The sequence below is a fragment of the Lissotriton vulgaris genome, chromosome 2_1, assembly GCF_964263255.1.
Source record: "Lissotriton vulgaris chromosome 2_1, aLisVul1.2, whole genome shotgun sequence".
NCBI lineage: Eukaryota > Metazoa > Chordata > Amphibia > Caudata > Salamandridae > Lissotriton > Lissotriton vulgaris.
The window spans coordinates 1,064,742,531-1,064,886,709 of NC_141687.1; the positions used below are offsets into that span (position 1 = coordinate 1,064,742,531).

Sequence of the window (144,179 nt, forward strand, 5' to 3'; positions counted from 1 at the left end):
ACAGAGGGGTTGGGGGAGATGCGGCCTGCCATGCACTGGCGATGTCGCCTACAGCTAGGATTTATTAAAGTAAACTTTTGGATAAAGTCCATGTCTCTCTGAGACTACTTTGTGGCCTAGATCTCTTATTCAGCTTGTTTGTAATTCTCTTTTTCTCTTTCTTAAGCCCACACACGGGCTGATTAGTACAATTCTTTACCTTGTTCTTGTTATCACCTCTTGTGTTTTTTTCTGGTTCTCATTAGCATTACTCTTTTTGTGTCTTGGACACACACACACATATATTTATATATATATATAAATAATCGACACACACACACACACACACACACACATATTTTCTAATTGTCCATGTTTTCCTTTTGTTTTGTTTATTTTACTAAGTGTAGATAATTTATGAATTTGTGACACTATGTCCTGATGATGACCATGGTCAATTCTTCATCTGGACTGAAAAGTCGATCTATATTCAAATAATACGGACCGCTGAAAGACTTTGAACGTTTTGTATTAGCATAACTCAATTGAATTGTTATCAGATTCAACTATCTTTTTACTCTTTTGTTGTTGAATCAGTGGCAGCCAATTACCCTGTATATTTTATATCAGTATTCGGAGTGTTGCTTTAGAATTCCTCTTTTTGATTAGAACTCCATTTTCTCGACCAACGTCTGACACCGTGAATATAGATTTCAGTGTCCAATAATGCCGTAGTAGGATTAATTGGGTAAGATTAAAAAATTATCGGTGGATTACTTTACTGTTTGTTCATGGGTGTTTTTTGTTTTGTGCGTTAGACTTACTGCTTTTATTGTTTGTCTTCGATTCAATTACATAGCATCACTCCTGGTGGCTGAAGCTATACCAAGTGAACCATAATCTTTTGACTTACATAATTACCCTGGTTCTTAGGGTTACTGGGTTGACTTCGTAAGTTGATACCTTAAAGACTCTTTCAGGCATTGTATGAAAATGAAAATGCCCTGACAATTCAGTCAGTTCTAAAGGTATTGAGATTCCTGGCTTAGGACCCACACCCCCATTCCATCCTACTACATGGTGGCGGTGTTGTCCGTGAGCACCTGAACTCTGCTCCACCTTGATGGTCAGGTGGCTTTTAATGCCAAACGAATTGCCCACTACTCCAAAAGAGTGATGTCAAGACAAGTTTCCTCTGGAGACCAGTCTGCTGAGCCCATCTTTCCTAGATGACCTCCCCAACCCAGCAACAATGCATCTGTCACAACAGTTCGCTCTGGATAGGCAAGGAGAAGGTTCTGCAACCATCACTCCAGGTCTTTTGCAGTCTCCCCCTGAAATGTGGATGGAATCTGACAGGTTGCCCGGGTGTTGCGCCCACTGAGACTTCAGATCTCACTGCAGGGTCCGCTTGTGCCACCTGGTGCGGTTCACTGGTAGAATGCAGGAGACCAAGAAATCTCCTAGCTGGTTCGTCTGGGGGTGTTCCACAACAGATTGAGGCAAGCTCGCCTTAGGCTATAGAAATATGGGAAGACTAGTTTACCAACCTATGAATATGTGGAGCAACCACCACCTCTACTTTCACGAACAACCGAAGAGAGGTGCTGAGGCCAAATAGCAGCACAGAAAACTGAACGTGCTTGTGTCCTACATGAAACCACATGCAATATCTGTGGGACTGCAGGACAAGGATGTGAAAGCAGGTGTCCTGCAAACCCAAAGCCACCATCCAGGTGCCTGGACCGAGGGCAGAACTTGGGCCACAGTGAGCATCCTAAATCTGTCCTTTTTTAGGAAGAAGATCAGAGGGAGGAGATCTAACATAGGATGAAGTCCTCCATCCTTTTTCAGCACTCAAATGTAGCAGGAGTAATCGCCAGTTGCAATTTCTGATGCAGGTACCCCTCTTGATTGCTCCCTTGTCCAAGAGAGACTGGACTTCCTTCCGTAGAATGGAAAAGTGGTCATCTGGAAGCAGTTGTGATGTAGGTGGCATGTTTGGAGGGGAGGATAGGAAGGGTAGTGTGTAACCATTATGCACTATTTTAGGCACCCATCTGTCCAATATATTGCTTTGCCACCTGTGGAAGTAATAACTTATTCTCTCACTCAATTGGAGGCAATGTGCCACTAAGGGCAAACTAAAGGAGTTTAACAGCAGTGACAGTGGGGCGGGAGGTTGTGTAGTGTATTGACCGTGAGAGTCTGAGCGGTGTCTGCTAGATTCCCACCCTCTATCTCGAGAGGGTTGAGATGTCTGCTCTTCTGGTGGAAGGTTGTGGTGTTGCCGTTGTTGGATGCCCCTTCTGAAGCCTCAAAAACGGAGATATTGCTGGAGAAACTGCAGCACAGGTGCTATAACGTCATGGGAGTGCATAGTGGCCTTACTCTCTTTAAAACACTCCAGGATGGAATCCACCTTGTCTCCAAAGAGACAGGTGTCATCAAACGGTATGTCCATGAGTCATGCTTGGACACCACTGGAGAAGCCCGTGGACCTGATCAAAGTGTGATGCATAAGAACCACGCTGTCATCAGCTTCCCTACCAGTCTGTAGTGTCCAGGTCTGACCTAATGATTTATTTTACTGCATTTTGGCCATCTTATATACTTTGCTGCAGATTGGCTCACAGATAATCAGGGACAGCAGGCAAAATGTCGCTCAACATGTCCCACAAGGCATGCAAGTAAGGTCTTCGGAGAGAACTGGAGTTCATTGGTCTGACGGTGAGGCTGTGAGAAGAACATCCTTTTTCCAAAGGCCTCTCTGCCTTTGGACACTTATAGAGCTGCAGTTAAGAAGGAGTTAACTTACCAGTGGAGGCTTGTACCACAAGACTTTCTGGTGTTGGATGCTGGAGGAGAAAAGTTGCATCCCAGAGCTGGTCTATGTATCTTAGCAATCTGCCTATTATTGGCAGGGTGGGGGTGGTGAACACGACCCTGGTTTTACCAAAGTCTTCGAAAAGTGTCCATAAGGGCTTCGTTGATGAGGACGGGTGGTTCTGAGGTTGTCTGTCCTGGCTGCAGAAACTCTGTGAGGACATCTGTTTTGACCTCTAGAGAAGACAGCTGGAAGTCGAGGACTTCTGCTGCCCTCCTGATTTTCATGGTAAAGGCTGTAGATTCCTCCATGGAGGGGTCGGGTGGTGAATTGAGGCCAGTTGTAGAAGTTAGTTCCCTCAAGTGACAGCGTAGAGGCGTAGTTCAGGAGAGAAATAACGTTTATTCAAGACACAGGAATACAGAGACCCCATCCAGCAACAGGCAAGAGCTAACTGCTAAAACTTATGGTTCTAAACTCAGTGCCTGGCAACCTTCCCTACATTCAAGAACATAGACTGTGGATGACATGAAGGTTCAGAACACCACACCAGTGTCAGGGGGAAGTGTCCAGGTCACTGGCTTCTTGGAGTTCCAAGCATTAGTTCTCTTCATCACAGAGTTGAGCTTTATCATCGAAATCGTCGTCATTGCCGGATCAGGGTCTGATAAATGTTGTATCAACAGAGGCGTACCTTTGGAGTTTGATTGGGGTTGAGGTCGAGATGGGCACAACTTCGGCCAAGGACGTTGTGGATTTGTTTCAGAGTCCGATAGGACTATAGGTTTTTCTTCTGGCGTCAGCAATGTTGACGCACATGGCTGGCGTGTTTCTCAACACCGAATGAGGAATCTTAGCTGGCAATGGCCATGGAGTTGGGTGGACCCTAGAAAAAGTCAAGAGGCACAATCGGATGCGCCAACTGTAACCCGACTGGAGACCTCGGATCCATGCGGTCAGAAAAGGTCATCAATAATCCACATGGTCTCTTTGAAGGCTTGGATCTGTTAATGCATTTCCGATGGCCCTAGAAATTCAGGCTGTCAAGACAAGTTGAGGGATCGGCTCGTTATGGGAGACAGGGACCAAGATAGTCTGGTAACCAGACGTCTGCGTGACGTCTCTAGGCAAAAGTGGCAGGAAGCAGAGGAGACACTTTTTGACTCTATGCTTCTTTTTGGATTTTGACTTACCTAATGATTTGGAGCTGGATAACAATTTTTTGTCTGGAACAGCATTGGGAACGCGTCTGTGACTTAAACAAATGCTGGACCTTACACACACTTACGTAGAGCTCAGTGACGCAGAGTTTGGCCTCATGGTCTCAGATGGCCTTCAGGTTCATTCGACCGCAGTTGTCACATGATTCAGAGTCATGTTAGGACCGAGACTTCAGTACAGACTTCACGAGAGAGTCTGTCACTGAATTCTGTTTGTGACAATCCTTACAGGGTTTGAATCCTGTAGTTTTTTGGGGGAGGGAAACATGTCTTTTGCACACTTGAATCAGCAAGTTATATGGGGATGGTGGCACTCCTTGATAAACGTTCAAATAGGTCAGTGTTGATGCGATAGTAATCGTATCTTTGGGTGCCAGGGAATGAGTCCCTCCCGGCCAGTAGGAACTCAAAGTTTCGACACAAAAATAAGGGGAGTGCAGGAAACACCTGCACTACTTCCTAAGGCACACCAGTAGGAGACCAGGGCTCCTTTTAGTACATTCCAGTATTAGTAATCAAGGTACAGGAACACAACTGTATCGTTTTCATTGGTAATCCATTTAGGGATGAATTTATTTTGTAAGTCACATATTACATCATAGTGACAATGTAGCAGAACAGTGCACGCAATTTAAATTTCAGCAACATCCAATTGTATCCGTAATATCCCTATGCATTTCGGGACGTGGCCCTTCATCAGGGGACTATTAACAAACTGAAAATGAAAGACTAGGTGTCAGGAAGGGGAGCTAGCTACCACAATATGTACACATCACTACAAAATGAAATAATGAAAGAGCCAACTTAATAGATGTCCAAATCAGTGGGTTAATACTCAAATTGGTGTGTGAATGAGGCAGGTACAAAGTAGAACCAACAACGTGACTTAATAAACACTGCATGTGAGAGTAGGTCAAAGTCTCTGAAAGTTAGTATGAAACCCACGTGATGAAATGAATATTTAAAGCGAGTTTAAATAACCTTATGCAGAAAGAAACAAAATTAGAAGAAACAGTGAAGCAGTGGAGCCCATAAAGTCCAAACGATATATGCAGCCCGAGGATCGTGAGCACATCACCCGTGAGCGTGAAGGACTGTTAATGTAAACACAAATTAAACTAGAGAGTGGCTGAGACAGGTCGCGTTACGAATAGCGCGCCCGAGTAAAGAAACAAAAATATCCCATGCTCAAAGCTTACCAGATGTGATGTGTGAAAGACCGCAAAATCAGTCTAGTTCATGGGTCGGCGTTCCGTGAGTAAACACGGAAGAACATGAAGTTAAAAGAAATAAACGACGGACCAGAGCGAGGAGGGGTAAACATGCCGATGCTGGGAAAATGAAGTGGTGAAACCAAAAGTGTATCAAATCAAAGCCCCAGGACAAGAATAAAAAGTGTGCGTAAAATAAAGTGTAGACGACAATAAATAAACTAAAAAACGAACTCATTCGAAAAATGGAAAGCATGGTGCACAGACACACGACGGCGGCCATCTTGGAAGGGTCATTCAACCCAAGAGATCGATCTTCATTGTTATATTAACAAAAAAGGAAAAACATAGGAAAGTGATGAAATATACCAGCATGGGAAGTAGTTGAAGTGTAAGAGAATATATCAACAATGGGGTGAAAACAATTCTGCAAAAACCATTATGATGTAAAACAAAATGTGCTGGGGTAGACTGTGATCATACATTAAACAAGACAAAAATACCATTGGGGTAAGAAACGATCTTGAGCAAATCAGAGAGGTAGAAAGAAAACAAGTAACCAGACAGTTATAGAAAAAAGGAAAGACGAGGAATATACCAAGCGGAAAGAAAATATCCGAGAATTAAAAGAGGGTAAAGGCCAAGTAGAAAATCTGAACGGGTAAACAGAAATAAAGGTTGGGGAGTAGACAAAAGGTCCTAAGGGAACAAGTACAACGGATCAAAAAGAGTGTAAAAGATCTTAGGCGACCCAAGTGGACATCTTAAAAGGGTAAAATAGAAAAAGAATCAAGACGAAAAAGTGATAGTAGACGGAAAAGGTAGGGGATCAAAAGAATCAAGAAAAAGCTTACAGCAAGTAAGACAACATGTTGTTAGAGAAAACAACTATATTCAATCCTGTCATTAAGACCTTTAGGCTGGCAAGCGTCAAGTCTCTTTATCCAAACCGTTTCTCTTTGGAGAAGTCTTTTTTTATTGTCCATGCCTAGTCTCAGCGGTACAATCTCTAAGACAAGGAACCGCAATTGACTCACATTATGGTGATGTGAGGTAAAGTGAGCCGCAAGGGGCGCTTTTGTGGTCTTGTTTCTGATGGTGCTCTTATGTTCCGTCAAACGGACTTTGATTTTTCTTTCAGTTTTCCCTACGTAGGGTAATCCGCAAGGGCATTTTAGTAGGTAGACAAAGTTCTTAGAATCACAGGTAGCGTTGGTTGACAGTTTGATGACTCTTCCTGATGATGGGTGGTTGATGGTGTTGCCTGTGATAATGTTATGGCAATGACTACAGTTCAGACATGGTTTAGTGCCAGAGTAGTGGATGGAAGAATCTGTGGGTTCAGTCTCCAGAATGTTCCTGATATTTTTGGCTCTCTGGTAGGCGAATAATGGTCTGTGGTTAAAGATACCCTGAAAGTCTGGTCCATAACGAATCATGTCCCAATTTTTCCAAATAATGTTCTTGATGACAGTGCTTCTTGTAGAGTATTTGGACACGGAAAACGGGTCTCTAGTCGCCGGTAGGTTTGATGTGTGGGGCCAAAAGATCTAGGCGATTCTTAGCTGCAGCACGTGATTTGGCTGTCTGCAACGTGGATTCAGGATATTTACGATCTCTGTATCGTTGTAGTATCTTTTGTTCCGACAGTTCATAAGCTTCTGGTTCAGAACAAATTATTTTGGCTCTGAGCAACTGTGAATAAGGTAAATGAATTTTCAAAGAGGTTGGGTGACAGCTGGTAAAGAAAAGAGCATTGTTCCTATCAGTGGCTTTAACGAATAGGTCTGTGACGAGTTTGTTGCCATGTAGAGTAACCTGGACATCCAGAAATGGTAAACTACAAGAACTGATGGTGTGGGTAAATTGGATGTGATCATCAAGACTGTTGATGTATTTAAAAAATTCAGAAATTTCTTCAGGTTGTCCGATCCAAATTAGAAAAATGTCATCGATGTATCGCCACAGGTTCAAAATGTTGTTTGACCATTTGTTGTTGCTCAAGATGTGGTCCAGTTCCATGCGGTGCATGAAGAGATTAGCGTAGCTGGGGGCTGCGCAATTGCCCACTGAAGTGCCAACAAGTTGTAGATAGTAATCATTGTTCCAAGCAAAATAACTGTGATACAATGTAAATTGTATAAGTTCAAGTATCAGAACTTTCAGATCATCATCAATCGGGTGGTTCAGAAAAGAAGATTCAATGGCTTCAATACCCCTATTATGTGGGATCGATGTGTATAAAGCACATACGTCAATGGTAACCAAAGTGTACAAAGTGTCAGGCTCCAAGATCACTTGTTGAAGTCGATTAAAAAAATCTGTGGTGTCGCGTAGATAAGTAGACATGGTCTTAAGAATGTTTTGGAGGTATAGATCAATGAACTTCCCTGTAGGTTCATGAATGGAATTCTTAGTCGAAACAATAGGGCGAAAAGGTGGATGATTCAGATTTTTATGGATCTTGGGAAGCATGTGTATGCTAGGACATTTAGGGTGAGATTGTATCAGATATTTGTGGTCTTTATCAGTGATAGTTCCCATCGTCAATGCTTTATCCAAGATGATTTTAAGTGTGTTAGAGAAAGACTCAGTAGGATCGTATGTTAGTTTCATGTACAGGTTGGCATCATGAACGTGGTCAGTCACACTTTTGTTATAAAAATCACTGTCCATAACTACAAGAGCTCCCCCTTTATCCGCTTTACAACAAACAATGTTAGGATTGCTCGCAATTTGATTCAACGCTCTTGATTCCCTGCGGTTAAAGTTGTTTCGCTTGGGGTTTGGTTTTCTGAAACAATCTTTGATTGAGTTCATAGTGATGGTTTCATATGAGTCAAATATTTTGTGACTGACTGGAGCCAGAAATGTGCTTTTCAACTCCTTACAGGTGTGGCTCACTGGAATACTGGTGGGTGGACAAACGTTAGTGAAAAAATGACGAAGTCTCAAGGCACGCATGAATTTGTATAGGCTTACTTCCATTTCCAGCTCAGAGGTGTTGTATGTAGGGACAAACGTAATGCCTCGTTCAAGGGTGGACATTTGTGCGTTAGTTAGTGCTGTTTTAGAGATATTAATCACTAAGGTTTTTTGAATCGACTTCAACAAGTGATCTTGGAGCCTGACACTTTGGTTACCATTGACGTATGTGCTTTATACACATCGATCCCACATAATAGGGGTATTGAAGCCATTGAATCTTTTTTGCTGAACCACCCGATTGATGATGATCTGAAAGTTCTGATACTTGAACTTATACAATTTACATTGTATCACAGTTATTTTGCTTGGAACAATGATTACTATCTACAACTTGTTGGCACTTCAATGAGCAATTGCGCAGCCCCCAGCTACGCTAATCTCTTCATGCACCGCATGGAACTGGACCACATCTTGAGCAACAACAAATGGTCAAAAAACATTTAGACCCTGTGGCGATACAGCGATGACATTTTTCTAATTTGGATCAGACTACCTGAAGAAATTTCTGAATTTTTGAAATACATCAACAGTCTTGATGATTACATCCAATTTACCCACACCATCAGTTCTTGTAGTTTACCATTTCTGGATGTCCAGGTTACTCTACATGACAACAAACTCATAACAGACCTATTCGTTAAAGCCACTGATAGGAACAATGCTCTTTTCTTTACCAGCTGTCACCCAACCTCTTTGAAAATTCATTTACCTTATTCACAGTTGCTCAGAGCCAAAAGAATTTGTTCTGAACCAGAAGCTTATGAACTGTCGGAACAAAAGATACTACAACGATACAGAGATCGTAAATATTCTGAATCCACGTTGCAGACAGCCAAATCACGCGCTGCAGCTAAGAATCGCCTAGATCTTTTGGCCCCACACATCAAACCTACCGGCGACCAGAGACCCGTTTTCGTGTCCAAATACTCTACAAGAAGCACTGTCATCAAGAACATTATTTTGAAAAATTGGGACATGATTCGTTATGAACCAGACTTTCAGGGTATCTTTAACCACAGACCATTATTCGCCTACCAGAGAGCCAAAAATATCAAGAACATTCTGGAGACTGAACCCACAGATTCTTCCATCCACTACTCTGGCACTAAACCAGGTCTGAACTGTAGCCATTGCCATAACATTATCACAGGCAACACCATCAACCACCCATCATCAGGAAGAGTCATCAAACTGTCAACCAACGCTACCTGTGATTCTAAGAACGTTGTCTACCTACTAAAATGCCCTTGCGGATTACCCTACGTAGGGAAAACTGAAAGAAAAATCAAAGTCCGTTTGAGCACCATCAGAAACAAGACCACAAAAGCGCCACTTGCGGCTCACTTTACCATAATGTGAGTCAATTGCGGTTCCTTGTCTTAGAGATTGTACCGCTGAGACTAGGCATGGACAATAAAAAAAGACTTCTCCAAAGAGAAACGGTTTGGATAAAGAGACTTGACGCTTGCCAGCCTAAAGGTCTTAATGACACGATTGAATATAGTTGTTTTCTCTAACAACATGTTGTCTTACTCGCTGTAAGCTTTTTCTTGATTCTTTTGATCCCCTACCTTTTACGTCTACTATCACTTTTCCGTCTTGATTCTTTTTCTATTTTACCCTTTTAAGATGTCCACTTGGGTCGCCTAAGATCTTTTACACTCTTTTTGATCCGTTGTACTTGTTCCCTTAGGACCTTTTGTCTACTCCCCAACCTTTATTTCTGTTTACCCGTTCAGATTTTTACTTGGCCTTTACCCTCTTTTAATTCTCTGATATTTTCTTTCCGCTTGGTATATTCCTCGTCTTTCCTTTTTTCTATAACTGTCTGGTTACTTGTTTTCTTTCCACCTCTCTGATTTGCTCAAGATCGTTTTTTACCCCATTGGTATTGTTGTCTTGTTTAATGTATAATCACAGTCTACCCCAGCACATTTTGTTTTACATCATAATGGTTTTTGCAGAATTGTTTTCATCCCATTGTTGATATATTCTCTTACACTTCAACTACTTCCTATGCTGGTATATTTTATCACTTTCCTATGTTTTTCCTTTTTTGTTATTATAACAATGAAGAACGATCTCTTGGGTTGAATGACCCTTCCAAGATGGCCGCCGTCGTGTGTCTGTGCACCATGCTTTCCATTTTTCGAATTCGTTAGTTTTTTAGTTTATTTATTGTCGTCTACACTTCATTTTACGCACACTTTTTATTCTTGTCCTGGGGCTTTGATTTGATACACTTTTGGTTTCACCACTTCATTTTCCCAGCATCGGCATGTTTACCCCTCCTCGCTCTGGTCTGTCGTTTATTTCTTTTAACTTCATGTTCTTCCGTGTTTACTCACGGAACGCCGACCCACGAACTAGACTGATTTTGCGGTCTTTCACACATCACATCTGGTAAGATTTGAGCATGGGATATCTTTTTGTTTCTTTACTCGGGCGCGCTATTCGTAACGCGACCTGTCTCAGCCACTCGCTAGTTTAATTCGTGTTTACATTAACAGTCCTTCACGCTCACGGGTGATGTGCTCACGATCCTCGGGCTGCATATATCGTTTAGACTTTATGGGCTCCACTGCTTCACTGTTTCTTCTAATTTTGTTTCTTTCTGCATAAGGTTATTTAAACTCGCTTTAAATATTCATTTCATCACGTGGTTTTCATACTAACTTTCAGAGACTTTGACCTACTCTCACATGCAGTGTTTATTAAGTCACGTTGTTGGTTCTACTTTGTACCTGCCTCATTCACACACCAATTTGAGTATTAACCCACTGATTTGGACATCTATTAAGTTGGCTCTTTCATTATTTCATTTTGTAGTGATGTGTACATATTGTGGTAGCTAGCTCCCCTTCCTGACACCTAGTCTTTCATTTTCAGATTGTTAATAGTCCCCTGATGAAGGGCCACGTCCCGAAATGCATAGGGATATTTCGGATACAATTGGATGTTGCTGAAATTTAAATTGCGTGCACTGTTCTGCTACATTGTCACTATGATGTAATATGTGACTTACAAAATAAATTCATCCCTAAATGGATTACCAATGAAAACGATACAGTTGTGTTCCTGTACCTTGATTACTAATACTGGAATGTACTAAAAGGAGCCCTGGTCTCCTACTGGTGTGCCTTAGGAAGTAGTGCAGGCGTTTCCTGCACTCCCCTTATTTTTGCACACTTGAGACATTTTGTGAAAAAGTCCATCAAGTATTGAAAGAAGGAAAATGATGTCAACCTGCTGAGGTGGTAGTTACATGTCCCTTCCGGGATGCGACGGACCAGACACAGCGCCATATGGCGTCACCTACTGGCGGGCAAGGGAATTCTGAGAAAAAATCTCAGGATCCAGTCTGGTACCTGCGGTTATTGGCAAGGTGAGGAATCTGCATTAGAAGTATCCATCAGAGCAAGTCTTCATATCAGCCATCTTAGTAGTCTTTGCAACTGCTAACTCATCTGGGCTTTAAGTCAGCCATTTTCAAAGGTTCACCCAATGTGCCTTCTTAGCATGTAAAATATAATAAATTTTTTGTTTCAAACGTTTACTTCTCAATTGTTAAATATTTTTTTTACATTTACTTCTGAAGTAGCCAGTTAGAAAAAAACGATGCTAAAAATCCCTATTTTGTGGCACTAGTCAAAGTTGTGGTAATTTTCAACATTCGAATTTCAAACATTTTGGCTTCAACATGGCTTCAACATGTGCTTTTAGCTGCTCATTTCATGATTACATCCAATACCTAACGGCCCACTGCATCTGACAATTACATGCCACTGTGTACGTCTTCTTAGACGAAAACCCCATTCAGCATCTACACAGGTCCTTTTGACTGCCAGGGATTGACCTTCTTTAAGCACTCAGACAAGCACAAACTTACCCAAGGGGTAGGATTTGGAGTCACAAAAGGAATCCTATAATGAGAGGAAAATAGAAGTATAAAAAACACTCACATTTAAGCACCAGCAAAGAGAAGTAAATGGTGGCCACTCTGTATCGTTATACTAAATCAGGACAGGACACGTTATGAACATGAAAAGCATTTATTAAACAAAATGCCAAGGATAAAATAAATAAGTGCATAAAAACATTGTAAGAATGTGCAAAATCTTGGGATTTCAGGTCAACATGAACTACGGATGAGAAGTAAAAAATATGAACGCTGCGAAATGCGTAAGGTTATGTTTCCACTTGGGATTCTTTCAGCCACCCAAAGATATGTCACTGGAAAGTAGCCCGTACCATGTCCAGTTGTGGAGAAAATATTACAAATACATTAGGAAATGCCAAAACCTTGTGTAAACCTACAAAAAAGGCCAGGCCATGAGCGGTATTGGAGTATGAACCAAGGAGTCGACAGGTCACAAACCCGGCAGAATATGCATGTTTCAATCATAGGATGAACTGCCATAATGAGCACGAGTGTCCCCATCATCTAGAGATGAACTACAATGAGATCTTGGGGAATACCCATCTAGTAGAAGAGTACTGAATTTGATGACAAGTGCTGATGCGCTGGACTTGGGGGCCAATGAAGCCCTTATTATAGAGATGTTGTACCCCTTTGAAAGTAGAGGCAGAGGCCATAGGAAGGCACAGCCCCTGTGATCAAGAAGGAGAAACTTTCATAAAGGCTCCAGATGACTGTCCATTCCATAGGTGTGATAGGTGAGCAGAGAGGAGATTGTCATACACACACTTATATAGAAATATTGTCAGAAACACAGTTGGACATGTAGAGGAATGTGAGTAATTAAGTTGAAACATTCAGGGGCCCTCTAAGCAAGGGATCGTGGAATACAAGAGATTTCAGGATTGGCACCCCAACAGAGCAGAGATGTGCATGGTTATCATGAGAGTTTTGCATGGTTATCATCATCCAGTACCTTCATGATCACAACCAACCAGTTGGGGCTGGGTGTTCCTTACTTGATGTTTTCGTCCTACAGATTCTATGTTTTAAGTCAAATGTCTCCCTTCACAGCAGACCTAGACTAGGGGTCAGGCGGAGGTGCAGGAAAAAAAGCCATTGGTCCTCTCATAGCTCATGAACAGCTCACAAAGCATTGGGCGGAGGTTCAGACAAGATTCTTCCACTTGACTTAGGGAGACCTACGCTTTGCACCCACACTTGAATATGGTGGCGGGTTGAGGAGTGTTGTCAGTGGAAGGTGAAGGTTTCTGCCTCTCCTGCGCGTGATGGAGGGTCCGATGGGAAGATCTCAGACTTCTTGCCTTCTGCCAGAGCCTTGAAATGCTGGAAAGAAAGAAGAGGACAAGATGAAATGGGGGAGGGGGGGAAAGAAACTATGGCCGGAAACAATGATTGTGCAAGACCTGGGTAAGATAATAAGAACAACAGTAAGAATAGAGAACACAAGCAAGTGAGCAAAGAAGAACAGAAAGATCAGGCCAGACAGGTGGGAGACCATTGGGAGATCCAATGACTAAAGAGTGAGGTAGGACAGTACGTGGGAGACTGTAAGGTGGTGAAGTATAGATGATGGACAGAGAGAGGGAGGAGATTAATCAGAGAAGGGGTAAACAGTAGGAGTCCAGTGAAAAGAGAGAAGACAAGGTTAGGATAAAAACACACTTGCGTTCTAAAATATTTCCACCAAGATTCCCCTTCAGAGTATTAATGACCAAGACTTTGTGGCAGAGGTGTGCAGAGGAGGGCAAGAAGTCTGGTTTCATATATATTTTCAGGATGCTCACAAATAAAAACACAGTTCAAGTTAATTTAATTGTATGTAATGTATATGACAGTCTATTCTGGTATGGATCCGCCCATCCTGGATTTACAATGGAAAATCCCGCTTGTCAATTATGATATTGTTTGAATTTGGAGAACACCACAACCAACCTGGGAGTTCTTAAATTCGGAGTATAGTGAGAACAGGATGTGCAGAGACTGTATACGGCTCTTATACACGGGAATGTCCAAGATCGCTGAGGAGAAAACAGAAATGCAATCATTTATTTTTTGTTACTTTCGATATCGAGAAAAACATCCAATAGCCTCTCGGTGTGATCTCTGGGCTTATAAAAGAGGCTGTGCCCGTTTCTCACCACAGATCATATCGATGTATTCAGCAAGGCTGCAGTCAGCATCAGCTGTCGGAAGACTGACCTGGGAGGATGAATTGAGACAGAATTAGAACGCTTGTTGCATCATTGCACCACCCATACACACACACAACTACTGGTCACACACCAAGGTGGACAGACCAACCTTGCTGCAGCGATGCACCACAAACATATAAAATACAGGGCAACACTAAGAATTACAGCAGCTTAAGCTTTTGTAAACATCCATTGGTTACTAGTACAGTGAGAAAATGTTACATTTCTGTAATATCTCCAAGTAGGGCTATGCTTCCCACAATTATTTGGTATGCTCTAGAGGTTCTAGAAATTGTGCCTCAAGACCTTGCAATGCATCGACATTGAACACCATTTTAATGAGCAGTGGGACTTTTTACTCAGCATAAAAATAAGGGAAAGTTGTCATGCTGGAGAATAAATATTAACCAACTCAACAGCACTCAAACTGTCTTGGAAGGGGGGATTTCCGGAGTTGATGTTCTTAGCGTTTGGACCGGTGACCCTCTTATCAGAGCACTCCTTTGCAGATGGTTTATTAACACACTAAGAAGTCCACTTTCAAGATCAGCCTTTGATGCCCAAAACAGAATCTTCTCAACCTATGAAAGCACTTAAAAAGGTACCAAGAAAAGAGTTTCTGTAAAAAATGAGATGCACATCAAGACTGCTGTTAGAGTAAACAAGATAATGTTTTATTCCAATACAGGATACTGTGAATCCTTGAGCATTTACTACATTTAATCAATTAATACACCACAACCAGCATCCCTTTCTGACTTACGGTAGTGCTCATGGAAAGCCTTGCTGCTACTTTTCTTTAACATGTTATTTGACACACATATTTCAATCTTTTCGTTTGGTTTTCTGCTTACAAAACAGTAAACACATTCCACATGGACTATGCTCAGTTCACATCATACTTGTACCTTTACGGGATAACCAGAAACAAATTAATACAACTCCCTGAGTAAAACAAATCCTTCCCAGAAACCCACCTGGATCTGTGCAATGGAGATGGGAGTGAACAGGGCTGAGCCCAATAAGTCAAATAAATGTCCTGAGCCTTAAAGGACTGTTTGAATCCAGACTGGACAATTGTAAAGCGCTCGGTAGCAAATCTAGAGTTTGTACCTTTTGGGATGGGTTAATGACCTTTCCAGATCTTAAATATATCACACCAGCATGCTACATCCATATACTGTGGAATTTGGTTTTGTGTTGATGCAGGACATATTTTTCCCAGCCAGATTTTCTCAAAGTCTATGATACAACTGCAGCAGAGCTGGGACCAGAGTTTTCTTCCTGGTCCCAACGATAAGCAATTTGGTGGCAATCTGGAGTTTAAATTACAGCACTTTATCCATCGTAAACATGGGGTAAGGCTTTCCTGTACAGCCCCAACAGTAACACCTCAGGGTGTATAGGAATCGGGTATCCACATATCTCTTAGCCCACCCAATACGTCTTCCCAAAAGACGTGATTGGTTGCAGGAACTCAAGAGATAGATTTATAAAGCAATGACAGAGCCAAAAATATTACAGCCATTATCTCTAATCTAATTTACACTCCTCCTTGCAACGGTAGAAAGCTCCTGCCATTTCTGAAATGTCCCTAGATACATAACCAGGGTGAACTGGGGGAATGAACTGCAGAGGGTTGAGCGGAGAAGGTTGTTGAATTTGTTCTGCGATGCTAGATATTCCCAGTGTTCTATGGCTGTTTGTGTTAAACAACTAAGGTATAAATGATATGGTCTGATTGCCTGGGGTCCACTTTTCATGAAAATAGTGAAAATTGAGAACATTGAGAAAAAAGGACCTGAGAAAGTAACACAAAACGCGTAGGTTGGTGGAAAAGCTGTGCAAAGGAATAACTTAAAGGATTTCCAGTCCCACTGCTATTCCTGCCCTGTCTCCAGTGCTTAGCTTGTTTTGGTGGATACAGGTGGGGGCCACACTGATTTTGTAAGTCAGGATTCATTAGACATTTGCCCAGAGCAAGACGACAGTGAAAGGAAGAGGCAGATAAAGACGGGCAAATAATGATAAAGGGAGAAAGTAAGAAACACAAAGAACCTTCATGAGTGAGAGACAAAGGAGACAGTGTAAGGTGGTGGATGAATGAAGCATGTGAAGCAATAAAGGCTACGGCCTTAGTATTCAGCACCTCGGCCACTTCTCAATACCAGCAGTGGGCTCCTAAAAAGAGCTTTCAGACATTGCACTCATTTCTTTACAACATAAGCACTCCCTGCCTGCTATCAAATTGTCTATGTGTGATGAACTCCTTGGTCCTGGGATTGGCCCACTCACCTAGGAGCTTCAGGGGCAACATAGAAACATCCCAGTGCACCTGAGTGCCACAATCTCCCTCCTTGACTTAGGCGCTCGGATCGCCTCTAGCAAGTCTGAGCTTCTTTCAACCCTAAATAAATGTATTGATCAACGATCACATAGCTTCAAGATCCAGTCAGAGAACTTGAGAGAGAATGATGAGTAACAGGTACAAGGGTCTAGGTAGTATGTTAATGTTCATTTAATTTATTTAACTTGACGAAGACTGTAATGGCTATTCCATTTCTTGGATCACTTTTAATCTCATCTCTAAGACTTAGTCAGTTAGCAGATTGAAGAGTGTCAATTAACCTTGTTAAGTGAATTTCTAGGTAAGTAATCCTTTTTTGTCCTCTGAGTAGGCATAGAGCTTTTAAAATGTTGCATCTCTTCACCCATGAGGGATGGATTAAAGATCATTAATTTGTTGTAATGCACTTTAAATTCATGTGCAGCCCCATAAAACTCACTAGTTCTTTCATAGGAATTTTAGCAGGCCTCTGGTGACTTGATCTTTCTGAATGTGGGGGAACCGCAAACAGGCTGATTTCCTGAAAAGTTTGCTTTAATTAAAGCAGGGTTTGCTCTGCTCTCTCTGTTGAGCCTGATTATGAGTCGTTCAGAGTGGTATCTGCAGGCGGATCAGAACTGACTTGCTGTTCTCATCCACATTTCCTGGGTGGGATACTCGAGTACCACAGTATACCGGCTGGTAATACCAGCTGGTAAAATTGTATGAGATTTTGTCTGCAACAGCTGGTTAAACTGTATAAGATTTGGGCTGTAACAGCAGTGAAGTCTTGTTCCCTGCTCCACCCAGCCTTTCTCTGGCAAGGAGGAGGCATTCAGAGGTATTTTGCTTGGAATTGCTTGTATCGGACAATACATTTCTCTCTCTTCAGAGAATGTGTTTCCCGCACAAAAAGGATGTCTATTCCCAAGGAGCAGAAACCTTGCCAGAACCTGCTGCTGTCGGTGAGTTCATGCCTCTGACATTTAAAGAGGTATATATTAGAAACAAATGTGACTTTGAAAGACTTGTATGTTATCCTCATGCAGACTTCCTCTGTCTCCAATCTGAGTATATGATTAACTGACCTCTTCTACACAATCATAAATCAATAAGGTTCCAACAATGCAAATATAACAAAGTAAAAGTAAATGTAGATCTAAATGCACAGCCCCCTTCAAGGCACAGTAGTGAGATACGCGTATTCACATTAAACTTATAGGAAGAAGTAAAAAATAATAATAATGATCTGGTTACCGTGTATTTAATTCCTATAAGTACCCACTTCCTATACATGGTCAAACTGATAAATCCTGCGGTGGAGGAGTGTGTCCTTCCAGCCAACACATAAAACAACAACAGTCTAATGGAGAGGACCGCACATGTGCCCCTATCAGCCATTGGTGTAAATACAACTGTAGACACAAAGACAACCAAAACACTGCCCCTGGACCTACAGGTTAGACTGAAATATAAAAACATGTTGCACATGGACTTGTGGCACGTAGCGGTATCCTCAACACTACATCCTTTTTAGGACCGTCTACCTACAGTGAGCTTATCCTATTTTGCTATGGTCCAGAGAAACACTATGTGGTGTTGTACAAATGTACTTCAAGGAGTTGAAAACATTATTATAACTCATGTTTTTTACTGTAATCAGCAGCCTAGGACGTGTTTCCGCTAAACAATCCTTATCTCATTTGATTGTGTTTTTTACAGCTTGCAGAACCATAAAAGTTGACGGTAGACTTCTGTTACAGTGTGCATTTTGTCAGTGGGTGAAAAAGTTATAATCTGTTCAGCAGGGGTAATCTTCAATTAACATCCGATTCATATATGTGCCATGCAAATACAGCTTTGTAATGATGTACCTCATCAGCTTTGTAATGATGTACCTCATCTTTACAAAGCTGTATTTATATGGCACATATATGAATCGGATGTTAATTGAAGATTACCCCTGCTGAACAGAATATAACTTTTTCACCCACTGACAAAATGCACACTGTAACAGAAGTCTACCGTCAACTTTTATGGTTCTGCAAGCTGTAAAAAACACAATGTTAGCCTTTGAATGATAGTTGTATACAGGCATCCACATCTTTACTGCCAATAGCACAGTTAAAGTTCTAGCTTTACAATCTTGCTCCTCCAGTTGCATATTATTTTTCACATTTGCCCAGCTGTTGTAGACAGAAAAATACAATAGAGATTCATTTTGTACACACACACACACACACACACACACACTCAGTTGCTCTCAACTGGAGTTGCACTAATAAATGCTTACTGATAAAAATACATGCAAGAAGCACAAATATACCTTATTGATTGAGAAGGTCAAAGACAATGAGCTCTGCATTTCTTAATCAACATTGAAATGTTAGAATATGTCTGCATTACCAAGCATGAAGCCAGAGGACGTGCATAGAAACATGACCCAAAAGAGGTTACAGACCTTTCCAAGCAACTCCTCGAATTCTGGTGACCACTCTTGCATCAACGAGTCAATGTGGGGCATTGGCCTAAGGGAGACAGAAAGAGGCAGATCAGAGGGTGAAGCATGTCATGCGGGAGCGTGGTGTGTTACACAAAAGAGCAGTCTGTGTAACAGCGGATCAAGGAGCACAGTAAAATGCCACAGGGCAAGCGCCATTTCGAACACTTTGAAATTAGCTCAATGACAGGTGTGATGTGCAGAGTTTGCATAGGACTCACCTGGTGTAGTGCACGTTTGCTGGGGGCTTGGAGCGATGCAGTTCACTGATACTGTCAATCCAGGTGTCAATGGCTTTTGGGTTCTTTTCTGCATTTTCCAGACTCTTCACTTTGATTTGCTGCAAGGAATGGGACACAGAAACACACTTCTAAATCTTTGTGTTGTTGATAGTTTAAGTTATTGCAGTGACGTTTCCAGATGAAATCCAAGCTCATGTGCCCATTAAGTGGAGTGAGGCAAACAATGTCTAATGTGAGTTCCTAAATTGTTCAGAACACTAATGCCACAATAAGCTACAAAAACTAAAAAGGCACCCAACTGTATCAGTTTAACCGAAGATGATACCAATATAACGTCAATAGGATGACTTCACTAATGGAAGTTACATTAGGGGTAACTGTAGAGCTAGGACCGGAAACAGTTTGACTACTTCATTATTACAATAGGGTTCCGCGTCTGATGAGAGCGCTCTGGAAGTACTCAATAATATCCCTCTCAAATGAGGAACAAGGGAATCCTCTCACACATTCCAATCCTCTCCATGTTGGAGGATTTTGAGCAGAAAAATGTAGCAGAAATCTGACACAATATAGTCATGTATCTTTACAAGCTGTCCTGACCCCGATCACGAACTATATTCACATTCACCTCATCTCCCTCCAATCACAGCATCAGGATCAGATCAGAGACTGCATCCTAGTAAAAAGCAGAACACCAAAAATGTTAACTAACCAAGCTGCAGTGACAGAGATTGGTCAGGGCAGGATATAACCCATTCTTTCTGGATCTAGTAGAAAAGACTGTCAAGAGACCACTATGATCACTGGGGATACTTGTTTAGGTTGTGCATGTCAAGCTGAATTAATACACTATACTTGGAGGGATGGAAGCGTCCCATAACTTGGCATATTGCTATTAAGTGACTTGGGATATATGCATAAAGAAACACAGAGCGTAGATAAATGGTAATTGAAGAGATACATCTGACGCCGCTTGCATATATGACTTGAACCAACATAGAAATGTTCCCCTAGTGGGAATCAATTTGCACACTAGGTAGTGGACAGAAACATCAAACCCATGAAACAAGGCCTAATTCAAAGGTTTTATTGTGGAAGTTTTTATCATTACTTTGTCTTACACATTCTATGCCGAAACTGAAAAAAAGTAGTGTGATTGACCTAAATCTCGTTATTGTATTTGAAATATGGCAAACAAAAAAAGTTAATAAAGAATGATTTTTTACAAATAATCTAGTAATCCCCATATTATTTCAATTATTACCTTTCTCTAGATCACCAGCTAGCATCTGCAATGTTAAGGTCAACCTACAATACAGGATAACCTGCAATTATCAATTTGGGCATTACAGAAGAACTGAATGGGATGCCCGCTCTGCTGTGAGTCTATCCAACACATTCCATTTCTGATGATAACTTACATCAAGTGACTTTGGTTATCTATCTATAGGATTTCAGTGGGCAATGCTCTTTAACATTATCTAACATGTTATTTCTCATTCTTTGACCCTCTTCAGTGAGAAGGTTGTGGACAATTCCAGTAGCCTGCCACCAACCACCGGCAAGACTTACTGCAATATTGTGTTGCTTTGAATTTTCGGTTAGCCAGAGGGAGAGCACTGTGGGGTCAGACTGCTTGGTGGACGGCTCGTCGAGAGTGAGAAGACCTAGGTTGTCTGGCTTGCTATCTGGGCGTGGAACCTGTGGAGAAAATAACACATTAATTAAGGACATATAGGTCAATTCTGTGAAACAGGGATTCCTGACCAGTGAAGCTAGGGAAGTGATTCAAACATTACTAAGAAAATCTGGAAGAAGCAATACCTGTACCTCGTGCAACTATAACAGCCAAAGTTACAAATATTGAGGACACTTAAATGAAATAGTTCGGGGACGGTTCAACTTAAAGTCAAGTAAACACATGATCTTTATAGCTGCAGTGCTGTGAGGGCTCTGCGTGTTGTCAGTGACCACAGCCCCAGCCACTGCAGGTGAAGAACTAGTGATGCCTCAGCTCGAGTCATAGAAACCAAGATCCACAAGCTGTAGTACTGGGGCAGCCAACTGTGGTGTCACTGAAAGTGGGTTCCATACAGGTAGAGCAATAACGAGGACAAGATGTCTGTGCATTGGGAGCTAAGAGGCTCAGTTTGGGAGTCGTGAGACCAGGATGATTAGGCTACAGCACTGGGAAAAGGTCATGTTGGGGTCAGTTGCCGTGGGGAGAATGAGGTTGTAATACACAGAGAGATAGAAGCTTGGCAGAGAGTACTAGACCAATGAGGATTGGTACAGGGAGAGCTCAGGCTGGTGCAAGCAAGCATGGGGTCTAGAAGATGTGGTATTGGCAGAGGTGACTGTTGTCAGAGCGAGAGAGAAAAACAACTGCAAATGTACAGGGAAGCTCAGCGATCGGAGAGCTTGTAATGAACTATAATCACGAGAGCTTGCAAGGGACTCAGATTGGGTCCAGTGAGTAGAGAGTGCATGAGACTGTATCATAAGGGGAACTTGCAAGCCAGTTTAGAGCTCATGAAGCTGTAATACTGGAATAGCTGAAGTTGCTGTCAGCGAGCGCAAGCCCAAAAGATTGGTCATAATCACAAATTATATTTCAGTACCATGAAAAGTTGATCTCCGGGTCCATGAAAGGGCAGAAACAAGTCTGCAACACATCTCCAACTATGATAATACAATCCAAAAAGTAAACATACCTTCAAGAAAGCATCAATGTCTCCAACAGCTGGGATAAAGTCTGGAATGAAAGGCTTTAGCTTATGGTCAAGATCAATGGCTTGTGGTGTGTACCTAAAGTCAACAGAAAGGCAAACAATAATCAGGTTGAATGGGACGGTCAAGAAACTAGAGCCTGTTATAAAAAAAGAAGAGATGCTATTGAGAAAAACAGCAGGGATGAGAGATTGACGTTGTTATGTGATGGAAGAGTCACTAGCTCCAGGGAAACACAAAGATCATTCAAACCTTACTGCACATAAAGAGAAGGTGGCATGAAAGTGAGACAGTATGCGCTGGAGAGCGGCTTCACATAGAGACATAAGAATGGAATTATTAAAGATTCTATGTCAGGACCGGAGGAGACGATTTTGCCTTCCAACTTCGCTTGAGTCTCCAGCATCCACCACAACCATAGCTACAAAAGCTGCATTTCCCAAGAAATATTAAGAAAACAGCTGGCAAAAACAACCAATCATAGTCCTTCATTTTAATGGCATTGCACGCAGTCGCCTCTTAATTTGTCTTTCTTTGCTGCTCAAGCAGCAGATAAGTGCCCATTGCTTTGTCTCTGCACATTGTTATACGCATGCTTCCTGCTTACTCAATGTTGTGTTTTCATAGCTGTAAGTAAACAGGCCATTAGTTGTGTGGTTTGCACAAGTAATGGGTAGGCCTGGGCGGAGCTCTAAGACTTTCACTCTGTGGAATTCCGTGGAGTTACCGGAACACTCCGCCAAATTTCACGTAGTTCCGCAAACAGGCAGGGTATCGGTAGGCGACCCATAGGTATTAGAAGTGGAGCTTGTCAAACTTGAAAGGTGATGGGAGGTTTCAAAGTGACTTGTATGTAGAGGTGGGTCCTTCTCCATGATAAGCTGTGCTATGTTCCAAGAAGGGTCGGCTTTGCTTTACTTTTTCATGGGCCAATTCCTCCAGTAGGTATAACACAGCATCCCAATACCCACTCTATCTCTTCCCTCCTATTAGTGTGGGACATGCTCCCAGACTCGCTTCGGTAGTATCCACCACATTACCCATCCTCTCCCTCAAAGTATTCCAGGATACTGGGGCCAGAGCCCCCTTGGCCGGGTATGATAACCAGGCGGTGTCTCTCAGCACTAGCTCCAACACCCAACAGGGGCTAGCGTTCTCTGTGCACGAAACCCGGCTAACTAGACGCTTTGCGATGTTAACTGATCATACTAAACGCATCTAGAAAAGTCAGACCTCCCCCTTTCGCTATACCCACAGTTGGCTGTTGCATGGATAAAATTCACTTCCACACGTTGTGGGCAGCACAGGGAGTCCACCCCTGACTTCCCCACCGGCTCATTGAACAAACAACATTTCTCCTACAGCCTGTGGGAGCCGGCAGCTCTTCTCCCCTGGGGGCAGGGTGCTGGATTCTGTGGCGACTGCCCACTCCCCCAGACACAGGCCTGGGGAGCAGGCTGGCCAGGCCCACCACAAATGGGGAGTGTGCTGCAGTACTCTCCCATGCTACTCCTTGCTACCTCCGGGCACTGGGTTGCGATCCCGGACCCAGACTCCTCCTCTCTTCCTAGTAAGCAGAAGTGCGGCGGCACTCCTCCGTCCTTACTCCTATCAGAGTCCTTATCCCCCCCCATCTATAGACTGGTCTGAGGGTTAAGATCCTTAGATCCTGTGGACGCTGGGTAGGAGGAGGCCCTACATGCGCCTTCTCTGGACATTTGAAAATGAAAGATTCTCAATGCAACGACCCCCGGGCCTTGGACAGCGGAGCTCTATGCGCTCTTGGATCGTGTGGAGGCGGTGGGGAGGTCAAGGATCAAATCTGTCTTCTTATATCTCAGGCCCAGTTGAGCAGTTTTACATGCTTTTGGCTCATTTTGCTCCTGGTGGTGAGCCCTAGCCACCTGGGTAACTTTCCTCTGGTGTCTAAGGTGGTAAACTTTGCAAGGAGCTGGTTACACTGGCTCCCTGCGCCAACCTTTCTCTCTTGTTCTCCTCTGGAACTTCTCTCCTCTTTGGTGTAGAAGTCTAGCTCTTTCCCTCAAATAGTCCTCAGGGTGTGCAAGAGGACCAGCTTCCCAGGTCCTGGCCAGAGCCCCACCAGGCCCGGGGTCAACCATAATCAGAGTCCTTAGTCCAAATAGGCATCATAGGGTTCCTCCTTCCAGTTGTCCACAGCTGCCGCCTCTAGTCCCAGTGTCCAGTGGAAAAACAAAACCAAGAGAGCTCTCCTTCTTCCGCAAGATCTTTCAAGTGGGGGCAGAAGGTACTAGAAGAGAGGCACCTCTTGCCTATCCTGGGGTGCCACATCACCTCCCCGCCTCTGACCCAACAGTCTTGCACAGCATGCTGGGACAATTCAAAATGGCATCACTCAGGATTCACTAGTCACACCACCTCTGGGGACCTCAGCTCTGCCCCTCGCTGATATGACTTCCTGCTGCTTGAGGGAAATGTAATGAACTTTGCACAGCAGGGTGATCAATAGCATGGGCTCTGAACCTGTGTTGCGCCAGAGAAATATGACAATCATGGATGACCCATAAGCTATAGAGATATCTTTTGGGAACTCTCCTATTTGGGTGTGGAATACAGATTCTACCACAGTTCGATACGACACAGGGGTCAGTAGGCCAAGGGGAAGCGAAGGTGCACTATAAAGCAGTCTTCCACATGGGTGTATAATGGAGTGTCACTGCAGACAAGACAATAAACTACGCTGACTTTCCTTAGGAGTGTATACTATAATTATGAGACCTATCCCAAGTCAATGGCCAATTCTATTTAAGGGAGAGTAACCAATTATCATTAACAATAATAAACACATGGTTTGAATCTCCTGGAATAAAATAGTGGTCAGAAATTAAGTACTTATTGTCACATTTATTTTAATTCAGTTGAAAACAAATGAAAGCCTCTATTTAATTGTGAGGCAACAGAGAACTTGGACCAGCCAACATGTGCTTCAACCCTCAATGGTGCAAAGGCCTGGGACTTTTTCAAGGCTGTTTGTACTATTAGTTACAGAATTACAGAAATTCCATTCATGTACATATATAGGTTACATAAAAATAAAATAAAAGTTGAAGCAAACAATAAATGCAGATGAACATAAACAAAATGAGCAAAAAGGAGACAAAAAAAGAAATAACCAAGCATAACAATAAATATGTATTCGGAAATACTATATGCATTTCCATCCGTGTTTCATGGGCTACAGGTCGTGCTTACAAATCACTCCATTATTATTGATAATGCTTACCCTACGTACCTAAATATATTTCATAGGTGTGGGCATAGGGGTATTGCTCTCATAGGGTAAGCAACCAATACCGCAAACGAGCCAATACTACTCAGAGTAACTCTAGAACTATTTCCCCGCCAATAAACATAGCAAATCCAATTCTGCAGAGTCCCATCTGCTCCTGGTTACCTGTGTGCAGTTACTGGGCTGCGTACGACAGGAGTCTCTCACGAGCAGCCCACAAGCGCAGGCGTACGTGTTCAAGTGTAACCAACCAAGTGTCCCTTACCCTTGATGCATCACAGCACGCCTCGTCTTAAAAGGTGGACACTGGCGGTAAACTTGCATAGTCCATTTACTGTGAGTTTGCTGTGGGTGAGTCCCCACTGGTAGGGCTCACCCACAGTATAAAGGTCACATATAGGGTGGTCAAAAAGGAAAGGAATCCAGGCTTATTTGAAGGGCAGAACTCATCACCTTATAATAGCAATTTATTATTATGATATCCCACAGTGGCACGTCTCTGAGAATTCTTTATTGAAGGTACAAGCATTGTTTTGATGTGAAACTAGCTTGGGACATTGCAGTGGAGCCAGGTGGAGCTCTTCCTGGGATTTACAGATCTAGCTCCTCCTCCATCAGAACATTATTTTGAATCTGCTAAGATTTAGGCATTGTTTTGTGGAGGAGGGGATTCTTCGACAAATCGCTTGGAGGATTACTGGCATTGCTGGGAAATCCCAGCACTTTCTAGACCTCATCAAACAGGCCTGGTTGGAAGGTACTCTCAAAAGGTATAAACTAGGTTGGCAACAATGGACTCTGTGTCTGCAGCAGGGGTTTGATTCCATCGGGTCCGACCGTGTGCATATCCTGAATTTTCTTTATGTGATGGTCAAAGAGGAACAAGCTTTCAGGTCAGTAAATATTTTCAGCTTGTTATTTTCAGGTCATCTAAGTTTCGCAATTCTTAAGAGGGGTGAGACTTGCAGTTCCTCTAGCACCTAGGTCCTCAATGGCGTGGAACATGAACAGTGTTAAATTTCTCTCTAGGCAAAGAAACAAGGTTTTATCAAGGAAGGTCTGGTGTTGTGCAGAAGAGTTCTAGACATTTTTGGCAGATCGTTTACACCCAATGGAGTGATTTTTGCAGTTTCTAGGCTTATCAAAACAAATACTATGGAAATTCATATCCTGACTCTAAACACTCAACGATTGCGTCGCACAATGCATCAAGGATTAAGAGGCCATGATGGAGGGTATTAAACCCCATCCATCATTCCTCTCAGTCATTGATTTCATTCAGAAAGCTCTTTATGGTGGTCTTGCACCCGCTATTGCTAGATGTGTGCAATGAATGCAGGTGCCGAACAAAAACCAAAATAGAAGTGATCGGAGTATAAACCTATTTTGAGGTCACACGAAGAAAAAGGGGGACGAATAAGAGACTGTACAATGTCATAAGAATAAAGGACTGTGACTCATTGTTTTTGCCTACGATTTTCCCAATGGTTCTTGTGAAATGTAGTCTTTGTAGCTATCTTTATCGCTGCTGTTAGAGAAAAAAACAAAGTTGAAAGCATAATCCTCACCTCTGTGGCATTACAGAATGGAAATCGTTCCTTAACACTAGCTAGGAAATATTAATTTCACCTTGTGATGTACTCAAAAAGCTGCTAAACATGCTATATATATTTAGCTTCAATCATTGGCTGATCAAGTCATAGATCACCATAATTCACATGCTGGAAGCAGTTTCCTGATTATTAATTACCACTCACAAAGCAAGTGATGCTAGGCTACAAATCCCATAATCCTGAACCACACTAAATAAGCGCATCTCAATATTAAACTACAACACCCATAAAACCCCATTCACAGAAAACATTCAGACTCAGTGCAGAGGGAATGTAACACCGAACCTGCAAAACATTAAACCTGAGCAGTTTCCAGAGATGACTCCACAGCATCTTTTGACACTACTTCCTTCAAAATCCACACCTTGAATTGTCTCGCTGCAAACCCACATCCCATCCGGCACCAGTCACAAGACGACAGCTCAGCCCCTCACATCGACCGGCTTATCAATGAATTTGTCCCAAATGGATACACAATTATAAGGAAGACGATACACACAAAAAAGTCAATTGGTAAGTATTTTCCTTGAACTGACCACTGGCACCCTGTCAGTCATCTGTTGGCATTAGAATCATGGCCTGTCGACACTGAGCGGGGTACGTGAGGACAGGAGGAAAGAAGCTCGAGGTGGTCGGACCTCACAACAATGTTACATAAAGACCACATCTCTAAATGAAGAGTTGCCGCAGCCATTTACTGTGCAGAGCATGACAAACGATATTGTCCATTGTGAGTTACAATTTCCTCCTAATCTACTGCCCTCCCAATATGCCTACCTTGTGCTTCAACACTTCAGCTGAAGACATTGGTTGTTACTGTCTCAACAGAAACAAATATATTTTGTTGTTGTTGCCCATTTCACTCTAAGGCTAGAAAATCTTCAGGGCCAGATCTTCAGCTTAAGAACTTGCATGAAATATTTAACACAGAGTTGATTACAAACCAAGTTACTGACATTAAGGATCATCTTTTGGACCCCATATTCGCTAATTGAGACAATCTTCAATGCAGGGAAGTTACTATTTTTGCATGCTGAGAACACTATCATCCTTCAGTCTGAGCCTTTTTCATGAGATATATAGCACATCTAACATTTCTTTCCGACAAAAAGAAAGTGAAAACCGCTAACCTGAATTAATTGCAGCTCACTTTTGTCAGTCACTTAAAATGTGCATTACTTGTATTGAGGAATCAAATATAAATGACTCTTTAAAGTCTTTAACACACACACCTTGCTGAACAGCTTAGACTTACACTCAAGAAAACTACTCTAAAACAAAGAGGAACCCATGGGTTTCTTCTGAAGTATAAAATGAAACCCCAGAACTCGGTAAGCAGAAAGACAGTGGAGAAACACCCATCAGCCTAACCTTAAGTCTGCTCAACTCCTGACGGCTAGTGAATAGAAACAACAGAGAAAAACTGCAAAGTCGCAATACTACAAGTGCATCTGACACACGCACCTAATCTTCAAAGGAGCTGTTTTGTGTGACTAAGGAGCTCCAAATGCCCACAGACAGGACCAATAACATTCTGCCTACAGCTGCTATTTGTGAAAAATTGGCGACTTTCTTCAGCAACAACATTTTAAATGTTAAATACTCTATTATGTTAGAACCAATTTCGCTACTTGATTGCGTCAATGAGATCATGATGACTGGCATTATTCTTTACTTTTCCCACTTTTGTTCAACAGTTATATGTGTCTACTTTCCAAAATCTCAACTTAGGTGGGCGCAAACTTTTACATGTATGCGGACGAGACACAGCTGAACTATCAATTTAAACAAGACTCTCACCCTATTCCCTCACAACCAAACCCCTTACACTTGGTACTTTGTTGGATATCTGAGATTTTTTTTTCTTTTTTAGGAGTTTTATATAGCGCGAACTAGACCCAAAGGTATTAGAGAGCTTCACATGAGCACCAGTTGCATTACAGAAGGACATATTCATTTTGTTAGGCACAGGAGGATTAAGTGATTTGCCCAGAATCACAGAATGTTGAGCGTCCCGGCTGAGACTCGAACCCGGTTCCCCAGCTTAGAGATGGACCGCTCTAGCAGTTAGGCCACAACGTTAAACACATCCAAGACTAAACTTTTAATTTCACTTGGCAGAGGAGTTCCATCCAATATTCTGTTCTGGCCTACTGTAATGACTCCATGCTCACCTGTTGCCACTTCGGCTTGTAATTTGGGCAGTCATCTCGACTTCTTCTAAAAGGATGATTACTCCCATTACTTTGCAGAAGATATGCCCCACAATAGCACTTTTGACCCATGGGTGCTTTTCATTAACCCCTTCCAGGCTCATGGTCTAGCCTCCTCGCACGCTGATGACGAGCCCAGCTCGTCATGTAACATGGGTTTTTAAATATCTCAGCATAGCTCCAGAATCCCACTAGCGCGGATGTGGTTAAGCTAAAGTCCCTAACATTAACTTCCCTTTGTCTCCCAAGCACAACCTCTAATAGTTTCAGTTCTGATGACACTCCTGAATAATAGGGGCGAGGATGGTGGTCCAAACGCATCTACAACAAATTCCATGGACAAACAAAAGACTCGAACTTTACTAGACAGGGCTCCTTTAAAATAACTTTACTAGACAGGGCTCCTTTAAAAGAACTTTACTAGACAGGGCTCCTTCAAAGGACTAAAAAAACATTTGAGGCTCTTGAAAAGATCTCCTGAGTCACAGACTGACTTTTTCGACACTAGTATAGAAAATAAATATTTGAAATCTCATAACCTCCATTATCTCCATTCCCAAAACAAAAACACTGTTCTTATCTAAAACACACTCAGGTGTCCTCCAAACAAGCACTAAAAGTAACTTTGGGACACATACAAGTCCTTTGTTCTCCCCAATCTCCCAAAATCCCTCCTTCAAGAACATTTGTCCCAAAATACCTCGTTTTAACTATCAACACTGGCTTCTCTCTCTCTGGTGATGGGACACACTTTCATTTTACAGGTATACATGATATAGGGTGAATTTATGGGTCTGTCTTTTTTGTGATTTACTATTAACAAATTTTTTAAAGTGTTTCCATGCATAATGTGTAAACCTTCAACAGCTAATGGGGTTTAGGTCAACTGATGTTTCTTCTGACCCATAAGCAAAGAGTAAGACGAAATAAACTGTGCAAGGTTCTGAGTTTTTCTTTCACCAGCTAAACATGCACATGCACAGAAAGGAGGGATGAAACTCACCTTGTTATGTACTGGAAGAGCTCCTTGATCTCGGCAGACACTGTCAGATGCTCGTAATCTGCGGGGTCATAAGCCCTGAGAAAATGAGAAGATACAATTAAAAGCAAAGCATTCATCTCTTGGGTGGGCTGGATAATGCACTTTGGGATAAGAACCTGATTCTAGGAAACTGGAATAAAAACCAAAAGAAAGGACTGATGTTCCCCGATGTCCAGCACTTTCGAGACAATATATCACATTCAAGTGCACGTTATGGTGAATGGTGGTAAAACCCTAGTCTCTGCATGAAAAATATATCCTGTTGATATGCATTTAATGTTGATTGTAAAACTGACAGCGGTGTGTGTTTGAATGTGCACATCAAAGTTAGAGGTACACAATGAAAGCAGGCATGTGCAAACACGTGTACACAAGCACACACAATTTCATACAATAATGCTTCCCATGGTAGCAGTTAAAGGCAACACATTCCCGCATTTGCACTGTCAACACAGGTCTCAGAAACCTCAGCACAACCTACTTGTGCAACTACACACCCTCCCCTCAAGGTTTGCACTCTTTTACACGTGTGTGTTGCATCCTACCCCTCCAAAGGAGCCCCATGTTCATCATCGTCATCATCATCATCATCTTCGTCGTCATCATCGTCTTCGGATCCCGATTCATCCGACTCATCTTCGTCGTCTTCCTCATTCTGATTGAAGATTCGGGTGGGTGGCGGGCCCATCTGCGCCCTCTTGGGTATCTCCTGCTAAGGAAGAAGCAAACAACATCAAAGATATAGTGGGTAAAAATACCCACTGTATTGGTGTAGTAATAACTTTTCATAGGATCTTGGCCACCTGACACCTATCTACGTGGCTTCATTGAGTGATAAGCCCTTCAGAAACAGTGGCTAGGTAAATTGGATCTAGAAAAGGTTAGAAATGTTTAGTATGATGGGACATATTTTTACAATGGTGGAAAAGAGATGTTTTACAGTGAAAACAGAGAGCGAGAGAGAGAAAAGGAAAGATTCAGAAAGTTAAACATGTTGATTTTGATGAGGGACACATTTTTGTCATGGGGGAAAAAGAGACAGAATGATCAGAAATCAGAAAATACCTAATGACATTTTCTGTACTGTTAGTACCATGCATGCACTCATGATCTTCAGCCGCTTCAACACCATTGAAAGGAGTCAAAAATGCTCCTTAAACATTATGCTATTCTTTTTTGCCTTTTGGACGGACTTTGTTGTAGGTTCTGAGCCATGAGAAGCAAACCTGTCGCTTTATTAAAAACTAGCTGGCGGAGCATGTGGGGTTCCAATGTCTAGGTGGGTTCTACCACCCATGGAGGTAGTCTTATAGATTTCATCTCACCTGGATCCCATTGTATTGAATGCACTACGACCGAACAGCATCTTAATAGTTAACAACTTGCAAGTAGTTCAAGTCTTTGGATATTCCCCATGTCTGGACATTACCTATCATTCTGTGAGTATTCTAATGCTAGAGGTTTGCTGTCACAGACAACAGGAAGACAATAACCATAAGATAGAGATCCTAATCTGACAAATATGAAATCCTGAGAAAACCTGGATGATTTTATATGATCTCATGTGGCTTGTAAGAAGCTGGCTTTCTATATAATGCACCAAAACGAGGTATACTGTGTAGAGAGTCCAAGCAACCACTATTGGGTTAAAGAAGCAAACCCAAATGCTCTCTTTTGTGTTATTGTTGCTGAGCAGTTCAGGCTGATCAGAGGGTAGTACTAAGAGTTTGCTAAAATCACAGAAGCAATAAATGAGACACACACTCAAGAATAAATCCGAGACTGATTTAGAAAATCAACATGTATTTTTATATACATTTCAACCCCAATGTTGGAACTGGGGTCACCAGCTCCCCAAGGGTAGCATGGCACAAGCGGGTAGGCATCCGAAAGCTTATGTGTAAAGCGACCATACAGCACACGCAACCACTGAGACAGAAAAATGGGCACGCAATAAGTGACGCCACTCCAGTGAGTATGTGTAAAGATTAAATAACTTTTATATTTAGAGCAGAGTCAGGGTAATCAAGAATTCACTGTATGGTTAGCTTATTAGCTTTCCTTTAAATTACATGTGTGACAACACTTGGCAATAAATACTGGATAAATAAATATTAAATATTAAATAATAAATAACCACAGGCCTGACTTTGGCCTTGCTTCTTATCATCACCTGTAAGAAATACATTATAAGGACATGAATACAACACTGCCTCAAGTACTAATCTTCATTACTTCAGGTAAGCAAAGAGCATCTCCATAACAGTAACATCTCTCCGCTGTAGGAGTAAGCAGTGCATCGAGTGATGATAAAACATTTCATGAGGCATGAGGAAATCACCATTTCGTTTAACAGGTCTCAAACATAGCTGGGGACCTCAGTACATACGTCAAAACAGGGCCTAAGCAACTCCCTAAAGTAGTTTCGCCTTAGTATATACCCTTCCCCTAATCAGGGGTTAACTGTAGGCTTCCTTTAGCATCTCATACGGCAGGAGTGAAAAAGAAACAGATCCTTAAACTCAGTAGGTTGAGATAACCCCTTCAACGGTTAATTTGGAAGACCCACCTCCTAGACACAGGTACTGCATTTTCTTATTCAGGAATAAACCTCTCCTCTAATGGGAGTAACCATTTCCTTATATATCTAGAGGCCTACAGGAACCACTGCATTAGGCTGGAGTATCATGTCATCTAATAGGCATAAAAGGGTCATTCACTTGAATAAACATTTCCACTTTAATCAGGGTAGCCTTTCTCTGAGCAGAAATAAACATTTAATAATAGGTCAACCATTTCATGACTCAGACCTGCACGTTTAATTGGGCCTATGCAGAGCATTCCCCTAATAAGGCAGTAATAAATAGGCCTATTGTAATATGTGCATTTCCTTAGGGCAATTCCAAAGTTACTACAGCCTTAACTCCTTATGCATTCCATTAGGAGCACAAACACTGCATTTCTCAGCAATAACATTTCCAAAAACGCAGGAATAAACAGTGCCTCGAATGAGGGTAAACCATTCAATTGGCAGAAGCAACCCCTTCCTTAACCGGGAATTACATTTCAGCGGGTAAGGGCAACAATTCCTTATTCAGTGCCCAACATTTCAATAATCCCAAACAAGCCATGCATAAGGCTACAGTAATTGGCATTTAACAGTACCCCAGACAGGGGTTAACTCTCACCAAATAATACCCTCACGGTGTGTTTAGGGACCCTGGCCCTGGTCAGGGGACTCTCTGGGGCTAATTAGGGTGAATGTGGACCAGTCACCAGGTTTCCCCAGGGAGGGGCGAACTCGGGGCCTCCTGGGGCCTTCCGCCCTCCTCCCTGGGGGTTTGCTTACTCTTCGCCATTAATCTGGGCCAATGGAGCCCAACAACAGTCTGCCCCGGGGGAGGGGCGAACTCGGGCCTTCTCCGGCCTTCCGCCCTCCTCCCCAGGGGTTACCTTTCCTTCTTCAGCCGCTCGGGGCCCTTGCGTAGGTTGGGCTGCAGGTGAGGGCTTCAACTTTCCGTTAGGCCCTACTCGGCCCAGTGATTCGGTGGGGCCGGTTGCAGGGCACAGACAGTTCAGACGGGGCCCCGCGGCGGCTGGAGGGGAGGCTTCCAGGCTCTTCCAGAGCCCTCGGACGGTGTTGTTGCTGGTTCCCGGGCTGGTACGGGGCTTCAGTATCCTCCGGGGCCCAGGACCAGTCAGGTCACGGCCCCGTGGGGGTGTGGAGCCGGCCGCCAATGGCAGTGCGGCCGGCTAGGGGCACAATCTCCCAGGCCAATGGAAGCGCGGCGGGGTCTCTGACGCGCCCCCGTCACATGATGCGGGCAAGGGCTTCGGGGCCTGTCAGGCCTAGCGCGGCCTGAGAGAAATTCCGGCGGCCCTCTTCTAGCACCGGGGGCCACCGCAACGACGTACCCCACGGGGGAGCCTCCTCAACCTAGTCGCCGGACCGGGGCAGTGATGAGGGCCGCAGCAGGTCTCCGCGATGGCGGCAGACAGCGCCTCGCAGATACAGCGCCTCAGGGACACTAGGGCTCTCGGCAGCACCACACAGGACGTCGATGTCAGCGCTTTGCCAGAGACAGAAGGTGAGCGCTTGGGCAGAGTGCAGCGCCTTGCAGGCAGGAAGGTGCTTGAAGAGAAGCGCGCCTCGGGATTCAAGCGCTTCACAGGTAGATTTTTGGCATTAGTGCAGTTCAGACAGTGCAGGCAGGGGCAATTTCCACAGCGCCTCGGACAGCAGTCTCAGGCAGCCAGCGCTGGGGCAGCTTCTTTAATAGCGCTTCAGGTCCACTATACCAGGGCACAAAGCAGAGCAGCACTCGGCAATCAGCAGGCTCAGTGCTTCTCACAGGGTCACAGTAGATAAGCCCTTGAAGGGCACTTTAGCGCTTAGCCAGCAGACAGTTTATTAAAGTTGGAAGCAGGTCAGCAGGACCAACAGGACAGGACACACATCCGTGTCAAACCAACCAAAGGGATCCCAGGTGGCGTCAGGGAGCGCGGGGAGCGACACAGCGCCAATACCTGGTTGATTTCTTAATAGTTCTGTGGTGATTTTGTTTCTTCTTGGCGCAGCTGTTTCTTGCGCCCTTGTTTCTTCTTAGCGCTTTATGTTTCTTGCGCCCTTGTAAGTTTCAGTCTCTTGGTTCCTTGAAGGGGGGGGGGTTGGAGTTGATGGCTGGTATCAGATCTCCTCAGCCAGTCTCCTCAAGTAGCCCCTGGGTTCCCCTTCCGCCGGGCCAGATCAGGTGGCAAGTTCAAGATCCCTCAACACTTGATAGGCAGCACCTAGGCTCCGTCTCCACCAGTGTCATAGGTCCCTGTCCAGGCCCCCACCGTCTAAACTCCTGCGTAGGTTCTTCCCCCGGTCTGTGCTCCCTCAGTCTGACAGGAAAGTTTCCCTCCCTTTCCTTTTATAGTGCCAGTTGACAGTTGGTAGTGGCAGTTGGTGTCACCTCACCTGTTCCAGAAGGTTCCAGGAGGTTCTAGTAGGTTCCACCATTCTGGCTATGGGCAGGCTGGCAGGCTAGTATTGATACATTGTTTGGGGGGTTCTAGCCAGCTCCTGACCACTAGAATGCGCCCACAAAGACCGTGCTGCAGTAGCAGGGGTCAGTGGCGGCCATGTTAGGGGAAGTGGGCACCTGCACCTTAACATTACTTTAACATTACACAGGGCTTTCTTCACTACACAAGGCCTATACCCTTTCGTTACAATAGGGGGCACCCTAGATTAAAGGAATAAAAAGCGAAAAATTCTGGGGAAAGGGCAAAGTCCTACAACCAAGAACTAAGATATCAAGTACGTACTTTGAGGTATTGATTTTCATAGGTAAGTAAAATGTTCACTTGTGCGTCTTTAGGCAGTAATCCTTTTCTAACCAAAAAAAACATATACTCCATACAGTTACCTACAATAGGTTTCTGGGGGTCCCCTTCAGGACTTGGATGGTAGGGGGTAAGGTAAAAGAACCACCAGCAGTTAATCGTTACCTGCCCTGGAACGTCCGGGTGAAGAGATGCTGGTCGGTTTGGTAGCTTTGCGTGCTACACCAAACAAGAGAGGGGGTCTTGGGGACAAGTCCAGGAGCACCCAATGGGAAGCTCAGTGTTTGAGGGCCCCTGGAGCAAAGAAGCAGTAGGTTCTCGGGAACCCAGGCTGGGGCGTTTGGATACAGAGTGGTTAAGTCGGCAGGGCACTTACGGTTGTCGGTCTTGCCAGCTGAGGGGGCTAAAACAGGACAGCTGGGCCACTCTCGAAGTGGGTCTCTGCGGTGCTGATGTCCCTTGAAGGCTGCTCGCTCTTGGAGTCCGGATTGGACTAAAAAAGGCTTTGGTTGATGCAACAGGTCCGGTACTCCGGGTATTGGTGCTGTGCTGCTCCAGTTGGTCCTGTCGTCTTCTCACTTGGTGGGGGAGACAGATCGGACCTTCTGGAAAACCAACACCTCTTCCTGGGTGGCTGCTGCGTTAGTGGAACCGGGGGCGGTAGAATGGTGGACGGGACTTTGCAGCTTGGTACCTGCAAGCTGCAGTGGAGTAGCTCCTCTACTCCAAGGGAGATTGCTGGCAATTTGCAAAATGCTGGCAGTCCACCAGGGCTCTTCGCAGATGTACAGCGGCAGGATGAGTCGGTTTGATGCAATTGTCGGGACAGGTGCAGGCAGGCAGGGTTTAACAGGTAAGGAAGGGTGCATACAAGGGATTTGTTTAACACAGAAGAGATTTTTTTTATCAGTCTAGATCATGGGTACTCACAAACTTTCTCTCGGGGAAAAATTTACAGTGTGCTTTGTGTCCGAGGGCCGCACCGGTGGGGACGGGGTCAGTGGGGAAAGGGGCGGGGCTAGAGCAACAAAAATAAACTGTGACCATGAGGTTGATCACAGGTACCTGCAGTGGATGCCTTCGTCCACTGAGCCACCAGACCCGGCATACACACATCTCTCTCTCTCTCTCTCTCTCTCTCTCTCTCTCTCGCTCTCTCTCTCTGTGTCTCCCTCCCTCTCTCTCCCTCACTCTGACTGTCTCACTCTCCCTCTCTGTTTCCTTCTCCCTCACTGTTTCCCTCTCCCTCACTCTATTTCCCTCTCCCTCACTGCCTCCCTCTCTCCCCTACCCTCTCCCTCTCTCTCACTCTGAGGTCTACCTCGTCTCCTTCCCTTCACTTCACTCTGAGGTTTCCCTCTCTCTCCTTCCCTCTCCCTCACTCTGAGGTCTCCCTCACTCTGTCTTCCTCTCTCCCTCCCTCCCTCCCTCCCTCTCCCTCCCTTTACCTCCCACTCCCTCTCTCCCTCTGTCTCCCTCTCCCCTCCCTCCCTCTGTCTCCCTTTACCTCCCACCCTTGCTCTCCCTGCCTTTTCCTCCCTCCTTCTTGCTCTCCCTCTCCTGCCCCCTCCTTCCCTTTCCTCCCTCGCTACCTTGCTCTCCCTCTCCCTCCCTCTCCTTCTCTCACTCTCCCTCCCTTTCCCTCCCTTCCCCTCCCTCCGTCTCCCTCCCCCTCCCTTGCTCTCCCTCCCTCTCCCCCTTTCCCTCCCTCTGTTTCCCTCCCTCTGTCTCCCTCCCTGTCTGCCTCCCTTTCCATCCCTCCCTTGCTCTCCCTCCCTCACCCTCCCTTTCCCTCCCTTTCCCTCCCCCCCCTCCCTCCCTCTCCCTCCCTCTGTCTTCCTCCCTCCCTTGCTCTCCCTCCCTCCGTCTGCCTCCCTTTACCTCCCCCGCCCTCCCTCTCTCCCTCGCTCTCCCTTCTTTTCCCTCCCTCCCTCTCGCTCGCCCTCCCTCTGTCTCCCTCTCCCTCTGTCTCCCTCCCTCTGTCTGCCTCCCTCCCTCTCCCTCCCTTTCCCTCTCCCTCCCTCCCTTTCCCCCTCTCCCTCGCTCTCCCTCCCTTTCCCTCCCTCCCTCTGTCTCCCTCTGTCACCTCACCCTGCCTGTGTGTGCCCGGGCTGTGACAGCTTCCAGGCGCGCGCACACACACAGCTGTACCAGAGCACTTCACAGGTCTTTAAAAGACCATTGGCATGTTAACGAGGCTTTGTTCACTTCTCAGAGCCCCTGCAGCTCCATTCTGACTATGGCGGGAATCGCCCGGCCCCCACAGAGCAGCAGAGTCTCGGAGTCTCTTTAAAAAAAAAAGGGTACGATGTCTGCAAAGTCTGCGGGCCGCCAGGGAAGGCTTGCCAGGCCGCCAGATGAGTACCCCTGGTCTAGATCTTATATAAGATGTCTCACCATGACCATGCATATTATTTGTCCGAAGAAATAAATTCCATTAGCAAGGTGTATCTCTACTTAGGGGTTCATAATAACAATTCTCACATTCATTGATAACAGGTATTACAGTTGTGCTAGATATAAATTAGCACGTTATCAATGCAGGCAGGATTTGGCGCCAAAAGGTCTGTAAGTGGACCAGTGCTCTCTCTTCTTTGCTCTTCTTTGTCCTCTTCTCTTTGTGTCTGTTGAATCTAAGCTCCTGGTGTCAGGGATGCCACCTAAATACTCAATTTAGAGTCATTAACCCCTTCCGTGCTCATGACGAGCTGAGCTCGTCATGAGTTGTGCCGCTGGCATGCTCATGACGAGCTCAGCTCGTCATGTAACGCGGCTTTTTGAAAAAAGCCGCACAGCGCAAAAATAACCGCCGCACGCATGTGGTTAAGGGGAGTGTAAGGTAGTAGCCAATGGCCTACTTACCTTTCAGGTGCCTACACCCCCTATATGACCACTTCCTGTCGGGAGTGGGCATAACCCCGACCCAGTGTATCCAATTTCACTAAAAACCAAGATGGTCAAATTCTATTTTTCGTATTCACTTCAGGTAGCCCACCTTAGGGGTGTAACTAGCCTTATAGTGAAAAAGCATCCTGGCTAGCTAATTTTCCTGCCTGTCCTGGTGCCAAATGGGCCCTGGGCAGGTGGCAGCATTTCCCCTGTCTGGGGGAAGCCAGAATTTCATATCAAAGGTGACAGTGGCCTTTGAAGCCTGCTGCCTTGATATGCCGATTTCTAGCCATCTTGCTTTGAGGTGACAAACCCTACAGCTGGAGCAGGCATTGTTTATGACCTCAGAGAGCCTGGGCTCTCGCCTGCATCGGGTCAGACACCAGTCTGTTGGTTAATGGACGTGTCCATACTGTATGACCATGGTGCCAAATTCAAAGATCGGATGTTGAGATTGAGGATTTTCCCTCTGATCCTGGATAGTAGTTTGTGATTAATGGTAGTTTCTTGTGGGATTTAGTGATAAGTGAAGTAGCTCTGGAAAGCACCACTGCATTGGCCACTCTGTAGTTGAATGGTTGTAGGACTGTGAGGCATGGGTCCCACATATCAATCCGTAGTTCGGACACATGTTTTGTTTGTTGGCAAAGAAGTCATTATGAGGATAACACCATTCTCGAAATAGAATGTTGTTATCAAGCTCCCACTCGTGATTTTCGTAAAAGTATCTGCTGAGCAGATCCACGTTAGTTTTGTAGCCACAGCGGGTGAACAGCTTGAAGGGAAAAATTCCTTGCTATTAACGAATACCAAATTGACTGGGCTTCTAATGATAGAGTTCTTGATTTTGTTCCTCCTTGGTTGTGCAGATAGTACATGATGTGGCATTGTATGTCTGGACTGAAACTGTGTTTGTGAATAAGGCTGAGAGGCAAGCTCAAAACTAGGTAAACTGTCTCTAGCTTGAGGACGCTGATTTGGTATAGTTCTTATTTGGGAGACTACCAACCCTGAATTGTAAGATTGTTAAGTTGCGCTCCCGATCCAGTGAGGGAAGTGTAAGTTACAATGAAATGAGTAGGAAGGTCTTAATTGAAGGGGGCTCCTTTGAGTAGATTGTTTGTTAAGCCACCACTGAAGACAATGTTCACCTTGCAGAGTTAAGTTTGTGTTGTCTTCCAAATGGCCATGATGTTGTGACCACTGGTCTTCCAAGCATTGCTGAAGTGGACTCATACGGAGACAAGCATTATAAACTTTAAAAATGCCAGATGCCGAGGATCCTAGGAGAGAGATTTTTCCTTACTGATGGCTTTGTGTTATGTATTAAATGGTGACATTGCTTAGACATGGTACACACTATGACCTCCAAAGGAAACACTTCTCCTGTGACTGTGTAAAGAGCGGTTCCTAAGTATTCCAAGATTGGAACTAGATATGTGATAGACTCTTCCAGATTCACACAAAGACGTAACCCGTCTAATAAAGCTAGAGTGCAGTCTAAATCTTTTTTTTACTTGTTACACAGTATGAGCTTTTATCAATCAATTGTCTCTAAGTATGGGTAGATGAAAACTTTGTTTTCCCCCAGAAGAAAGCTGAATGTACTGCCATGCATTTGGAAAATGTTTTTGGTGCTGATTTGAGGCGGAATGATAATACCTTGGATTGGTAGTGAGTTTTGCCAACAAGGAAGCGGAGAAACTTCCAGTGCTTTTTTACTACTGGGACATGGAAATAAGCATCCAGAAGATCCATGGAGCACATCCAGTCTCCTTTCATGAGTTCAGGAGGAATTGGATGTAGTGCAACTATCCGGAGGTTGCTCCTTTTTGATGTATTTGTTGTCTTGCCCTGGGTCTAAGATGGGTCTACATTTTTCCTTTGGGTCTTTCTAAGGACCCAAACAATATTTTGAATACCTATCTCCCTCTGTGAGAGAGGGGCTGATTCTATTGCTTGCTTTTGGAATAGAGATGTTATTTATACTCAAAAATGAAGCAGCTAATGTTGTGTAATGCTTGTTTCTTTCCATAACAAATTGTATTGGGTTTTAGCAATATATCAAGACCATAATAGCCAACATACATGTATAAGAAATTGTGAGGTAAATGCCAGTGAACAACAATAATACAAAAACTTGCAAAGTCAATCCCCGCCCCCCCATCCCACATGCTACCAATAAAGCCCTCATTCAAATACGTCATTGGACCACATCTCATTCTCTCATGCTGTGGCACCATAATATCATATTTCAGCTTCCAGTTGGGATTCAACAGTGTGAAACAGGGCAAAAATATACCTCTATAATCGGCCCCAGTGCTGACATACCTTCGGGTGTTTTTGTTGGCATCCCCTAGCCTGGAACACTGCAACCTCCAGCCCCCTACAGTGGCCTCTCCCTTTCTTCCAGGTCCCCACTGATGGTGATGCGTCTGCATTCCACATTCTGGCTATGTCTCTTTTCACTGGCGTAAACCCCAGAAACAACAGGTGCAATTTATAGCGCTTTCCTCCTATTCCCTCTGTGCAATGCAGAAGGATCAATTTAGGATCCACTGGAATCTCCCAGGAGAGGACCTCCCCAAAACAGTATGTCACCCCCGCCAGAAGTGCATCAATCCCACGCAGCTCCACACCGTATGAAGCAAGGTAACCTAATCCATCCCACACCGAAGATGCATGGGGAGTAATTACAACCCAAGCGCCACCAGCAGTGCCTAGTATAGAGAGCTCTGTGCAGATCTTTTTATTGAATCCGGCGCAGACAGGATCAAATCACCAAGCCACGGGGGCCTCCAGGGCTTTTGTCCAGTCATCTCAGTCTACATTGTCAATATACCGCCTGCTATGCCGCCCTAAGGGCTGGCAGTGTAGTGGTGCTATTCATGATCAAAGACTGATTAATGAGTGTGATCTTATGGGTGTCCAAGTCAGAGTCTAGCCCTCCAACGGGCCAAACTCTGGCAACACTTGAAGGTCTAGCAAATAAGGGGATATGGCATGCTGGGATTGCAGGTATCTGTAGAACTGGCTACGGTTTAACCGATCGTCACTCTGCAGCTCCTAAAACTATTTTGGCACTGTGCCCTGCATGACACCTCCCAACGTGGATATCCCTATGTCATCCCACCTTTGGAACCCTCTCAATAAGGCTACCTGTCAAAGCAAAAAAATCCTCCTGTAGGAAGCTTGCTTTCTATTGCAGTAACCCCCCCCCCACCCACCACTTTGTGCACACTACTGATGCACTTTGACTTTATGTGCCCTGGGTCCCTACCAATCAGGTTCCCAGGGCCTGAGTTCTTTCCCAATTGGCACCTCTCTGGCCACATGTCTGCCCCTTGTAAAAGGTACCATGGGTACAAAGGGCACTGTGGCTAGGGAATGCCTCCAAGGCCATGTACCTTTACACACACACACTACCATTGCAGGCAGCGAGTTTTGGTGCAGAACAAAGTGAAGAGTCGACATGGCACACATACCAGTGTGCCATGCCTACAACTCACTGACCTGACTTAGGTTAGCCACCCCTCTAGCTGGGTGCACTATACAAGTGGTCAGGGTACAGGTGCATGTGCCCTGTACCCCTCCCTATAGTGTCTAGACAAATTCTTAGACATTGGAAGTGCAGTAATGCCTTTAAGAGTACATGGTGCTGGGAGTTTGTCATTACAAACTCTAAAGTGTTGTAATGGCTTTACTGAAAACTGGGAAGTTTGGTATCAAACCTCTCAGCACATTAAAACCACACTGATGCCATTGGGGGATTTTATGAAAAATGCACTCAGAGGGCATCTTAGAGATGCCCCCTTAAAAATGACCATCCTCTGGTGGGTTCCCGACAGGTACACACCAGCCTGCCACCACAAGATATGTTTCTGGACCACTGGTGTGGGAGCCTTTGCAGAAACAAAGCCTTTCCTAGGTGGAGGTGGCCACACCACCAGGCCAGGAAGATCCATCTGTGGCAGGGGAGCTTCAAAGGCCTTGCCGCCTTTGTAACGTGTCCTCCAGCCTCTCCTGCTATCAGGAGCAGTCCCCCTTCCTGTCTCCCCTCCTTTTCGGTGAGAAGACAGGCAGGAAAAATTAGCACAGCCCAGGTGTGCTCACCTCTGCCAACCCCACCCCTTAGGTGGTGGAGGCGAGGTGAAGCCCACTCTTCAGTGCCAGTGATTTTGCAGACGGCAGGCACTCTCCAATCAGGAATAGGGATTGTGCCCACTCCCCCACGTGGGGTGAGCACACCAAGGATGTTGTCATCCTATGGTCAGTAGCCCATTGGCTACTGACCACAAGACCCCTAAAATGCCCCCTAATACAGTATTTAGGGGCTGCCCTGAACCAAGAAGACAGATTCCTGCAGACTACGAAGGAGGAGGAGGATAAAAGAAGACGCCCAGCAAAGGAGATTGCAATTGACTTGCCCCCCAGCCCTACTGACCTATCTGCAGTTCCAGCGACCCAACGCCAAACGTCGCCTTGTCCTGCAGCCAGCGACCTCCAAGAACCTGGGAAGGCTGACTACCTTCAACAAAGACCGGATCTCCTGTGAACAGCAGCTCTGTTCAAAAGAAACTTCCAAGACAGACTCAGAGCCTGCGGAGGACAAAGAAACCAGACACCTGGCACCACCACTGCACTCCCCAACGTCGCCTGCAGCCTCTGCACGGAGACCCCCCCCAACCACGAGTGGCCTGATAAGGTAAAATCCGACCTCAAAAGACACCCCTGCATCCAGCCACCCTGCACCCTGGAGAAGAGAACCCAAGATGCACCTATGTCCCAGCATCCTCCAACTTACCTGCCCAGCTGTTGGTTCCTTCCAGATGTCTTCCTGGACCAAGCATGTAGCCAAAATCAAAAACTGGCAACTCCAATTGAAATCAACAGGGCACCCGATGCCAAGACACCCTGCACCCACCCGTCCCTGCGGGTGTTCTTTGGCTACTAACTCTGATCCCCCTTTGCCCTGAGCCTAACACCAGGAGCTTTGCTCCCACAACCTTTTGGCCTGCTTGTGACCAGCCACCAACCGGAGGTCCCCTATCCCCCATTGGATAACACTGGGCCTCAGCACTTTGCACCTAGCCGCCCTAGTGCCACGGTGTGTGCTTTGAGAGTGCATCCTCGACCCAGGGGGAACCTTGGTTCTAACCCCAGAATACCAACTCCCACAAACTTGTACTTGCCTGCAAACCACTAACTTCATTTCCTCCCATAGGATTGCATTGACTGTTTTCCGTGAAAAAAATGTAAGTGTAGAGTTGGTTTGTATGAAACCCTGAGAAACTGCAAATGTACAAAAACTGATTTACTTACCTTTTCTCTAGGAAATGTCCCAGTGGGGTATATAGGCATATCACACCGAGTAGAAAAAGTAACTTAAAAAGTAATCTAAAAAGTAACGTACAAAGTAATCTGTAAAGTAACTGAAAAGGAATTTCAAAACATTGACTTACCTGTAATTCAATCAACTGCATTTGAACCTGCATTCAACTGTAAAACATTGCATAAGATTTTGCAAAACATTTATTTTACTTATCTGCACCAGGCTTCGCTTGGTTCTAGAAATAAAATAACTTAATAATATTTTTGATACAAACACTTTGGTCTGAGTTCAGTCTTTGAGTGTGTGACATCATTTGCTGCCTGAGTGTGTACAACAAATGCTTAATACTACCCTCTCATAAAGCTTTACTGCTCGCCCACACTACCACAAATAGAGAATAAGGTGCTATCTACGTTTACCTCGGCCTACCTTTGGGGTTCAACTGGACACTGCACACTATACCTCATTTTGGTTTAGTATATACAGAGCCAGCTTCCTACACCTCCCACAAAGATGTCCCTGGAGTAAGTCTTCCCCATCGTCCAGAGGGGCAACCTTCACATATGTATGACTACCTGAGTTGCTGGGAAAAGGGAGACCCAGACCCCTCACACTGTACAGGAAATCCAGCAAAGATGTGGTGGCCATCGCCCATCTCTCCGTCGTGTATGCTGGATCATCTTTAGTGCCATAGCACCAGTCGTTAATAATCAATAAGTGGGAAGCAGCATAGTCGGGTTGCACGTCAGCAGTGGTGATATCCCCACCATATCTGGACTGAAAGCATGTCCGGAGAGCAACGTGCTTTGCCCCTTCCACCCCCCTATAATAACGGATTTAAAACTGCATATACCTGTCGGAACCATGATGGAGGAATATCGCAAGGGTAATTCTGAAGTTGGTATAGTATGTGGGGTAGCAAGACCATTTTAAAGATTGCTGATCGTCCCAACAGGGATAATGGCATTGGGGTCCAGGACTTCACTTCCTCTTTAACGCGCGATACCATTGGGGCCACATTGCGGGTCCACGATACTGTAGAGCTTGGATAAATTAACACCCCTAAATGAACCCATTTGTAGCCAGCATTAACACAGATGCCTGCTCCATGTCGCTGGTGGTACCACCCATAGGGAACACCATTATTCCTAACATTCACATTTAGCTCAATGGTTTCGCAGAAAACCTGCAAGATCCGCAAGATGCAAGGTCCAAAAGTCCCCGGATTTGTAATTTTGAACAGAACATTGTCGACATTTAAAGCTATCCTATCAGGTATTTCAGCAGACCACTCAAAGCCCCTTTCCTGGGCATCCACTCACCCATGCAGCCAAAGTATCCACAGCCAGGGCAAATAGCAGGGGGGACAATGGGCACCCCTGCCTGGTACCCCTATGGATCTGGAAAGGATCAGAGACCGCACCAGTGAACCAGACATAGGGAGTCAGATCGGTGTATAGAAGGAAGATATAGAAAAGGAACCTCGGACCAAATGGATGCTCTGAAGAAGAACAAACAGATAATCTCAGCTGACCGAATCAAAGGCTTTATCTATGTCAGCTAGTAGAACTGAAGCCATCCTCCTCAGTCAGTCATCCATGACCAGGGCATTATAAACTCGCCAAATGTTATGGTGTGTGGCCTTATGTGGCATAAAATCTGCCTGATCAGGGGGAACCAGATCCGACATATATATCATTAGTCTGTTAGCCAAGGTTTTAGCAGATGTTTCACCTCCAAGTTGAGGAGAGAAGTTGGACAGGCATCCAGGTTTAAGGAAGACGACTATTTCAGCATGCCTCCAATCTGACAGAAGCAGTGATTCCTCAAGCGCTGAGTGAATTGCCCCCAATAAGTGGTTCCCTAGTTGCAGCATATAGGATTCAAGAAACTCAATATGGAATTCTCTAGGCCACAGGGCCTTTCCAGTTCACAACTCCATTAGGGCCACGGACAGTTCCACCTCAGTGATCATCTCGCCTAGCTGCGTGCGGGAGGTATCTGACAGACGGTGGAAGCAGAGCCTTAATGAAATCAAATATTCAGTCTATGTCCACAGCATCCCTTCGAGCATGTGGTTCCCCAAAATACGCTGCAAAGCTTTGAGCAACTCCCCTAGGACCCAACAGTAACTCAACCTGAGCGTCCTCCACCTCTGGCACTGGAGAAACTGCATGAGTGATCTGGCAGATCATTTGTAGCATCCTGCTTGTTTTGTCTCCCTATTGATATAGGGCAGCCTGCCACACTCATTTGGCATCATCTAGGTGCAGCTGACGATACTGTTGCTGGGTCAGACGCAACTGACGCCACGTCACAGCTTCTCACACGGCTACTCTCTTCAAGAGTACTCATCTCTACCTCAAGCGCTACCAGTGTGTGGGTTCTACGCTTCTGTTCCCCCCGCAAACACTAATATCTACCCCTCAGAGTATCGGTTTAAGGGCTTCCCAAGTACTGTTTTTGAGGATGCATATCTGTATTAATGAAAAAATATTCCGTGATGGACCGATGGAGGAGCGCCTTATGACAGGTTCAGCAAGTGCCAGGGCGACATATGCCAGCAGAATTGAGGGCACTCCGAACCCACATGAAGCTTAAGGACCACTAAGGAGTGATTGGAAACCCCTCTCTGCGTATGTCGATCTCTGATCCTTAATGTGTGTATCCAGTGGAAACTAGTAGATAGTCTAACCTAGAAAAGTAACCATGAACTGCCGAATAGTATGTATATCCACCTTTGGCTAGATGAAATGCCCTCCAAGCATCAGCCCAACAAAACGCGGACACCAGAGAACATAACCTGGACCCTTGAGTCGCCACCCCTTCTCCTCTAGTGGGCCACCTGTCAGTATCTGGATGTAGTACATTGTTCCAGTCCCCACCCACAATGGAAACACCTCCTGGTAGTTCTCCCCACAGGCAGATGATTCGGTCAACCACTGCCTGTCCCGGAGAGGGTAGGGCATACATACTATGCGGTGTGAGTGTTCGCCCATGAAGTGTGCCGGTCACTATCGTATATCTACCCATAGTCTGTTGGACTTAAAGGGAACTCTGCACAGACATTCCACTCTGGGTTTATGAGAGGACCATAAGGTACTGGTATTCTAATCCATTGCATACTCATAGCAGGCTAAGCAGCGAAATTTGATTCCCAAAAGATGCGCTTCTTGTAGAAGAATGTCTGCCCCACGTCTCTTGGCCTGTTTCAGAACAGCGCTTAGTTTGATCTGATCAAGAACTCCTCATACATTCCATGTAAGAACATGGATATGCCCTGGGAGCCTTTACGGTCTGTAACAGTCATTGGTATCTATGGTGGGTATCCCTGGGGGCTCCTGCATATGGAACTTGGACGTTGTAAGTGCCAGGGCTGTGCTTTATCACAACAAAGAAAACATTCAAACAACCACCCCCCCCCCATACTTCAGTGAACAAGAAGAGACCCTCCCAGAGCCCCTACGGGGGCCCAGAAGAGGGCATCGCTAATGGATCCCCTTGTCTCTTACCCAACTACAGTACATCAAAGAGTACTTGCCTAGTTCTTCTTTGTGGTAGTGCTCATTTGGTCCATAAAACTTATGATTGGCTGCTAATGTTCGGTATCTTGGCGTATATTCCTCCAGGATGAGTGGGATCGAATAAGACGCTTCACTGTGGACTTTTTGGGATGATTGCGTCTTTCGCTCAGTAACAAGTCCCAGTCCATGCATGGCGGGGTATGAGGCTTCAGTGATTCAGACTCATCTGCTCATGTAAAGACCTCCTCCCTCTGGGGTATAGAAGAATAGGGTCTGTGAATTGAAGACTACCCTCAAGTGAGCAGTATATAATATGTATTGAATTCTGAGGTATCGCAGTCACTTTTTTGCTGCCACGAATGATTGACTCTGCTGTTGAACCATCCTCGTAAAGTCTGGGAATATCATGATATGGTGTGATTCAAACAAGATCTTATCTTGGCACCGGGCATGCTTGAGCATCACATCCCTATATATGTTATTGAGGATCTTGACGATTAGCGGTCATAGCCTCGCGGCCGGGAGGCTCTTTCACCAATTCTCTATGGCCTCTCTACACTACGAAACATGTCGAGAAGGACTCCGTGGGAACTATTGATTGGAGCCATTATGTCAAAAACTTTTCCTTGGAGAAGCCTTTGCACCCCTTAGGGATGCCCACAAATTATGGTGATCACGACGTTCTGCGTCCTCCACTCGCGCTGCTAAATCTTTCATCACGACCGTCAGTGTGTTGACTTTCTGTTGAAGGGCCGCCACCTAATCCTCGACGCCCGACACCCTGATCTCCACCTCTGTGATCCGATCCACTGCTTTCCAGAAATCCTGGCTCAGCAGGGTAACATGTGTACCAACCGCGCCTATTTTAGCATCCAGCATATTTCATCATTGCGTAATGGCAGCGCTGCACTGTCCGGCTAGGGCCTCGCTGCTCCACCAGAGTTCACAGCCACAACGCCAGCATCAGCAAATTTATCTATGGTACTTTGTTTGGTCATTGCACCAGGATGCTTGTCCTTAGTTATGCAGAAGCTACACTCCTCCAAATGTCCAGGAGGCTGTACTAGCTCCCTTAGGGAGTATGACTCACCAGCCCCACTAATATGTCTACATTGGGCAGTACGAGCAGTCAGCGATGAGCGGCCTCGCTCCAGTGCCCACCACGGGCAGGAGCAGATAGAGTCCACTGCACAAAATCCCATCAGATGTAGCTGCATCATCTTCAGCCAGTCCACGTCCGCAAGCCGCACCATGGCCCAGCCGGACCACTTCCACAACCAGGGGACCATCCGTAGCGCAGCCCCCTAATGGAGTCATGCGCCAAGGATTGTGAGCTCCAGCACAATCTCCAGTCCACCAGTCAATTATCTAGCAAGCCAGTACTGTGACAAACAAGCTTTCAATGCCAAAGGGAGCCGACCAGAAATGTCTCCTCTGACCCCCAGTGTGTACTTGAGTCTTAGAAAAGCGTGTTATACAGTGTAGGAGACACCACAGGTCCTAATTCTCATTCTTGGAAGATTTCACATTCAGGCAGAGTGTCCTGGCCATGCAACCAGGCATGCCTCTCAGTGTGGTGGACCACAGCCAATGCAGTACCCTCTGTCATCAGGCAGAGCCCAAATCCCTTCGTCCTCTGCCAATTTGGCCCAGCAGCCCCCAAACCAGGAAGCTGCCGGAGCCCCCCAGCCCAATATGGCAAACTCGGGCAGTGTTTGCTTATACAACCCATCACAGGGACATACCTCTGTGGGCCTACCCTGGGTGCCATGAGGCTTTAAAAAGCACAGGAAATGCCACACAATACCTGGCCTGAAACTAGTTTAAAGAGATCTCTAAGAACTAGAGTTAACTACATAGCAAAATCGCTGAGAGTCACGTGGGGGAAGCAGTTTCTAACTGTCCTTTTGGTGAGTTCTAAACTCAGTCTCAGAGATTGATAAAACTTGAGGAAGCTAGCCTTTACTTTCAACTTATCCTTGTTAGTCGAAATGGCGGGTGTTTTAAACACATCAGGCAAGCTCAATTCATTCAGAATTTTTGTAATATACCCCAACCAGGGGAGTGATAGATACTTTTCTTATTTGAGAAAATCATAAATGATATCCCTGTTTAAGCTAACCTCCAGGTTCATCCAGATACTAAACCAGAGAAAGTGAGGCTAATCTGCATTTATTCAATATGTACTCAAGATTTAACTCAGAGTGGAAATTAAAATGGGAGCTGGTGGGGGGGGGGGGGGGGGGGGGGTGAAGGAGCTGGCTGCAAATAAGATTTTCCTTCACTTGTAAGGTGGTGGTATTATAATAACCGCTGTGACGCACCCCTCTAGGGACTGGAAAAATATTGGACATTTCACCTGGAGGGCCAAAACGTAACCTTGCAGCTTTATTCTCATGAAATATGTGTAAAGAATTTACCAATGCCGCCTCATCCCCCAAATCTAAAAGCACCAACCATAATTTGGTTTGGTTAACGCAATCAGTAGAGAAGAAATATAGGATCTAGTTAAGCAGGCTTGTATTTCTTCAGACGTGGATTGGGCAATTTTAAGGTGAATGAGAAAAGCGGTAATATTGTTTTTGGTGAAGCTCGCCATTTGTAATGTCTCCATTATTATGTGATACAAAAGACTGAGAGCCCTCTACCTGTATGTTGAACTTTGCTGCACCTCTAACAAGTACATCTTGGAATGTTAGAATATCAACCTCTTAGGATCCTCTTAATGGAGGGGTTGGATGTGATGTTGGTGTATAGACACTGACGACTTTGGTAGCGATCACCACATCCATGGTACCAATTCCATCCAAGTCAAGATATTTTTCTGTGAGGGCAACGATTACCACACCATCAATAGGGCTGGTCACGACTCCATCATATGACCTGTTCAGTGACTACTCCATAACGTCAGCACACTACTCCAGCACAATCCACCGTGCCATCGTTGAGACTTCATGTCTACAGTCCGATCAATTTCCCATCACATACTCTGAACAGACATAAACGGAGAACACCCTCCACTTCTCGAAGCACATCTAGAGGCCATACAACTTTACACAATTCTCAGCTTCTCTACAGTGGTTAGTGGTTAGGTTGCCGAACCGGGATGAGGAGCACCGTCTTTCCACTGTAGAGAAGCGGAGAATTGGAACCTTCCGATTTGTGAAAACAGTGCAGCAAGCCAGTGACAATAATGTCTGCGCCCTAATGCTTGGACATTACTCAGAGGATTAAACATTCTAAGAACTGAACAGGTGACACCCCCACTCAGGGATGATTGATATTTGCTTTGGACTACATGTCCCAATGTGCTTTCGGATAAAATGTGCGTTAATGAGCACCCCCACCAGGGGGCCTTGAAATAAATAAATACTCCCGGATGGCGCAAGCGCAAGCGAAAGTGTTGCCTGTTTGAAAGAGTGCCCATGAAGAAGAGGATTTCTCACCTCGAAACGCGGCGGCTATGAACAAGCCTGGCATTGGGGACAAACCAGTGGGAAAAGAAGGCCGGAGGTCGTCAAGCTGTGTGTTCCCTCGAAACAGCTTTCGAGCACTGTGTTGACCCTATTAACTGCATGGTTGCCGAACTGCAATGAGGAGCAAAGTCTCTCCACTGTAGAGAAGCTGAGAATTGGAACCTTCCGATTTGTGAAAACAGTGCAGCAAGCCAGTGACAATAATGTCTGACCCCAAATGCTTGGACCTTACTCAAAGGATTAAACATTCTAAGAACTGAACAGGTGACACCCCCACTCAGGGATGATTTATATTCGCTTTGGACTACATGTGCCAATGTGCTTTCGGATAAAATGTGAGTTAATAAGCACCCCCACCAGGGGGCCTTGAAATAAATAAATATTGCCGGATGGCGCAAGCGAAAGTTTCGCCAGTTTGAAAGAGTGCCCATGAAGAAGAGGATGTCTCACCTCGAAACGCGTCGGCCATGAACAAGCCTGGCATTGGTGACAAACTAGTGGGAAAAGAAGGTCAGCAAGCTGTGTGTGCCCTCGAAACAGTTTTTGAGCACTTTGTTGAATATATATATATATTAATGCTACTGGTGGTAGATGTGGTAAAGAGTCTTTTACGTACATGGTATGGGATTGTTCACATATCACAATCTTTTGGGATAAAGTGGTGAGTGCTCTGAAAATAGTAACAGGCAGTGTACTAGAAAAACAAATGAAACATTGTTTGTTAAGCATAAGCCCTGTTAAAACAAGCATTGGCATAGCCAATAGGTCTCGCCTTTGGGACCTTTTAAGTGTTTAGCCATGCAACAGTTGTTGCACCAAGAATATTGTGCTGCATAACTAAATACTTAGAAGGTCCCAAAAGCGAGACCTATTGGCTATGCCATTGCTTGCTCAGCTAGTAGAGGGTGCTGCCACATACATCTTTAGGGAAACAACTGAACAAGAGTACATGGGCCAAAGTGTGTTGGAATGACGTTGAATATGATTAGTGGAATTGAGTGTCGGCGCAGGTAGTGGAAAGCCATGGCTGCAAGCATTAACAGCTATGACTCGGAACCAATTGGAGAACAGCAGAGGCATCGGAATTTAGCATTGAAGAGTATTGGCAGATCTGTTGTCCTGCCCCGGAACCGGAAAATAGACGTTGCAGTTCATTCTTGTGGTACATTGTCGGAGAAGCGTAGTCTCACTTCTAGAATTGCTGAGCAGCGTGTGACGTCATGGAATTCAGAATGGGCTTTTCTCTCTCCATCGGCCTCCTCACACGACCGGATGCAATTAATTCACAAGCATGTGTGGCAAAACCTTCCCGAGAAATGAATACCAAAGGTAAAATATTTTTTCTAGAAACGTTGAATAGAAAATATAAGCACAGTGTTCGTGTCCAGGCTGGTATTGCAGAGGTCATGAATAATTCATGACCATGTCACGTGCAGCATGGGAAGTGTGAAGCTCCATGCAATGAACTCAGTCACAGCCAAGGCGCTTGCAGGGGAGTGAGTATGGAGAGAGGTGTGCGGGGAGGGGATAGTAGAGGGAAAGAGATTAAGGGAGGGAGATGGTTGTGAGAGTGATAGGGTGGCAAACAGAGGAGAAGACAGGAAACTAATGGGAGGAAGTGACTGAAAGAGATTTGGGATAGGTATGAAAGAAAGGCGGGTAGGAGATAGGCAAAGAGAAGAGATGGGTAGAAAGGAAAAGACTGAAAGAGGTAAGAAACAAGCATTGGCCGCGCGGCCGTGAAAGTGACACAGCCGCGAAAGTGAAAGTGATCGCGATCAAGCGCGGTGAGCGATGTGCTTAATGAGCATGACGAGGAAAGCCATATGGCACCTCTGCTCGTAAGCGCGCAACAGCAAGCTCTAGACCACAGTTTTAGCATTTTCTGAAGCCCTTACGAAAAGTCTCGCCAGAGCAGCACATGCGCTGACTCAGGAGATACCTAAAAAGGAATAGCAAGATGAATAGTAAGTTTATGATTGGGCACGGTGTTGGTAATATGTAGGATTCCTAAAATTGGAAAAATGAAAGTCCACCTACTAATAAAGGAAGGAAAAAACATTTCCTCCAAAAGGCCAGAGGCTGAGGAACTGCACATTAAAGCTACTCGTACAGTTGAGTAGGTGATGAAAGATTGAATGCATTGGTCTGAAATTACTTACGGATCCTCCAGGCGCACACCCACATTCCTTGGTAGGAATGAGCACTGTTAACTGTAGACCTTAAGTAACTGAAATAGATTAATTCTTTTGTAGTATGCAATATGCTTATGGTCTTGGATTAATTATGCCAGCTGCAATATGATGTATCTGTGTGATTGTAAATTGTGAACAAGTATTTCTACATTAATCTAAAGAACTGTGTTTTTACCCAACTGCTGGTCATTGTAAAAGACTAATAAACATACACACACACACATTCATATATACACATACATTTGATGCTGAGACTCAACATCGAAGCATTAGATGTCAATAGAAGGCATGAAATAAGATAAGCATTGAGACATCTTCCTTCAATGCCCCCATCTATTTTGAACTTCCTGCAAAGCAAGGCACAATGTTCAGTGGAAACGGCAGATAAACTGTTGCCATATCATGTCTCGCTGGCTCCTGAATGGGTTACTGAAAGACAATTTGATCAAGCCTCTGTCTACACAACTATCCACTCTGTCAAGGAGGATATGTTTTTCTAACTATTTTACTTCGCTCCGTCATACAGTATTGTCCCGGCACCACCCATGGTTGATGGGCAAAGCAGACGGATCGTATTTAAAACCTTGTATCTAGATACAACATTTTGAAGAACCAATATTCTGAAGAACTGACTTAATGCCTTGTCACCCAGAAGGTTTTCAAAACATACATCAGGGAAATTAATGTTGGGAAATACAGTAAAAAGCATAATTCTACACCTTGCATTTAGGGGCATTACGGAAACCGATTAAGGCACATATTCCAAATCTAATGCTCCTACATCAAAAGCTCTCCTTTAGAATATTCACTGGTAGATGACATCACATTCCATGACTTTCCGTCAAGAGAAGCAACAAGACTGAATATTGTCAGAAAGCAAGGGTATATTTTATAGAGGGAAACAGTCAAGGACACTGACTAGACAACTATTATCATTAGTTCATGGCTAACTTAAATAATGAAATTACTCAAAGAGGAATTTCACAACTCTGGCACAACAAAAGAGGTGACTCTGAAGCGAATGAAAAATTAGAGTACTCCGAGTCAAGGCTTGGCCTTTGTTTGAGAGATCCTCAGTGACAGTATTTAAAAAAGAACTAACCAACATGAAGACTTGACAAGATTAACAGGGTAGCAACGAATGAACAGGTAGGTGAGAAGCCCGTGCAAAGAAAGCCTAGGCAGTAGGGGTGTTTGAAACAGAGGAGCTGGCAGATGAATATGGACACCAAAAGATTAAAGAGCAACAAAAAAAAGCTGCACATAGAGGGGGAAGCAATATGTGAGCTGGAGGGGAGCAGGAACAACATGGAGAGCACAGAGAAGTGAGTATTCTTTGGATGATCGCAGCAACATATGAGGGAGAGTAGGAGAACACATTCACACCCACAAAGTGCTGAAGGAAAAATAAACAAGTAGTTCCCTGAATGAGAGCAGTGGAAGGATACAAATCATCCAATCAAAAGAACGGTATGGAAGCTAAGCTACAGGAGAGACAAATGAAAGAGGAATGACAACCCAACAATAAGAATCAAGTAAATTAGGTTGACAATAAAACCAAACAAATGTAAACAAAGGCCTGACCCAAAGTCCACTGGAAATGTTTATACTGTCCACAACAGGTCCTCAACACCAGACCGCTAAAAGCTGTCTCTAAGTGCTAAATAAAAAACTGAAGTGGCTCCTGGAGTTTTAATTCTGTTTTCTGTGTTATCTCTCTGTAGAACACAACAGGTGGGTATGGTAAACACCGTATGTGGAAGAGAAAAATAACTACTGAAGGCATACGGTCTCAAAGAATAATGCCAGGACAGCAATTCAAACCAGTCTGAATATGGCGTGCAGGGGAAAGGAATACCATGAATAAAAGAAGAGAACTTTAGCTAAATATCACAGGTAAATGAGAGGGCAGAAACGGGTTGCAGCAAAAGGTTCAGGAGAGTAAGATGAAGAGAGAGCTATGAGTGAGAGTGTTAGGAAAATATGAAATAAAGGGTGGCTAGAGTTGGAGATACCTCTCATAGAAAGGAGCCAAATGCTGGCATGAAGAAGTAGGGTAGAAGTAAAATAGGCTATGAGGCAGGTAAAGCTGAGAGGGTGTATATGTGGATTTAAAGTAAAAGATATGGAGGGATGGAAAGGAACGCAGAGGAAGAAAAATTAATATGTAGGAGGATAGTGAATAACTGTTTGAATAAAAACAAGTCAAAAGTTGAAAAGAGTGAAAGGGTAAAAGCAGAGAACAACATGCAGACAGGCGGAGATGAAAGGTGAGAGGTTAGGACTGTGGTGTCAAAGAATTGTAAGGGGAGTTTAAAAAGAAGTGAGGTAAGAACAAATTCGCAAAAGTCAGTGAAGGAGAATTAACTCAGGTAGATTTTGAACACGTGTGTTTTTAATCCTTTTAAAACATTGAAGGAGGTGTGTGAATTCATAATGAGGTCCCAATGGCAGGAGCTTCACCAAAGGAAGGCAGAATGGCAGTGTTGTAGGAGCTGAATTGATTCTCCTCGAGTTCTCAAGGCCACCTTAGATTTTAAGAAAGGCTCTTGGGTAGTCCGGGTGTTGATTGTGAAGGCCTTTGTATGTGATGCCGGCTAACGTAAATGTAATTCTGGCTTCTAAAGGAAGCCAATGACGTTCTGTTACTACATGTAATAAGGGAACAAACATTTTGGTTCCAGTTACCTATGCCACTGCTGATAGAATGACTTTAATTGACACATATTGTAGTATAGCTTTCCCAAAGCATCAAGGATGAACATGGCACACCTCCACGACTGGAAATGCCATATTCCAAGTGAGTCAGAACAATAGCCGCTGCTAGGATGAAGAGGGTTGAAGATATTTAGGGAGAGGAGAGAGGCTCTTGTAGCTGCAGCAGTGTGAAGGATTTGCGGGCTCACAGAAATGATTAAACCTCATCTAGCAATGAGGGTGAGAAACAGTCCAAGTTTAATTCAGCTAACTGGTCCATTTTAAATTTGGTGTGGTGAGGACATTTAATGAGGACAACGTCAGTTTATTAAGGATTTTACTTACAGAAGTACAGTGACATCCCATTGTGAACCTCTGTTAGAAATCTTCTGCTAGTGCAGAGGTCTCAGAGTGAAGATACTTTTTGGGACAAACGGGTATCATCAGCACACTCTGAATCATAACCACTGCTGCCTCCTTATTGAGCTACTTGGGCTACTAATAGATCCATAAAGGTTCCGGCACGTCACAGAGTTGGGGTTGGAGATACTGTTGCCCACCCTGACCAGCTTTTTTCGGTTGGTCAGAAATGAGGACAAACATCCAAGGATCCTATCTCTGAAGCCAATGCAGGGTTCTAAGATAGTCTGTGGTCAATTGTATTGAAGCTGTTGATAAATCAAGAAGGATAAGGTGGCAAATATTGCCATTATCCAGCATGAAGTGAATGTCGATTTTAAGTGGTGTGTTTTCAGTAACATACCCTTTATGAAAGCCAGATTTGTATTGTGCTAACAACCTCTTGGTTGAGAAATGTAGCAAGTTGCTCAACAACATATTTTTCTATAACTCTGGCCAGTCATGGAAGACATATATCAGGATGATAATTAGACAGTAGGCAAGAATCAGATTTTCTTTCGAGGGAAAGTGGTTGTCCATTTTTGTCTATATTTAAGAGCTTCAGAGATGATGCACTCATTTAATAAGCAATTTATTAGGCAATACTATAGTTTGCTGAAAAGGTGAAAAATGTTTCAATCATAGCTGCAGGAATGATGTCCTCATGGTAAAAAGCAGACTTGATTTTTTTGATGGTATTATTCAAATGATCTACGGATACTGGAGCAAAGTCAGGCCATGAATTATTTGAGAAAAATGGAAGAAAGGCCTCATTTTGTGAACTATCTGAGGTGAAAATTGATCCTACGCAGATTTGTAGAGCACACTATCACTCGGGAGGGTATCCTCGTGCTGAGCCAGTGTAAGTCTAACATAACCAATGGCTTAGTGGCACTACTCTTCAGCTTCTTGTGGAATTCAAAAAGTGAGGAAGATGCTCTGTTGTGTAGCAGCAGGTTGTTCCACTATTTAGGAGCAACATAGGAGAAGGCTCAACTGCCGTAAATGATTTTGCGTATGCATGGGTTGCGTGCAAGTAGGAGTCAGAACGAGCGGAGTATCTGGAAGGTTTGTGAAAGCAGATGAGACTGTTGAGCTATGCTGGACCAGTGTCATGTAGTGTTGTGAAAGTGTGAGTGAGGAGTTTGAATTATGCTGGTTTGTGTATGGGGAGCCAGTGGTGCTCCTTCTGGTGTGGTGTGATTCAAGTGAGGCGTTAAGAGGTTGAAAGTGATTCTGGCCACCGAGTTCTGAATGGTCTGCAGCCTTAGGGTGAGTTTTTTGTTGTTCTAGGCATGAAGAATATTCCTGTTGATCTGTTTGCTTGTGACAAGGAATGCAAATGCTACTTACCAGTATGCATCTGTTCTTGGCATGTAGGGCTGCTGACATTCATATCTGTGCATAGTCCGCCACCTAGTGTTGGGTCCGGATGATTGCACATTGTTGTCCTGGAAGAGTCTTCGAAGTATCACGAGATAGGTGGCTCCTCCCCTGGACTACAGTGCGCATGGGCATCGCCTCCATCCCCAGATTGTTTTTAGCCATTGGCAGAGATGGAGTGAGAAGTGAGTGATGACCATGCTATGAGCATATATGTGTATATGAATACATACTGCAGCTGCTACAGGCGCCGGGGAGGAGGGTGGGGCGATATGAATGTCAGCAGCCCTACATGCCAAGAACAGATGCATACTGGTAAGTAGCATTTGCAGGTCGAGGCATGTGGGCTGCTGAATTCATATCTGTGCATAGAATACATAGCAGTCCCTCCATTAGCGGCGGCCGCCCGTGCCAGCTGCAGCAGTCTGAAAAAGTGTTTTTAGAACAGCCTGACCAACAGCTGCCTGTTGTTTTGAATGCACGTCTACACAGTAGTGCTTAGTGAAAGTATGAGTGGTAGACCATGTGGCTGCTCTACAGATGTCTTCTAAGGGAATGTTACCTAAGAAAGCCATAGAGGCCCCCAACTTCCTAGTGGAGTGGGCCCTCGGTGGTATAGTGAGAGTGCGCTTTGCTTTAGCGTAGCAGATCTGAATGCACTTTACTATCCATCTAGCTATTCCTGCTTTGGAGATTGCATTTCCCTTGTGTTGTGTGGCAAAAGCAACAAAAAGTTGTTGGGTTTTGCGGAAATCTTTTGTCCTGTCCACATAATACATCAAAGCCCTTTTTACATCAAGGGTGTGGAGCATCCGCTCCGCCAGCGTCTCTGGGTTTTGGAAAAACACCGGCAATTCAATGGTTTGGTTTATGTGAAAGTGTGAGACCACTTTTGGTAAGAACTTAGGGTTAGTGCGGAGCACCACCCTGTTAGCATGTACCTGGAAGAAAGGTTCTTGGATGGTGAGCGCCTGCAGTTCGCTGACCCTCCGTAGCGATGTGATTGCTACTAGGAACGCAACCTTCCAGGTTAAAAATTGCAGCTCGCAAGAGTGTAGTGGCTCAAAGGGAGGACCCATCAGCCTTGTAAGAACCACATTGAGGTTCCATTCCGGAGCTGGTGGAGTCCTTGGTGGAATGACTCTTTTGAGTCCTTCCAGAAAAGCCTTGATAGCAGGGACCTTGAAGAGTGACAGGTGCTGCCTATTCTGGAGGTATGCTGCCATAGCCGACAGGTGAATGCGGATGGAAGAGTAAGCTAGATTACAACGATACAGGTGAAAGAGGTAGCATATGATGTTTTGAATGGAAGCGTCTAGCGGGTCAATGCTGTGCTCCACGCAGTAGACGACAAACCTCTTCCATTTAGCCGCATAACAAGCTCTAGTAGTGGGCTTTCTTGCCTCCCGAATAATGTCCATGCAATCGGGAGGAAGATTAAGGTAGCCAAACTCTAGGACTTCAGGAGCCAGATCGCCAGGTTGAGCTGTTGCGGATCTGGGTGCTGAATGTCGCCATGGCTCTGCGTCAGAAGGCTGGGAGTGAGATGAAGCCTTTGATGCGGTACCACGGAGAGTTCCAGAAACGTGGTGTACCACGGTTGGCGAGCCCACGTTGGAGCAACCAGGATGAGCGTCATCGAGTGTTGCCTGAGCTTGCGTGCCACCAGCGGTATCAGAGGTGCTGGGGGAAAAGCGTACGCAAATCTGCCTGACCAGTTCATCCACATCGCATTGCCCTGTGATTGGGGGTGTGGGAATCTGGCGGCGAAGCTTTGGCATTTTGCGTTCTCCTTTGTGGCGAACAGGTCTATCTCTGGATGACCCCACCTTTGGAAGTACGGTTGGAGTACTGATGGATGTAACTCCCACTCGTGCATCTGATGGCTGTGTCTGCTGAGCAGATCCGCCATTTGATTGTCCTTGCCTGGGAGATGTTCTGCCATGAGAAAGATGTTCCTCTGAATGGCCCACTTCCACATGCTCTGAGCCAGATGAGACAGCTGTGGAGAGTGTGTGCCTCCCTGCTTCTGGATGTAGTACATGGCCGTCATGTTGTCCGTCCGGATCAACACGACCTTGTTGCACAGATGTACTTTGAACGCCTTTAAGGCCATGAAGATTGCCATCAGTTCCAACACATTGATGTGCATCTTCCTTTGCTGAAGTGTCCATAGTCATTGCACAGTGTAGTGGAGTACATGCGCTCCCCATCCCTGGAGAGAGGCGTCCGTTGTCAGGATGATCTGTGGGACAGGCTCTTGGAATGGTCGGCCCTTGCAAAGGTTTTGTGGATTCCACCAATGCAGAGAGTTGTATGCCCGACCGCTCACCAACACTAGGTCTGTTAGTTGCCCATGAGCCTGAGTCCACTGACGTGCTAGGCACTCCTGAAGCGGACGCATATGTAGTCTCGCGTGCGGGACAATGGAGATGCAGGAGGCCATCATGCCTATCAACTGCATGAACACCTTCGCCGGAAGCGAGTGCTGGGGTCTGAACCGTTGGATCAGCGCCTGGATACTGGCGATTCTCACTGAATTCGGCTGCGCAGTGGCTGCCAGAGTATCGATCGTCGCGCCCAGATACTGTCGCACGTGGGCGGGCTGGAGATGGGACTTTGGGTAGTTCAGAGAGAATCCCAGATCGTGCAGGAGATGAATGGTGCGTGACACGTGGTCCACGCACTGCTGCTCCGTCTTTGCCTGAATAAGCCAGTCGTCTAGATACGGAAAGACATGGATGTGCTGGCGACGGAGATGCGCCGCCACAGTCGCTAGGCACTTTGTAAATACTCTCGGTGCCGTGGTGACCCCGAACGGCAGGACTCTGAACTGGTAATGCTGGTCTAAGATCTTGAATCTGAGATACTTTCTGTGTGAAGGATGCAGGGGAATATGGAAATAGGCATCCTTCAGATCCAGCGTTGCTAGGAAGTCCCCTTGCTGAAGCAGGGGAAGCACCTGCTGCAATGTGAGCATATGGAAGTGCTCCGAGTTGATGTACCAGTTCAGGGGCCTGAGGTCCAGGATCGGCCTGAGTGATCCGTCCTTTTTGGGGATTAGAAAATACAGGGAGTAAACTCCTGTTCCCCGTTCTTGCAATGGAACGAGCTCTATTGCCCCTTTTTGCAGCATGACCAGTACTTCTTGCTGCAACAAGGTCAAATGCTCGTCGGACATAGCACGGCCTCTTGGCGGTATGTCCGGTGGAATGGACGTAAGTTCTAGACAGTACCCGCACTGGATAATAGACCTCACCCACCTGTCCGTGGTGATGGACCTCCACGCCGGCAGGAACTGCTGGAGTCTCCCCCCGACAGGTGTCGTGTGATCGGGGGGGAGTGACAAGACGTCACTGCTTGTTGGAGGCGGTGGACCTGGAGGCATTGTTTCCACGTCCCCTGCCTTTGATATTATTGCCTCTGTAGCCACCCCTGCCCTTGTTGTTGTTATACGAGGACTGGGTGTTACCCTTGTAGTATTGCGTTGACTGGGATGCCTGGCCCCTTGAGGTGCCTCTTGAATTGGAGCGGCGAAAAGAACTCCCCCGAAACTGCTGGCTTTGCAAAGCCCCCATAGACTTGGCAGTTTCGGTATCTTTCTTCATCTTTTCTAGGGAGGCATCCACCTCAGGGCCGAACAGATGGTCAGGATTCACTGTTTGACCCAATATAGTGGTTTGTATGTCGGGTTTGAACCCAGAAATTCGAAGCCAGGCATGGCGTCTAAGTAAAACGCTAGTATTGATAGCCCTGGAGGCAGTGTCTGCCACGTCAAGGGCACATTTGATGGATGCATTTGTTATAAGTTTACCCTCCTGAATGAGCATCTCCCCCGCCTCCTTGTATTGGTCAGGCAAGTGTTGCAGGATGGCCTCTAATGTGTCGTAATGGGCCCTATCATAACGTGCAAGCAGGGCTTGGGTGTTAGAGATCCTCCATATGTTTGCTGCCTGCGCAGCAATGCGTTTGCCTGATGCCTCAAATATTTTGGATTCCTTATCTGGGGGAGGAGCATCACCAGTAGTCTGCGAATTCGCCCTTTTTCGAGCGTTGGACACCACCAGGGAGTCCAATGGCAAATGTCCCTTAATGTACGTGGGGTCCGTGGGCGCCGCCTTATACTTCCTGTCGATGCGAGGGTTGACCACCCGCGCCCGGGTGGGTTCCTTGAACACCTCCTGTGCATGCTTCAGCACCCCTTTAAGCATCGGCAGTGTCTTGACTTGTTTTTCGGCTACCGAGAAGGTGTCGACCAAGAAATCGGCATCCACGGGGTCGGAGTGCAGTTCGACGTCATGGTTCGCTGCAGCTCTCTCTATTAATGCATTGAATGCCGCCGAGTCCTCCGTCGGGGACGTCTTCGCGGCGAAAAGTTGAGTGTCCTGGCCCGACTGCGGGTCGTCTGCGTCGCCTCCTGCTGTCCAGGGCACATGCTCCTCTTCCGGATCCGAGTACGCAGGATAGTTGTACTCATCCTCTTCCTCGTCCACCTCGGGCACGGGGGAGTGTGCCGGCGAGTGTACCGGGGCCTGTGGAGACAGAGGTTCCATCAGAGCCGAAGAGTCTCTCTTGTTCTTGAGTGGAATCCTAAAAGGTTCCAAGGCCGGCTCCGATGTAATCTTTCGCTTGAGGAGCGATAATTTCCCGGTGTTGGCGTCGATGATCACCTCACGACGTTCCTCCACCGCCAGCGGTTGGAGCCGAAGCTTCGATACCACCAATGCAGCCTTCGGCGTCAACACTTCTTGAGAGTGTCCGCTCTGCTTAGGCGCGAAAGCCTTCGGCGCCGACTTGGGAGGAAGGGTAAAACGAATGGGCGTTTGTTCCTTGGCAGGCTTCGGCGTGGGCTTAGGCACTACAGTGTCCTGGCTGGGAACCACAGTAGACTGTTGGATCCGCCTTAAGGATTCTCCCACCTTCTTTGTAAGGGATGCCGAGGGCTGAACCGTCTCGAGCGACTCTTCGTCTCCGAGAGCCCGGTCGTCGGTAGGCCTCTTCTTCGGTGCCGCCGCCCCATGGCCTGGCGCACCGTCGGCGTGACGCTTCTTCGAAGCCGTCTTCGGGTCCGCGACCTTTTTCGGTGCCGACGCAGCCGCGTCGGGTGCCTTCACCTTCGGCGCCGACCCCAAAGGCTTCGGGTCGGCCATTTTGGCGCGGCTCTTGTGGTCGGCCATCTTGGCGTGGCTCTTCAAGTCGGCCATTTTGGGTTTCGTGGAAGTTGACGCCTCCAGAACCTTCTTCACTAGCGGCACTTTCGGTTTCGGTTTCGCATCCGAAGGGGCGAGACCAGTTGGCTTCACTTTCGGTTTCTTGGCAGAAATGTCCGTGACCGGGCCCGGGGGCGGGGACGTAGGACTTAAAGTTAGATCTTGGGTAAGGCCCGAAGGCGATCCCTCGACCTGGGCCGTATGACGGGGAGTAACCCCGGAGTCTGGTTGGGGATGCTCTTCCCCCGAGCTATCACCCATCGTGGCACAAATCAGTTCGTCGTCCCCTACCTCACCGGAGACTTCGTCGTAGGCCTCCTCATTCGCGTCATAGGTCTCTTCCTCAGACGCGGGGCCAGAGTCCGATCCTTGTACGTCGTCCGCTTCCTCGACAGATTCCTGAAAGATGTCATCAGGCGGGGGCGCCGAAGCCGACAATTGAGCCTGGAGCCGATTAGCCCAGAGTCTTCTTACTCCTAAATTTGGAACACGCCATGCAGGTGTCTTCACGGTGATCCGGTGACAAGCATGTATTGCACACGGGGTGCACGTCGAGGTGCGAGTATTTAGAGTGACACAGCGGACACTTCTTGAATGGAGTCCGCTCCATAGCAAAGGGTGTAGTGTAGGCCCGTCCGCGTCGAAAGCACGTGGAAGGGTTGTAGGAGATCGGAGCTGAGAGTCAGTAAGAAACCCGAACGCAACTATACCGACGCCCAGCCTAAAGACCTTTTGGCCTCGAGTAAAAGTCGAACAACTATCGGTTCCGATAGAGGGAACCGAAAACACATCCGAACCCGATGGCGGAAAAAAACAATCTGGGGATGGAGGCGATGCCCATGCGCACTGTAGTCCAGGGGAGGAGCCACCTATCTCGTGATACTTCGAAGACTCTTCCAGGACAACAATGTGCAATCATCCGGACCCAACACTAGGTGGCGGACTATGCACAGATATGAATTCAGCAGCCCACATGCCTCGAACGTATGTGACGCTTTTCTGGGTGTTGATTGGGAGCCATTAGAAGATCTTCCTAAACAGCTTCAGTGTATGGAAGCATGAAGCGGTGACAGAATGGACTTGGGCAGTCAAGTTGAGTTTGCGGTTGATGACGATGCAGAGCTTCTTGGTGTATGTGGTGGCGGTGGATGTCAGTCCTAGCTCTGTTGGCCAACAGGTGCAGTGGTCTTCTGGGAGATCAGAATTTCTGCCTTGTCCGTGCGCAACTTCAGATAGTTGGTCTTCATTCAGAGGGCGATTTCAGTGATACAGGATTTGAACAATTTGAACACGATAAAGTACTGGGTGTCTTTTCCATGAGGGAGAGAATGAGCTGTGTCTCGTTGGTGTCAAAAAGGACCTTTATCTTGTGAGAGCAGATGATGCTGGCTAGAGGAATCATGTATGCTTTGAAGAGGGTCGAGCAGAGGGAGGATCCTTGCATAACTCTGCAGATTAGGTCACGGATATCCGAGGTGTTTGGTGCCAGGCTAACTGACTGGATCCTTCCAGTCAGGAAGTGCCAGTGCATGTCCTTGGAGTCTGATGTGATGCAGGCATTGGATGAGGATGGTGTGGGAGACTGTGTCAAAAAATGTGGAGAGGTCCAGGAGCTCAAGAGCCGCCTTATCTCCCCCATCCTGAGTAATGCGGATGTTATCTGAGGTGGCGATGAGTTTAGCTTCCCTGCTGTGGTTGGGTCTCAAACCAAACTGAGTGATGCTGAGCTGTTGGCGTTCATGGAGGTGTTCAGTAAGGAGTCTGTTGATGATTTTCTCGAAGTCTTAAGCCAAGAATGGTAGCAGGGAGATCAGTCTTTAGTTGGCAATCATTTATGGGTTCGCAGAGGGTTTCTTCGGAAATGGGAGGACAGTTGCATCTTTCCAACCATCTAGGAAGTTTGAGAAAGAGGCATTCATAATGGATGTGAGCATGGGGCTGATGCATTGGTTCTTACGATTAGATTAGGAAGCAGTTGGTGAGGTCTATCAGTTCTGGTTGCGGGTTGAAGTGGCTGTAAATGGAGCTGATATTGTTGCTGAAGAACAAAGAGATTATTGGCGAGGTCCTGCAAGGGGGTGATTGAGTTGGAGAAGGCTGCTTGTGAGGTGAATCCTTCACTGTGGCAGAGATTTCTTTGTTTCTGTTGGTGCTTACATTGATGCAGTCCGCCAGATCTCCACACTTGGTGGTCTGGATCATTTGGTGCTAATGTTTCTGATTTTAACGTGTCTCAGTCTGCATTGTCCTGGATCATTCTATATTTGCACTCTAGTTGTTTGCACTGGCTTTTCATCGGTCCGAGTTCCTTCATGTGCCTACTGGCCTGGAGTCTAGATCTTGTTGTACTGCTGTGTTTGAGGATGGCCAGGCACTCAACGCAGAAGATGATCCAATTGTTGAAATACTTGATGGCTTTGAGGAGGCTATTGCTGTGTTAGAGTCAGTGACAGTTAAGAGTAGTGTTCCGGTTCTTGCAAGTCATGTTGCTCCAGTTTTGGCTGGCTGGTCTGGTGGTGGCGAGTATGCGTTGGACCAGGACAGGGATGCTTACCTTGATGAGTACATGGTCTGCCCAGGAGTTTGTGTGGGCAATTCGACAAGTATGTTGTTAAAAATGGTAAAAATAGGGCCAAGGAGGTGTCCGACAGTGTGGGTAGGTCTAGTTACTCATTGGGGCGGGACCAAGGCTTCAAGGACTTCGATGAGTGATTTTGAGTTGGAGTCAGCGTGTTCAGGTTTTGACATAGGATGTAATTACTAGCACCAGTGGTTAGTGGTACGCCAAAGTTTGTGATTGTATCAATGAAGATGCTGTGTGATTTCTAGATGAGAATGCTACTTAGGGTGAAGTTGGCTGTGAGATACATAACTGTGATATAAAGTTATTGTGTCCATTCCAGAAAAACAAAAGATAATTATTAACTTTAGCCTGTGACAGGTCACAGCCTTTAACTGCAAAGAAAAATGCTCTGGTTTATAAAAAAAAGTATACACACATATATATGTGTTCGAAAACTGGTATAGTCCTATTTGAAGAAACCAGAGTCGAGGCCCAAATATATTCTCAGTGCTCAAGGTTTATTTGGCAGAAAGATTAAACAGCCCCAAGGCGTTTCGAGGTAAGCCTACCTCTTGGTCACGGGTGGAGTCCACCCGTGACCAAGAGGTAGGCTTACCTCGAAACGCGTTGGGGCTGTTTAATCTTTCTGCCAAATAAACCTTGAGCACTGAGAATATATTTGGGCCTCGACTCTGGTTTCTTCAAATAGGACTATACCAGTTTTCGAACTTATTTAAAGGATCGGCGATCCTGTTGAGCGCCCGCCGTGTAAGAGGCAGAAGCACGCCGCTTTTTCGTGTTTTGGTTACACATATATATGTATATACACACCATAAAAATGTTTCAGGACCCTACACATTGGTAGGGCTATTCCAGTGCTTGATATTAATGAAACCCTACAATGCAAAACATTTTCTTTCAAGACCCCTCCCCCTTCATGTTGAATTATTAAGAACAAAAGAAAACACATGTATACCTAACAAGTTAGGCTTCAGTGTGGTTCTTCCTGGCCCAAGGTTCACAAAATCCGACTGTCTTGAAAGTTAACTTATCACATTTCTCTTAACTTATACATTACCTTATGGGATAACTCATCATAATCGTCACTGCTGTCAGCCATGGCTTTCTGTTGGGGGATAATGGTCCTGGGGACTTGGGAGCAACAAGAAAAGAAAGCAGACATTTAACACAAAACAACAACAAAACACACAAATAAGTCACTCACGCATATTCCATTACATTAATCCTGGTGAAGTCAATTGCTCGACAAAACAACAAGTTTCATCTGGCAGAGGTTCAGACAATTAGGCCAAATACTGCAGTTTAAAACGGTTGCATATATGCAAAAGGGTCAATGTGTGGCATGATGAGATGGTAAAGAGGGTGTGGCCCCTGCTGAGTGACCTTGAAAAACTAGTGCTCCGATTCCTTTGTCTTGCAACTGCATTTGGTGCACACACAGATTGCAGTCTACCCAGATGGGTCTACTTCAGACGCATTGCACCAACATGACTCACAGCTTTATCGTCGCTTTGAGTGCAATGGTGTTCAGAGCCTGTTCCTCCGTAATCATTTGGCAGCTGGAGAATGCTAGATGCATCACCCTTTCCCTACAAATACTTTTTATTGTTGCAATATTAGGATTTGAAACACCACTCCACAGCAGCGAAAGTGCTAGCTTCATGTCTTTCTCCTTTTCCCATACTTTGTGCTCTATGAAATGAAATGAAAAATTATATTTATATAGCGCCAAAAATACCGGAGGCCTCGCAGCGCTTATAATGATTGCTAAAATGGGCTACCCTGAAGGTTAACGAGTTTTTGTGTACAAATATGTTTTCAGCGCTTTCCTGAAAGCCATCCTGTTTGTTATAGCTGAGCGGCACACAGCATCAACTCCAGGAAATGATAAAGAGCATGAAGATCTCTACAACAAATGTTAGTACGCATGAGAATGCATGTATTATCTTCATTCAGGCTGAGACAGCCACTTATGTTGTCCATAATATAGTTTAAGGTTAGGTGATATACACCTCCTTTGAAAGTGAGCAGCCCACCCAGTAAATTTAAACAATACTGGCCTAAAAAAGGTTAGCAGCACTCTAGAAGGGATATGAAAAGTCCAAAACTGGTTTAGGCTGCGAATACATTATCTTCATTTGGATATTGATTTCATAGAGTAAGTTGACACAAGTGTCATAGCAAGAACCCAACAGGTATTTTCCTTGGTCATAAAGTACCCAGGATCTTTTTTTTTTTTAAGAAGTTTTAGAAAGATGGGTAAGTGCTGCAAAAATATAACGATCACGAAGGACCGCCAACCACATTTCTAGAGTGCTATGCCACTATTGAACAAATGCCTAAATATAACTCAGACTTGGGATGCTGCCTCTGTCTTCCTACCATTCCTACTCAATTACTGCTTTCAAATGAAAGCCTGATCAAGTCTCACTAGTTTGTCCTCTCTGATAAAATGGGAGCCTTCAGGACCTCTTTAAACTGAAACAGTTGTTCAGCATCACTCTTCTCTCGGAATCTGTACATCCCTCCGATCAACACAGAATAATACATATTTTGTGTTCATGTGGTTGATTTCTGTAGACTATTCTTTGTCAATTAACATATTTTTATCAGATTAATTATAGCCCCCATTACCCAAGCCAAGGATGCATTTTAGTCACTCGCCCTTCTCAACATTGCTGACGCCTCTTGAGTTTTCCATTCAGATGGCATCTGCTCATTACAATTGAAGAGGCCAAACCTTTTTCTTAACCATTAATGAGATCAGTGGTACTCTGTGTAGTGGTTCTGTAAACTCAGCTTTCATTACTGTGCATGGAAACTTATAATCCTCTTTTGGGGATTTGTTTTCAACTTTGATGGAGCAATCCACAGTTAAGTGTACAACTATTGATCTGTTGTGATTAAATAGATGCCATGAAAGTCTAATGTCACTGCTTTTACTGACCAGATTTTGAAACCTATTGCATCATCCGAGGTTTTTCATTGTAGGTTATTGCTTTTAAATTATAAGACCCATGGTGGGGGAGAGAGAAAGAAACTGAGAAAGAAAGAGAGAGAGAGAGACAGAAAGAGAGAGAAAGAGAGACAGAGAGAGAGAGTGTGTGTGTGCGTGTGTGTGTATATATACATACATATATAAGATTTTGCACAGAAACAAAATTATAGTGCTTTCAATAACACTGCGACAACATGCACATTTCAACATATTTACCTTGCTGTCGTGGCGTTGGGGTATAGATGCTTGCCACTTCTTCTGAATCATTTATCTCAAGGCTCTCATCGTAGGGCTGGTTTTCAATTAGTTTTGTCTAGATAGTAAGATTAACGGTTAAATGAGCTGAAAAAGCAAAGAATGCATTAATGCAGTTCTACCTTCCCCATTCTCTTTGGAAATGTCACTTGCATGACATTCAGCCTTCACACATGATACTTTCATTTCACCTGCAACTGGATAGGAAAACATCAAAAGTGGAGCAGTTATGCTCATGGACCACCTGCTTTAACAGACCTGGACTGTTATAGCAGATCAACACTCAGTGTCTGATCTTGGTGGTAAGCCTTAATACCGCTCCTGGCTTTACCATAAATGCTCTCTTTATATCAAACTGTGCCCCCATCTGTCCCCCAATTTTTTTCAACGCCTGGACCACAAGTTAAAGAAATCTCTACCCATTACCTCTGCTCTTTACAACAGAATCTCAATGTCTCGACATTTCTCACCACCATCATACAGGCCATGATCTATGCGTTATCTCACCTCTGTCTATATCTGGCCCACTAATCCCTACTGTAACTCCTCACCATCACTCCTTCATTGCGGTGTGCTGTGCCCCAGCCCTTTCCATTGCTGGAACACCAAGGTCACAGCTGTTCTCCGACTACTGAATGAGCCAGACACCAGTGTCGGTCCTTATTTGTGCCAAATACAATCAGCGTTGCATGGAATCCCATTCCATGATTGCAAACACTTCTTTCTTAGCAGGGGCAATCAATCAACTGAGAAGATAAAAGAGGACTCAGGTCTTAGGTATTGCAGTGATTCCATGTAAAAGAAACCAACCCACCCTACACTACAGGTCCAGTTCTCCTCACCTTTCATTGAAAGGCGCAGTGTCGCCACCTCAGGCCCCACTTGCTCGTTCAGTGATATTTGCCCTTACTAGAAAAGCAGCGTCATCACCAGGTTACTAAAACAATTTTTTTAAATTCTTCTACGTTCTGAAGGCGACGCAAACAGTAAATGGCCAGGCAAAAGCTTTTAGTAGTATTACGCAAGTATTTCTCACAAGCACCTAAGTTATCACCTTCTCACACATGATTCCCAACCCTGATTAGCCTTAGTGTCCCTCTGCTGCAAACGCTCTCAAGAACCCTCATCCTCCATGAGCTGTCAGCAACCCTTGTCCTTTAATCACTCTCAGTAGACCTATATCCTAAGTGTTCTTATTAAACTGAGCTCTAATCGTTCTCAAACACCCCTGTGTTTTAATATATCACATTAACGCCATGCTTAAATCGCAATCAGTAACCCCAATGATCTAATAATTTCCAATAAGCCCAATGCTCTACTCTCTCCTAGTAACCCCATGCCATAATCATCTGAATAACCCCATGCCATAATTGCTCCAGTTACCCAACATGCTTTCATCTCTCCCAATAACCCCATGCCCATGTTACTCAGAAACCCTATTTCACTAAGCCCATCTTCCTACATCACGCAGGCAATGGGCAGGACTATCAACTGAGAAGACGGGCAAGCGATTCAGCATAGCTCCCAAGCCTCACACACCAGACTCTGGATTCTCTAATGCCAACACATTTACCTAATAAGGTGCATTATTATTCATTCCACCTACAGCACAGCATCACAAAGTGAATGAGACTTTGTATTGGAAGCCTTGGAAAGCTTGAAAAGTCACCCCAAACTATTGAAAAGTGATAGGTTACCATATTAATGCCCCATGTATGTCCTACAAATGCCAGATCGCAATGTTTTAGTCACACTTTGAAAGAGTAGATTCAGGGCATCAGACAACAGGACATGCACAGGTGCTTTCTAAGCGCAAGTACTGTCCCGCGATAAAATCTCCACCGTATTTGTAAGTCCTGTCCCAATCCCCCATTTCTTGCATATTGTATTGCCGCTCTTCAGAGTCCTTTTTGAGGAGCAGCGTCATGTGGCAGATCTCCTTGCATGCGCCCCCTGCCCCTCCCATCAGGCATTTCCCCAACTGCAACCACAGCACTGATTATAATTGCAGTGCAGTACAAGTCGCCAAATGTTTGGGGCGACGGAGTGCATGGCAGGAAGGCAACATACTGCAAGCACACAATCAAATCCTTCTATGTACTGCATACTCGAACTGCTCTCAGTAACTTCCTGCTCTGGAGCCTCCCAGTAAGCTCATGATACAGTCACGCTGGGAATGTTTCCCTCTAATCACTCAGTAACAGCACACTTTAACATGCATGCCATCACTTGGAAGAGAAAAGAGAATAGAGGGAGAAAATAATTAGCAGGAAATTCTTTTACCCATTTACTTGCAATGAAGTGGTGGCCCTTTTAGGTGTGTGAAAAGTAAAATAAGCAATTTTTGGATTAAAAATGGAAAACCTTTCTCCAGTCAGGTATGTTGGCATGTATGCTAGAAGTGGTTGAACCACTGAAGGCTCAAACCAGAGACCTGCCTCTATTTTAGTTCAAAGTCTCTTGTACCCTCAAGCCCAAAACAAATCAAACTTGTATGTGGCTCTTACCTGCCACCTACGCTCTAATCTCATGCTCCAAGAATTAAAGACAAAGCATTAACCTTTGATGTAATACAGGAGAGAAAGCACAATGTGAAACCAGAATACCTGGGATTAATCCGGATTCCACCCTGCTTGACCAAATTGTTAGATCCCATTTCATTGTACCTCCTTTTGCTTTATGGTCACGCATGAAAGCACCTTGCAATTTGAGATTCAGAAACGCATTGTACAAAAACCTCATACGTTTGGCTTGGAATTTACTATAATGTTGCTCCATGTATAATAAGAATCTAGGCTACATATGAATGCACATGACAAATGAGTTGCTTCTTAGTTCACTACTAGAATTGTTTGAAGAGCGGGGTGTGGGGCATGACATTTTAAAAAGTAAACTTTTGATAAATGCCTCTGAATGCAGCGATATAATCTGATGAACCAGGGTGAAATTCAAAGAATTACACTACATTTTGAAGAGACTTTATCCTATTTTTACATAATGTTTGATGCACAATTTACATGCCAACATTTTTATGGCTTGTCTTGGACAAGTCAGGTCCTTGGCTTGGCTCTACTCTGTTAATTTTGTTAGCTCACCCATCTCTAATATATGCTTCTAATCCCTCTCAGTAACTAACTCTCAGGCTCTTATTAACTCCAGCACTAATTACTCACTGTAACTCTAATATGTTCTAATACCTGACAACAGCCTCAATGCTCTAATTGCTCTCCACAACCGTGATGCTCTGAACTCTCTTTGTAAAAATATGGTCTAATTGCTCTACTAACCTCTGTTCTGAACATCTCTCAGTAGAAGGTTTCTTTTTGTGACTCTAAGTACCCCTTAACCATTAATTGATCTCAATAACCCCAATGCACAATTTGCTCTCAGTAGCCCCAAAGTTCTAACAGATAAGAGTAACTCACATAATCTAATCTCACCCAGACCTGGATTGCTCTAAGCAAGCCACATGCTCTAATCGCACTCAGTAACCCCCTTTTTAGGTCTCGTCCTATTAATCCCGCAAGGGATAATTGGACGGGAGTATAGTAGGTCAAATAAGCTTTGAAACCAACAGCAGATTTGCCACAGTGCATGTGCTCGTGAACGCGCTTCTCCCCGTGCCGCCTGCCTCCGAGAGCTTCACTTCAAAGGGATCTTCACACTTCCCACTTCACGCCGCCCACAATGCAGAGAGCCAGCGCTTCCAGTGTGGAAGTAAAGTACCAGTCCTTCGATTGGGCCTCATCGTTGCGTCTCTCATGCTCCTTCCCATGTTGTCTTTCTCACCATTGTTTATTTATTTAATGGACTGCAGGCATTACGAAACGTGCATGAGGCTATTATGTCTATAAAGAACATGGCTGCAATGGTCTCTGCTTACGCTTTTGTCAGAGTAGGATGTAATCTACGTCCCTTTTGTCAGCTTTACCAGTTTCCGGTTCTCTCCGAGTCTGTGTGATCTGTGTGTTATGTAACAATTTTTTTAACTTACTCACAAAAGACATACTTGCGCCGGTAGCACTGTAACAGCATCTCGCTCTGTTTGCAGATCATTCACACATCAACTTAATTTGCCCCTTTAATCTTAGTGAGCCGCGCGGCCAACTCTCCCCCCTCCCCCCTTGCAGTCTGTGCCTTCTCCCCAGCCGCCCCCCCACCCCCCTTCTTGGGAACCGGCTGACCCAGAGCACGCTGGAAAATAGAGGTATTTTGCCCTCATTTCTCCAACCTTCCCTCCTCCCAGTGCTCACGCTAGTTTAAAAAAGTTACCCATCTGATACGGTTTGCAGATCATTCACACATCAACTTGATTTAAAAAACTGTCTCCAGCCGGCCTCTGTGATTTTTTTTAACTCACTCACAAAAGAAGTACTTGCGGCGGTAGGACTGTAACAGCATCTCGCTCTGTTTGCAGATCATTCACACATCAACTTAATTTGCCCCTTTAATCTCAGTGAGCCACGCGGCCAACTCTGCCCCCTCCCCCCCTTGCAGTCCGTGCCTTCTCGCCAGCCGCCCCCCCCACCCCCCTTCTTGGGAACCGCTGACCCAGGGTACGTGACGGGCACATCTATCCTGGTTCACACGGGCATCTCAGCTGGTCAGATGTGGTCTTCAGTGCTTCAAAATTCATGTTTACAAATTTACTTTCAATAAATGTCACCCGTTGTCAGTGATATCACATCACTTCATGCATTAATCTACCAGAGACCCGGTTTAAAAATACAGTTTCTCTCAGTTTTAAGGGCCTGTTGTGTCTCACTTGACTTTCATAGCCTGTTTCACGCTCCAGGTCCTCAGAGTGCTTAGTTCTGCTCCGGGTCCTATTACAGACCCATGCTCACTCTTTGAATCCACAGCTGCGTCCATCTGTGTAAAAATAACGTACTTAATATGATGTACTAGTATGATGTTGTTCTTGTGTCGTCATTTGTAAAGCGCCCAGTGCGCCACTATTCGCTTCACACTGCACAGCTTAGATGGCTTTACAAACGCTCCTAAGTTCCGTTACGTTTTCACGCCTACAGAGGCCTAGGGCGTGTTTCTACAGCTGCTTATATGTACATTGTGCATCATATAATAGCTACACGTGCACCTATCACTTGCTGTCTGCAGTAATAGTGCCACTATACGCAGAGCTCGGCTTCTGAGCGCAAGCGCTCCCCTCCTCGCACTCCTCTGCTCCTTTTTATTACGTAAGATCTAAAGTTGCCTCTTTAGCACCTTTACTATAAGAACAGGTATCAATAATAAAAACATCAGTGGTGCTGAATGAGCGTTCGTAGCCTAATAACCTGGCTCAAACCATAGAAACCAGTATGTGAGGAGCTCCAATCCTCCTGCCGGATCTATTGGAGGCGCTATTACCTTCCTGCCATGCTCCCTGCATCTGGGACTTAAGCCATGTGTGCTGTGTTTTTTCTGAACTGCCCCCTATTACTAGCACTTTTGTGTGCACTTTGCCTCTCCTCCAGTGGTGCTCCATGTCTAGGACTATAGCCATGTGTGCTCTTCTCTTGGGCACTATACAGTGTGTCTGGCACTGCAGTGTGCACTGTGTCTCCTCTCCAGGGCCCCCTGTATCTGGGACTGTAGCCATATGCGTTATGTCTCTTGGGCAGTATACTCTGTCTAGGACTGGTGTGTTCACCTTTTGTGAACCACATCACATAAAGGACACAAAGGTTTTTACAGCTTCAACAAGTGGACCTATCTGACATAGGCGAAGCATTGCGGAATTCCAGATTTTTCTCCTTAGCACATCACATCCTCGCTCTTACCAGTCAACGGGTGTCGGGTGCCAAGAACCACTGCTTACTTCTAAGCACTCCCTCTCTCTCCTCCTGTTGTCTTCCTAGGGGCCTGTTATTCTAGCGAGCCCAGGATCTCTCTTCAGCTGTGCCCTGCGGTGTTTTACCTCCATTTGAGAACTGTCCAATAGTACATTAGGGTCTGAGAAGGATGCAGCAGTATGCTCTAAGCCAGAGGTAAGAGAGCGGTGTCAACACAACAGGCTCTGCATACGTTCATTAACCCCTTAAGTGCTGCTGACGGCCAAAGGTCGTCAGCAGCGCTACCTCCCCAGTGCTGCGCACGACCATTGGACGTCCATTCAGCACTGGTTCCAATGGACAGACCAGCACCGGGGAGGGATGTTTACACGCAGCTAAGGTGTTAAAATTTTATCTGGAAAATTGTTGAAGCCTTGGTATTTAGTGTTTTACATATTACGGCCTCAGTGTGCAATGTTTCCCTTATTGTGTAGTATTTAAATGTAGTTTTTACTAGCATAATTGTTGCAGAGCAGTTAATCAAGGATAGCAAATGGGTTTGTGTGAAAAAATAAAACTTACTTTGCCTTTTTTGGGGGGGAGCAAACTAACAGCGAAAAAAACAGATGTTGCCTTGCTCAAGCGATAAACATTCTTTTAGATTCACAGACAGGGTTTGGTTGTTTTTCTAAGTCTTCTTTAGCGCTGGGTTATATGGCTAGTAACTGGCAACACACTGTGAATTAGTAAGTCATGTGGAGGCAATATCGATAAGTATCTTGTGTGGCCTCTGTTTACGCTGTTGTCAATATTCAGTTCACACTATTTATTTTGCTGATATCTTCGTTTTCTTAGGTGCAAACCGCCTGCGCATTATAAACACTTTGCATGTCCTCTCTTTAGTGTGTTCTGTTACTTTATATTATTCCTTCCGCTGTTATCTCCCTCTACTTACATGCAAAGCAAGAGCCCGTCGCAAACAGGCTGTCTAGTCTCTCTTTAGTTTGCTGGCGCCATTCAATTCACACTATTTGTTTTTTTGCCATCTCCTTCTACTTACATGCAAAGCGAGCGCGTACTTCTAACACTTTGTATGGCCTCTGTTTAGTCTGCTGTCTACATTAAAATCACACTTGAATTTTAGGTTACCTTCATTTGCTAGTATACACATCGGGAGTGTATTACAAACAGTTGTATATTATATGTAGCTTTTGCAAGCACAAGTGATGTTGTTTACCTATATCTTAATGTCGATTAGATCTGCTTATCATTAAATATATAAAAACATTGATAGTATAAGGCATTTATTTTTTATATTTTTCTATGAATCTTCATGTGTAATATAAAAAAACGGATGTGTATAAACACTTGCGCTCAGTGTTACAGTAGCGGACCATATTAATGCGATCTTCCTTGGTCTCATTTTTGCTGAGGCGGTTAAATAGGGTACTCTGTGGCAAAAGACCTTTGTTTTATATATCGTCCGCTTTTATTGTATCAGCATGAGGTCTGCCTTGTTTAAAGAACCGTAACAAGAGCTGAGCCATACAAAGATGTTACGCGTAATTCAGGGAACAGTTGTCATGTAAACATACGAGAAAGATCATTCAAAATTTTTAAAGTTATTTATTTTTTAGCATTAGTGTTTTATTTTGAGGGACATTTATTGAAACAAATTGTTTCAAATATGAAGCCTTCAAGAAAACCCCTGTACTCGGGGGGCGTGGCTTGGACGGCAGAGTGAATGGCCGCCTAGTCTGTCTTCGCTCTACACAGGGACATAATTACGGGGCGAAAACAGTGTGATGCAGAAACCGAAAACGAAGAACAAAGGTGATCTCACCCACCGCAACATCTCCTGCACATGATGTGACAGTTGAAACAACTGCCGACCGCCTATAGACGCCTAGACCGATGCTCGGGTCTATGCCGGGAGACGCGAGACACGGGCCGCCATCTTGGGTCCGCGGAACTCGTCCGGAGTCGAGCGCGAGACGAGCGGGACCTCCAGCGGGACCGCCAGCCCTCCACAAATGAGCTCTCTCAATCCTAAGGTGAGCGTGCTATAAGGAGAAAGGCAGCGACGCTTACCCCAATGTCTGCAAGTAAGGGGGCCACAAGAGCGCCCGATTTACACCAAACCTAACCTGCCTGACCTCAAAATGGCGTCCGGATTGCCCGGTAATTGATACGCGATTGCTTATATGCTACAAACCTACGCCCTATTATCCACCATAGCGCTATTACCAACCACAGATCACTCAACCCCACAGACCTGCCTAACAGATCTACTTCTGCCGTCCTGAGTACCCAGATATGCCTTAGTTTTCCCAAACGATGCCGGACATCAAGATGGCGACTCTTACAGAAATTAACCCCTGCAATTGGCGCTAAAGTGTCTTCACATCGCAGTAAAGACACAGGGTTCATGGAAGCCTCCCCTCAGCAAAGGCAGATCTATGCCATTAGCGACATAAGACTGTAGGGTCCCTGAAACACACGCACCCAGCCTGTACCAATCGGTACCAGCCAGCACCAGCAAGTAAATGATATGAGGGCTATCTGTACTACTTCTCAGTCTTGTGTTACGGCCAGCACCTGCTTATCCCTGTTAATCACACCCTACCACCATCTGGCCAGCACTAGCAACCAAGTAGATGGCAGTCAATAGGCAATGAGCCAGATGCGATTGCTGATACACGATAAAGCCAATCAACACAAGACCTGACCTGCACAATACCTGGAAAAGACCGGCATAAGCCCGGACAAGACCCATAAAAGACTCGCAAAGACCTACAAAGACCTGGAAGAGAATACAAACTTCCACCGAACAGCCACCTAACCTACTTCTGCAGCCAGTCGTCCCTGCTCAAGTTCTATCTACTGATTAAGTGAACCGGCTGAGTACGGACAATGGCGGATAGAGAATCCAAAAACCCTAAGAAGGTGCGGCCAGAAACTTCCGCCTCAGACTTACCTATTAAGAACAGGGATGAAGTTGCTAGCACCCTAGACACGATTCTGAAGAAATTGGCGGACGTTCATGACCTTGCCAAGTCGACGAAAAGTAACACCGACGCGATGCAACTTGAACTAACCGCGATCAGAGCTGACATGAACTCCTTATCTCTCCGCCAAGACGAAGCAGAGCAGAGAATTAGCGATATAGAGGACAAGTCCACAAACGGCACTAAAATCACGCAGCATCTCCAAACAGCCACCAACGATCTCAGACGCCAAGTCTCAGAATTGGAAGATCGCAACAGAAGGGGAAACGTGCGAATCTTCGGGATCCCGGAAAACGCTGAAAAAGACGCAGACTCCTGTATATCATTTCTAGAAGCGTGGATCCCATCTGTCATGGGAATACAGTTCCAACATGGATTGGAGCTGAACAGAGCCCATAGAGTGCCGACCTTCCTGCACCGATCGGCGAGAGGCCCAAGACCTCTCATATGCAAACCACTCAGGTTCCAACACACGGAAGACATCCTAAAGTATGCCTGAAAAAAACCACAACATCATTTGGGAAGGTAACAGAATCACATTTACGCAGGATTACTCCAGAGAAACGGTGGAAATACGAAAAGGTTTCCTTTCCCTTCGAGAAAGACTACGGGCGAAAGGTATTCAGTTCTCTTTTGCAGGCCCGGGGAAATTCAAGATCTCAGACCATGGTCGTTCCCATCTCTTCACTAATCCGCATGATTTATCATGCTACCTCAGTGTCAAACCACAACAAGAAATGGACACGTCTGGGGTTCAATCTAATAAAAGGAAAACAGATGTACAAGAAAAAGGCAGTTAGGTCTATCCCTAGTCGCCAGCATTCGAAACCTCTCAATGAGCATGCCTAACTAGTGAACTATGTTATGTATACACAGGCGGTCTACTACTCCAGCTTCGACATCCTGACCGAAGTATCTCACTAACTTTCAGAGGCGGGACTTAGCCTCAGTGATTGAACGCTTTAATTATGGTCTGGATTAACCCTAGAACTCACTTACACTATGCCCAGGTAATCTGTTAGGAGTCTATTGCCCTACTCCTTTTGCGAGTGGTTCCCACCTCTATTCTGTTATACTTGCAGTGCTCAGCGGACTCGTGCTTCCCACTACTAAATGTGATGTGCCGTTAAATTACTATGAGCTTAATTTCATGTGTACTTGTTTCACTTTCCTTAGGCAAGCGACTTGTTTTATGTTGCTGCACACAGACTTACGCTATATTGTTCTGCATATAAAATCTCTTGACTCTACAAGTTTTCTAGATACCCAAGGTACCTCCGCAAGACCGGAACTGCTTACAGCAGTTATATTTGCCGTACGCAAATATGAGGGTTTCTTTAATTAGGAAGCTCATTGTTTCTTACCTAATTTTCTTAAATTTAGTTATTACGTCGCCTATCATTGGGCAAAGTCTATTGTTCTAAGATATTGATATAGTGATGTTACATAAAGGTTGCTTTACCTATTAATGTTAAACAAAACGTTACCAGAATGTTTTTCACACAAATGTTATCAGAATGTTTCATATATGTCCCTGTGTGAGCATCGACAGCACTGCCGTCGCAGCTCTTCAGTTAGAGTTTTGGGGAGGGAGGGAGGGCAGGGGAGACGGGGGGAGCCTCCGAGGGGAGAGGGGGGTCAAGGAGGGGCTGACTCACTCGGAGGGGGGTGGGGGGGGGGACAGTAGGGTTGTAAAAACGGGTGTTTCAGGTTCATCCCAGCTATGTACTATATCTGACCTATTCTTCACTCTTCTTTCTTTCCTTTCTTTCTTTCTTTCTTTTTTCCTATCATGCCTTCATAGATACCTCTTACTAACTAATTACTATCCACCACCACCATGCGTGCCACATACTCCAGGTCATTCCTCGGCGCCCATCGATGACAATTACAGTATTTGTAAATGCAATTTATCTGTGTGTGCAGAGATGCACGCTACGCCCCACGACTACGACTACGTTACACGGAATCTATACCCATGGCTTCAGATAAGAAACTAGCAACTTCTCTACATATTGTTTCACTAAACGTTAAGGGGCTTAATCACACGGTTAAGCGCAAAAAAATTCTGGATTACTTGGCCAAGACTAAAGGAGACATAATTCTCATGCAAGAAACCAAATTATCCCAGACTGATGCTGACAACCTTAAACAAAACTGGATCTCGCAGACACTTTGCTACCCATCGACCCAAAAGAAAAGAGGGGTGATCATCCCGATTTCTAAAAAAATCCAACTTAGCCCTGGTATCACACTCAACAGACTCCGAAGGTAGACTGAGTATTGCACATCTGCAAAGAGACGAGGATCATATCTATATTGCAAATATCTATGGCTCTAATACTGACCTGCCTGAATTTTGGGAATATGTATCGAAAGAACTTGAAAATATTCCTCAAGATGAACTCCTAGTGGTTGGAGGAGATCTTAATCTACCACTAGATCCCTTGCTAGACAGGCAATCCAAGAGTACATACCACCCCCCACGCGCACATGAAGCACTGAAGAGAATTTGTTCCAAGTTCCACCTCCATGACTCATGGCGCCTCCAACACCTGGATGGCCGTGACTATACTTTCTACTCCCCTCCCCACAACTCTTATTCAAGAATAGATTATTTATTGATATCTGACTCGCACACACACCTCATCGATGAAACGGACATAGCCCCCATATTGGTGTCAGATCATGCAGCTATCCATATGAAATTGGCAGGCTCACATTCACTTATCCCTCCCAGACGGTGGTGCTTCAATGATGAGATATTATCAGTGCCGGAGAATAAGAAAAGCATAGAACAATGCATAGAAGAATACTTCCAGATAAACTCACAGCCGGAAACAGATCCCGCCTTAGTATGGGACGCGTTTAAGGCCACATTAAGGGGTACGCTGATTGGTATCAGGGCTCGTATGAATAAAGAATTAAATTCCGAACTAGACGCTTTAGAGAAAACAATCAAGCAGCTAGAATTGCAACACTCCCTTGATCTGAATAATAAAGCTACCATCGACCGTTTGACCAATTTGAAATATAAATACAATGCCACCCTTAGTAAAAGGGCAGGAGTGTGGATTAATAAATTCAAGGCCTTCAGGCTATGTGCCGGTAACAAAGCAGGAAAGCTCCTCGCTTCCTATCTTAAACACAAAAAGAAGCAATTCCATATAGCATCTATTAGGGACCAGTCCAATACCACCAAAACCAAACAAAAGGACATTCTCCGCGCATTCCAGTCCTTTTACGAGGATCTTTACAAGAATAACAACCAATTCAACATGGAAGAATGTAACAATTATCTAAACTCTATCCAACTCCCACGCTTATCCGACCCTGACAAAGCAAAACTTGGGGCGCCATTGACCATATCAGAAATCTCGAATGCCGTTAAAACAATAAAAAGCAATAAAGCTCCGGGGCCTGACAGCTTCACGGACAATTTTTATAATACCTTTGAGGAACAACTTAACCCACGTCTCCTCAAATTGTTCCAATCCTTTTCAGCATCAAACAGAACCACCCCCACAATGAGTGAAGTAACAATAATAGTGATACCTAAGGCGGGGAAGGACCCTTTACTCCCTAAGAATTATAGGCTGATATCCCTCATAAACTTGGACTGCAAGATCTACGCGAAAGCCTTAGCAAGCAGACTAAACGCCGTTCTACCTTCCTTAATACATAACTCACAGGTGGGGTTCCTGAAACACTGCCTTTCGAACGACAATACGAGACTCCTATGCCATGTTTTGGAGAAGTCGAAAATATCGAATGCCCCCGCAGTAGCAATCACCCTAGACGCGGAGAAGGCGTTTGATAGGGTGTTGTGGCCCTTCCTCCGTCAATGCATGCACATATTCAACATGGGTGACACTTTTATCGACATGGTCATGTCATTGTATGCCTCCCCTTCGTCTAGAATTGCCATTAACAGTTCGCTGTCGGAACCTTTCCGTCTTGAACAAGGAACCAGACAGGGTTGTCCCTTATCTCCCGCTCTATTCCTTCTAGCACTGGAACCTCTCCTCCGTGACATACAACAGAATGCAGATATCAGTGGCATCACCTTCGCAGATAAAAGTATTAAAATTGCGGCTTACGCAGACGATATACTGATAGTCACTGAGAATCCTGAAACCTCTATAGCCGCACTGATGAACTCGATAGAATCCTACGCTAAGCAGTCAGGCTATAAACTGAATCGCAATAAATCTGAGGTAAAACCCCTCAATGTATTCACTAATAAGGAATCTTTAGGTACATCAGGATTAGTCTGGCAAAACAATCACATTAAATACCTTGGTATAGAGTTTGGAAGTTCCATCTTAGAGACTCTCCAACACAATGAAAAAATTACTCTAGAGAAAATAAAAACTCAACTAGACGGATGGTCGCCCCGATTCATCACTTGGTGGGGCAGACTAGAGACCATTAAGATGATGATTACACCACTAGTAAATTACCTATTTACCATGCTCCCCTTGATGCTATCCCAAGACTTTCATAATAGGTTGGACAAAATAATTAACAATTTCATTTGGAAAGGGAAACCAGCATTAGAAATGCAATAGGTCTCGCAGCATTAGAGTTAGTGCTTTTAGAATTGTTTATGGGTTTTTTTGTAAATCTTTAGCATGAGGTTGAGGGTGAGTGAGGGTGAGTGAGGGTGAGTGAGGGTGAGGGGTTGAGGGTGAGTGAGGGTGAGGCTGAGGGGTTGAGGGTGAGCGTGAGTGAGGGTGAGTGAGGGGTTGAGGGTGAGGGGTTGAGGGTGAGTGAGGGTGAGGGGTTGAGGGTGGGTGAGGGGTTGAGGGTGAGTGAGGGTGAGGGGTTGAGGGTGAGTGAGGGTGAGGGTGAGTGAGGGTGAGTGAGTGTGAGTGAGGGTGAGTGGGGGTGAGTGGGGGTGAGTGTGGGTGAGTGTGGGTGAGTGTGGGTGAGGGTGAGGGATTGAGGGTGAGGGGTTGAGGGTGAGTGAGGGTGAGGGGTTGAGGGTGAGTGAGGGTGAGGGGTTGAGGTTGAGTGAGGGTGAGGGAGGGTGAGGGGTTGAGGGTGAGGGATTGAGGGTGAGTGGGGGTGAGTATTATGATCAACAAGAAAAGAACTCATCTACAGCTGCAACGCAAGGCACACTTGTGACAAAATAAGAACCGTAATAAACCACGCGCCTGGAATGGGTCTAAGCATTTAGTTATTGATTTATGTATGAGTACGTATGTATGTGGCATTTCTGCAGGACCAAAGACAGGGGTACAGTCAGTGGGCGATGGAGGCGGAAGCTGGGTGCTCAGAGCGGAAGTGAACTGTTACTGCACTGTGATGTAGTGTTCTTGAGAAGGGGTGTCTTCACCTCTTTCCTATTGGTGAGCATGTTTGGGAGGTGCTAATGGATGTGGGGTGTCGTCCCAGATCGTGAGTACATCGCCAGAGAAGGCCTGCCATCTTGATTTGTCTTTGAGGAACGTTATATGGCAGTGCAGTAACAATCCACTACCCAGCTACCTCTCCCATCACTCGTTGACGTAGATGCTTGTCTTTGACCCTGTACACCTCTCGACGTTTTTGACTATGGTCGTGCCTCACAGATACCAGATACATGCAGCAGCACGAAGCATGCTGGGACGTATAGTTTTACTTTCCCATTATAAGTACAGGCCCGCTACTGCCAGGAAGCTTGCTGGTTATGTATCAGTGGTATAATGTGCAGAAAAGGTGTGCTCCACTTGCAAAACTTGGTGAGGTTAAATTCTAAAGTAAGATGTTCGCCTCGAGGATGTACAAAGGCCCTGTTGTTTTGCACCTGGTGTTCACAGCAGGCCTTGTGCCTCACAGATACCAGATACATGCAGCAGCACGAAGCATGCTGGGACGTATAGTTTTACTTTCCCATTATAAGTACAGGCCCGCTACTGCCAGCAAGCTTGCTGGTTATGTATCAGTGGTATAATGTGCAGAAAAGGTGTGCTCCACTTGCAAAACTTGGTGAGGTTAAATTCTAAAGTAAGATGTTCGCCTCGAGGATGTACAAAGGCCCTGTTGTTTTGCACCTGGTGTTCACAGCAGGCCTTGTTGGAAGTCACCCTGATGACATGGGGGCCAATTGGCAGCAATGGCGGACGACTGGTTTTCACTGGCCCTCTTTATACTGCAATAAATCATGAGTGGAAGCAGATTTCCGTTATTCCCCCATTCCGCCTCGGATCCGCGTATGCCTCATGCTTTTAATCTTTTAATTAGAAAAATGTCTGTCCCATTCTTCTCACAACGGGGCTGGACAGGAGCCGAGCGCTGCCCCCTCGGCCCCGTGAAGCAAGCCAGAGCGCAGTGACACAGTGGCGTTATGAAATCTGCTCGCCCTGTCAGCCTTGATCAAAGGCGCCCGGCTCCCTTCCTGTAAAGCCACGGCAGCCTTCCCGTCAAGAAGAAAGGTGAAATTTCCCGTGAAGTGAGTCAGTGTTTGGGAACGGACTGTGTACGGCTGATATGACAGGACAAGTGGTAACAAGAAAGGGTGGAGGGGGCAGGAGGAGGAGGGGTCCGGGGAGTAGGGAAGGGCCAGAGGGACTTGATGGGAGTGGTGGGGGGAGGGGGAGGGTATAGAGAGGGAGAGGAGGAGAGACAGGACAGGGGCAAGCAGCAGAGACACGGCGGGTAAAATAAACAAATAACACGGCGGGCAGGGGAGGGGGCGGAGAGGGGAGAGGTGCGACACGGCAGGCAGGCAGGCAGGGGAGGAGAGTAGGAGGAGGAGGGGGGAGGAGAGTAGGGGAGGCACGGCCTTGCGGCAGGCAGGCAGGGGAGGAGAGGAGGAGGGGGGAGGAGAGTAGGGGAGGCACGGCCTAGCGGCCGTGCAATCAAGTAGTGAGGGGGCGGAGCTGGGGGAGGCTGTGAGAGAGAGTAGGCAAGGCAGGCGGCTGGGGGCATGTGTACGCGCATTTAAGCTCAATGCGCATGCGCATTGAGCTTAAATTTCTCGTGCACTGCAAGGAATCGCCACGATTCCTTGCAGTGTGGATAAAGAGCGGATAAGTGCCAATACTCTCGCCTTGCTCGATGCGCATGCGCATCGACAGGCGAGACCTAAAAAGCACGTATCAGCCTGCAAAAATTGAGATTAGATAAACCCACCGGTGGAGTCAATCTCCCGGATTTTAAGAGATATCAAATAGCCTTTCTAGCGAAACAGGGATCCTATTGGCTGTCCCCCCCAGTGGATTATACACCGGTGTGGCTGGACATCGAAAAAGCGCTCCTGGATGGCATTCCTCCCATCTCGATCTTATGAATGAATGCGAATCAACTTCCGTGCTCGAAACCCATATTCACTAACACCAAAATAGCTTTACTAAGAGTAGATAAACTGCTAGAATCATCGATAAGAAAATCTAGGTGGGAAGTGATTTGGAAAAACCCCTCAATCACTTACAAAAGTAAACCATTATTCAACCCAACCTGGATTGAGAAAGGAATTATTTTCCCCCACCAACTTTATGATAATGGCTATCCTCTGCCCTTTACAAAAATCCAATCGATCTTTGGGATAGATAGTTCCGACTTTTACATATTCCTTAACATCAAAACTGCTCTTACAAAAGCGGGATTGACATCCAAACAACCGGCTCTTCCATCACTCCTCTCCTCCTTAAATAAAATCGGCCACCAGGTCTCGAGGCTGTACAAACTCTTGAGCCCACAATCATCCATGCTAAATGCCAAAACAACACACTTCTGGTTGTCATTCGCCTCCTTCTCCATCTCAGAGCTGGAGTGGTCCGCGGCGTGGAAATCTTGCACGAGCCATAAAATTAGCCCTACATTATCACAAACCAAATTCTGGCTCGTGCATAAAGTCTTCTGGACACCGTCCCGCCTATACATGCACAAACTCAGCCCTGACGCATTTTGCTGGAACTGCAAGAGGGCTGAAGGAGACCTGGACCACCTCCTCCTCCAATGCGACTGCGTCGCAACGTTTTGGGATAGGGTATTTGACTTCATCCGCAAAGTATTTAATATATCACCTGCCAAAGAACTCCCCTATCTTGTTTTCGGCTTTACAAAGGAGACCCAAATCCCAGAAACCGACAGGGCCCTCCTTGACCTCCTCCTCACGGCGGCAGTGAAAGTCATTCTAAACAATTGGAAAAACACAAAAAAGGCAAGCTTTGCCCGTTGGCTAAACTGGGTGATTAACCTTCGAGGGGCTGACAACATCTATCTGCAAAACACACCAGGACGCCCTTCACATAGGAAACTTTGGAACTCACTGGATATATATTTCAAAACCCATAAACCTCCGTGATTACCCATGCCGCATCGTGGTGTTCCACCTTACTTCTCACATCTCTTATCGTACACTTTTCCTCTTACCTCTTACACCTATCCTTTGCTCTCTCTCCCTACTCTGCTCTTATTCCTCCTACCTACTTCATTACCTTCCATTCCCTACTGTATTCTATCATCTCAGGTGCCCGGCCTAGAAAGGCTTCACGGCTGATTGCCACAATACCATAGAGACCGCCTCCAGCACCATGAACATCGAGGGACCTATAGCCTTTCTATGCGAATACTCACGCTATATCCTCTTTGCATAATATATAATGTCATGTAATGATTATATGTACATTGCTACTTCTGATTTGTATGCTACTTCTGATTTGTATGCTACTAAACCCTGAAATTTCCAATAATACATTTTTGAAATCAAAAAGAAAACCCCTGTACTCTAAAAACATTGCCAAGAGTTAACCGAGAAACAGGTTTCCCTTATGTAACCAGTTGCATAAATCCCACCACCTAGCCCACCCGCTGCTCACACCCAATCACAGGCTTCCGCCTCCACGCCGACTTCCTTCCCTGCAAAAGCCCTCCCTGCAAAACCCCACACTTAGCTATCGCAATTCACGCTCTCTACCTGCTTCCCCCACCCCTCTAAACGAGTTTCCGCACTTGCAGACATGCACACGCAACCCTAGCTCCTTACACCTTCTCCCCGCGACCATCATCCAACCCAATACAATCTGGTGCTAGCGCTGCCACTGCACGCGTTCCCATGAACTACGCATCCTCCCCAGCACATGCTCTTGCGCTCCAACCTCTCTACCTACCTCTCTCTCTCTACCTCTCCCTCTCTACATCTCTCTACCTCTCTCTCTACCTCCCTCTCTACATCTCTAGACCTCTGTCTATACCTCTCTCTCTAACTCTCTCTCTCTTCCTCTCTCTGTACCTAACTCTACCACTCTACCTCTCTCTCTCTCTGCCTCTACACCTCTCTCCCTCTACACCTCTCTCTACCTACCTCTCTACCTGCACCTCTCTACCTCCACCTCGCTACCTCTCTACACCGCTCTATCTCTCTCCACCTCTCTAACTTTCTCTCTCTACCCCTCTCTCTAACTCGCTCTACCTCTCTCAATGCCAGAACATCACTCCACACCACTGAACGCCACAGCATCACAATGGCACAGAATCCCTCAACGCCACAGCATCCCTCAACGCCACTCCATCACTCAACGCCACAGCACCACTCAGCGTCACAGCACCACTCAGCGTCACAGCACCACTCAGCGTCACAGCACCACTCAGCGTCACAGCACCACTCAGCGTCACAGCACCACTCAGCGTCACAGCACCACTCAGCGTCACAGCACCACTCAGCGTCACAGCACCACTCAGCGTCACAGCACCACTCCGCGCCACAGCATCACTCCGCGCCACAGCATCACTCCGCGCCACAGCATCACTCAACGCCACAGCATCACTCAGCACCACTCAATGCCACAGAACCACTGAACGCCACAGCATCACTCGGCACCACTGAACGCCACAGCATCACTCAGCACCACTGAACACAACAGCATCACTCGGCACCACTGAACGCCACTGCATCACTCAGCACCACTGAACGCCACAGCATCACTCTGCACCACTGAACGCCGCAGCATCACTCGGCACCACTGAACGCCACAGCATAACTCAGCACCACTGAACACCACAGCATCACTCTGTGCAACCATTCAACAACAACTGGTTCAAATATGTTCTCTTAATGTTTCAAGCTTTATTACAAATGTCATAAAAATATGTTAATATTTCACTTCGGTTCTTGGATTTTCATCACAACAAAATACACTGAACATAATTCTCACAAAAGTTATTTACAAAAGTTTAAGCTATTGCCATTATAAATTACAATACATTTTATTTAAGTAGTATTTATTTAAAAAAATTAAAAACAATTGTTATTTGTAATATCAATACATCTAAGTCACGTAAATACAACATATAATGCATTAAAACTATAGGTGTCAAATTTGCAAAAGTTCAAACTATTGGCATTGTAAATGACAAAGCTATTAATTTAGCTATTTTCAAAACCAACACATAAATAAAAAATGTGTCATTTACAATACCAATAGCTCAAACTTTCCTAATGCGCGACCTATTGCATTGCTAATGCTTGTTATTTTAAGAGTTTTGTAGAGAAACTACACCATGAGATATGATTGGGAGACCTACGGGCCTTACTTAGAGGATGGAATACTATGTCACAAATGTGGAGGATGCCCCATCCACAGTATTACATGTGCTTTATAACCGATGACATTTGTAATATGGTGGATGGGATACTTCATCATGTTGTGACATAGAACCCTGCCCGCCAAGCACTAAATAAGTAAGTCTCGGCAGTTAACTCTGCTCCACCAGCGGAGTTTTTGGCACTCTGCACTTCTCTTGGAGTGGGAAGTCTTGCAAAAACTCTGACACCCGAAGCAGAGTTTACCGGCGCCGTCTCCAATAAAATGCAATTTGCCTGACATTAATATAGGAGCTCCTCGGGACAGGCTCTTCCTACGCGCAGTTTGACATGCGCACTAGTTCTCCTCACAGTTCTTGCAGTTAGCGGACTTCCTCCAGATTGAATCAGAGGAGCGGGAGTGGACAGTGGAGTCTTAGTGTCAGCGTGCAGCCAGAATCATGACAGAGGAGGCTAGAGTCTGGAGTTTTAAGAAAAACAGTGGTCCTTGCTGTAGGAAAAAATTAGCATAAACAAAAAATATAGAACTGAATCAATTCTATATATTCTATCCCGCCGGATAGTGCAATTTAATCGGAATTATTAAATACTCTCGAGGGACAGACGTAATAACCAGTGGGATACAGTCCTGTATCCGAGAATTACAGTAATGGACAAAGAGTGACAAAGTGACAGTTTACATAAAAAACAAAACCAATACAATAACAGTCAGGCGAAACAGAAAAGGTTGCTTGTTCTCAATTGTACATGGCAGGGCAAGCATGATAAGTAGCAACAGCCGTAACACATATTAATAAAATTGTTTGTGTGCACGGCGTTAGAGGTCGACGGAGTTTCGAACCCATTCATAGAATAACTGGGTTCATTATCAGGACAGTGACACTGTCAGCCTGAAGAAACAATTATAAACAACTGGGAAGCCTTGGAAAATTAATCAGACCTCCGACGTTTCGAATTAAAGGACCGCAAGGGTCTGGTGCTCAAACTAATAATTCCAGGTGGACACGGTGGGGATAATTACGCGGCTACGAGTCTGGAGGGATGCACCTCGTAGATAACCCTAACCCCCACTTGAAGGTAAGGTGACCGTCCTGCTGGGATTGGGAGGGAAAGTAATACCCTTCCTCGGGAGTGGGGTGGTTGCACTTGTTCTGAGCGGCAAGCACTTTTGCATATGATTAGCTGCTTCTAACTGCACTCGTATCTGGGCGCGGGGTTTCACAAATGTAATGAGCTTCAAGTTCTCAGGGGCATCTGTGACCTACGGTACGGCCGAGGAAACCAATGTTGAGTTTAAAAAATGTAGAATTCAAATTCTATTGTTGTTTTGTTTTCTTTACTGTGAGTCACTCAACAGTCTGTGAATCTTGTTGTCCCGCTGAATACGCAGTCCGGTTGTCTGAATTGCAGTTGTCATAGTCAGTGCTTTAAATGGAAAAAAATAAGTGCAGGTACTCATCAATTTAAGCAGTGAATGGAGGTGGGGCATTTGTGGGCGGGGCTAGAGGCGGAGCTTGGAGGCAGGTATTTAATGGGAGCCACATTTTCTTAGTGCCAATTGTGCTTGAAAATACAGAAATATTTCTGCTATCTGTAGAGTATTTGGTTTTTCCTCCCATGTGCAAAAGGATAAATGTATTATTGTGGGAATGTCATACCAATGCAGATTGTCTCTGAGCCTAGGCACATATGAAACATAAAAGTGATTTGCCCAGAATCACAGGATGTTGAGCTGAAGCTGGGACTCAAACCTATTTCCATAGTTCCTTATTAGGCAGCTCTGACCCTAACATTACATCCTCACAATTTTCCTATCTGGGAAAGATGCCTCACAGTCAATGCAAACATAACCCCCCCCCCACCTCCTCCCCCGCACCAAGGCCTGAAAGACACTGTAAACTTTGATTGCTTTAGGTTAATTAAAACCGTTACAAAGACACTGGAGCGAAGGTGAAAACAACAGGCACACAGTAAAGCCAATTCACTAATTCTCCCCCTTTCCCGGCAAACTATAGCTTCAGGGCGCTAGCCTGGACAAGCAGGGAAGAAAAGCAAAGAGACCCTTAGGCACCATCTCATCGCCCAATGCCTGCCTTCCCAAACTGATGCTGGGTAGTGTGTGAAATCTACCCCACCCTCACCCCTCCTCCTAGACTTGTGCTGAGAGGTGCATTCATCTTGGGTGTCACGCTGTAATTAGATTTGTGGGATAGGGGATAGGCTCCGAGTCCTACACCTACAGTGTGATTGACTCGGCAGCGTCTGATTGGACCCTTAAATCTTATTCAGGGAGGGGCGGTGGGCATCCACAGCCCTAAACGAGACCTTAATTGATGCAAATGAGCCGCTGCGGGAGGCTCAGCAGCGGCTCCATTCAGAGGTGTACACTGCCCCTCCCTCCATTCTGCCTTCTCTTTTTTCAGCAGCAGCTGAGCAGAGCACTTTCTGCGCAGCAGCACAGCCCCAATGCCATTGAGTCTCTTGCCTGACTTTCCCCTAAGAGTACCGGTACTGTCCTTGAGCGAAGGAAAAGTGCCGGTACTCAAAGGGAGAAAAATAAAAAGTGCCGGTACTCCGTACCGGTGAGTACCGGCCCATTTAAAGCACTGGTCATAGTTTAGTCCGTTTTTCGAGGTAAGCCAGGCTGTTTGGGGCTGAACTGTGAGCATCCTGCCCCATCATCCCGGCAAATAACCTAGGGCTGGGGCGTTTGTTTACAGTGCGGTGGTGGTTTGCATTTACCAGTGTGTACTTTGGTGGCTTGAGTTGCGACACGAAAGGCATCGTATTGGGTGGAGGGGGAGCCGGCCCAGCGTGGTTTTGGAGTCCTCTGTTGACGTGGTATGGTTAGGAGCGAGCTCCCATGCCGGTGGTTCAGCACAGAAGCGCGTTTGAGACCCATTGGGGGTCGATTGAAATGTTCAAGCGTGTCCTTCATGTAAGGGTTGGAGTGCCGGGATTGGTGCCATACTTAAAGCAGAAAAGCAACATGTGTGGCATTTTAGGATCGCCTAGGTGCACAACAGGGTGGGTGACTGCAGAGGGGTCAGAAGTATAAATACAGAAGCAAATGTGATGGCCTGTCCTCATTGTAATTTTCAGTAGCCGACCCTTTTGTGTCCTGGTAAATGTTTCAGTTGTATACTACTAAATACAAACTTGTTGAGGCTACAAAATCAGCAATCCGGTACACTGGCACCTAAGATCACAGCAGTGCAAGAATTCATTTGCTGAGTCACATTGGCTATGTGTGTTGTGCAGCTGCTTATCTCGCTGTCAGTTCCATTGGGTGCAATGAAAGGAGTGTGGGGTGGTCGTGTGGGAATGTTTCTAGTTCCAGAAAGTAGTTAATCACAGCTCAGAGTGCCCATTTGTAAGCATGCTCTACCAGGACTATATTGATGACTTTATTAAGGTGATAATTTGATGGGGGAAAATAAATATGCAGACGATCGCTTTTCCGAATAATTTCTACATTCCTTAGTAGCTCAATTGCACCATCTACTGGCAACAGATCAATCAATCGGTCATTTGGTAAGCACACTACATACCCGCGAGGGTCTCAAGACGGTTGGAGGGGGGGTGGGGGGGGGGGGGGGGGCAGGTGGAGGTGGGGGCCAACACTGATCGAACAGCCAGACAGCCTGACCCCTGCAGTAGCGGTCGCTCCTCCCTGGTATCTCCTCTTGGTATCGTAGCGCTTTGCTCCCCACTGCTGCCAAAAACAATTCTGACCAGCCTGACTCACATTTAATTGTTGCCTGCTCAGTTTTGTAGCGCTTAATTTTGCTCAAGCGCTCGCATTGCCTATAATAATATTTGTGCTTAATTATGAATTGTGCCTGTGTACTATCATAGCGCTCCACTGCTCGCATTGCCCGCATAACTTCCTTAGTTTAATTTGTGCCTGATTGTGCCCATAGCTGCATTTTCACATCGTGCCCCAGTCTCGTCCTGTTTGCCTTGTTGTCGCTGCCATTTGGTGGTTGTGCCTCCAGCCCGTCCCCCCACCTCGCTCCCGCCTCCCAGCTGCCCCTCCCTCCCTCCGCCCCCTCCAATATCCATTTATGACAGATGGACCTACGCGCAGCGGACGCGCCCCATGCGTGCCGAAGGCGCGCCAAAGGTAAGCCCGTCTACGCCCGTCCGCGCCTGGACCGCGCCCAGCGCCAGACCCCCTGGTCCTCGCAAAACCCACTCCTCCCGCATAACGTTTGACGCCGCTACCCTCTTTGCCCTTAACCCCGGACGCACACCACAATGTTGCGAAGCTGCCCCAGGACACACCCATGGTCCTTTCGCCTGCCACTCCTGCAAGTTCGCCTGCACCAGGACCCACACCAAATCCACTACCTCCAAACACAGCTCCAACTCCAACCACCTGAAGTGCATCCTACTGAACACCCGCTCGGTCTACAGACACGCCACTGAACTCTGGGACCTACTCGACACTGCATCACCGGACGTCGCCTTCCTTACAGAAACCTGGATGAACGCTTCATCAGCGCCCGACATCGCGATAGCCATCCCGGACGCTTACAAGATCATCCAAAAAGACCGCACCAACCAAACAGGAGGAGGCATCGCCATCGTCCATAAGAACACCATCCGAATCACGACCTGCTCCGACGATAACCTAGCGACCGCCGAACACCTTCATTTCCAGATCCACACCGACCCCAGGACCACACTTAGAGGCACCCTCATCTACAGACCACCAGGAACCCGCACACAATTCAACGAAGACATCACCGACTTCATCAGCCCACATGCCCTCACCTCCGAGAACTACATTCTACTGGGAGACCTCAACTTCCACCTGGAAAAGAAAAACGACAGCAACACCACCACCCTTCTGGACAACCTGGCCAATCTCAGACTCAAACAACTTGTTGACACCCCCACCCACCTTGCCGGACACACGCTCGACACTATATTCACCTCCAGCAAACACAACTCCTTCGATCACACCATAGCTCTCCATTGGACAGACCACAACTGCGTTCACTTCAGCTACAAAAAGACCACGACCCACAACCCCCCACAACCTATTCCTCGAAGAAACTGGAACAAAATCACCACCGACCAACTCTTCACATCGCTAAACCAAAACCCTCCTGCCATATCATCGGACCCAAACCAAGCTGCCACCAAACTAACACAATGGATCACCCACAGCGCTGACGTATTAGCACCCTTGAAAAACCATCAGATCAAACAAGGTTGCAAAAAGGCCCCCTGGTTCAACGATGACCTTAAGAAATCCAAGAAGTTATGTCGTACCCTCGAGAAAACCTGGAGAAAAAACCCAACCTCTGACAACCTGACCACCTTCAAGGACGGCACCCGCAAACACCACCAATTGATCCGATCCACCAAGAAATCAGCATTCAAGGATCGACTCGACAACAACGCCCACAACAGCAAGGAACTATTCAACATCGTCAAAGAATTTACCAACCCCACCGCCGGCACCAACAACATCACTCCCTCCCAAGACCTCTGCGACTCTTTATCCTCTTTCTTCCACAACAAAATCGCCGACATACATAACAGCTTTGAAAACCAGTCCGATGAACAGCCCACTCCACCCATCTCCGAACCAAAACAGCACTCTCACAACCTTTTCGCCTGGAACCCAATCACCACTGAAGACACCATCCGCCTGATGAACTCCACTCACTCAGGATCGCCAACCGACCCATGTCCCCACCACATCTTCAACAAAGCAGACTCCATCATCGCACCCCATCTCCGCGATGTCATCAACTGTTCCTTCAACTCCGCTACCTTCCCGGAAAGCTGGAAACATGCCGAACTCAGCGCCCTTCTGAAGAAACCCACAGCAGACCCCTCTGAACTTAAGAACTACCGGCCCATCTCACTCCTCCCATTCCCTGCCAAAGTCATTGAGAAAGCCGTCAATAGTCAGCTCGCCGCCTTCCTTGAATCCAACAATTCCCTCGACCCTTCACAGTCCGGCTTCCGAGCCAAACACAGCACCGAAACCGCCCTCATCGCAGCTACAGACGACATCCGAACGCTACTGGACAACGGAGAAACAGTTGCCCTCATCCTACTCGACCTCTCCGCCGCCTTCGACACAGTATGTCATAGCACACTCATACAACGCCTCAACAACGTCGGAATACAAGGAAAAGCTTTGGATTGGATCATCTCGTTCCTCGCCGGAAGAACCCAGAGAGTCCACCTCCCCCCATTCAAATCAGAGGCCACCGAAGTCATCTGTGGTGTACCACAAGGATCTTCACTCAGCCCCACCCTCTTCAACGTATACATGAGTTCCCTCGCATCCATCGCGCGCCAGCACAACCTCAACATCATCTCCTACGCAGACGACACCCAGCTGATCCTCTCCCTCACCAAAGACCCAAACACCGCCAAAACCAATCTACACGAAGGAATGAAAGAAGTAGCCGAATGGATGAAGAACAGCCGTTTAAAACTTAACTTGGACAAAACGGAAGTCCTCATCTTAGGATCATCCCCCTCTGCCTGGGACGACTCATGGTGGCCACCGGCCCTGGGTACAGCACCCATACCTACAGATCACGCACGTAACCTGGGCTTCATCCTAGACTCCTCCCTCTCGATGACCAGACAAGTCAACGCCGTCTCATCTTCATGCTTCAACATCCTACGCATGCTCAAAAAAATCTTCCGCTGGATCCCCACCGAAACAAGAAAGACAGTCACCCACACACTGGTCACCAGCCGATTGGATTATGGAAATACCCTTTACGCCGGGACCACAGCCAAACTACAGAAAAAACTCCAACGCATCCAAAACGCCCCAGCCAGACTCATACTGGACATTCCCCGTCATGCTCACATTTCCGGTCACCTGAAGGATCTCCACTGGCTCCCCGTCAACAAGAGAATAACGTTTCGTCTCCTCACCCACGCACACAAGGCCCTCTACGACCTAGGACCCGAATGCCTCAACACACGACTGTCCTTCTACACACCCACCCGCCAACTACGATCATCCAATCAAGCCCTCGCCGCAATTCCGCGCATCCACAGATCCACCATGGGAGGAAGATCCTTCTCCTACTTAGCGGTCAAAACCTGGAATTCTCTCCCCACTCACCTCCGACTTACACAGAACCACCTCTCCTTCAGAAAGCAACTAAAAACCTGACTATTCGATAAGTAATGCACTCACCCTCCCTCAAGCGCCTTGAGACCCTCTGGGTGAGTAGTGCGCTATACAAATTCCTGAACTTGAACAGCCAGGTCTTTAGTATCCTCCTGAAGGTCAGCATGTCTTGGGTCTGTCGTAGATAGTATAGATCAGCTCTTATTTTTTGATTTCAAAGTATTTTATACATTTTTTGTAAACAAGTACATTAGCATTTCTGTTATGGGGTTTAGCCAAACTTAGCTTGTGTTGCAGTAATACAGGTACTTTGGTATACATGTTTAGCTAATCCCCTATACATTTACTTGCTGGGAAATTAGGCAAAGGATGATAGAAAGAGAGAGAATAGAATTGACTGTGAAATATTTTTAGAGCAAGGACTGCATTCAAATCAAGGTCTGAAATTGAATCTCTCAGTTGGAGTTACTCCGTCAGGTTGCGGAACTCCACGGAATCTCACTTAGTTTTTTGGTAGCTCCATGTAGGCTTATAAATAAGGCCCAAGTATCACATTTAAAATAACAGTGGCATTGAGAACAAACAGTAGAATATAAGTGATCACGGTGATAACGGTGATCAACCGTTCTCTATCTGAGGGGCTGGTCCCCCGGATGTGGAAGGAGGCCATAGTTAAGCCTATCAGGAAGAACACCGCTATCCCTTGGTCAGACATGACCAACCTGAGGCCTATCTCCCTTCTGCCATTCATCGGCAAATTGACGGAGAAGCATGTCAATCACCATCTCTCCGCCTTCATTGAACAGACTGGTAGCTTAGACCATTCTCAGTCCGGGTTCAGGCCTAGGCACGGTACTGAGACCGCCCTCCTCTCCGTTACGGATGCCATACGCATGTCTCTGGATAGAGGGCTGTCTGTGGTGTTGGTGCTGCTGGACTTGTCCGCAGCATTCGACACCATATCCCACGCCATTCTCCTTACCAGATTAAAGGAGACAGGCATTGACAAATCTGCCCTGGCATGGTTTTCCAGCTTTCTTTCAGAGCGGACACAGACGGTGAACATGGGCTCCTTTAGTTCCACCTCGGCCAACATCATCAGAGGAGTCCCGCAGGGCTCATGTCTTAGCCCTACGTTGTTTAACGTATATGTCTCCTCCCTGGCCAACTTGACAAGGTCCTTTGGGTTCATGCCTATCTCCTACGCTGACGACACGCAGCTGCTGTTTACTTTTAAGACCTTGACTCCCGAGATTAGACAAGCTTTCTCTAACGGCATGACTGCAATCGCCAGCTGGATGGCCAAAAACTTCCTACAGTGCAATGTAGGAAAGTCTGAGGTCATGTTATTCGGAGAGGCGAAAATCCTCTGGACCCCAGACTGGTGGCCTCCAAGCTTGGGACAGGCTCCGCTTCCCAAACAGGTAGTCAAGAACCTGGGAGTACGTCTAGACCAGGACCTCACCCTTTCTCATCATGCCAGCACCACTGCAGGGTCCTGCTTCCACATCATCGGCCTCCTTCGGAAGGTGTTCCCCCTTCTACCTGACGATACCCGGAAGACCCTGGTCCAGGCCCTCGTTTTGAGCCGCCTGGACTATTGTAATGGCTTACTTCTGGCTGCCAATGAGGGAGTGCTCAATAGATTGCAGGTGGTGCAGAACACCGCAGCACGGCTGGTGACCAACACCCCCCCCAGAACACCGTCCCTTCCCCTCCTTAAGGCCCTTCATTGGCTTCCTATCCGGAAACGGATAGAATTCAAGATCAGCTGTGTGATACACAAATGCTTATACAATCTAGGACCACATTACCTGACAGACAAATTTGTTTTTCACCGTTCTTCCCGTATCCTCAGGTCCTCCAATCAACAGCTGCTTCAGGTTCCTAGGCACTATAAGACCAGACAGGGAGGCCGTGCCCTATCTATCATGGGTCCTCGTCTATGGAACAGTCTCCCCCTCTCCCTCAGAGAATGCCAGAGCCACACAGCCTTCAGGAAACGACTAAAGACTGTACTATTCTAGGAGGAGCTTCTTGATCTGTTCACCTCACAGCACCGCGCGGAGATACACCTTCGGGTGTGATGCCGGCGCGTAACAAGCCCATAAATAAATAAATAAATAAATAAATAAGAAACTATTGAGGAGGTCAGATACAACAGTATATTAGAATTTACTATAGGAAGATTTATAATATATTTTCTAAACAAAAAAAAAAAGAATAGATTACATTCTTAAATTTACTGGTTGTAAGTTTCAAAAATGCTGTTACAGCAACTGTGATTGATTTATTTTGTTTAGGTAGTTTTAAATCTCGGAGCTTCAAGACATAGTACATTTTCTGCTCCCAAGTTCTCTGTGCTCATAAGACGATAAGCAATTAGCTGGGTGAGTGGCTTTATGCGCATTGCAGCACATTCTAAATTTTAACTTAGTTTTGATTGGAAGCCAGTTCAGATCTCATAATACTTCTGAATGTAATTGCATTTTATGTAGATGATAATAGTTGCCACTTTGCTATTTGAGCACATTAATAGGAATAAAACCCTGCTAGCATAGCATGTCCAAAGTCTAGCTGGGATATGTGAAGAATGTGGGTAGGAAGCTGGCTCTGTATATACCGTACCAAAATGAGGTATAGTGTGCACAGAGTTCAATGGAACCCCAAAGGTATGCTGAGGTAAAAGTAGATAGCACCTTACTCTCTATTTGTGGCAGTGTGGGCAAGCAGTAAGGCTTTATCAGAGGGCAGTGGTAAGCATTTATTGTTTAAACTCAAGCAAGAAATGCTATCACACCCTCAAAAAATTGAACTCAGACCAATTTGTTTTTATAAAAATATTATTTTGTTATTTTATTTCTAGAACCAAGCTGGGCCTGATGCAGGTAATTGAACTAATACTTTACAATACTTATGCAATTAATTACAGTTGAATGCAGGGTCAAATGCAGTTGTTTTTTTTTTTACAGGAAAGTCGATAATCAGAATTACTTTTCAGTTACTTTGTAGATTACAATGCCTATTAATTCTTAGATTACTTTTTAAGTTACTTTTGCTAATCAATGTGATATGCATAGATATCATACTGAGACATTTCCTAGACAAAAGGTAAGTAATTCACTTTTGGTACATTTGCAGTTTTTCAAGTTTTCATACAAACCAACTCCCCAGAAGAATTTTCAAAGAAAAGCAGTCAATGCAATCTAATGGGAGAAAATGAAGCTATCAGTTTACAGGTAAGTACTTGTTTGTGGGAGTTGGTATTCTGGGGTTAGAACCAGGGTTACCCCAGTGTCGAGGATGCACTCTCAGAACATCCTCAGCGGCACTAGGGAGGCCGGGTGCAGAGTGCTGAGGCCCAATGTTATTCAATGGGGGATAGGGGGCCTCAGGGTGGTGGCTGCTCACGAGCAGACCACAAGGTTGTGGGAGCAAAGCTCCTGGACTGAAGCTCAGGGCAAAGAGATATCCAGTTATAGCACACAAGGTGCACTCATAGCAGCCTATATACAATTTTATGGCAGTAGGGAACGCTGCGCAAGATTAGTGTACATCCAAATCTGTTGCTTATAAGCCAATCTAGCGTATGCTCTAAGATCGAGATAAACTCCTGCCATGAGTTGTACCAAAAGGTATACAAAGTATGCCTAAAAATTCTCAATAACAACTCTCAACCTGAGCAACTCTAGAGAATATACAGAGTCCAATCAATATAGCTTTCCAGAGATTATGTTGTTTTCTGTATCTTCTTTATTTTCTTCAAAATAGATCCAATCACTGGGTACAATTCATCAGCGTATCTTCATATACAAAATAGCCAACTGATCTTTGCCAACACGAGTTTCGTCTAGCTATTACAGCCAATTGACTTAGTCAGGGCAATCTTTAAATATTTTTTAGATAAGATTTCTTAAAAGCTGCAGTTCTCAAGATCCAATTCCTCAACTCCAGGTGTAACGTCGTCCAGATTATTCATTATTATTTTCCAGGCAAATTATAGTTTCCAACAAGGTTTCAATCAGTGAAAGTACTGTGTGTCATTCATATCGGTTTCCTCGCATCTCGGCGTCTTGCCCTGACGAAGTCAATTGGCTGAAATAGCCAGACGAAACACGTGTTGGCAAAGATCAGTTGGCTATTTTGTATATGAAGATACGTTGATGAATTGTACCCAGTGATTGGATTTTTTTTAAAGAAAATAAAGAAGATACAGAAAACAACATAATCTCTGGAAAGCTATATTTATTGAACTCTGTATATTCCCTAGAGTTGCTCAGGTTGAGAGTTGCTATTGCACTCATAGCAGCACAGGGGCAGCCGGGTGCAGGGTGCGGTTTTGGCGTCGGGTGCCCTGTTGTTTTCAATGGGAGTTGCCAGTTTGGGATTTCGGCTGCAGGCTCGGTCCAGGAAGACTTCTGGGAGACTTCTGGGAGGAATGAACAGCTAGGCAGGTAAATTGGAGGGCTCAGGGACGTAGGTGCACCTTGAGTTCTCTTCTCCAGGTCGCAGGTCTTTTGAGGTCAGATTTCACCTTACTGGGCCACTTGTGGTAGGGGGGTCTCCGTGCAGAGGCGGCAGGTGCTGTTGGGTAGTCCTGGAGGGGTCAACCTACGGTGGACTTGGACTCTTGAGCTCTGGGGGACCTCGCTGGGAAACTCGGGCCGTAGGTGTCAGGTGCAGTGGTGGTTCCAGGCGTCGGGTTTCTTTGTCCTCGGAAGGCTCTGAGTCTTTCTTGGCTGTTTCTTTTGAACAGAGCTGCGGTTCACAGGAGGTCCAGTCTTTGTGGAAGGCAGTCTGTCCTCCCAGGGGTTCTGGAGGTCGCTGGCTGCAGGAGAAGATGGCTTTTGGCACAGGATCTCTGGATACTGCAGATGGGCCGGTAGGGCTGGGGCCAAGCCAGTTCTTCTCTGCAGTCTCTTCTGCTGGGTGTCTTCTTTCATCCTTCTTCTTTGTAGGTTGCCGGAATATGTTCTTGGTTCAGGGCTACCCCCTAAACACTGTATTTAGGGGGCGTTTTAGGAGTCTCTAGGTCAGTAGCTAATGGACTACTGAGCTTAGGGTGACTACACTCTTGGTGTGCTCGCCCCACGTGGTGGAGTGGGCACAATCCCTAATCCTTATTGGAGAGTGCGCTTCACCTCGCCTCCCCTACCTGAGGCGTGGGGTTGCCAGAGGTGGGCACACCTTCTGGGCTGTTCTAATTTTTCCTGCCTGCCTTACAGCCAAAAAGGAGGGGAGACAGGAAGGAGCATGCTCCTGATAGCAGGAGAGGCTGGGGTCACGTTTCAAAGGCGGCAAGGCCTTCGAAGCTGCCATGACACAGATGGCTCTTCCTGGCCTGGGGGAGGTGTGACCACCTCTGCCCAGGAAAGGATTTGTTTCTGGGCTCAGTGAGAGAAGGCTCCCACCCCAGGGGTCCAGAAACATGTCTTGTGGTGACAGGCTGGTGTTTACCAGTCAGAGAAGCCACCAGAGGTAGGTCGTTTTTCAGGGGGCATCTCTAAGAAGCCCTCTGAGTGCATTGTATAAAAAATCCCACACTGGCCTGAGTGTGGATGTATTATGCTGAGAAGTTTGATACCAAACTTCCCAGAATTCAGTAAAGCCATTATGGTGCTGTGGAGTTTGTAATGACAAACTCCCGCACCATATACTTGTTATTGGCTTTACTGCACTTACGACTTAAGACACTGTAGGGGTACAGTGCTCATTCAAATGAACCCTCACCAGTGGTATAGTGCACCCAGCTAGGGGGGTGTCTTACCAATACCATAGGCAGTGGGTTGACTCTTCACTTTTCTCTGCACCAAAACATGCAGCCTGCAATGGCAGAATGTGTGTGTTAAGGTACCTAACCTCTAAGGGTGGCACAATATGTGCTGCAGCCCTTAGAGCCTTCCCTGGTCACAGTGCCATTGGTACCCATGGTACCTTTTACAAGGGACTTAAATGGTAGCCATAAGAGGTGTCAATTGGGGGGTACAAGGTACAGTTTTGGGAAAGAACACAGCCCCTGGGAACCTTATTGACAGGGGCCCTCGGCACATCAACTCAAAGCGCATCAGAAATCTGGCAAAAAGTGGTGGGTTACTGCAAAAGCAACACAGCTTCCTACAATGTGAATTAGTGGTCTCTAAGAAAAATGTGTATTTGATTAATTGAGGGAATGGAGGTGGAACTTGGCAGGTTTTATTACTGTGTTTATTTGAGGTACGCGAGAATGTGGTGTCAACAGTAGCACCCAAAGATTTACTGTGGTAGGTGCAGCAAAGCCATGTTATGGAGCAAATTTTTTTTTTTGTTTGTGAGTGATAAAAAGCTGGATTAAGGAGATATGTTCAGATATCCATTGAAGCTGAATGGGAACAATGACCTCTGTAGGTTTGGACGAACATAGACAGCATATGTTCGGCAAGTGCATTATGGTCAGAGACCCTGGAATTATGTTATTCTGATGCCACTGCACTTTCCACATAATGAATTTGTCATATTTGCCACATAATACATCATATACTGAGTAGTCTAAAGATTTTAACAAAAATTCTCGCTCAAACGGAACGAAAGTAGCTAAAAACTCTAACGTGCTGCTGCACAGGGGACGGTCCTTTGCAAAGGTTGGCTGCTCATTTTTCAGTAGATGATTGCTGTATTTGGACGTAGAACTGGTACTAATGAAGTGAAACCTTTGTCCAGACAGTGCGATCATATCTAATATGACAACATAATTAATACTATCAGTCCACCCCTGACACAGAATTCCATGGGCGTAACTATGACCAACACATGCCTACATATGGCGCAAGCACAACTTGCGAAACTCTAATCTTTTTCAATAATTCACATTGGCTGTAAGTGCTTCCAGTAACTCCAATGCTCTAGGCGCTACATTCCAGAACAAGATCAGAAATCTCTTGCTCATGCAAGGTGCTCTTCAGAATCGACTACTGTAACTTTTCCTTAACTGGTCTCCCCAAAACCAATTGCATCCCCTGAAATCGAACCTACACTTTGCAGCTCACTTTGTTTGTGGGGCCAGAAAACATCACACCTATGCTGGCCCCTCTCCACTGATCACTGCCTATTTAAGCCAGGGCTATATACACGACTGTTTGCATCACCCATAAGGCGCTACACTAATCCACTCCTTGTTACATGTCAGACAAACTCACGCTATCTGGAAGTTCTAGAGTCTAGACCATGGCGAAACGCTGGAGCATGGATGCTAGAACCCAGACCTTTAAAAAGGAACAACTCTTGCCACAATCCTTCTCGGGTAGCGCAACCAGAATTCGGAACGCATTTATCTCCAAACCTACATGTTACCACCTTGCTGGTGACCTTCAAAACGGAACTAAAACCTTCCCTCCTTTAAAAATATTTTAGCTAAGACACTACAGCTAATTATTTCCAATTGGGACACGTTACCTCCGTTTCATCAGGCACTTACAACCCATTCACGGTTGTATATACTTTCTTGTACAATTTTTTTTTTCTGTAATGATGTACCATCTTGTACTTCTTGCCCTTATGCAACTATATTGGTAATGTTGAACCTACTGTAACTATCCATCTTACGACATATGTCTGCTTTACGTCGCTCTAGCACCTTTGAGTAATGTCAGCGCTATGTAAGAAGGCATAAATAAATAAAATACCAGTAACGCCGTGCACGAATCACTCTCTGGCTGTACTTGTTCTCACAGTCACTCTCCAATTTCTTCACCTTGTCAGTGCCATGGCTTTACAACTGAGATCAGACGTCGTCCACATCCATCCATCAGCACAGCACTGATCCACAGGCTCGGGCATACCCCAACATTCCGTACACTCAATACTGCCTCCCAAACTTCGACAACTATGGTATGGTCCCAGGTTCTACTTTGACGTCGTCTATCGCCTGGGTTCAATCCACTCCCCCCGAGTCTCTGGAACAACTTAATTTATTTATTTATCTATGCTCTACCTCGGCAGCTCAGTCACACAAACCGTCCCTGTACCCACACTCGGTAGATCCGATGTGTTTGCTTTGTCCCTCCTCCCCGGCACCCGCCGGTCTTATTACCTGCAGCCCCTCCTCTGCCTCTTCCATCTCCTACACTGATTGTAAAGCCCCAAACAGTCGAGGAATCTTTACCTCGTAAGGCCACCGTCCGATCCCCGAGCTCTGTATATAATTACCATGGAAACAACCAGGCTTGGTAACAACCCTCGCGAGATATTCGACAGCCATCTTGGAGTGGGGGATTCGCATAGACACATTTCAATGCCGAAATGGAAGGACGGACCCAGTAAGAGGAAACTAGAGCCCAAAATGGCCGTTCATTTCTCCGATATGGCTAGTGATAGGCAAAACTTTGCAGCCCTAATGTTTTCTTCCTCATCCGTTAGTTCAAGAACCTGCGAAGGTGTGTTTTGTTGAGGTGCAGTGGCAGCCTGGTGTATAGCAATGCGCGTCCCTTTCGGGTTTTGTAAACCTTTTTGAAGAGCGTTGAGAGCTGTTTCGTGTTCTGGACCGCTGTGGTTTCCCCTTGATGTCAAATTTTCCATTATCCCACTCGGACTCACGGTAGCACGTGTGTTGGTTAGCGAGGACCGTTTCGCCACGAATTTTTAGGGTTGTTATTTTGTAGCTCTCTTTTTTAAATGGACCAGTCTTGAGAGCTTTTCAATGAAAAAAAAGGTTAAAGTGATATTATAGTTAGACATAAAACTGTATAGAAATAATATTTTACTTTAAAAAAACTCTTGGGAATTTAATAAAAAAGAAAACAAAGGTTAAAGGGCCGTTCCGGTTAGATAAAAATGCCAATTAAAACAACATTTTTCATGACAAATGCACTGAAATGACCAGCTCTCCAAGTGTCACGCACCACGAGTGGCACTAACGTATTTCAGTGTGGTGATCCGCATCACCGCACTGAAATGCAAAGTCACGCATTTGTAGCACTTCCTTGGCTGTGAAGCGCCCTCAACGCTAGCTGCTAACCCACCAATGTTTAATGAGAAAGTGCAGAGCAGAAACACTCGCTGTCGCTGTTCCGACAGGCTTTGGGTCTGCCTGAGGCCAAAGGAAGCTGCTACTATTATTCTATTTTATTACAATGTATCAGACCTCAGGATTGGGTTCACTGCGCGGCTGCAGCATTACCATTTCACGGATCAGATGGGAGGAGTCGGCGAGTGCCCAGTGTGATTGGTGGCGGGTCCTGCTGCAGTTGCCCGCCCTCTCACTCACTGCAGTAACAGTTGATTTAGAAGTTGTCTCCACGACTCTTCCTCAGCTGGCGGCAAACATTTAGGCTGCTGATATCAACCACGAACTGATGGCCAGAGTGGTTTTAGTAGCTGCCCAGAAAACTTTCCTGACTGAGCCGCAGCCACGACCCTCAGGTATGCCCGGCCGGCGTTGCTCAATGCTGCGGGCGGTGTCCAAGTGAGTTGGGATGCCGGAGGCCGGCCCTCGACGCAGGAAGTTCCCAGCAGAGTAGCCCAGATATCACGATTTTAGAGTTATGTACGCAGAGCCTATGTGGTGCGATATATTCCTCTTTAATTACAGGCCTGCTTCACTGAGCTGATCATTATAAGCACACCTCGCGCCGCAGCCTGCTTGCAGAGAATTCAGTTCATTAAAGGCAAAGATTGCCGTTTCTGTTGTGGCTATGCTGCACTCTGTGTTTTGCTAGTTTTTTTTTTTTTTTTAAACAAGACGATTTGAAGCAGGGTGTTGGGAAAAGGCAACCGGCACTACTGTGACCCTCAAAGATGAGGACATATGACCAGCCGCCCAGAAGAATCATGACTGGCCATGCATTTCCATTCATGTCACCCTGACCGGCTGATGGTTCTAGTCCAAACTGTAACTTTAAAAAAAGTCGCACTGGCAGGTGTCTCGCTGCTAAGAAGTAAGTGCCTCACGAGTGTCGACAACTTTTAGTATCAGTTTGTTAATTAATGCATTAATTTGTGCCCCTCACTAAAGTTTAGCAGAGGTGCGCCAGTGGCTGCTGGCGGCACTGTGCCTGCAGCTTGTGTGAACCGGTGCCTCTGTGTCTGGCTGACTGACTGAGCCGTGCAGCCCTGAGCTGTAAAGCAGGAAACCACTTCAGAGATTTTGAAATATAGCCAGCCTGAGGTCACCTGGTTGTGACCTATAATGTAACATAGTGACGGTGTGGATCAGTCTGATTCTGACTATCTGATGCTTAATGTCCGATACCATATGCAGCACTGGGCAGCTCGAATAAGTCTACTGACTTAGTCTGACTTTAATTAGACAGCAGCTGATGATGAGATCACACCGTTTTCGTAGCTACCAAGGTTTCAGATTGCTGGGTGACATTTTCATAATTTCAGTGTAATTGGGCCTTTAACATCGTCTTGGAGACTCGATTGCAAGAGGGCACCCTGGAGGTGAACATGCCATTTTTATTGATTATTAATGTAACTGGGCCCAGTTAGCGCAGGCTGGCTTAAAGCAAGGATGGTCTGATGCACCGTCATGAATGGTCAGATTAATTAGATCATATTCAGACCAGCTATAGTGCCAGCCTGCCCTATTTAACTTATAACAGCAGTCTGTCCTAAGGCAGTGCCCTTCCATTTCTGGTGCTTTTCAGCGGTTTTAAGTTCTTCTTAGATTTTCTTGTTGCTCAAATGGATACAATTACTGCTATTTATATGTTACCCTCGTCTTCACGGCTTGATTTTGCTTGAGAGAAAGTGTCACTCATAGTTGTTGAAATGTCACTCATAATTACACTAAAATTATGAAAATGTCACTAACAGCAATCTGAAACCTTGGCAGCTATGGAAATCCACCAGTTATAGTTGTACTGTATTGTATTGCAACTGCATTTATATAGCGCTTACTACCCATAACGAGGCGTCAAAGCGCTTTTTCTACGAGTAGCAAGCTACTCCAGAACCCATAAAGTATTAGTGGTGAATTAGTATAGTGAATTATGAACGTAATTTGAGTGGTGGATATGTTAGTTATTTGGATTGAGAAGGAAAAGGGAAGAATCTAGAATTTATTTTGATTTTATAGCTGTAGTAGGGGGTTTGGGGTGAGTAAAGGAGAGGTGGAGGGGATTTAGTATAGGGAAGTATGACATTAATTTGAGTGGTGGATATGTTATTCTGTTTTTTGGATTGAAAAGGAATAGTGGAGGGATAGTTGAGGGAAGGAGTGATAGAAGAGGGAAGGTTCTAGAATTTTTTTCTTTTTAGTTCATAGCAGTAGGAGGGGGGTTCGGGTGAGTAAAAGGGTTGGAGGGGAATAGTCAGAGGTTAGGGTTTAGAAAAACTTGTTTTGGAGATCTTAATAGTAAAAGAGGTATGAGATGATGCAAGGAGGGGTGTAAGAGGGAAGAGTCTAGAAAGGGTTATTTTGGGGATCAAAGTAGTGGTACGGGGTTTGAGATGAATGAGAGAGTGGAGGTAGAGGATATATTGATAGACGTATAGGGTGAGAAATAGGGTAGTGCATTGGAAAGAGTAGAAGAATGAGTTTGAGATGAGTCAGAGAGTTGAGGTAGAGGATATATTGAGAGTGGTATAGGGTGAGAAATAGGGTAGTGCATTGGATATGCCGAATTAAAAGAAAAGTAATAAATATGTAGATACATAAGTACATGGAAGTTATAGATATACATAAGGAAGGTAGTATATGTAGATTAAAGATGCATTAAATAAACTCCAGCTTTCAAGTGTTGTACTTTGAATTTTTTTTTTTGGGGGGGGGGGGGGATTCTACAGTGAAGCAATTGTAGATAAATAGTTATGATAAAAGATTTACTTATTTATGCAGTCTCTTATATACATGTTAAAACAGACTAATTTAACTATCAGTATTGTGTACATTTGTTAAGCAGAACTAAGAAATATCTATATTTTTAAAACAATTATTGTACACGTTTATACAAAGCAATACACATATATAGGTACATATCTTTAGTCCAAATAAATGCTTATATACATAGGGAATAGTCTGTATTTTTCTGTTTGTGTGTGATGGTTATGTGGGGAAGAGCCAATTCTTTAGTAGTTTTCTGAAGATAAGGTGGTTATCTGTGGATTTTATGTTGGGGTAAAGAGTTTCATAGTTTGGCGGCTTGAACAGAGAAGGATGTGCCACCCAGGGGTTTTCTGGTTTTCTTGTACCTTGGGATTTTGAGGCAAGGGGCCACTCTAGAGCTCTTGAGTGGTAATTTTATTCCTAATGAAGAGCGGTCCTGTTCCATGTATCGCTTTGTGGGTGATACAAAGCAGCTTGAATGTGGATCTTCTGGCAAATGGTAACCAATGCAGGGCTTTCAAGGCATGGTCCGTGTAGTCATGTGGCTTTATATGTAAGCGTAGTGTGGCAGCTGAGTTTTGAATCCGTTGCAGTTTTTTCATAGACTTCAAAGATGATCCGTGGCAAAGGCTATTGGCGTAATCGAGTTTGGAGAGAACAAGAGAGATGGGTGCCTGGCCCTTATGTGGAAATCCCAGATGGGGGAAGATTTGTCGCAGCGTTTTTAAAGTAACAAAGCTTGATCTTGCTAATTTGTTCACTTGGACATTTATTGATAGCTTGGAGTCCATAGTCATTCCGAGATTTCGTACTTCCTTCGATACTTTACACAGTGTTCCCAGATCATCAGGTCAGGCGGCGAGGGAAGTCATTATTTTTCCAGTTTTCTCAAGTACTTATAACTTGTGCTCTAAAGTAACAAACTTGTGCCCGTGGGAGCTGAACCCCAATAATCAACCGAACCCCAATAATTTAGGCACCCCAAAAATGAACTCTGATTCTTCGGCTCCAAGTTTTCTATTGATCTAGCGGCAGGAGACACCACCTTCCACAACATCAATCTTTTTCAATTAGCAGCGTAACCAAATAGTGACTGGGCCACTCATTGATAAAGTTCCAGATCAATAATAGTTATAAAGATTTATTACAGAGTTCGTAAGATAGGCAATACAAAAATTTGCAGAAAATGCCATGTATCCCAGACACAGAACCCAAACTCAGAATTCAGACTATTAATAACCCGTATTTAAGCAGTTAGATCTCTAAAGCTTCTAAGTGTCAAACTCATTTAGTGTACTGACAACATTCGAAAGAGAGGCGAAAAGTATTAAATAAATCGGACAGTCCCGGGAGGAAAATAAGAAGTCCCCCTGAACTCCCCAAAACGGGTTTTTATACACATTTTATGCATAATATTTAGTAAAACTGCAGATTCAGCATGGCATGATTATGATTAGCTCACACTGGGCAAAGCAAGAGCAGAAACATCATTATAATGTATTTTAACACTAATCCATTTCCTATGATAAAAGAATTCTTCCATTTCCTTTACCCCTTGTTTTTTTTTCAATGAATTTCTGTTTTATTTTTTTAACGTAAAGTAAGATTTAATTAGCCTTGCTAACTATGCCAACCCATTGCCACACACATTCCTCTGCTTAAACGCCTGACCCCTTGCGGGTATCCAACCCCATGGTTTGCGGTTGGGCTCAGGGCAGGCCCTGCACCCTACAGCCCATGGGCGGCCACCACTGCCATGTGCACAGTGGGGTGTTCGGCCAGGCCCTGCTACCAACTCCTCGCAAGGCACAGCTGCGTGCCTAGCCCAACCCCTGCAGGCAGCCAACAGCCAAAACTCCTTTTAAATAAAAGGCAAGTCTGGTGACTGTGTCAAGGGGTCACTATTGTAATAAAATAATATTGACATCTTAGGATTTAACATTGCAACAAATATATTTTGGTCTCTGCCTCTGTATTTTGTTTCCTGCCTCTGTATTTTGTTTCTGTGCTTGTTTTTCTCCTTGTTTGCGCCGTTACTGTGTCCTGCCCCTGCCTCGTTTCCCGCCTTCTCCTCGCCGCTGCTCCCCTGCGGCCCGCCCCTTTTTCGTCTGTTTCCCTTCCCAATTGCCGCCCCGCTCCCGCCTCCCAGCTGCTCCTCCCTCCCACTTCGCCATTTATGGCGGAGTACACGCGTACGCGCAGCGGGCGTGCCGATTGCGCGCCAAAGGCAAGCCCGTCCGCGCCTGGACCGCGCACAGCGCCAGGACCCCTGGCCCCCGACGACGCCACACCAAACGACGGACCTACGACGACGCCACCCTCTACACACTCAACGCTGGCCGATCCCCCGCCTGCTACCGAGCCACTCCAAAACGCACCCACGGACCCTTCGCCTACCAAGCCTGCAAATACACGTGCCTCCGGACCTGCACCGCACCCGACAAGCCGAGCACCAGCAGCAACCACCTCAAGTGCATCCCGCTCAACACCCGCTCAGTCCACAGACACGCTGTCGAAATCTGGAACCTGCTCGACACAACATCACCAGACGTCGCCTTCCTCACAGAAACCTGAATGAACGCCTCCTCAGCGCCTGACATCGCCATAGCCATCCCGGACGGATACAAGATCACCCGGAAGGACCGCGTCAACCAGACTGGAGGAGGCATCGCCATCGTACACAGGAACACCAACCGCATCACGACCAACTCCGACGACACCTTCACCGCCGCCGAACACCTCCACTTCCAGATACACACCGACCCCAAGACCACCCTCAGCGGCACCCTCATCTACAGACCCCCGGGACCACGCACCCAATTCAGCGAAGACATCGCCGACTTCATCAGCCCGCACGCCCTCCCCTCCGCCGACTACATCCTCCTAGGGGACCTCAACTTCCACCTGGAGAACAACAAGGACAGCAACACTACCACCCTGCTGGACAGCCTCGCTAACCTCGGACTCAAGCAACTGGTGAACACCCCCACCCACTACGCCGTCCACACGCTTGACCCCGTCTTCTCCTACAGCAAGCACATCTCCTTCAGCCACTCCACCGGACTCCATTGGACTGACCACAGCTGCATCCACTTCAGCTTCAGAAGAACGCCGACCCACCACCACCCGCAACAGATTCCTCGCGGGAGCTGGAGCAAGATCACTGCCGAGCAGCTAACCACCTCCCTCCGCCAGAACCCTCCCGCCAGCACAACGGACCCCAATGAAGCAGCCAGCAACCTCACACAGTGGCTCACCAACTGCGCAGATGACCTCGCACCACTGAAGAACCCTCCCAGCAGACCCGGCAGCAAGAAAGCCTTCTGGTTCACCAACGAACTCAAGATCTCCAAGAAGAGCTGCCGCACCCTCGAGAAAGCCTGGCGCCACGACCAGACCACGGACAACATGACGGCCCTCAAGCATGCCACCCGCAAACACCACCAGCTGATTCGCACCACCAAGAAGACAGCATTCAAAGAACGACTGGACAATAACGCCCACAACAGCAAGGAACTCTTCAGCATCGTCAAAGAGTTCTCCAACCCCAGCGCCGGAAACAACGACATCACTCCCTCGCAAGACCTCTGCGACTCACTCGCCTCGTTCTTCCACCGCAAGATCGCCGATATACACAACAGCTTCGGCGCACCAACCACGCACCCAACCACCGAACCAACGCCCCCCACCCCCACCCTCTGCGCCTGGACCCCGGTCAGCACCGGAGACACCACCTGCACGATGAACACCATCCACTCCAGATCGCCAACCGACCCATGCCCCCACCACGTCTTCGACAAGGCCGACTCCATCATCGCACCCCATCTCCGGGACATCATCAACACCTCCTTCAACACCGCCACCTTCCCGGAGATCTGGAAGCACGCCGAACTCAGCGCCCTCCTGAAGAAACCAACACCGGGCCCGCCGACCTCAAGAACTACCGCCCCATCTCGCTCCTCCCTTTTCCTGCCAAAGTCATTGAGAAGACGGTCAACAGACAGCTCGTTGCCTTCCTCGAGACGAACGGATCCCTCTACCTCTCGCAGTCCGGTTTCCGAGCCAACCACAGCACCGAGACCGCCCTCATCGCAGCCACTGACGACATCAGATCCCTGCTCAACAACGGGGAAACAGCGGCCCTCATCCTCCTGGACCTCTCCGCAGCATTCGACACTGTCTGCCACCGCACCCTAGTACAGCGCCTCAGCAACATCGGAATCCAAGAGAAGGCACTGGAGTGGATCATCTCGTTCCTCGCCGGAAGAACCCAGAGAGTATGCCTCCCCCCGTTCAGATCCGAGGCCACCGAAGTCATCTGCGGCGTACCACAAGGATCATCACTCAGCCCAACCCTTTTCAATGTCTACATGAGCCCTCTCGCAGCCATCGCACGCAAACACAACCTCAACATCATCTCCTACTCCGACGACACCCAGCTAATCCTCTCCCTCACCAACGACCCCGCCACCGCCAGAACCAGCCTACACGAAGGGATGAAAGACGTCGCCGAATGGATGAAGAACAGCCGCCTGAAACTGAACTCAGACAAGACGGAAATCCTCATCCTGGGATCATCACCCTCCGCCTGGGATGACTCCTGGTGGCCCCCTGCCCTGGGCACCACTCCCAAACCAACGGACCATGCACGCAACCTGGGTTTCATCCTGGACTCCTCCCTCTCGATGACCAGACAAGTCAACGCCGTCTCATCATCATGCTTCAACACCCTGCGCATGCTCCGTAAGATCTTCAGATGGATCCCCACCGAAACCAGGAAGACGATCACCCAGGCACTCGTCACCAGCCGACTGGACTACGGAAACACCCTCTACGCCGGAACCACAGCCAAACTTCAGAAAAGACTCCAGCGCATCCAGAACGCCTCCGCACGACTCGTCCTGGACATCCCCCGACACAGCCACATCTCCGGCCACCTGAGAGACCTGCACTGGCTCCCCGTCAGCAAGAGGATCACGTTCAGGCTCCTCACCCACGCACACATGGCCCTCCACGACCGGGGCCCGAAGTACCTCAACAACCGCCTGACCTTCTACGCTCCCACCCGCCAGCTACGATCAACCTGCCTCGCCCTCGCCGCCGTACCACGCATCCGCAGAGCCACCGCCGGGGAAAGATCCTTCTCCTACCTGGCAGCCAAGACATGGAACTCCCTCCCGATCCACCTCCGGCTGACCCAGGATCATCTCTCCTTCAGGAAGCTCCTCAAAACCTGGCTCTTCGAGCAGTAGCGGACCCCTCCCCCCCTAGCGCCTTGAGACCCTTCCGGGTGAGTAGCGTGCTATACAAATGTCCATGATTGATTAATTGATTGATAAATGATTCTGTATGATACTTTTTCCACGTATATTTGAATCGTGGGTTGATCTAGGGAAACGGACACAAATGTGTGATGACAAGAGCCACATCACACCCATTTGTACATTTATTGTATGTTGCTGTTTCCTATTGTGAAATATGTTAATTGGCTTGTGCTACTATTAATGCTGGGTGTATGCAGTTCAATGTACCATTCACATTCCGAAACCCACCAATTTCGCAACATTTAACAATAACATTATTGACTGTCCGTGGATCCTGTGGAAATGTAGTATATTGTGATTCCAAATGTAGCAAGACTGGTAATTCTTGCTTCACCATGTTTCAAAATATGCATTGTACCGTAGCATGCAGTGTGCCCACAGGATGCCTGAAATGTATTTGTAGTAAAAAAAAATGCAGCACTGGAAGTAATTTCATTCGAGGTAATATAGCAATCCTTATGCGTATATTAACTCCAAGTAGATTTCCCATTGCATTCAGCAAGACCAGTATGGAATCCTCATCCAGCCTATATGTTGTGAGAATGTATGCTGAGGCCATATTGAAAGGAATAACATGTATGTCCTGATTAGTCTTGACTGTCTCCCTCTGCGGTGTTTGATCGCTGAAGTGCTTCCTCCTCCTTTTGGCTCAGAATAATCAGTTGAAGCCTGGATTTGAGTTGCATTCAGTCTGATGTTCTAGTCAGCAGCTCCTTCCAGTGATATCATTCACTGCTCGGTAATCTATACATGGGCTTAAATCACCCTCTTTCTTTGCTGCAAATTAAAGGGGAGACGAAACCAGGGATTTGGCATGTCGGATGAAACTGTTCTCAAGGAGTATTGGCTCTTTTTTTATTGAAAACTGTCATCAGGTTAGTATATTCTCTGGGTACTAGGTCCAGATAGGTGGTGCCTGATGCTGCCAAGGTAGGTCATGCGCCTGGATAGTTCTATTCTGATCTCACTCTTGTGTTGGATAACAAGTAGATGCATAGAGTTCTGAGCCCAAAGAGATCACTCTGGTTACCCAGTCAATATGCAGGTTGTGGGTAGCCAGCCACAGAAGACCTAGAATGAGCCTGAATTGCGGGGCATCCATTACATTGAATGTGATGTTTTCACGATGGCCAGTAGCACAGGACATGTCTACTGGTTCAGTTTGATAACTAATGAGTCCGGAGGTCAAATCCTTTCCTTCAACGGCCTTGACTACTTCAGGCTTCTCCTTCGTAACTGTAGCAATACCCAAATCTAACAGATACTGTGTGTCTATGAAGTTTCCTGTTGTGCCTGAGTCTATAAGGGCATTCACATGGCAAGCTTGGCCAGTCACTGAACCTAGGAAAAACCTTCCGTTCCATTACCCTATAATTCAATTTAATCACTAGCTCTATTTCTCCTTTCACATTCTTCTCTGGTTGATCCACCATCTGTACTATCAGTTCTTTGAGTCCCTCACGTAAACCATGGTTGAATACAGAGATATTCTTGGTTTCTTGCCATCTTGGCTCTTTTACTAATAGATTAAAGGTGGTTAGGTAATTAAGTAGGGGACTGAATGTGGCCTGACGACTAGGGCAGTCGACCTTGTAGCTGGGGAACCCGGTTCGAGTCTCGGCAGAGACACTGAACATTCTGTGATTCTGGGCAAATCACTTCATCTCCTGTGCCTAACAAAAATGAATGTGTCCATCTGTAACACAACTGATGCTCATGTAAAGCGCTCTCATACCTTCAGGTCTAGTTTGCGCTATATAAAACTTCACACAAAAAAAGTAGATCTGAGTTACCCTGTTTTAGGTTGAGGAGCTTGTTATCAGTGGCTTGTATGAAGGTATGACGGGCAAATATCCATCACATTGTGGCTTTAAATGATAAAAAAAACAGGAGGATTGAGGGAGTAACTTCCTTCTTTTAAACAAACTGATATCTATATATCTTATATTAATGGTGCAACGGTGAGCACTTCCTGCCTGACCAAGTGCCTAAATTAGATACAAAATACTAGCAAGAAAACTTGCTGGCCCGTGCACTGTTCACTGGGTTTTCAACTGAAACCTACTTTCTAATGATGTGCAGGAAATAACGTAATACTCTTTTCAAAAAGAATTGACCAAAGATACTTAAGTATTCATCAGTTACACATTCTCCTTCATTTGACAAGAAAATAATTATTACTATCCATATGCTGAATTAACAACTTTCCACACATATTCTATAACAAATTACATAAGAGAACTTGAAATCAATCCATATATGTGTTGAGAAAGGGCTGATGCATTTTGGGACTGAATCGTCCCTTCGTCAGGGGCATACCTGTAAAAAAACATCCTGACGTTAGTAAAAGCAATATATACAATATTATCCAAACACATTAGTTGGTTAACACAATACCCAATACAATACCGCATGATATAATTAGGTTCCAAATCGTGTCACAATATGCTACTCACCCGTGAGGGTCTCAAGGCGCTGGAGGGAGAGGGTGGGGAGGGGGTGCTGTCTCTGCTTGAATAGCCAGGTCTTGAGCGGCCTCCTGAATGTGAGAGGGTCCTGGGTCAGTCGTAGGTGTGTGGGGAGGGAGTTCCATGTCTTGGCGACCAGGTAGGAGAACGATCTTCCTCCCGTAGTGGTTCTGCGGATCCATCCGTGGGACGATGGCGAGGGCGAGGCCAGCTGAGCGGCGCAGCTGGCGGGTGGGAGTGTAGAGCGAGAGGCGGCTGTTGAGGTATTCTGGGCCCATGTCGTGGAGGGCTTTGTGTGCGTGGGTGAGGAGCCTGAATGTGATCCTCTTGTTGACGGGGAGCCAGTGCAGGTTTCTCAGGTGTCCGGATATGTGGCTGTGGCGAGGGATGTCGAGGATGAGTCGTGCGGAGGCGTTCTGTATGAGTTGTAGTAGTTTCTGAAGTTTGGCGGAGGTTCCTGCGTATAGGGCGTTTCCGTAGTCCAGTCGGCTGGTGACGAGGGCCTGGGTGACTGTTTTCCTGGTTTCGGTGGGGATCCACCTGAAGATCTTTCGGAGCATGCGCAGGGTGTTGAAACAAGATGACGAGACGGCGTTGACTTGTTTGGTCATCGTGAGGGTGGAGTCCATGATGAATCCCAGGTTGCGTGCGTGGTCTGCGGTTGTCGGCGCAGAACCCAGTGCTGAGGCCCACCAGGATTGTCCGAGGATGAGGACCTCCGTCTTGTCTGAGTTCAGCTTCAGGCGGCTGAGCTTCATCCATTCTGCGACGTCCTTCATCCCTTCCTGTAGGTTGGTTTTGGCGGTGGCTGGGTCTTCGGTGAGGGAGAGTATCAGCTGGGTGTCGTTGGCGTAGGAAATGATGTTGATGTTGTGTTTGCGTGCGATGGCTGCGAGGGGGGTAATGTAGATATTGAAGAGGGTTGGGCTTAGCGAGGACCCTTTGGGTACGTCGCAGATGATTTCGGTGGCTTCTGAGCGGAAGGGAGGGAGGCGGACTCTCTGGGTTCTGTCGGCGAGGAACGAGGTGATCCAGTCCAGGGCCTTTCCTTGGATCCCAGTGTTGAAGAGGCGGGTTATTAGGGTGCGATGGCAGACGGTGTTGAAGGCTGGCAAAAGTTCTAGGAGGATGAGGGCGGTTGTTTCTCCCTTGTCCATCAGGGTCCTGATGTCGTCGGTGGCTGCGATGAGGGCCGTCTCGGTGCTGTGGTTGGCTCGAAATCCAGACTGGGATGGGTCGAGTGAGTAATTTGCCTCGAGGAAAGCAGTCAGCTGTTTATTGACGGTCTTCTCGATTACTTTGGCCGGGAAGGGAAGAAGAGAGGTGGGGCGGAAGTTCTTGAGGTCATTGGGGTCCGCTGTGGGTTTCTTCAGGAGGGCGTTGATTTCCGCGTGCTTCTAGCTCTCGGGAAAGGTGGCAGACGCAACCGAAATTTTTATGACGTTCCGGAGATGGGGTGCGATGATGGTGTCGGCTTTGTTGAAGATGTGATGGGGGCATGGGTCGGAGGGGGAGCCGGAGTGGATGGTGTTCATGATGTTGGTGGTGTCTTCAGTGGTGATGGGGGTCCAGGCGCTGAGGGTGGTGGTGGAGGTTGCTGGTTTGGTGACTGGAGGTGGAGTTTGGGGTCCGAAGCTGTCGTGTATGTCTGCGGTCTTTTGGTGGAAGAACGTGGCGAGGGAGTTGCAGAGTTCTTGTGACGGTGTGATGTCGTTGTTGCTGGCGCTGGGGTTGGAGAGCTCTTTGACGATGTTGAAGAGTTCCTTGCTGTTGTGGGTGTTGTTGTCTAGTCGCTCTTTGAATGATGTCCTTTTGGTGGTGCGGATAAGCTGGTGGTGTTCGCGGGTGGCTATCTTGAGGGCTGTCATGTTGTCTGTAGTTCGTTCGTGGCGCCAGGTTTTTTTCGAGGGTTCGGCAGTGCTTCTTTGATTCTTTGAGGGCGTCTGTGAACCATGAGGTTTTCCTGTTGCCGCTCGCTCATGCCTGGGGGGTTCTTCAGTGGTGCAAGGTCGTCGGCGCAGTGTGGTGATCCACTGTGCGAGGTTGTGGGCTGCGTCGTTTGTTTCGTCGGTGTTTGTTGGTGGGTTCTGGCAAAGCGATGAGAGGAGCTGGGCTGTGGTGATTTTGCTCCAGCATCTGCGGGGGATTTGTTGCGTGCGGTGGTGGGATGTATTCTTTTTGAAGGTGAAGTGGATGCATCTGTGGTCAGTCCAGTGTAGCCCGAAGGAGTGGCTGAAGGAGATGTGTTTGCTGGCGGAGAAGATGGGGTCGAGCGTGTGGCCAGCAATGTGGGTAGGGGTGTTCCCCAGTTGTTTGAGTCCGAGGTGGGCGAGGTTGTCGAGCAGGGCGGTGGTGTTGTTGTCGCTATTGTTCTCCAGGTGGAAGTTCAGGTCCCCAAGGAGGATGTATTCTGGTGAGGCTAGGGCGTGCGGGCTGATGAAGTCGGCGATGGTTTCGCTGAATTGTGTGCGTGGGCCCGTGGGTCTGTAGATGAGTGTTCCTCTAAGGGTGGTCTTGGGGTCGGTGGGAATCTGGAAGTGTAGGTATTCGGCGGCGGAGAGTGTGTCTTCGGTGAAGGTTGTGATGTTGATGGTGTTCCTGTAGACGATGGCGATTCCTCCTCCGGTTTGGTTGACGCGGTCCTTCCGGGTGATCTTGTAGCCGTCCGAGATGGCTATGGCTATGGCGATGTCGGGGCCGAGGAGGCGTTCATCCAGGTTTCCGTGAGGAAGTCTACGTCTGGTGCTTTTGTGTCCAGGAGGTCCCACAGTTTGACGGCGTGCCTGTGGACGGAGCGTGTGTTGAGGAGGATGCACTTGAGGTGGTTGTTTTTGTTGCGAGGTCCGGTGGGTGGTCTGCAGGTTCGGTGGCAGGTGTATTTGCAGGCTTAAATTGTGATAGATCCGTTGGTGCACTCTTATTTTTTTAGTGTTATACTGTATTTCACTGTTTATTTAGTGCACTCCTTCCAAAGTGTTTTGTCTAAGAACACTATTATAAAAATGATTTCTAGAAAAGGCGGAGGTTCCCCACCTTAAGAGGTCGTGTGCACTCTTCAAGTCAGACCTGAGAAGGTCATTCCCAATTTTCTCATTTATTCATTTCAAAACATTTATGAAAGAATTCATCCAATTCGTCAAATATTCTTCTTCTCTTAATGTCGTTTATTTATTCATGCATAATATAAACTTCATGATTAAATCAAATTTCACTTCACATAAACCCGATGCATTTCGGGTCAGAGACCCTTCCTCGGGGGTCTGTATAAGGAAAAAACAAGGAATTTTGTGAGCCACCCTTAAGTATTTTTTTCAAAGTATACTACAAATAACAAACATTCATGAAATAGTTAAAAAATGTACAATGAATCAATCGACATACCAAGTCAATGTTAGATACACAAAATGGCCGAAATAATCTCGACATTGTGAAAGCGACCTCTGTGGGTTCTATGAATAAAACATTGCAAGGATAAGTGTTTTAAAGTAAAAAAAAATCTAAAGATTCAGAATCTGTCTTAAAACTACTCTTCCTATGTTACTCGCTAAGCTTGTAAACCTAATTTTCGTGTGCTAGACGGAAAATTAACGTTATCTACATTTTCAGCATTTCGTTCGTACTCACGGAAGTGAAAGTCAGCGCGAACTTCGTGGTGCATCCAATCCTCAACACGCTAGCAGTTTACTGAGTGCAATGGTTTTAAAACACTCTGTTGATTGGATCATGTGGTGGTCACGTGATCGCAACATGTATATTTTATCGAAATTAAGTCTGGAAATGATTATTTGATAAGTGTGGACTAGTAGTTTAAAATGACATGATGAGCAATGTGGAATATCTCGGTAAACTGTGTTGAATGGCATTTTAAACGCCTAATATGTAAATTCTGAAAAAAATGAACACATACAAATCTTAAGTGTATATGAATACTTAAATAAAATTAAATAAATTCTAATGTGTTAACTCTAAGGAAAATCTACTTTCACGTTATCTTTCTTAAAACACAATGATGATCTCTAAATGTCGGCCATCTTGGACAAGGATACAGTATGCAGAAACAACAGTCTTAGTTCGAAATTAAAGAAAACAAGATAATTCGATCCTGTCATTTAATCCTTGTGGTTGTAGGCTACACATCTTACGAATCCAAAAGTATTCTGCTCTTAATCTTTTTTTATGAATATCAGTGTCTTGCTGTGTTGTGATCACTTCTAGTATAGTAAATCGAAGTTGGGAAATGTTATGTTTCTCCTCCAAGTAAGAAGAGGATTCCCTTGAGACAAAGCTAAGTGGAGGTTTAGAATGCTAAACCTTACAGTGTCAAAGTTACATACAACAGAAACATATGAAAGTTAAAAATTCATTTATTTTGAATACATTAAAACACACAATAGGGCAAACTAATCTAAATCCCTAAGAATAAAACACAATAAAACAATTCACTCAATAATGACCCGCACTATCGAGAACAGACAAAGATGGGTACAACATAAAAATTGTTGGTTACAACTTGTACATTCCTGCTCCGTGGTTTGACAACCAGTGTTGTACTGCTACAACATCGGCATATCAAATCTGGTTATGGAGACTTGAATTGTACGGTAAGTAGCGTCGACGCGTTTCGGTGGGTTCTCTTATTGGTTACCACCTTTATCAAGACAAGATTTATTCTGTCCTCACCAGGGAGTGTTAACAATCGCCCCTGAGTTGAAAGATGGACTTATATAAGTCTTCTGAGTAAAACTTCTTGAAACCAGAAAGCAGTCTTAGTTGAGCCTTCTATAGTATCTGCTACTAGTGGGTTGTCCTGTTATACCTATTTAATTTCGAAAAAGTTCCCCTTGGTTCGCCGTTCCAGGTCTGTTGGCGAAATGTAAAAGATAGATTTTGTTCGATTTATTTAGAGGCTAGGCCAGGGTTGCCATTTGTAGTGTTCATGAAGTCCCAGTTAGGGTAGCTTGATTTTAGAGTCAGTCCCTTCTGGTCTGTTTCTCCCTCTTGGCTATTTCAGTAATTGTCTACTCGAATGGCACGGGATTCCAATGTCCATCTGGTAGTCTATCCTGGCCTTTGTTAAAATACCTATTCCTTATGGAAATGTTCCGCTGTCTGTGGGGGTCCGCCTTGAATATCAGTGTCTTGCTGTGTTGTGATCACTTCTAGTATAGTAAATCGAAGTTGGGAAATGTTATGTTTCTCCTCCAACCAATGCATCGCTATGGATGATTTTTATTCCTTTGTCTGATGTTGCTCTTGTGTTCTGTTATTCTGTCTTTAATCTTGCGCTCAGTTTGGCCTACATAAAGCTTACCACATGGGCATTTAATGCCATGAATAACGTTTTTTGTATCACTCGTGCTTGAGTGTAGTAGTGGAATCTGTTTTCCAGTCCTGGGGTGAGTGAATACTCCTCCCAAAATTACATTATTGCAATGTACGCAGTTCATACATTTCTGCATTCCTTTATGGGTCTCTGTTTTAGATTTCGACCCTTTTCTCTTCAACAATTCTTTAATGTTTCTTGATCTGCTGTAAGCAAATGTAATCTGTTCCGCAAATAGTGGCTGGAGATCTGGTCCTTGAGTGATCATTGTCCAATGTTGTCTCATACTTCTTGTTATTTGTTTGGATTGTACTGAATGTTTTAGAACACATACTGTAAGTTTTGTTTCTTTTTTCTTTTTTTGTTTTTAGTAGGTCTTCTCGGTTCATTTCCATCACTCTATTTTTTGATTCTTCAAGTATCGTTTTGGGGTATCCTCGTTTGAGATATTTTTTGATCTGATTGTCAATAGTGGACGAAACTTCAGTTGGGTCAGATGTAATTCTCTTTTGTCTGATAAATTGTGAAAAAGGTAGGTGTTTTTTTAAGGAATAATGATGAAAACTTTTAAAGTGCAAACTGCTGTTTCTATCTGTGCTCTTTGTGTATACATTCGTGAATAATTTTTTGTCCTCAATCCTTATTTTTACATCCAAAAAAGCCAATTCTTTGTGGTGAATTTGATAAGTAAACTTGATTCTTTCATGTTGTTGATTTAGAGTCATTATATTCTCTTCCAATTGCTGTCTTGATCCTCTCCACAATATAAAAATGTCATCGATGTATCTTTTGAATACCATTAATCCATCTTGCCAGTTTGAATTTTCAAGAATATGATCACTCTCAAATTTTGCCATAAAGGTGTTTGCGTAGGAAGGAGCCCCCGTAAACCCCATAGAAGTACCACTACACTGTTCAAAGAACTCTTCCTTCCATTGTAGGTAACTGTGAAACAAAGCTTATTGCATCAATTCCATTAGAAAAACCTTTTCTGATCCTTCAATGTCATTCTGCAGTAATCGCCACTCTATTGCTTCTAGTCCCTCATTATGAGGGATCGAGGTATATAATGATGTAACATCTATTGAACATAGTAATAGTTCTTCAGCAGTTGTGAGATCCAGGTTTTTCAACATATTGAGAAATCCAGAGGTATCCTTCACATAAGTTACCCAATTTTGTACCAACGGTTGTAAAAACCAATCCAGATATTGACCCAATGGTTCCGAAAGTGATCCACAGGCTGACACTATAGGTCTAAATGGCGGTCTTATGGCATCTTTATGAATCTTGGGCAACATGTAAAATTGCGGTCTCCTGGGATATTTGATATTCAAGAATTGATAGGTTTTGAGTGTAATCCATTTCATTTCCAAGGCATGATCAAGTATGGTTTTTAAAGTAGAGGCGTATGCGCATGTTTACGATAAGTATTTGTGTCTTGCAGATGCACTCTCACGCTTTCCTCATAATATTCAGTGTTCATTACCACAAGAGCTTCCCCATTATCTTGCTTTTGTATGGTGATTTCAGACATCTCCATCAAATTTTTCAATGTACTCCAATCTTTTTTGGAAAAGTTTTTTTTTTTACTGCTGTGGTAATTAATGTTGTTGATCTCTGACATGATTACTCTTTCATAGGCGTCAATTGTTTTGTGGGATGTGGGGGCACAGAAAGTACTCTTCATTTTAAACTCTTTGTGTGGCATTTCCGTTTTCTCCATAGGTTGAACATTGGAAAAGAAATTTTTCAAACGTAATGTCCTCAAGAATTTCAACATGGGAATTTCAGTTTCTTGTGGATTTGATCTATAGGTGGGTACATACGTTAAACCTTTGTTTAACAAAGATATCTGAGTGTCAGTCAATTGTGTATCTGAGATATTAATTACAAGTTCGTTTTCTTCTTTGTTTTCGATCTCATTTCTCTCTCTACATCTGTTTCTTTTGTTTTGTCTTTTTCCCCTCCTTGTTTTGAGGACTTTCCTCCAGTTTTCTCTAAAGGGGCATTGTTTGCCACTGGGCTTGTTAATAAAAAAGCAGACTTTCCTGTTTGGTCTTTCTCGCTTATTTGAGCGCTTTTTTATATTGGTCTCCTGTTTTGTGTGGTATCGGAATCTGACACGATGCTTTCTTGTGATGAAGTGTTGGTATTTTGTGGTTGTTGCCATTTTCTTTGGTGGTAAACTTCCGCCCAACTATAAACTTCCTCTAACTTGTAGTCTATAGTATCTCGCCTATATTTCTTTATTTTCCTGTCTTGAATTTCTTTCGTGTATCTATCCAATTTTTGATTAATGTCTTCGAGTAATTCTGTCAGATCTTCATGTGTATTTAGTTCTCTTTTGATTCCATCCAATTCTTCCTCAATTGCTTTCAATTCTTTTGAGAGTTCCTCCACTATTAGCAGTATCAGATCCAAACTGCATTTATTCAACACTTGATACCACTTTTCTAAGAATGTTTTGTTGTTTCTGCATAACATAGGTTTTAAAGCGATCCTCAAACCTCTTGGTATACGTTTGTTTCTGTGGTAGTGAATTAAGGTTGTTGCGTGTAATCTTTGACTAATTTCCCGTTTGCTTACTGTTGGACCTGGGGTCTCCAAGTCACATAGGGTAGCTTGGCACAAAGTAGGAAGGCCTATCTCAAAGGTACATGTGTTAAGTTTGCGTCTCACCCACTCAGTAACTCAGTGTCCATCCATCCAAAAATGACACTACACCTTAATTTTTATAAAAGTAGTAAAGCTTTATACTCTCCTATGGTAGTTTCTTGTCTTTCTTTTAGTCGCCTCAAGGACCACATTTACAATTCAAACAGTGCATTTACATTAGTTGTTTTACTATTCACCAAAATCATTCTTGACTCTGTGGATCACTATTTTAACTCCACTCGGTGGTATTATTAAGACCTTTCTGCTTCAGTTTTCAATCTACCTGAGCATGAACGATTTACATTCCCTCCATTTCTTATTCTAATCCTTCATAACAAGAAGAGTAAATTATTACTGTCCATTAGTATGTCGCTACAACCAAATTCAATAAAAAGGAACCTCTGACCTCAGTTGCATGAAAGTCTCACATTGAATTTGTTAGGTATGGCATAATTCCATTCTGATTACAACTTTCCTTGTCTAGTTCACCTCCCTCCTGGTTCCACAATTACACGGTTGTTGCCACTCTGATATTGATTTGGTTCCTCCTATTCAAGGATGTTTTTGTGCTGAAATAATTCACTTCGCTTCATTTTCTGACACAGTTTGAGCCGATTCCCCAGTTCTCTGTGACTCACCAGCCCTCGTTAAATGTTGAAGGCTTCCCACGGTAATGTCAACAACTTCCTTCACTCCCTCCCACCACCACGCTTACTTTATAGTGGTTGATCTTGTTGCTGTGAGGTGGTTTCAGGGGTTACGGTGGTCACTAGGGGGTAATTACGTAACAGTACGAGGGGAGCCAGCAGGGGAAAAGAACCCGTTTCCTAGTACCTGTCGAGACGCTCTGAACCCGAGCGTTTCCTTCCTTGAACTTCCCTGCGAGAGGCGGAGGACAGGGCTAGGACTTTCCCCTGAGGAGGTTTCCAAACAGCGCGGCACAACACGCAGGAGTCAGCCCCAGCTTCGTAGCTGAGCACCCGGCAGTAAAGTACCTCCGCTCCTGCGCAGTTCGCTTGCCACACGCCTCCCGGTCACGCCTCCTCCCCGCCTCTCTCTCTCTCTCCGGCTCCGCTCTCTCACACTGCGGTCTGCTCCTGTCATGAGACCTCCGGGCACCTGCCTGATGACGGCCCGCTCCACTGCAGCTAGCCTCTCAGAAGCCCGTCACCCTGCGCTTCCGCCACTTCCTCACCTGGCTCACTTCAGGAGGCGCTGTCGGACTCGTCCTCACAATGCGGCACCCCTTCCGCTCCGAGCCCCCACAGACTCGCCGCCCCAGACCACACAGATGCCGGGCTAGGATAATGCAGCAAAGTCCCGGTAAGGAGATAGGTGAGGGGAGGGCACCTCCGGTCAGAGTTTCAAAGCCCATGGCCAATTGAGGATTGTGTCAGCCCTCCGCTTCCACTGGTGGGGGACGTATTACGAAGAGGCTTCTTGCTTCCTTACTGGAGGTTGACCTCTCCACCCCCACCTGGCAGTTTCTCTTCAGTTCACAACCTGAAGTCCTTTTAGGATATGGTTCTGCCGGGTCAGATCTATAGCTGAGGGGGGTGTCAGACAACGAAGAGAGCAGCCCCAGGAGACTGTTAAACTCCTTACTGAGCGCCCACCTCCTCACTCCACAGCCTGGACTCCAGCTGACCTCCTCTCACACCAGTACTCCACACAAAATGGCCGCACCACGTTCCACTATATATAGCCTAGGGCCAGTGGGTCTAGAGTGGACCAGAAAGTTCTGGAACCCCTCTGTTTACCCAATGGCCCAAGCCCTGAGGTAGCAGTTGGCAGTTGGCAGGACACCATTTTGTGGGTCTTGTAAATTCAGTCAGGAAGGCACCTAGGCCACAGGAAGAAGATTATGAGGGCAAAGAGCACCTAACCCCTGGGTCAACACCTAAAAAGTCCAGTAGACATAAAAAATAAAAAGATTGAGGGCAAAAAGGGGACAAAATAAATAAATAATTAGGAGGGACCACCAAAAGGCTGACAGGTCTAACACGCGTCCCCCCAGCTGAAAGTGGGGAGAACTACCCAACCCCTTGGGAGTCCTCATCACTAAGGTGTAAATACCTAGAGAGACCGTCTGCATTGGCGTGGTCCACTCCAGGCCGATGTTCCACCCGGAAGTCCATTCCCTGTAGGGAGATGGACCATCTTAACAGCTTGGGATTCTCCCCCTTCATTTGCATCAGCCAACGAAGGGGTCGGTGGTCGGTCTGAACCAGGAAGTGCGAGCCAAACAGGTATGGCCGCAACTTCTTTAGAGCCCATACCACTGCAAAAGCTTCCCGCTCAATTGCACTCCACTTCTGTTCCCGGGGAAGCAGTCTCCTCGACAGGAAGACAACAGGCTGATCCAGACCCTCTTCATTGAGTTGCGATAACACTGCCCCAATGCCATGCTCTGATGCGTCTGTCTGGACAATGAACTCCTTGGAGAAATCTGGGGCCCTCAGGACCAGTGCTGCACACATTGCTTGTTTCAGCTTCTCAAAGGCCTGCCACAAGCCTCTATCCAGACTACCCGTCGAGGTTGTTTCTTAGAGGTGAGCTCAGTGAGAGGCACAACAATAGGGCCATACCCCTTCACAAAGCGTCGGTAGTAACCTGTGAGGCCCAGGAAAGCTCGGACCTCAGTTTGGGTCTTGGGGGGCTCCCAGGCCATGATTTCCTCAATCTTTGCCTGGAGGGGCTGCACTGTTCCCCTACCCACCAAGTGGCCTAGGTACACAACCGACCCCTGCCCGATCTGACATTTACTGGCTTTGATTGTCAAGCCAGCCTGTTTCAGGGCCTGGAGAACAGCTTGCAAGTGACTCAAATGGTCCTCCCAACTGCTGCTGAAGACGGCAATGTCATCCAGATAAGCAGCGGAGAAAGTCTCCATTCCAGAGAGGACCTGGTTAACCAGCCGCTGAAAAGTGGCAGGGGCGTTCTTGAGCCCAAAGGGCATCACACAGAACTGGTAGTGGCCCTCAGGCGTGGAGAAGGCTGACCTTTCCTTTGCTCCATCTGTCAAGGAGATCTGCCAGTACCCTGAAGTAAGGTCAAAGGTACTCAGGTATTGGGCAGCTCCCAGCCGGTCAATAAGTTCATCCGCCCTAGGGATTGGATGTGCATCAGTCTTGGTCACTGAGTTCAGTCCCCGGTAATCCACACAGAACCTCAGTTCTGGAGTGGTGCCCGGTGGAGCAGCTTTTGGTACTAGAACCACCGGACTGGACCAGGGGCTACTGGAAGGTTCAATGACTCCTAGCTCCAGCATCTTGGTAACCTCACCGTGGATGCTGGCCTTCACCTTGTCTGACAGCCGGTAGGTCTTAGACTTCACTGGTGGGCTGTCTCCTGTGTCCACATCATGGATACACAGGTGGGTCCTTTCCGGGACAAGGGAGAACAACGAGGAGTACTGCTCCAAGACCTGGCGGCAGTCCTCTCGCTGCTCAGGAGTTAGGGATAGGGAGAGTATCACTCCTTCCACCGACCCATCCTTTTCTTGAGACGAAAAGAGATCAGGGAGAGGCTCGCTTTCTGCTTCCTCTGCACCATCAGTCATCATCATCAAGATGACCTCGGGCCTCTCATGGTGTGGTTTGAGGCGGTTGGCATGCAGCACCCGTAGGGGCTGTCGAGGGGTCTTAAGATCCTCCAGATAGGTGGCCTTACCCTTCTTCTCCAACACCTCAAAGGGGCCTGTCCAACGATCCTGGAGGGCACTTAGCTCCCCAGGTTCCATTACCCATACTTTTTGGCCAGGCTCCAACTCCACCGGGTGAGCGTTGTGGTCATACCACTCCTTCATTACTGCTTGGCTGGCTTCTAAGTTGTCAGAAGCTTGCTTCCACAACTTTTCCATTTGGCTCCGGAAAGCTAGCATGTAGCTCACCACATCCTGGGGAAGCTTCCTGGGAGATTTTTCCCATCCGTCCTTCACCAGGCTGAGAGGTCCACGTACAGGGTGCCCATACAGAAGCTCGAAGGGGCTGAAGCCCACTCCTTTCTGCGGCACTTCCCTGTAGGAAAACAGCAAACAGGGTAGGAAGACGTCCCATTTCCTCAGCAGACTCTCAGGCAGACTTCTTATCATGCCTTTCAAGGTTTTGTTGAACCTTTCCACTAGACCATTGGTCTGTGGGTGATAAGGAGTGGTAAACCGGTAGGTAACTCCACACTGCTTCCACATAGCCCGCATGTACGCTGACATGAAGTTGGTCCCCCTGTCGGACACAACCTCCTTGGGGAAATCCACTCGGGTAAAGATCCCCATCAGGGCCCTAGCCACCACAGGTGCAGTGACAGTCCTCAGAGGAATTGCCTCTGGGTACCGCGTGGTGTGATCCACCAGAACCAGGATAAACCTGTGACCAGCTGTAGTTGGTGGATCCAATGGCCCCACAATGTCGATGCCCACCCTTTCAAAGGGGGTGCTAACGACAGGAAGTGGTTCCAGGGGAGCCTTCAGCTTCACCCCTGTCTTCCCACTGGCTTTACAGGTTACACACGTCCGACAGTATGTGTTGGATGCCACTTTCATCTGAGGCCAGTAAAAGTGGGGGACAAGCCGGTCAAAGGTCTTGTCCTGTCCTAAGTGTCCTGCCAAGGGGATTTCATGAGCCAAGTCTAGAAGAAAGGCTCGGTACTGCTGAGGGACTACCAAGGCCCGTGATGAACCGGGCAAAGGTACCTTGGGTTCACTGTAGAGGAGTCCGTCCTCCCAGTAAATATGGTAGTGCCCTGCAACGTTCCCTGCTGCCTGGGCTTCGGCCTGTCGCCTCAGTCCCTCAGGGGTAGGGCACTCCTTCTGGCCCTTACACAACTCCTCCCTGGTAGGCCCTCCTTCCACATGCCACTCAGCAGGGATAGGTAAGTCCTCCAGGGAGACTACTTCCCCCTTCACGGACTCCTGGCTCACCACCGCAGGTGGCCGATCTGTCTCATGGGGCGTGGAAGCCGAAGCAGGCTTCTCCTGTCTTCGGGTCTTTTCCTTTTTTTGCAGCCGGCTGGGCTATTGTTCCAGGCTCCAGCCCAGGCGAACTCCCTCTCCGGGTAGTTGCAGACCTTGTGCTTGCACAGGCCCAGTCAGGTGTACCCAGCATCTCCGAATGAGTCCGGTATTCCACCTCCTTCCAAGCATTGTGCTCCATGTCATTTCCCAACAGACAATCGACTGGCACAGCAGGGCTTACGGCAACTCGAAGTGAACCTGCAACCCCTTCCCACTCAAAGGGAACCTCGGCTACAGGGTAGTGTCCCAATCTGCCGTCAGCCATCGCGGCGGGGTGGAGTACATGTGGAATCACCTGCTCTGGAGACACCAGTTGACTCCTTACCATTGTCATACTGGCTCCTGTGTCTCTCAGAGCCTCCCCTCTTTGGCCATTGATGGTGGCCCATTGCCCATACTTGGTAGTATTTGTGGGCACCTGGATCTTAGGAACCATCTCCCGATCTCCCAGGGACACTAAGGGGACACCCGCCCACTCACCCCCCTTATCTAAGGGCAGCTCCTCCCCGAGCACTACACTAGCTACTCCTGGGGCTTTTCCTCCAGTGGGAGGGGGTGGTCATTTTGGGCATTTGACATCTCCCTTATAATGTCCAACACCACCACACTCAAAGCAGTGGACAACCCTTGGCTGCTGACTTTGGCCAGGATGAGGGTTTCTGGGTGGGTTAGCCTTAGGTGTGAATCCTGTTCCCTTTCCCTGGTAACTGTTTTGGGGACCTTTTGAGAACTCCCGCTTTTTATCTCTCCCCTCCTTCTTCTGGGGACGCCCTGTCCGGCCCTTTGGAAATCCCCTCCAGTCCCCTTTGAGGACACCGGGGTACTTGCCCAGATGTCCGCCTCCTCTGCAAGCTTCCAGGGGTTGGTCAGCTTGCTGTCCACCAGGTGTTGATGCAGCTCGGGAAAACATTTCTCGAGCAGGTGCTCTTTGAGAATAAGGTCGTGCAACCCCTCATAGTCCCTCCTCTCGCTGCCTTGTCTCCAACCCTCTAGTGCCTTCCTTGCGTAGTCCAGGAAATCCATCCAATTCTGTGTGCCTAATTTGTGACTTCCCCTGAACTTTTGCCGGTAATTCTCTGGGGTCAGTCCAAACTTCTTAATTAGCGCCGCTTTCATGGTGGGGTAGTGGGTCTTCTCTTCCTGTTCTAGGGCCAATAGTGTGTCCCGTCCGGTAGGAGGCATGTATTTGTACAAACCACCCCCCCAGTGTTTTTCCTGGATCCCATGGGCTCTTAAGGAGACCTCATAGGCAGCCAGCCACTTGGCGATGTCATCCCCTGGGCTGTAGCTGGCAACTACATCCTTAGGTAGGTAGGGTCTGGGTTCCCTGGTCAGTTCCTTTGTTTCGCTGCCACCATTTGGAGAATTGGAGGGTCCTCTCTGCAGGGCCTTGAGATCTAGCTCCCTAAGTTTCAACTCGTGAGCCATCCTCTGTTCCTCCCTCTCCTTTTCGAACCTGGCTAACTCCCACTTTAGCTGTCTTTTTTCCATCCTGTCCACTAGTTCAGCTTCGGTTAAGCTTCTTCCGGAGACACTGCTGCCCTCCTTTGAAAAGGTCCTAGGTCCTAGTAGTAGGTTCCCCATCTCAGGTTGGAATAATCCATCTACCCCTATGACTGTGTCCCGGTCCGTCCCCTCTTCCTCCTCCTTCCCCTCTCCATGTGCTGCCACCCATGCCCTCAAACTGGTCTGGAGTTCCCCCTTCTTAGCACCACGCTTAAAAAATACTCCCATCTTCTGGCAAAAGTCTCTAAGCTGGGCTGCAGTATAGGTCTCCAATTCTTCCAGAGCAAATTCCATTTTGCTAATGAGAGATATAGGGACAGCCACTCGGAAAGAATTGGTTTAAAGGGGTAATTCAAAGCTACCTCCACCCACCACCAGGAGTAAATTTGGAAAAACTAAAAGAACTAATTAGGAAGTCCGCCAGGAGAAAACTCCAGGTGTAGGCCTATGGAGTACACTAGGTTACTATAGAGTGGACGCAAACACAGTTCTCATCCCACCGCTAGACACCAATTATGTTGGACCTGGGGTCTCCAAGTCACATAGGGTAGCTTGGCACAAAGTAGGAAGGCCTATCTCAAAGGTACATGTGTTAAGTTTGCGTCTCACCCATTCAGTAACTCAGTGTCCATCCATCCAAAAATTACACTACACCTTAATTTTTATAAAAGTAGAAAAGCTTTATACTCTCTTATGGTAGTTTCTTGTCTTTCTTTTAGTCGCCTCAAGGACCACATTTACAATTCAAACAGTGCATTTACATTACTTGTTTTACTATTCACCAAAATCATTCTTGACTCTGTGGATCACTATTTTAACTCCACTCGGGTGGTATTATTAAGACCTTTCTGCTTCAGTTTTCAATCTACCCGAGCATGAACAATTTACATTCCCTCCATTTCTTATTCTAATCCTTCATAACAAGAAGAGTAAATTATTACTGTCCATTAGTATGTCGCTACAACCAAATTCAATAAAAAGGAACCTCTGACCTCAGTTGCATGAAAGTCTCACATTGAATTAGTTAGGTATGACATAATTCCATTCTGATTACAACTTTCCTTGTCTAGTTCACCTCCCTCCTGGTTCTACAATGACACGGTTGTTGCCACTCTGATATTGATTTGGTTCCCCCTATTCAAGGATGTTTTTGTGCTGAAATAATTCACTTTGCTTCCTTTTCTGACACAGTTTGAGCCGATTCCCCAGTTCTCTGTGACTCACCAGCCCTCGTTAAATGTTGAAGGCTTCCCACGGTAATGTCAACAACTTCCTTCACTCCCTCCCACCACCACGCTTACTTTATAGTGGTTGATCTCGCTGCTGTGAGGTGGTTTCAGGGGTTACGGTGGTCACTCGGGGGTAATTACGTGACAGTACGAGAGGAGCCAGCAGGGGAAAAGAACCCGTTTCCTGGTACCTGTCGAGACGCTCTGAACCCGAGCGTTTCCTTCCTTGAACGTCCCTTAGAGAGGTGGAGGACAGGGCTAGGACTTTCCTCTGAGGAGGTTTCCAAACAGCGCGGCACAACACGCAGGAGTCAGCCCCAGCTTCGTAGCTGAGCACCCGGCAGTCAAGTACCTCCACTCCTACGCAGTTCGCTTGCCACACGCCTCCCGGTCACGCCTCCTCCCCGCCTCTCTCTCTCTCTCCGGCTCCGCTCTCTCACACTGCGGTCTGCCCCTGTCAGGAGACCTCCGGGCACCTGCCTGATGACTGCCCGCTCCACCGCTGCTAGCCTCGGAGAAGCCCGTCACCCTGCGCTTCCGCCACCTCCTCACCTGGCTCACTTCAGGAGGCGCTGTCGGACTCGTCCTCACAATGCGGCACCCCTTCCGCTCCGAGCCCCCACAGACTCGCCGCCCCAGACCACACAGATGCCGGGCTAGGATAATGCAGCAAAGTCCCGGTAAGGAGATAGGTGAGGGGAGGGCACCTCCGGTCAGCGTTTCAAGGCCCACGGCCAATTGAGGATTGTGTCAGCCCTCCGCTTCCACTGCTGGGGGACGTATTACGAAGAGGCTTCTTGCTTCCTTACTGGAGGTTGACCTCTCCACCCCCACCTGGCAGTTTCTCTTCAGTTTACAACCTGAAGTCCTTTCAGGATATGGTTCCGCCGGGTCAGATCTATAGCTGAGGGGGGGTATCAGACAACAAAGAGCGCAGCCCCAGGGGACTGTCAAACTCCTTACTGAGCGCCCACCTCCTCACTCCACAGCCTGGACTCCAGCTGACCTTCTCTCACACCAGTACTCCACACAAAATGGCCGCACCACGTTCCACTATATATAGCCTAGGGCCAGTGGGTCTAGAGTGGACCACAAAGTTCTGGAACCCCTCTGTTTACCCAATGGCCCAAGCCCTGAGGTAGCAGTTGGCAGTTGGCAGGACACCATTTTGTGGGTCTTGTAAATTCAGTCAGGAAGGCACCTAGGCCTCAGGAAGAAGATTATGAGGGCAAAGATCACCTAACCCCTAAGTCAACACCTAAAAAGTCCAGTAGACATAAAAAATAAAAAGATTGAGGGCCAAAAAGGGGACAAAATAAATAAATAATTAGGAGGGACCACCAAAAGGCTGACAGGTCTAACACGCGTCCCCCCCAGCTGAAAGTGGGGAGAACTACCCAACCCCTTGGGAGTCCTCATCACTAAGGCGGAAATACCTAGAGAGACCATCTGCATTGGCGTGGTCCACTCCAGGCCGATGTTCCACCCGGAAGTCCATTCCCTGTAGGGAGATGGACCATCTTAACAGCTTGGGATTCTCCCCCTTCATTTGCATCAGCCAACGAAAGGGTCGGTGGTCGGTCTGAACCAGGAAGTGCGAGCCAAACAGGTATGGCCGCAACTTCTTCAGAGCCCATACCACTGCAAAAGCTTCCCGCTCAATTGCACTCCACTTCTGTTCCCGGGGAAGCAGTCTCCTAGACAGGAAGACAACAGGCTGATCCAGACCCTCTTCATTGAGTTGCGATAACACTGCCCCAATGCCATGCTCTGATGCGTCTGTCTGGACAATGAACTCCTTGGAGAAATCTGGGGCCCTCAGGACCGGTGCTGCACACATTGCTTGTTTTAGCTTCTCAAAGGCCTGTGACAAGCCTCCGTCCAGACTACCCGTCGAGGTTGTTTCTTAGAGGTGAGCTCAGTGATGGGCGCAACAATAGAGCCATACCCCTTCACAAAGCGTCGGTAGTAACCTGTGAGGCCCAGGAAAGCTCGGACCTCAGTTTGGGTCTTGGGGGGCTCCCAGGCCATGATTGCCTCAATCTTTGCCTGGAGGGGCTGCACTGTTCCCCTACCCACCAAGTGGCCTAGGTACACAACAGACCCCTGCCCGATCTGACATTTACTGGCTTTGATTGTCAAGCCAGCCTGTTTCAGGGCCTGGAGAACAGCTTGCAAGTGACTCAAATGGTCCTCCCAACTGCTGCTGAAGACGGCAATGTCATCCAGATAAGCAGCGGAGAAAGCCTCCATTCCAGAGAGGACCTGGTTCACCAGCCCCTGAAAAGTGGCAGGGGCGTTCTTGAGCCCAAAGGGCATCACACAGAACTGGTAGTGGCCCTCAGGCGTGGAGAAGGCTGACCTTTCCTTTGCTCCATCTGTCAAGGAGATCTGCCAGTACCCTGAAGTAAGGTCAAAGGTACTCAGGTATTGGGCAGCTCCCATCCGGTCAATAAGTTCATCCGCCCTAGGGATTGGATGTGCATCAGTCTTGGTCACTGAGTTCAGTCCCCGGTAATCCACACAGAACGTCAGTTCTGGAGTGGTGCCCGGTGGAGCAGCTTTTGGTACTAGAACCACCGGACTGGACCAGGGGCTACTGGAAGGTTCAATGACTCCTAGCTCCAGCATCTTGGTAACCTCACCGTGGATGCTGGCCTTCACCTTGTCTGACAGCCGGTAGGTCTTAGACTTCACTGGTGGGCTGTCTCCTGTGTCCACATCATGGATACACAGGTGGGTCCTTCCCGGGACAAGGGAGAACAACGAGGAGTACTGCTCCAAGACCTGGTGGCAGTCCTCTCGCTACTCAGGAGTTAGGGATGGGGAGAGTATCACTCCTTCCACCGACCCATCCTTTTCTTGAGACGAAAAGAGATCAGGGAGAGGCTCGCTTTCTGATTCCTCTGCACCATCAGTCACCATCATCAAGATGACCTCGGGCCTCTCATGGTGGGGTTTGAGGCGGTTGGCATGCAGCACCCGTAGGGGCTGTCGAGGGGTCTTAAGATCCACCAGATAGGTGGCCTTACCCTTCTTCTCCAATACCTCAAAGGGGCCTGTCCAACGATCCTGGAGGGCACTTAGCTCCCCAGGTTCCATTACCCATACTTTTTGGCCAGGCTCCAACTCCACCGGGTGAGCGTTGTGGTCATACCACTCCTTCATTACTGCTTGGCTGGCTTCTAAGTTGTCAGAAGCTTGCTTCCACAACTTTGCCATTTGGCTCCGGAAAGCCAGCATGTAGCTCACCACATCCTGGGGAAGCTTCCTGGGAGATTTTTCCCATCCGTCCTTCACCAGGCTGAGAGGTCCACGTACAGGGTGCCCATACAGAAGCTCGAAGGGGCTGAAGCCCACTCCTTTCTGCGGCACTTCCCTGTAGGAAAACAGCAAACAGGTTAGGAGGACGTCCCATTTCCTCCGCAGGCTCTCAGGCAGACTTCTTATCATGCCTTTCAAGGTTTTGTTGAACCTTTCCACTAGACCATTTGTCTGTGGGTGATAAGGAGTGGTAAACCGGTAGGTAACTCCACACTCCTTCCACATAGCCCGCATGTACGCTGACATGAAGTTGGTCCCCCTGTCGGACACAACCTCCTTGGGGAAACCCACTCGGGTAAAGATCCCCATCAGGGCCCTAGCCACCATAGGTGCAGTGATAGTCCTCAGAGGAATTGCCTCTGGGTACCGCGTGGCGTGATCCACCAGAACCAGGATAAACCTGTGACCAGCTGTAGTTGGTGGATCCAATGGCCCCACAATGTCGATGCCCACCCTTTCAAAGGGGGTGCTAATGACAGGAAGTGGTTCCAGGGGAGACTTCAGCTTCACCCCTGTCTTCCCACTGGCTTTACAGGTTACACACGTCCAACAGTATGTGTCGGATGCCACTTTCATCTGAGGCCAGTAAAAGTGGGGGACAAGCCGGGCAAAGGTCTTGTCCTGTCCTAAGTGTCCTGCCAAGGGGATTTCATGAGCCAAGTCTAGAAGAAAGGCTCTGTACCGCTGAGGGACTACCAAGGCCCGTGATGAACCGGGCAAAGGTACCTTGGGTTCACTGTAGAGGAGTCCGTCCTCCCAGTAAATATGGTAGTGCCCTGCAACGTTCCCTGCTGCCTGGGCTTCGCCTGTCGCCTCAGTCCCTCAAGGGTAGGGCACTCCTTCTGGCCCTTACACAACTCCTCCCTGGTAGGCCCTCCTTCCACATGCCACTCAGCAGGGATAGGTAAGTCCTCCAGGGAGACTACTTCCCCCTCCACGGACTCCTGGCCCACCACCGCAGGTGGCCGATCTGTCTCATGGGGCGTGGAAGCTGAAGCAGGCTTCTCCTGTCTTCGGGTCTTTCCCTTTTTGGCAGCCGGCTGGGCCATTGTTCCAGGCTCCAGCCCAGGCGAACTCCCTCTCCGGGTAGTTGCAGACCTTGTGCTTGCACAGGCCTAGTCAGGTGTACCCAGCATCTCCGAATGAGTCAGGTATTCCACCTCCTTCCAAGCATTGTGCTCCATGTCATTTCCCAACAGACAATCGACTGGCACGGCAGGGCTTACGGCAACTCGAAGTGAACCTGCAACCCCTTCCCACTCAAAGGGAACCTAGGCCACAGGGTAGTGGCCCAATCTGCCGTCAGCCATCGTGGCGGGGTGGAGTACATGTGGAATCACCTGCTCTGGAGACACCAGTTGACTCCTTACCATTGTCATACTGGCTCCTGTGTCTCTCAGAGCCTCCCCTCTTTGGCCATTGATGGTGACCGATTGCCCATACTTGTTAGTATTTGAGGGCACCTGGATCTTAGGAACCATCTCCCGATCTCCCAGGGACACTAAGGGGACACCCGCCCACTCACCCCCCTTATCTAAGGGCAGCTCCTCCCCGAGCACTACACTAGCTACTCCTGGGGCTTTTCCTCCAGTGGGAGGGGGTGGTCTTTTTGGGCACTTGACATCTCCGTTATAATGTCCAACACCACCACACTCAAAGCAGTGGACAACCCTTGGCTGCTGACTTTGGCCAGGATGAGGGTTTCTGGGTGGGTTAGTCTTAGGTGTGAATCCTGTTCCCTTTCCCTGGAAACTGTTTTGGGGACCTTTTGAGAACTCCCGCTTTTTATTTCCCCCCTCCTTCTTCTGGGGGGCGCCCTGTCCGGCCCTTTGGGAATCCCCTCCAGTCCCCTTTGAGGACACCCGGGTACTTGCCCAGATGTCCGCCTCCTCTGCAAGCTTCCGGGGGTTGGTCAGCTTGCTGTCCACCAGGTGTTGACGCAGTTCGGAAAAACATTTCTCGAGTAGGTGCTCTTTGAGAATAAGGTCGTACAACCCCTCATAGTCCCTCACCTCGCTACCTTGTCTCCAACCCTCTAGTGCCTTCCATGCGTAGTCCAGGAAATCCACCCAATTCTGTGTGCCTAATTTGTGACTTCCCCTGAACTTTTGCCGTTACTTCTCTGGGGTCAGTCCAAACTTCTTAATTAGCGCCACTTTCATGGTGGGGTAGTGGGTCTGCTCTTCCTGTTCTAGGGCCAATAGTGTGTCCCGCCGGTAGGAGGCATGTATTTGTACAAACCACCCCCCCAGTGTTTTTCCTGGATCCCATGGGCTCTTAAGGAGACCTCATAGGCAGCCAGCCACTTGGTGATGTCATCCCCTGGGCTGTAGTTGGCAACTACATCCTTAGGTAGGTAGGGTCTCGGTTCCTTGGTCAGTTCCTTTGTTTCACTGCCACCATTTGGAGAATAGGGGGGTCCTATCTGCAGGGCCTTGAGATCTAGCTCCCTAAGTTTCAACTTGTGAGCCATCCTCTGTTCCTCCCTCTCCTTTTCCAACCTGGCTAACTCCCACTTTAGCTGTCTTTTTTCCCTCCTGCCCACTAGTTCAGCTTTGGTTAAGCTTCTTCCGAAGACACTGCTGCCCTCCCTTGAAAAGGTCTTAGGTCCTGGTAGTAGGTTCCCCATCTCAGGTTGGAATAATCCATCTACCCCTATGACTGTGTCCCGGTCCGTCCCCTCTTCCTCCTCCTTCCCCTCTCCATGTGCTGCCACCCACGCCCTCAAACTGGTCTGGAGTTCCCCCTTCTTAGCACCACGCTTAAAAAATACTCCCATCTTCTGGCAAAAGTCTCTAAGCTGGGCTGCAGTATAGGTCTCCAATTCTTCCAGAGCAAATTCCATTTTGCTAATGAGAGATATAGGGACAGACACTCGGAAAGAATTGGTTTAAAGGGGTAATTCGAAGCTACCTCCACCCACCACCAGGAGCAAATTTGGAAAAACCAAAAGAACTAATTAGGAAGTCCGCCAGGAGAAAACTCCAGGTGTAGGCCTATGGAGTACACTAGGTTACTATAGAGTGGACGCAAACACAGTTCTCATCCCACCGCTAGACACCAATTATGTTGGACCTGGGGTCTCCAAGTCACATAGGGTAGCTTGGCACAAAGTAGGAAGGCCTATCTCAAAGGTACATGTGTTAAGTTTGCGTCTCACCCACTCAGTAACTCAGTGTCCTTCCATCCAAAAATGACACTACACCTTAATTTTTATAAAAGTAGAAAAGCTTTATACTCTCTTATGGTAGTTTCTTGTCTTTCTTTTAGTCGCCTCAACGGCCACATTTACAATTCAAACAGTGAATTTACATTACTTGTTTTACTATTCACCAAAATCATTCTTGACTCTGTGGATCACTATTTTAACTCCACTCGGGTGGTATTATTAAGACCTTTCTGCTTCAGTTTTCAATCTACCCGAGCATGAACAATTTACATTCCCTCCATTTCTTATTCTAATCCTTCATAACAAGAAGAGTAAATTATTACTGTCCATTAGTATGTCGCTACAACCAAATTCAATAAAAAGGAACCTCTGACCTCAGTTTCATGAAAGTCTCACATTGAATTAGTTAGGTATGACATAATTCCATTCTGATTACAACTTTCCTTGTCTAGTTCACCTCCCTCCTGGTTCCACAATTACACGGTTGTTGCCACTCTGATATTGATTTGGTTCCCCCTATTCAAGGATGTTTTTGTGCTGAAATAATTCACTTTGCTTCCTTTTCTGACACAGTTTGAGCCGATTCCCCAGTTCTCTGTGACTCACCAGCCCTCGTTAAATGTTGAAGGCTTCCCACGGTAATGTCAACAACTTCCTTCACTCCCTCCCACCACCACGCTTACTTTATAGTGGTTGATCTCGCTGCTGTGAGGTGGTTTCAGGGGTTACGGTGGTCACTCGGGGGTAATTACGTGACAGTACGAGGGGAGCCAGCAGGGGAAAAGAACCCGTTTCCTAGTACCTGTCGAGACGCTCTGAACCCGAGCGTTTCCTTCCTTGAACGTCCCTGCGAGAGGCGGAGGACAGGGCTAGGACTTTCCTCTGAGGAGGTTTCCAAACAGCGCGGCACAACACGCAGGAGTCAGGCCCAGCTTCGTAGCTGAGCACCCGGCAGTCAAGTACCTCCGCTCCTGCGCAGTTCGCTTGCCACACACCTCCCGGTCACGCCTCCTCCCCGCCTCTCTCTCTCTCTCCGGCTCCGCTCTCTCACACTGCGGTCTGCCCCTGTCAGGAGACCTCCGGGCACCTGCCTGATGACGGCCAGCTCCACCGCAGCTAGCCTCTCAGAAGCCTGTTACCCTGCGGTTCTGCCACCTCCTCACCTGGCTCACTTCAGGAGGCGCTGTCAGACTCGTCCTCACAATGCGGCACCCCTTCCGCTCCGAGCCCCCACAGACTCGCCGCCCCAGACTTCACAGATGCCAGGCTAGGATAATGCAGCAAAGTCCCGGTAAGGAGATAGGTGAGGGGAGGGCACCTCCGGTCAGTGTTTCAAAGCCCACGGCCAATTGAGGATTGTGTCAGCCCTCTGCTTCCACTGCTGGGGGACGTATTATGAAGAGGCTTCTTGCTTCCTTACTGGAGGTTGACCTCTCCACCCCCACCTGGCAGTTTCTCTTCAGTTCACAACCTGAAGTCCTTTCAGGATATGGTTCCGCCGGGTCAGATCTATAGCTGGGGGGGGGGTGTCAGACAACAAAGAGAGCAGCCCCAGGGGACTGTCAAACTCCTTACTGAGCGCCCACCTCCTCACTCCACAGCCTGGACTCCAGCTGACCTCCTCTCACACCAGTACTTCACACAAAATGGCCGCACCACGTTCCACTATATATAGCCTAGGGCCAGTGGGTCTAGAGTAGACCAGAAAGTTCTGGAACCCCTCTGTTTACCCAATGGCCCAAGCCCTGAGGTAGCAGTTGGCAGTTGGCAGGACACCATTTTGTGGGTCTTGTAAATTCAGCCAGGAAGGCACCTAGGCCTCAGGAAGAAGATTATGAGGGCAAAGATCACCTAACCCCTAAGTCAACACCTAAAAAGTCCAGTAGACATAAAAAATAAAAAGATTGAGGGCCAAAAAGGGGACAAAATAAATAAATAATTAGGAGGGACCACCAAAAGGCTGACAGGTCTAACACTTACATATTCCAGTTGTTTAAATAATTGATTAACTGTATTTAACTGTGGGCTGAAGGCTCTAGTATCCTTGATCAATCCGTAAATTTGTTCTGCTTCCTCTGAAGTGTATCCTCGAGTCTCTGCTTTATTTGTCGTTAATTGAGCAATGTCTTCTAAATTCATATTTTCAATGGTGCTACCAATGGGGGTTAGACAAGACTGTGATAAATTGTGATAGATCCGTTGGTGCACTCTTATTTTTTTAGTGTTATACTGTATTTCACTGTTTATTTAGTGCACTCCTTCCAAAGTGTTTTGTCTAAGAACACTATTATAAAAATGATTTCTAGAAAAGGCGGAGGTTCCCCACCTTAAGAGGTCGTGTGCACTCTTCAACTCAGACCTGAGAAGGTCATTCCCAATTTTCTCATTTATTCATTTCAAAACGTTTATGAAAGAATTCATCCAATTCGTCAAATATTCTTCTCTTAATGTCGTTTATTTATTCATGCATAATATAAACTTCATGATTAAATCAAATTTCACTTCACGTAAACCCGATGCATTTCGGGTCAGAGACCCTTCCCCGGGGGTCTGTATAAGGAAAAAACAAGGAATTTTGTGAGCCACCCTTAAGTATTTTTTTTCAAAGTATACTACGAATAACAAACATTCACGAAATAGTTCAAAAATGTACAATGAATCAATCGACATACCAAGTCAATGTTAGATAAACAAAATGGCCAAAATAATCTCGACATTGTGAAAGCGACCTCTGTGGGTTCTATGAATAAAACAATGCAAGGATAAGTGTTTTAAAGTAAAAAAATCTAAAGATTCAGAATCTGTCTTAAAACTACTCTTCCTATGTTACTCGCTAAGCTTGTAAACCTAATGTTCGTGTGTTAGACGGAAAATTAACGTTATCTACATTTTCAGCATTTTGTTCGTACTCACGGAAGTGAAGTCTGCGTGAACTTCGTGGTGCATCCAATCCTCAACACGCTAGCAGTTTACTGAGTGCAATGGTTTTAAAACACTTTGTTGATTGGATCATGTAGTGGTCACGTGATAGCGACTTGTATATTTTATCGAAATTAAGTCTGGAAATGATTATTTGATAAGTGTGGACTAGTGGTTTAAAATGACACGATGAGCAATGTGGAATATCTCGGTAAACTGTGTTGAATGGCATTTTAAACGCCTAATATGTAAATTCCAAAATAAATGAACACATACAAATCTTAAGTGTATATGAATACTTAAATAAAATTAAATACATTCTAATGTGTTAACTCTAAGGAAAATCTACTTTCACGTTATCATTCTTAAAACACAATGATGATCTCTAAATGTCGGCCATCTTGGATAAGGATACAGTATGCAGAAACAACAGTGTTAGACCTGTCTGGCTTTTTGGCGTAGTCCCTCCTAATTATTATTTATTTTGTCCCCTTTTTGCCCCTCATACCCTTGATAATTTTTTTGTCTACTGACTTTTTGTAGGTGTTGGCCAGGGGGATAGGTGTTCTTTCTCCCCCTCATAGTCTTTTACCTCAGGCCCAGAGGCCTGTTCTGACAGGAAAGTTGGCACCACCTAAAATGGTGGCCCCCAACTGCCCTAACTGTCACACACAGAACTTGGCCATAGCCTAGCATAGGGCATTCTAGAACCTTCTGGTCCATTCTGGACCACTGAAGGGCAGCCTATATAAGGCGGAATGCTGGACAGCCATTTTGTCTGTCAGTGAGGAGCAGCTAGAGTGAAGGCTGAGGTCTAGTGGGGGTAAGATTCTGAAGGGTGGTTTCCTCTACAAGAGTAGCCCTCTGTCAAGGCTTTCCCACCTCCTATGTCCTGTTGTCCTAGCCAAGTTAGCTCATCCTGCTGATCCTGGACAGATAGGTGAAGGGGTTAATTCTAGTAGTCTTGGGAGCTGAGAAGAACCCTGCCTTGGGAGCTGAACTAAGAGTTCCCCTGTGCCCCTAGTCTGCCCAGTAAGGAGGGATAGGGGATTAGTGCTGAGGAAGAGCTCTGTGGATTTATTCTGAAGGAGCCTCCCTGTTTTTATCCCCCCTCCTCACCATAGTGTGGAAAGGAAGGACTTCCATTGGACAATTTCAAGATTTTCTTACCCCAACCTGGTCCTGTGACGTGTGGCAAGCCTCCCCATCTGTTGGGTGGAAAGTGTGGGCTGAGGACCCTGCTCACTGCCTTCAACTGAGAGCGGGACCCCTGGGGCACTGTTCGCGCTCTGTGGCAGCCCCCCCGCAGGATCCACTGAGCCTGAGAAGCCTTGCGAGGCTTCCCTTCGTAAACGGGACCCCGGGGGCGCCTACCGCGCTGTGGAGACGTTACCGGCAGCGACCTAGCTCTGAGGGAAGTGAAGGCGCCTTCGCGCATGCCCCGTCGGATACTGATCCCCGGAAGGAGGGGCGCAAGGAGAGAGCAGGCCCGTGAGTAGTGCGTCCCTTCTGGGAGCAGGCGCAGCGAGAGGAGACATCAGCGTGAGCGCCTTCCGCGCATGTCAGCGGGAGTAGTAGCCCCCGCCGGACAACATTGAGGAGGCACGCCGGCTTTCCCAGCTCGCCGAGAGATCCGCCCTTTCCCTCCCGCTCGAGAGCCACCCTGAGGAGCTGGCCCGAGCAGGGAGAGAGTGTTCAGAGGCCCGGTAGGGGCCGGGGGAGCAAAGTGTCATCAGCCCTGGTTTACTTCCACTCGAGCGCCACGCTGAGGAGCTGGCTCGAGGGAGGAGAAGTGAATAGAGAGGAGCCTTCAGAGGCGTGAGGGCCTCGCCTACCTTGTCTGCTGTCCCCTTCTAAGCCTGGTGCAAGACGATTCCGGCCATATCATTTACAAGTAAGGAGGAGAATTGAAGGGGGAAGCAGCGCTAACATCTCCAGTGAAGTAATTAAGGCACTGGTCGTTTTCCTTCCTGGTTAATACAGGCTGGGGAGCAACATAAAGAAACCTGATGGTTAAATGAAGGATTAAGCTCATTACAAAGCTTGCTGTTTAATAACTAAACTAAGGGATAAACTGGAATTCCTCACTGAAGTCAGATTTGGTCAATCTTGAACTGACTAGATGTATTATTATTGCTAAACATTGAGATGAGTTAATAGTCCTGAAAATAGAGCTACTGTGTACATGACTTTTATATGCAATGAAAGATACTGTTGATGTGGATTTTCTTTTTAATGCCAGTTAACACTGCTTAAGAGATTGCTATTAATTCCATGTCATCTGCTTTTGCTTATACTATGTGGTAGATTTCTCTCCCAAAACTTTAGCGGATTGTTATTTCACCTGATTGATTGAGAAGTACTGAACTGTAAATTCCAAAGTATAAGAGAACAGAATATATTATTTTTATAAAGCAGTACGTATTTTTCCACATCTTTTTGGTGTAGCGTTTTCTTTTTGAGTGTTATTGCGTGGTTTTACTTTTGGGTGGTCTGCAACCTTTGCACTGTGCCTCTGAATTGTTAGTCTTGCCCTAGGCCAGGCTACCCCAGTTCCAACAAACAGTCTTAGTTCGAAATTAAAGAAAACAAGATAATTTGATCCTGTCATTTAATCCTTGTGGTTGTAGGCTACACATCTTACAAATCCAAAAGTATTCTGCTCTTAATCTTTTTTTATGAATATCAGTATCTTGCTGTGTTGTGATCACTTCTAGGATAGTAAATTGAAGTTGGGAAATGTTATGTTTCTCCTCCAACCAATGCATCGCTATGGATGATTTTTAATTCCTTTGTCTGATGTTGCTCTTATGTTCTGTTATTCTGACTTTAATCTTGCGCTCAGTTTGGCCTACATAAAGCTTACCACATGGGCATTTAATGCCATAAATAACGTTTTTTATATCACAAATGCTTGAGTGTAGTAGTGGAATCTGTTTTCCAGTCATGGGGTGAGTGAATACTCCTCCCAAAATTACATTATTGCAATGTACGCAGTTCATACATTTCTGCATTCCTTTATGGGTTTCTGTTTTAGATTTCAACCCTTTTCTCTTCAACAATTCTTTAATGTTTCTTGATCTGCTATAAGCAAATGTAATCTGTTCCACAAATAGTGGTTGGAGATCTGGTTCTTGAGTGATCATTGTCCAATGTTGTCTCATAATTCTTGTTATTTGTTTGGATTGTACTGAATGTTTTAGAACACATACTGTGAGTTTTGTTTCTTTTTTCTTTTTTGTTTTTAGTAGGTCTTCTCGGTTCATTTCCATCACTCTATTTTTTGATTCTTCAAGTATCGTTTTGGGGTATCCTCGTTTGAGATATTTTTTGATCGGATTGTCAATAGTGGACGAAACTTCAGTTGGGTCAGATGTAATTCTCTTTTGTCTGATAAATTGTGAAAAAGGTAGGTGTTTTTTTAAGGAATAATGATGAAAACTTTCAAAGTGCAAACTGCTGTTTCTATCTGTGCTCTTTGTGTATACATTCGTGAATAATGTTTTGTCCTCAATCCTTATTTTTACATCCAAAAAAGCCAATTCTTTGTGGTGAATTTGATAAGTAAACTTGATTCTTTCATGTTGTTGATTTAGAGTCATTATATTCTCTTTCAATTGCTGTCTTGATCCTCTCCACAATATAAAAATGTCATCGATGTATCTTTTGAATACCATTAATCCATCTTGCCAGTTCGAATTCTCAAGAATATGATCACTCTCAAATTTTGCCATAAAGGTGTTTGCGTTGGAAGGAGCCCCCGTAAACCCCATAGAAGTACCACTACACTGTTCAAAGAACTCTTCCTTCCATTGTAGGTAACTGTGAAACAAAGCGTATTGCATCAATTCCATTAGAAAAACTTTTTCTGATCCTTCAATGTCATTCTGCAGTAATCGCCACTCTATTGCTTCTAGTCCCTCATTATGATGGATCGAGGTATTAAATGATGTAACATCTATTGAGCATAGTAATAGTTCTTCAGCAGTTGTGAGATCCAGGTTTTTCAACATATTGAGAAATCCAGAGGTATAAAGAACTCTTCATTTTAAACTCTTTGTGTGGCATTTCTGTTTTCTCCATAGGTTGAACATTGGAAAAGAAATTTTTCAAACGTAATGTCCTCAAGAATTTAAACATGGCAATTTCAGTTTCTTGTGGATTTGATCTATAGGTGGGTACATACGTTAAACCTTTGTTTAACAAAGATATCTTATCAGATATCTTATCAGATATCTTTGTTAAACAAAGGTTTAACATATGTACCCACCTATAGATCAAATCCACAAGAAACTGAAATTGCCATGTTTAAATTCTTGAGGACATTACGTTTGAAAAATTTCTTTTCCAATGTTCAACCTATGGAGAAAACAGAAATGCCACACAAAGAGTTTAAAATGAAGAGTTCTTTCTGTGCCCCCACATCCCACAAAACAATT

General features: G+C 46.2%; 1 protein-coding gene across 5 annotated transcripts; it reads right to left on the reverse strand.

Moving 5' to 3' along the window:
- Positions 1–12,263: 12,263 nt before the first annotated feature.
- IFT46 (intraflagellar transport 46) lies at positions 12,264–103,173 on the reverse strand. Of its 5 annotated transcripts, none has more exons than XM_086956710.1 (12): positions 103,144–103,173; positions 68,529–68,625; positions 66,372–66,445; positions 30,840–31,006; positions 30,256–30,330; positions 22,143–22,236; positions 21,001–21,129; positions 19,408–19,526; positions 19,148–19,214; positions 14,307–14,367; positions 14,101–14,186; positions 12,264–13,491 (listed from the first exon to the last, which is right to left on the reverse strand). In XM_086956710.1, exons 3-12 carry the CDS (start codon positions 66,411–66,413, stop codon positions 13,396–13,398), a joined length of 936 nt encoding a protein of 311 aa, XP_086812836.1. In that variant the 5' UTR covers positions 66,414–66,445; positions 68,529–68,625; positions 103,144–103,173; the 3' UTR covers positions 12,264–13,395. The 5 variants fall into 5 exon arrangements, with proteins under 5 accessions (XP_086812836.1, XP_086812833.1, XP_086812832.1 ...); XM_086956707.1 differs by having other exon boundaries at positions 30,840–31,003; positions 103,072–103,162; XM_086956706.1 differs by having other exon boundaries at positions 103,072–103,162.
- Between the last annotated feature and the right edge of the window lie 41,006 nt (positions 103,174–144,179).

Coding starts and splice junctions, on each gene's coding strand:
- IFT46 (XM_086956706.1), bottom strand. CDS start 103,098: ATGGAAGAGGCAGAGGAGGGGCTGCAG. Junction 68,626..103,071: donor AGGCAGAGGAGGGGCTGCAG/GTAATAAGACCG, acceptor CTTACTATCTAG/ACAAAACTAATTGAAAACCA. Junction 66,446..68,528: donor CCCAACGCCACGACAGCAAG/GTAAATATGTTG, acceptor GTTGCTCCCAAG/TCCCCAGGACCATTATCCCC.